Source organism: Pyrus communis, chromosome 2 (genome assembly GCF_041283825.1).
Source record: "Pyrus communis isolate YQ-2024b chromosome 2, ASM4128382v1, whole genome shotgun sequence".
Taxonomy (NCBI): domain Eukaryota; kingdom Viridiplantae; phylum Streptophyta; class Magnoliopsida; order Rosales; family Rosaceae; genus Pyrus; species Pyrus communis.
The window spans coordinates 19,091,648-19,233,024 of record NC_142566.1 but is presented as its reverse complement, the minus strand read 5'-3'; the positions used below and the strand labels follow the sequence as shown (position 1 = coordinate 19,233,024).

General features: G+C 36.7%; 12 protein-coding genes, 1 long non-coding RNA gene, 1 other non-coding gene and 1 pseudogene across 20 annotated transcripts; 9 read left to right on the top strand and 6 right to left on the bottom strand.

Annotated features, from left to right (window-relative positions):
• The first annotated feature begins 988 nt into the window (after positions 1-988).
• On the top strand, positions 989-4,567 carry LOC137746637 (putative disease resistance protein At5g66900). Its single transcript, XM_088685537.1, has 5 exons — positions 989-1,830; positions 2,135-2,538; positions 2,725-3,086; positions 3,166-3,374; positions 3,525-4,567. The coding sequence occupies exons 1-5, from the start codon at positions 1,209-1,211 to the stop codon at positions 4,364-4,366; spliced, it is 2,439 nt and encodes an 812-aa protein (XP_088541663.1). The 5' UTR covers positions 989-1,208; the 3' UTR covers positions 4,367-4,567.
• A 6,974-nt stretch (positions 4,568-11,541) lies between these two features.
• Positions 11,542-16,994, bottom strand: LOC137746638 (serine/threonine-protein kinase SRK2I). Of its 2 annotated transcripts, XM_088685557.1 has the most exons (10): positions 16,091-16,538; positions 15,605-15,679; positions 15,402-15,503; positions 15,245-15,298; positions 15,042-15,134; positions 14,530-14,622; positions 13,895-13,999; positions 13,715-13,813; positions 12,503-12,789; positions 11,542-11,998 (listed from the first exon to the last, which is right to left on the bottom strand). In XM_088685557.1, the coding sequence occupies exons 1-9, from the start codon at positions 16,265-16,267 to the stop codon at positions 12,508-12,510; spliced, it is 1,080 nt and encodes a 359-aa protein (XP_088541683.1). In that variant the 5' UTR covers positions 16,268-16,538; the 3' UTR covers positions 11,542-11,998; positions 12,503-12,507. The 2 variants fall into 2 exon arrangements, with proteins under 2 accessions (XP_088541683.1, XP_068342743.1); XM_068486642.2 differs by lacking the exon at positions 11,542-11,998 and having other exon boundaries at positions 12,258-12,789; positions 16,091-16,994.
• Positions 16,995-20,212: 3,218 nt separating this feature from the next.
• TRNAK-UUU (transfer RNA lysine (anticodon UUU)) lies at positions 20,213-20,285 on the top strand. Its single transcript has one exon. It is a non-coding gene; the product is annotated as a tRNA-Lys (tRNA).
• A 20,201-nt stretch (positions 20,286-40,486) lies between these two features.
• Positions 40,487-42,841, top strand: LOC137748684 (transcription factor HHO5). 2 transcript variants are annotated; one of them, XM_068488856.2, is made up of 5 exons: positions 40,487-40,967; positions 41,074-41,297; positions 41,396-41,804; positions 42,051-42,127; positions 42,227-42,841. In XM_068488856.2, exons 1-5 carry the CDS (start codon positions 40,766-40,768, stop codon positions 42,455-42,457), a joined length of 1,143 nt encoding a protein of 380 aa, XP_068344957.2. In that variant the 5' UTR covers positions 40,487-40,765; the 3' UTR covers positions 42,458-42,841. The 2 variants fall into 2 exon arrangements, with proteins under 2 accessions (XP_068344957.2, XP_068344958.2); XM_068488857.2 differs by having other exon boundaries at positions 40,596-40,967; positions 42,054-42,127.
• Positions 42,842-45,960: 3,119 nt separating this feature from the next.
• LOC137748511 (uncharacterized) lies at positions 45,961-51,268 on the top strand. Of its 2 annotated transcripts, none has more exons than XM_068488671.2 (10): positions 45,961-46,607; positions 46,684-46,785; positions 46,870-46,915; positions 47,003-47,078; positions 47,154-47,523; positions 48,339-48,588; positions 48,938-49,180; positions 49,261-49,380; positions 50,126-50,581; positions 50,929-51,268. In XM_068488671.2, exons 1-9 carry the CDS (start codon positions 46,536-46,538, stop codon positions 50,572-50,574), a joined length of 1,728 nt encoding a protein of 575 aa, XP_068344772.2. In that variant the 5' UTR covers positions 45,961-46,535; the 3' UTR covers positions 50,575-50,581; positions 50,929-51,268. The 2 variants fall into 2 exon arrangements, with proteins under 2 accessions (XP_068344772.2, XP_068344773.2); XM_068488672.2 differs by having other exon boundaries at positions 50,845-51,268.
• A 301-nt stretch (positions 51,269-51,569) lies between these two features.
• LOC137747840 (F-box/kelch-repeat protein At3g06240-like) lies at positions 51,570-52,533 on the bottom strand (annotated as a pseudogene).
• A 6,973-nt stretch (positions 52,534-59,506) lies between these two features.
• Positions 59,507-63,329, bottom strand: LOC137748844 (uncharacterized). 3 transcript variants are annotated; one of them, XM_068489034.2, is made up of 4 exons: positions 63,199-63,329; positions 62,975-63,082; positions 61,147-62,150; positions 59,507-59,789 (listed from the first exon to the last, which is right to left on the bottom strand). In XM_068489034.2, exon 3 carries the CDS (start codon positions 62,125-62,127, stop codon positions 61,210-61,212), a length of 918 nt encoding a protein of 305 aa, XP_068345135.2. In that variant the 5' UTR covers positions 62,128-62,150; positions 62,975-63,082; positions 63,199-63,329; the 3' UTR covers positions 59,507-59,789; positions 61,147-61,209. The 3 variants fall into 3 exon arrangements, with proteins under 3 accessions (XP_068345135.2, XP_068345134.2, XP_088541688.1); XM_068489033.2 differs by having other exon boundaries at positions 62,988-63,082; XM_088685562.1 differs by lacking the exons at positions 62,975-63,082; positions 63,199-63,329 and adding an exon at positions 62,715-62,840.
• A 7,156-nt stretch (positions 63,330-70,485) lies between these two features.
• On the top strand, positions 70,486-72,300 carry LOC137748638 (uncharacterized). The gene is made up of 3 exons (XM_068488803.2): positions 70,486-71,027; positions 71,112-71,241; positions 71,751-72,300. The coding sequence occupies exons 1-3, from the start codon at positions 70,635-70,637 to the stop codon at positions 71,975-71,977; spliced, it is 750 nt and encodes a 249-aa protein (XP_068344904.2). The 5' UTR covers positions 70,486-70,634; the 3' UTR covers positions 71,978-72,300.
• A 10,578-nt stretch (positions 72,301-82,878) lies between these two features.
• LOC137748815 (mitogen-activated protein kinase kinase kinase 5) lies at positions 82,879-87,452 on the top strand. The gene is made up of 10 exons (XM_068489004.2): positions 82,879-83,578; positions 83,901-84,527; positions 84,609-84,696; positions 85,078-85,140; positions 85,243-85,406; positions 85,561-85,636; positions 85,932-85,991; positions 86,071-86,196; positions 86,532-86,741; positions 86,815-87,452. The coding sequence occupies exons 1-10, from the start codon at positions 83,148-83,150 to the stop codon at positions 86,914-86,916; spliced, it is 1,947 nt and encodes a 648-aa protein (XP_068345105.2). The 5' UTR covers positions 82,879-83,147; the 3' UTR covers positions 86,917-87,452.
• A 1,949-nt stretch (positions 87,453-89,401) lies between these two features.
• On the top strand, positions 89,402-90,093 carry LOC148698685 (uncharacterized). The gene is made up of 2 exons (XR_015952157.1): positions 89,402-89,749; positions 89,856-90,093. It is a non-coding gene; the product is annotated as an uncharacterized LOC148698685 (long non-coding RNA).
• Positions 90,094-95,614: 5,521 nt separating this feature from the next.
• Positions 95,615-100,922, top strand: LOC137747180 (peptidyl-prolyl cis-trans isomerase CYP40). 2 transcript variants are annotated; one of them, XR_015956588.1, is made up of 10 exons: positions 95,615-96,599; positions 96,790-97,290; positions 97,387-97,474; positions 97,554-97,606; positions 98,051-98,155; positions 98,240-98,315; positions 98,705-98,742; positions 98,845-98,913; positions 98,989-99,088; positions 99,362-99,604. XR_015956588.1 is itself a non-coding variant. In XM_068487227.2 (9 exons), the coding sequence occupies exons 1-8, from the start codon at positions 96,429-96,431 to the stop codon at positions 98,896-98,898; spliced, it is 1,086 nt and encodes a 361-aa protein (XP_068343328.1). In that variant the 5' UTR covers positions 96,036-96,428; the 3' UTR covers positions 98,899-98,913; positions 99,362-100,922. The 2 variants fall into 2 exon arrangements, 1 of the variants encoding a protein (XP_068343328.1); XM_068487227.2 differs by lacking the exon at positions 98,989-99,088 and having other exon boundaries at positions 96,036-96,599; positions 99,362-100,922.
• Positions 100,923-110,188: 9,266 nt separating this feature from the next.
• LOC137747842 (patatin-like protein 2) lies at positions 110,189-112,363 on the bottom strand. Its single transcript, XM_068487983.2, has 6 exons — positions 112,204-112,363; positions 111,787-111,968; positions 111,393-111,585; positions 111,090-111,251; positions 110,656-110,943; positions 110,189-110,516 (listed from the first exon to the last, which is right to left on the bottom strand). The coding sequence occupies exons 1-6, from the start codon at positions 112,315-112,317 to the stop codon at positions 110,262-110,264; spliced, it is 1,194 nt and encodes a 397-aa protein (XP_068344084.2). The 5' UTR covers positions 112,318-112,363; the 3' UTR covers positions 110,189-110,261.
• A 4,577-nt stretch (positions 112,364-116,940) lies between these two features.
• On the bottom strand, positions 116,941-119,440 carry LOC137747843 (patatin-like protein 2). The gene is made up of 6 exons (XM_068487984.2): positions 119,215-119,440; positions 118,941-119,122; positions 118,312-118,504; positions 117,905-118,066; positions 117,429-117,716; positions 116,941-117,275 (listed from the first exon to the last, which is right to left on the bottom strand). The coding sequence occupies exons 1-6, from the start codon at positions 119,326-119,328 to the stop codon at positions 117,054-117,056; spliced, it is 1,161 nt and encodes a 386-aa protein (XP_068344085.2). The 5' UTR covers positions 119,329-119,440; the 3' UTR covers positions 116,941-117,053.
• Positions 119,441-122,815: 3,375 nt separating this feature from the next.
• On the bottom strand, positions 122,816-125,090 carry LOC137748379 (patatin-like protein 2). The gene is made up of 6 exons (XM_068488526.2): positions 124,745-125,090; positions 124,460-124,641; positions 124,021-124,213; positions 123,756-123,917; positions 123,324-123,611; positions 122,816-123,184 (listed from the first exon to the last, which is right to left on the bottom strand). The coding sequence occupies exons 1-6, from the start codon at positions 124,856-124,858 to the stop codon at positions 122,960-122,962; spliced, it is 1,164 nt and encodes a 387-aa protein (XP_068344627.2). The 5' UTR covers positions 124,859-125,090; the 3' UTR covers positions 122,816-122,959.
• A 5,689-nt stretch (positions 125,091-130,779) lies between these two features.
• Positions 130,780-134,434, top strand: LOC137747583 (phosphoglycerate mutase-like protein 4). Its single transcript, XM_068487715.2, has 7 exons — positions 130,780-130,999; positions 131,174-131,252; positions 132,250-132,300; positions 132,410-132,520; positions 132,881-133,012; positions 133,608-133,683; positions 134,034-134,434. Exons 1-7 carry the CDS (start codon positions 130,980-130,982, stop codon positions 134,255-134,257), a joined length of 693 nt encoding a protein of 230 aa, XP_068343816.2. The 5' UTR covers positions 130,780-130,979; the 3' UTR covers positions 134,258-134,434.
• The last annotated feature ends 6,943 nt before the right edge of the window (positions 134,435-141,377 follow it).

The following is a 141,377-nucleotide window of genomic DNA, read 5'->3' as shown; positions in this document are numbered from 1 at the left end:
GCATGCTGGCCGTCACTTCCATGTGACGGCCAGCATGCCCTGATCTAGGTCGGGTTGTGTCATCACACACTTTGCATATTATACACACAAAAATTGCAATATAACGAACATGAATACATTATTTGACAACAAGTTGTGCCGACCTGAAGAGGAACTAACAATGAACCAATTAGTGTCTATCCATCTCAATTTTGTTCCCAACGCCATCAACAAAGCTATCAAGAACAGTGAAGTAAACAGAAGAAAAGTGAATAACACACCAACACAAAACTAAAGTAGTCACTGGGAGATATTCAAAAATTACCTTACCAAGAAGCCTCTTATCGACGAAAATATTAAAACGAAAGATAAATTTATGACAATCCATGAGAAAAGAAAATACCAAGGCTAGGAGAAGGGAGAGAGGGGCTGTCACCAGCCACAAGCTAGAGCAAAGAGTCATTTAATTGGTAGGGGAAAGGAGAGAGAAGCTAGCAGTAGTTTCTAATATTAATATTCTAAGAGTCCAAGCTCATTGTGAGGCTAAGCTCATCCCCTTTCCTCAATATAGATAATATTGTTTGTTCGAAGAAAAAAAATATTCAAGAGTCCATGCTTTCGAGTTATAGTAACAAAAGATAAAGCAAAAATAGTTGTAATTTCAACAACGCCTTTGTAATGCATTTGGAGTATTTTTAGTAATAATTTTGTAATTTTTGAGTAGTTCATCAACGCTGTTTGTTTAGTATATTTTTAATTAAGAGCATAATCGGGAGGTGTAAATATGAGTTTACTACATTGAGTGAGAGAAATTTGAAATCTTATTTATTTTTTCTCTCTAGTCCACCTCCCAAATATGTAAGTATACATTTTTATTTATATATTGTGGCGAATATAGATAATTTACATTAATCATTAGAGAGATTTACGACCGAAAAAATATAAATTATTCACTTCAAAACATTTTGCATCTTCTATTAGATTGAGTCTAATTAAAGTTATTTGTTCACCAAAACATATGGCTAGAAAATTCCGTGTCTATTCCTAGCTAACTCGTTCGTTCTTTTTTTTTTTTTTTTTTTTGAACAAAGTTCTTTCAGTTGTGTATATATGTGTTACAGTCTCTCCATAAATCCATTGGAATTTCTGTTGTTCTTTTATCAGCCAAGAACAGATTACGTAAGAGAAATAATTAAGTTTAGGTTTTGAGTATCTTTGTTTTCGTAAATATGTCTGTGGCTTCTGTCGGAATGGGTGCTCTGAGAACGGCATTTCAAATACTGTTTGATGCTGTAAAATCAGCGCAGGAGGAAACCACAATGTTCGAGCACCTCCTCGGTGACATCAAATCTACTCTGGACTTTCTACAGCCACTCATCAAAGACATCGAAAATTATAAGTCGAAAGAGGGACTGGAATATTTTGCAATACAAATGGAGGAGGCAGCAAATCTTGTCCAAAAGTGCAGCAAAGTTGGCGTGTGGAGAAAATACAAATACACCAACAAACTTCATCAACTGAACGAATATCTTCGAAGAGAGTTTGATATGCTCAAAGTGCAGGGCATAAAGGATGTGAGGGAGACGTTGGTTTCTTTGAGGAATATCGAGGCGGCGCTCTCTGGAATAGAAGAGAAGTTGGTGATGACAAGTAATCACCCTGAAAAGGTTAAATGTTCGTCTGCGGTGCCTGAACCGCCATGCATTACGGTCGGGTTGGATTGGCCGTTGAAGGAGTTGAAGATGAAGCTTCTCAAGGATGAAAAGGTGTCGATGCTTGTGCTTACTGCTGCTGGAGGATGTGGGAAAACCACCTTAGCTAAAATGTTTTGTCAAGATCAAGAAGTCAAAGGTATGCTATCTATGATTTGAACTTTTTTATTTTGTGAAGTGTTACTTCCTAGCTAGTTAAGAAGTATACCATGCACTAGGGCAAAGACCCCTGTAAAACGCCGGTCAGTCCCACCAAAAACTTGTTAAAGAGAATACAAGGTACAACAAAGGGGACATGAAACTAAACCGTGCGAAACTTAAGAAAGTTCACAAATTCTTCTACATATAGATGTTGCTTGACCACTTAATTACCTGATCTGAGAATTGCAGATATATCTAGTCAACCTTTATATTAACATCTTTCTTACATTTTGTTTGGATAGATACATTCAAGAACAACATCTTCTTTGTCAATGTCTCGAAAAATCCCAACTTGGACCTTATTGTACATGAACTATATCAACAGAAGGGGTCCGAGCTGCCTGCTTTCCAAAACGAATTCATGGCAGTTAAATGGTTGCAAATTTTTTTGAAGGAATCAAGACACAACCCTCTGTTGTTTGTCCTGGACGATGTTTGGTCAGGATCAGAGTCCCTTCTTGACAAGTTTGATCAATTCAAGTTTTCAAATTACAAGATTTTGGTCACATCAAGATTTTCATTTCCGAGATTTGGTTCTCCATACCATTTGGCATTATTGAATGATGAGGATGCAATGGCTCTTTTTCACTATTCAGCATCCTTGGAGGATAAGAGCTCTTATACTTCCGAAGATCTTTCGAGAAAGGTGACTTCTTAGTCTGCAGCGCATAACATTTGAGCATCCACACACGTTAACACTTCCATTTACCGTCTTACAATTAGAATGAGAGTAGACATTTAACAATTTTATCATCTTTATTAAACCATTTAGATGATTCACTACAATTTAACCAAATAGTAACTGAATTCATTCGGGATAATTAAATTGCAGATTATCAAGCACTGTAAGGGATGCCCACTTGCCATTGCATTGGTTGGGAGGTCACTTCGCGGCCAGCCTATAGAAATCTGGCAGAAAAGAGTACTGGATTGGTGCAAAGGTTCATCTATTCTTGATTCTGACAAGGATTTGCTTGCTTGCCTCCAAAGCAGCTTAGATGCCTTGGATAAAGAAAAGACAATCATCAAGGAATGTTTCCTCGATCTAGGTTCATTTCCCGAGGACCAAAGAATCGGTGCTGCTGTCCTCATTGACATGTGGGCGGAGTTATATGGGCTAGATGAAGAAATTCTGACCATTGCCAACCTTCATGAACTCACCACCCGAAGTTTGGCAAATATTGTTGTCACAAGGTATGCACCCTGCTCATAGTTTTCTATTCCAATATGTATACCGAACGAATCATGAAAGAAATTAGTATTGAGCATCCAGGCATGAGAGTGAGGCAGACGGCTATTACACTGAACACTTTGTCACCCAGCACGGCATGCTTAGAGAATTGGCGATCCATCAGGCGAGTCAAGACCCAATAGACCAGAGGGAAAGACTAGTTATAAACATATGTGGGGACAATCTTCCTAAATGGTTGACAGAACAAAAGTATCACGTGTTCAAGGCTCGACTATTATCTATCTCAACAGGTTCCATCAATCTCTATAGTAAATACTTATACATGCACACACATATGTGTGCATGGACCACGCTTGTGTGCACACACAGACGGTCATTCATACTAAGACTTCAATAGACTTGGGCATACACACTAACATCTTAAAGCGTGTTGTTTGCAGATGGAGCCTTCTCAGCAAAATGGCCAAACATGCAAGTACCCGAAGCAGAGGTTCTAGTTCTGAATTTTCAAACAAACAACTATGCCTTACCTGATTTTGTGGAGAAAATGGATAAACTAAAGGTTCTAATAATCACAAATTACGGTTTGTCACCTGCTGAAGTAAATAGTTTTGAACTACTTGGTTCGTTATCAAATCTTAAGAGAATTAGATTAGAACGTATTTCAATTCCCTCCATAAGAAAAGTCCTCAAACAGTTGAAAAGTTTGCAAAAGATGTCTCTTTTCATGTGCGATATCAGTCAAGGTTTCGTTCAAATTTTGGATGCACTGCCAAATCTAATGGAATTGAACATAGATTATTGCCACGACCTGGTGGAACTTCCTGCCAACCTTGGTGACCTTATTCACCTTACGAAGCTTAGCATCACCAACTGTCATAAGCTATCCACGTTGCCTGAGGACATCGGAAAGTTAGTCAATTTAGAAGTGTTGAGGCTTAGGTCATGTGCAGACTTGTTAGAGTTGCCACGCTCGATTAGGAACCTTAATAAAGTAAAACTTTTCGACATATCCGATTGCTTTAGCGTAAAGGAGTTACCCGAGGATATTGGTGCAATGCGCAGTTTGGAAAAGATCAACGTTAGCCAGTGCTCAGGATTGAAAGAGTTGCCTGCTTCTGTTTTGGATCTTGAGCAGTTGAATGAAGTGATATGCAACGAGGAGACGGAAACTTTATGGGAACCCTTCTTACCATATTTGACAGACGTACACATAAAGATGATCAAAGAAGATATGAACCTAAATTGGCTCAACAAGCTTCCTGGAGGCCATGGTCCTTGATCAATGAATGTTGGTGCAATGTATGCAATGTGATTGTGTTTAATGTTTTTTTTATGCAGTGTGATTTTGTTTAATTTTTTTTTCTTTCATAATTTACTTCTGTTTTATGTTTTAGATGTCTGTCAATACCATTGCAGCACTGTAGAAAAATTGTAATAATTCACAATGGGTAGCGACTTTCACACCCCGTTTTCTCTTCTACACTCCTCACTATTCAACTCTTCCTTGATTCTCCTTCGATTTATTCAATTGAACGGCTAGAATAACAAAGGAAAGTGCATGGAAAGAAAAGGAGAATGTGGAAATCACTATCTGTTATGAAAAAGAATGTATTAATCTATGTATGTGTGGGCTTTCCTGCCTCTCCACTGTTTTGTGGGTGGTTTTCCTCACAAAGCAAGTTTCGTGGAAATGGCAAATTATTGGTTTTAGATGTTTCCTTCTTTTCTTTTGATTCTTTTGCTTTTTTATGTCATGCAATATTATTTACTAAATTCGTCAATGTGATCTTATTGGATAGTGTCTGTTTATACTTACAAAATATATAATTTTATTGGGATACATAAACTATAAAATAGAATGAAATATAGATTATAAAGTATTAGAATATAATGATTAATGAAAATATGGGGATCGAACATATAATGTATGTTCATAGGTATTTAACAAGTCTCTTCAATTTATTGAAAAAAAAAATAAAGATAAAAAATAAAAGTTATCTATTTTTTGTTTGCAACTTGGATGGGTTTGGGCAGGCTAGGCAAGCGCCTAGGCAGGTCTAAGCGCCCTTTTTTAATTTTCAAACGCCTAAGGATTAATTGGAGAAATGACCAGTTGCTTAGCGCCTTGGAGCAGCCAAGGCAGCGCTACGCAGGAATTTTTAGAATAGAATAGCGTGAGTCATTGACCTACAAAGTTTTGCAAATAACACAGTCTTTTTTCGTTGAATATGAATATACGTTGTGCTTGGTTTGAATTTATTGATATATTTTTCTCTTCTTGGCTTCCAAACTTATCTTAAGACTTAAAGAGTAGTCTCTCCCAATGCACCCAAGTTTCAATTTCTCTCCGCAGTTTAAATTAGTTCAAAGGAAAATTATTGTTGCGAGTTATATATTAGTTAAATTGTAAATAGTAGTATGTTGTCGCATATTGACGAAGTGCATATGTAATACCAATTGTAACTCCTATATATACTCCACTTTGGAGATTAATGTATATACAAAAAATTCCCAAATATTGTCATATATATTTTTGGTATTTACCATGTTTAATTTAACTTGGCATCAAAGCAGTTCGCTCTTGGTGACCTGTGTTCTTTAATTTTGTGCCCACTTTTGTTGTGATTTCCTTCGTTCAAAAAAAAAAAAAAAAAAAAAAAATCGAACAGTGACGTGCTACAGTGTCGTGAATAGTGCAAGCTACAATGTGTTTTGGTAAATTGTTTTAATTCCGCTATGTATCTTGTGTGCCTTTATTGTTCATGGTTTAGCTAAATGGTTCAATATAATCATAGTGTTGTTATGCATCTTGGTGGAACAAATATATGGATAATTGATACCGGGGCCACTGATCATGTGACCGATGACCCTAGAGTGGTTGATGAGTTACGTGACTATGTTTGTGATCCGTATATTACTAGTACAAATGAAGCACATTCCCCTGTGAAGGGTGAAGGCATTATCTCTCTTGCTCTGACCTTATCATTGGTCCATGCTTTACTTGTTCCTGATGTTAAGTGCAATCTTTTGTTGGTAGGAAAACTACTTGCTATCTTATATTGTTCCACTCACTTCTACCCCACGTATTGTTATTTTCAAGACATTCAAACTCAGAAGATAATTGGTCGTGGTAAAAGAATTGGGGTTTGTACATCTTGACTTTAGAGAATAATGTTGTTTCAGGTTCAAATAATCATCAAGTTCTAAATGTTAAAGTGGATGACAGACATCAAATCATCAAATTTGGTTGTGGCATCGACGTTTAGGACATCCATTATTCAGTTATATGAAGCATCTATTTCCTTCTTTATTTCACACTTGTAGTGATTCAGAGTTCAAGTGTGAAACATGTGTCACGGTTAAGAGTCATCGTGCTTCCTTTTCCATAAGTGATTCTAAAGTTACTTTCCCATTTGATTTGATACATTCTGATGTGTGGGGTCCAGCGAAGGTTACTTTTAATGGATTATGTTGGTTTGTTACTTTTATTAATGATTGTACTTGATTAACTTGGGTGTTCTTAATGAAGAAAAAGAGTGATGTCTCCTTGCTTCTTCAAGAATTTTTTGCAATGGTGTCTACTCAGTTTCAGACCAAAGTTAAGGTCTTCAGGTCTGATAACAGAGGAGAATATGTGAAACACATTTTGGCATGCTTTTTTCGTGATTAGGGTATTATTCACCAGACGACTACTCCATTTACACCCCAACAAAATGGTGTGTTTGAACGGAAAAATCATCAAATAATGGAGGTTGCTCGCTCCTTAATGTTGGATAAATGTGTTCCTAATCATTTGTGGGACATGCAGTTTTGGCTGTTGTGTATTTGATAAATCGTGTTCCAAGTAGGATTCTTGATTTTTAAACACCACTTGATGTGCTACAAAAACATTTTTCTCATGTTTTGTATCCAAACTTCCTCTGAATGTGTTTGGGTGTATAACGTATATGCAAGTCTACTCTCGTTAGCATAGTAAACTTGATGCATATGCTCTCTGATGTGTGTTTATTGGGTATGCTAACAATTAGAAAGGCTATAAGTGTTATCATCCTCTAACTCAAAAAACTTATATTACTATGGATGTCACCTACCACGAGGAAGTTCCGTATTTTGTGAAGCCCTCTTCCGACTCCTCACTTCAAGGGGAGAAGGGGAGTGAAGTGCAAATTCAAAGAGATGGCATGGATTATGTGTTACAAGTAGAGTTGGGGACAAAACCTGTTGTGCTGCATGATATTGATCAGTCGGCTATAGATAGTGATCGGTCCTATCATTCCCGAGACTATTTTTACTGACGATAGGTCGAATGTGCCCAATAAGTTGCCTATTTTTGGTATGTCTAATAAGTTACCTAATGATGGTTCATCCAATCATGATTCTTCTAACGGTTCGGTACAGGATGGTGATATACATGAGGTAAATTATGATGATTCTTCTACTTATCAATTGTCTCCACGAGCTAATCGTGGAAAACCTAAAGTACAATATAAGCCTGATATGCTTGCCAAAGCCAAGTATCCTATCAACAATTATGTGTCTACTCATCGTTTGTCCAAACCATATGCATCTTACATATGTCAGGTATCTAATGTATCAATTCCAACAAAATTGCAGGATGCTTTGTCTGACCCTAAGTGGGTTAATGCTATGAATGTTGAGATGGAAGCTTTGGAAAAGAATTCCACTTGGGATTGGTTCCTTTGCCAAAAGGGAAGAAAGTGGGATGTAGATGGTTGTTCACTCTTAAGCATAAAGCAGATGGTTTTATTGACCGGTACAAAGCCAGATTAGTTGCTAAGAGTTATACTCAAACTTATGGGGTGGACTATCAGGAGACTTTTTTTTTTTTGCTCATGTTGCCAAACTAAATATTATGCGTGTTTTTTTGTACTTAGCAGCAAATCATGATTGGCCCCTATTGCAGTTTAATGTGAAGAATGTTTTCCTTCATGGTGATCTCAAGGAGGAAGTTTATATGGATCTCCCACCTGGTATCAAAATATCTCCTAGAAAATGTGTTATGTGCATATTGCGAAAAGCTTTGTATGGCTTGAAACAATCTCCTAGAGCATGGTTTGGGAGGTTTACAAGTTCAATGAAGAAGTGTGGGTATTTCCAGAGTCATTCATATCATACTTTGTTTCTAAGGCGACAAAATGGTAAGCTAACTGCATTGATTATTTATGTTGATGACATGATAGTGATTGATCCTGATCAGAAGGATATATAACGCCTTCAAAAGTATCTAGCTAATGAATTTAAGATGAAAGAATTTGGTGAATTGAAGTATTTTCTTGGAATTGAGGTTGCACGATCCAAGCATGATATTTTTCTGTCTCAACGGAAGTATGTTCTTGATTTGTTAGATGAAACAGATATGTTAGATTGCAAACTTGTTGATACTCTGATTGAGCAGAATCATCGTCTGTGCTTATTTCCGGATCAAGTTCCTACTCATAAGGAATGGTATTAGAGCCTTGTGGGGAGATTAATTTATTTGTCTCACACTCACCCTGACATTGCTTATGCAGTTAGTGTGATAAGTCAGTTTATGCACTCGCCCAGTGAAGCTCATATTGATGCAGTAATCCATATTTTGAGCTACTTGAGGATGGCTCCTGGCAGAGGCTTGGATTTCTCCAAGAATGGTCATTTGAATGTCGAAGGGTATACATATGCAAATTGGGCAGGTTATATCACTGACCGGCGATCTACATCTAGATACTTTACGTTTGTGGGTGGTAATCTAGTTACTTGGAGAAGCAAGAAACAAAAAGTGGTGGCTAGGTCAAGTGCTGAAGCTGAGTTCCGTGGTATGTCCCATGGTGTATGTGAGTTGTTGTAGTTGAAAAAATTGTTGAGAGATCTTGGATTTAAACCCAGGGGTGCTATGAAACTCTATTGTGATAACAAGGCTGCAATTGAGATTTGTTCATAATCCAGTGATCAAACAAAACATGTGGAGATTGATCGACATTTCATCAAGGAAAAATTGGATTCTGAAATTATTATGTTTCTGTTTGTGGGATTTGAAGATCAACTCGTTGATGTGCTTACTAAGGTTGTGTCTAATAGTGTGTTTTCCAACTCGCTTGACAAGTTGGGTATGCGTGACATTTTTGCTCCAACTTGAGGGGGAGTGTTGCAAGTTATATATTAGTTAAAGCATAAACAGTAGTATGTTGTCCCACATTGACGAAGTGCATATGTAATACCAATTGTAACTCCTATATATACTCCACTTTGGAGATTAATGAATATACAAGAAATTTCCAAATATTGTCATATGTACTTTTGGTATTTACCATGTTTAATTTAACTATTATCTCTAGTATCTAGAAAGTTCTTCGTTATTTCAAATGCATTTGTGATCCAAAACTATTGCTCTCTTGTTTTAAAGTTCAGATTTTCAGAGCTGGGTGGTGGTTGTAATTGTGGAAGTAGCTACCGTATTTGTTTGTTCAGCCATTTGAATTGATGTTTGATGCCGCCATAAAAGCGCAGAAGACGGCTGAGATGTTTCCAACTCTCCACAGTGATCTCAGTTCCATGCTAGAGTCTTTGAGGCCACTGATCTCACAGATAAACCAAACCGGAACCATTTTGGTTTCTGAAAGGTTTATAAGAACAATGGAGGATGGCAAGCAGCTTGTCGAAAGGTTCTGCAAGGTTTCCCCCGGGATGCTGAACCTGTTGGAAACGCATAAATATGAGAAAAAATTGTTAAATTGGATAAATCTCTTCAAAGACTCTTGTGTCTGAAGAATCTGCGGTTAGGAGTTAATTCTGCGGTGGTGCTCAACCGAATTGAAGCAAATCTTTTGGCGCAAAATCAAAACCAAAACCTGATTACAACATGATGTGCAGTTCCTGACCTTCCATCCAATACATTATACACTTGCTACTATGAGGATTTGGATGGCTACTATGGTGAACACTTTGCTATCCAACATGATATGCTTAAATTGCTATCAATTCATGAGATTCGTGAAGACCCGATAGGACATAGACTGATTATAGACATACGTGGAGATAAGCTTCCACCGTGGTGGACGGAGAAGCAGCAGAAAACAAAGAAGCTCGCTTAGTATCTGTCTCAGGTTGGTATCTGTGATCTTTCTTTAAAAAATAGATACATACACATGTACAATCACGTACGTAGAAGCTCACATACGCACTTCCACATTAATTTCTTCCCACACTCGCATCATATAGCACATTGTTTTCAGACAAATCGTTCTTAACAAACTAGAACCTCGACCATTGTAACGATTTGCTGAAATTGCCTGTGAAGCAGTGTGATCTTATCTGCCAGCATCAACAACTGTCATTAGTGTTGAGGTTAAGGTCCTGCAGAGACCTGGTAAAGCTTCAGGTCTTGATTGAAAAACTCACTAACTTGTGTTTTCTTGACATATAGAATTGCTTCGGCATTAAGGAGTTGCCTGAAGGCATCGGTAACATGAGTGGTTGAAGAAAGATCAATGCACAATCCTCCATCAGTGTTTGATCTTGATCTGCGGTTAGAGAAAGTGATATGTGACGAAGACAAAAGAAATATACGGGAACCTGTCTTGTAAAATCTCGACAAAATAACGGTGGCTACAGAAGAAACCAACCTGAATTGGCTCCACAAACTTCAAATTTGAGAGCTGTGTTTACTCACTACATGAGATGTTGCATAGCAAAGACAATAAACTAGGATGAGACGATTTCAATATACAACATCAGTCCATGGATTAGTGTTTTCTGATTTTCTTCTTTTAGCTTTTGGGGAATCATTTCGCACGTTGCCTTTCACCTTCTATTGTGTAACTAAATTCTCTTTTGATTTATTCAATCTAAAAGTATATGTAGAATGCTAATAACTTGGAGCCAAAGGCAAAGCTTTTTTTTTATTTTTCATTTTTCAAGTATCCTAACCACCTAGACAAGCCAAAGACACAGCTTTATCGAATGGTGAAAAGGAGTATGTTAAGTCTTGTTTGATATGTCGGATTGTACTTATTATTTCAGTTGGATTGATTAATTTGGCATCGGATAGTATTGATTATATAACCAAAGTGTTTGGCGCTGAGTCGGATTGATTAAGTTTTACTCAATTGATTAGGCAATTGATTCCCGCTATTGAACTTGGGATATTTGTGTAATTTGTCAAGATAGTTTTTTTCATTTTTTTTTTTTTTTTTTTTGAACAAACGATATTGTCTATACTAAAGAGGAGGGGTAGGCTTAGCCTCACGATGAGCTAGCAATAATATGTTTCAAATTCGTTTTTGACGAAAATCGAACCTAAGACCTTTGTGAAGAGGAATTCAACTACACCGTAGTAATAGGTTGTCATGCTCACATGTAATAGATGAAATTCTCTAATGGGAATTCTCTCATTTTTCTCTCAAACTATAATCCTCTGCAAACTTTTGCCCTTAACAGAATCAAAATCACAAGAAAATATTCACCCAAAGCCCTAGAACTTTTTTTCAGCCACATTAGCTGCAAGGAGAAAAAAATCATTTCAGATTGTCGCAAAACCCCTATTAGATGAGAGATTTTTCAGTATGACCGTCACATGGGGTAGTACACTACGGGTCGCTATATAAATGATGGCATATGTATGTTAAAAAGTTAGTAACTTAAAAATAAAATTTCCCACCACCTACATAAAAACACGTGGTATACCACCCGTATTTCCGTTACAACTAAAAATTTCTCCTATTGGAGCCAGTCGATTGGATTTGTCGTGAAATTTAAAGAGTCCTCTGTTGCTGCGGTCCTTGACCTACCGCCGCAAAAGCTCTACTTGGTGCAGTTTTGTCCAACACGTTTAATTCCTCAACTTCATGCCTACTGAATCTTCAACGACAACAATCGGTTTTGTGTTGGGGACAAACTTCTTGAAATGGTCGAATCCCTTCAAAGACAGTAGTCAAGCAAAATGGGAAACCAAGTTAAGGAATATCTTTGGGTTCGGCAGCATATAAAAACGAAAAAAAAAAAAAAAAAAAAGGGAATTACAGGACCAATGCAAAACCGATAAATAAAACAACAATCACTGCCTTATCCCCACTAAGTAGTGTCCGCTATAAAAAAAGGTTTTAACAACATGAAGGGATGGTGTGGATTATCATGTATCGCCAGAATATCCGCCACTTACCACCCTCACAAACAGATTAACAATTCAAAAACAAATTTACTCCCCAGTAAAAATATACAACTAGGTTTATAAGTAGTATACGACAGACAGACTCCAACCTCCAACTTCCAAGGAGAGTATATGAGATGATATAGCATAGAGCCTTCAATCCCCCTATCTGATTTTCTATGCTAATAATCTATCACACTCTATTGCACATTCTCTGTTTTTTTGCTAGTTTTTCACCAACAGTAACAACTCTTTCCAACTAACATTGCGTACTTGAATTAAATTGCGTAGACTATTTCCCCGCTGCTATCAACATCAAGTTCAGACTCTGAGTCTAAGTCGTCCATATCATCGTCCATGTCCAGGTTGTCCGTCATGTAAGAGCTCAGACCAAGGGTTCCAGCTGCTGGTATAGTGGCCTCGGCAATGATTTGCATGATTGCGTCAATGCTTTGCATGGGTTGATCAGGCTCTTCGAACTGGTTGCCCTCGTCCATCAGATCAGCAGGGAGATTCTTCAAGAACCACGGGTGGTTCTTTATCTCAGGAATGGTAATTCTCTGTTACATGCATGCACATCCGTAAATATCAGGCACAATCAACAACAAAGAAAGGAAAAGAAAGAAGCAAGATTCCCATGTCCTCAACAAACAGAATCCACCAAAAGCAACAACTTTGAAGATGTACCAAGTCCATTTATTCCTCCAGTTCCGGGATTAAGTGCTCAATAATGGGAAACTGGAGAACTGTTTAAACTTCCATGAAAAACAAAAGGCCTCCAAAACACCCTTCAATAAAACAAGCGAGGTGACAAGAAATTCAAGGAATCATCCAAAAAAAAAAAAAAAAGAAATTAAAGGAGTAACACAATCGCACCCGCGGATACACATGCCAAACGCCCTATGTTAGGAATTCAATGGAGCATCAGAAGTAGTCATATTACTTTTTCCTTTTGGTACAAAATGTCAAGGGAATAAGATTACCATATTTGGTTATACTCTAATACGGAATCTAATTATATTGTCTGATTCAAACTAATATAATTGGGAAAATAATTTAAGTTGGTCTTCACTCCCACAATTAACCTTCAATGTCTTGTCATATTATATTGAAAGATTCTAAGAGCAAGGAGCCTCAATCATATCTTTCAGAACCACCTTTTTCTATGAATCTTATTCCAAATCACTTTTCTGTTCTTGATCTTAAAAAATGTACCTCAGAGTCTTATAAAAGAGTCATGCTAATTGATCAAAATTCTAGTTCCCCGATGGGCTTAACAGAAGGATTATTCCCCAATTCCTTTAATCCTTTACACACAAATCCAATGCACAAAACAAAGGGTATTTATCGCAGCAACAAAAGTGTGTGTGTGTGTGTGTGTGTGTAAAACAAGACCCAAACAAACAGACGGAAAAGATAATTGAAACCATATATCACAAGCCGTAGTGCAGAACAAACAAGAATTCAGAGGAAATATAAACTAACCGCAGAAGGATCTGGGACAAAAATTCTCGATATCAGCTCTAGACATTCATGAGATATTTGAACAGTATCTGGAATGGAATACTGGACGCTGAGTATCCTCTGCACAGAGATGATAAACAATCCTGAGTCTAGCAATTTACGTTTAGAAATTTTCTGTTGTGGCAAGGCTAAATGACATACTTGTATGGTCTTCCGGAAATCTTTCGGTTCATCAGGATCCTCAAAAGGATATGCTCCCATCAGCATCACATATAAGGTTACCCCACATGACCATACATCTGCAATCTGATGTTGTAACACACTTTCAACATACAAACTTCTCAATTCCATTAACAGGACTACATTTTTTTTTTTTTTTTTTTAAATTTACAAAAACTTCAACTTAATGGTATGGAAAGGTAAAAAATGGTTCAAAAAAATAGTATATGCAAGAAAAAATGTTTCTTATTTTGGTCAAACACATGTTTAGCTGCAGTTCAAACTTGTATGAGCCAGCAATAGTATTTCTTACTTTGACATTTAAAACAAAACTATGATCATAAAAATTATGCTAAAATGTTACTTGGAATTCAAAAGCAAAACTTGAATGGTGAGAGAGAATTTAATAGACAGAAATATGAGGGGACTTTTCAAACTACAGTTTGTAAAAGTTGAAACAAATTTAATGGGAAAGCATGGAATCAACTAATCACAATAACATTTATCAAAATTCAGTTCATTGAATTCTCTAGAACAAAATGGTAGTCAATTATAACTTCTGGGTCCAAGTCATCATAATTTGGTAAATGATTAACAAGATTAAGCAATTCTTATACCTTTCCGTCATATTCTTGCCTCAGTAATACTTCTGGAGCAATGTATGCAGGAGTTCCCACAGTAGATTTTGGTTGTGAATGAAGCACTGAAGACTGATAAATAACCATAATCAGATACCTAAACATTATGATCCAATATAGCATACAACGAACTTAAAATAACTTGACTCTTGATCATTTAAACAGATATTCGAGCAGAGTCAGCAGGCCAGTACCTTAGGCTACATAACCATACTATAAACTACATCATTTATGAAATTCTCCTTAACTCGAGAGATCAAATCCTCAAATAATCTATAAACAATGTATCTAAAACGAAAACCCTAGGTCTCTGATCAAACTTGCCTAAGATCAAGTCAAAATTCAAGGAAACAGATATCCCAGGATCTTAGAATAAGAGCTCTACATAAGAAGTTCATTTCAAGTTAGCCTTGAGTTCCCCTTATTTTAGTTAATGATATGAACACAAAAGCATATGCCAAACAAGCAAGAAAGATATAAACGACCAGTACCTTTGAGTACCCAAAATCACATATTTTCAAACGAGGAGCTGGACTGCCATCCAACAAAGTGTTTTCCAACTTCAAGTCTCGGTGACATACTTGCTTCAAGAGAGAAAGTAATAATTCAAATAAATCATCTAGTCCACGTCCAATGGAAGAAAAAAAATACGTCTTAAACGAAGCCAAAAAGAAAGATTTCGTCGTTTCGATACCATAGCATGGCAATAGCTGACTCCAGATATAAGTTGTTGAAAAAAGAAGCGGGCCTGGACCAAAAATGAAAAACACATCTTCAACATGTCAAGTAAAAAACCAAATTGAAAAGGAAATAGAAAGACAGGGAGGAATGATAGATATTGAAATGGGGACCTCATCCTCACTGAACCGCCCTGCATTGTGTATTCGTTCAAACATTTCTCCTCCAGCAGCATATTCCATAACAATGGCCAGATGGGTAGGAGTCAGAATGACCTATATGTAGAGTGAAGCCCAGAGTAGATTAGCAGCCAACCATCCTACCATCACTAGAAAGCCGAAATCAAAATCTATTGTCAAGAAACGGCTAAACTAACCTCTTTGAATCTAATGATGTTCGGGTGCCTCAGAGACCTATGATTTATTATCTCCCTTTGAACATTTTCATCAATCTGCAACACCGAAAACCATGATGAGAAACAAATGCTCCCAAAGCCTCACCACTCCATCATCACCAACAGAGCTCTAAATCATTAGAAGCAATTTTTTCCACTTGCAAGTTTAATCACACTAAAAATATTCAACATCTTTGTTAACCCAACTCTCCATGATTTAATCATCAATTAATCAAAACAACATCTTTTCTAACATTTAATCATCAATTAATGCTAACAACATCAATCACAAGAAATAAATGCTTGTAATAAATACAAAAAGGCTACAACCGCCGCAAAATTTATTCAAAAAACGATCAAATTACTAAATTTAGAAACTGAAAACTTGAAAAAGCTATATCCATAAATGGATGGTGCACAAAAATTAGTCAAAACCACCGATAACAACACTGAAATCCCAAAACTGACCTTGCTGCCGCGCTCGATGTACTTGACGGCGACGAGCTCCTTGGTCTGCTTGTCCGTCATCAGCCTGGCGACCCCGAAGTTTCCTGACCCGATATCTCGGACGAAATCGTACCGGTCGCTGTCGTGCATGATCGGCATGTCCATGGCCGGCCCGACCGTCATCGCCTGCCGATCCATTTCGAGGAAATCACGACTTTGTCCCCTACCAGAGCCGGTCACATTAGAGAGCGAACAATCGGGAGAGTAAACGGCGTCGTCTCAGCTTAAGCTTCCAGTTAATTGCGATCAACAGCTGAACTCGGTTCGATAAGATCCGTCGCGAGTCGGCGGAGCCGTCGTGGAGTGAGTTTTCCGATCGGCAGTGGATTGGTATCTGAGGAAACAGTGACGGGGATGACTTGGGAGAGAGGGAAATGATGTTGCCGATGAGATAAGATCAGAAGAAGGTGAATGAGACAAGAGGAAGCGGCGTCGTTTTTGTGGATTTAGCAATTAGGCTTCCTCGATACGACGCCGTTTTCGGGTGGAGGTTGCCAAGTTCCTTTCCTAGCAGCATGGGCTCCGTCCTTTCCTGGCGGCTGGTTGGTTGGTTTGCTCGTCTGCTTTTGTCGATTGTGATTGGCTCCGGCTTCGGTTTGAATGACTAAAATACCCCTGTTTCAGATGATTCTGCTGAGGTAAGATCTGGTGCTTCGCGGCACCGGTAAAGAAGGTTTGGTCAGAGAGATCGAACGGCGGGTGTTTAGTCGATCAAGTGAAAGGGGTGAGTAATCGTGTGAAAGAGTGGAGGATATTCCGTGGAATCTAATTGCCCAATTTAGCACGGCAGCTCCGATGATGTCCTCATGGATACCAACTGATCACAAAATGATCAGAGTCCAGACATTAAAAACGACGAAGGGTTATTTGAATCGGAGGCAGGTTGTCTGCCCTCCTTTTGCTATGTCCTTCTAATCCTTTTTTATTTATGCGGTCATAGTTAAATCACGTTAACATATCTTATTATTTTTATAAAAAAATCAATATAAAATATTGAAGTAGCTTAACTGTACCGCACAATATAAGAGGGGATGAGAAGGGCATGGTAATGGGAGAGCAGACAATCTGCCTCCATTTTAATTAACTCTAACAATTTCTTATCGCTACGTCATAAGTGATGATGTCATAAGCTAAAATTTTAAGTTCGATTTTTTTACACGCCAAATATCTTAAACCATTCAAATAAGCCAAATCAAACAAGTTTAAGAGAGATGTATTCAATTAGAATTTTAAAGAAATTTATAACATTTCAAGTGTATTCAATTAGAATTAGAATTTAAAAAATTTGGAAAAGTTTATGAATTAGAAAGAATTTAAGAGATTTTGTAATGTATTTTAAGTATCCACAAATCTCACATTTCCTCATAAGTTTTCAAGATAATTGAATCAAAATTTTACATAAAATCTCTACAAATCAGTTAAACTTCATAAAAAAAAATCCATTAAAATCTATCAAATTCCCGAATACAACACCCCCTAAGTGTTTTGGTCCAATTTCTAAACAATAAATGTGGAATTCTGGAGCCAAATGATCGTAACTGCAATTAGTTTCTTTTGGTTCGGTTTAGCCTTATTTAAAAACCGTATAAACCAATCCAAATTATCAAAGTTTGTTTTTTGTTTGTTTGACAATTTCTACAGGTTATTGTTGCTTGCTTACATCATTTGCATTCACACTTTTATTATTAATTGATATATACCAAAATTTGGCCACTTAGTAATATGGTCTATTGGTATTCTTCTTCACTTGTAAGTGAGAGTTATTAGGTTTGATTATCGCCAAAGACGAATTTGAACCACAGTATTGCTAACTTATTGTGACAGTAAGCCACCCCTCTCCCTTTTAGTATAAAAAATATCATTTGTTAATATATATATATATATACACTAAAAATTGTAGAGAGCCCTTTACTGCAGTGGTAGAAAACAATCATACTTATGAAGTCTAGTGTGAGTTTGATATCCACCAATCGGTCTCTCCTTATCCAAAAAAAATCTTAATGCATGCAATATATTATTTCTTTCATATTTTAACATCTTCAACGATACTTTTTTTTTTTCATTAACAAAAAACTCAAATTCTTAATACAAGTACTTTTTTTAAATGTAAATAGACACTTACTTTATATTATATAATAAATTTGCTTAAAATCCGTCTAGTCCACTTAAATCTCATCTAGACATATAGGCACTAATCCTTAACCTGCAGTCCGACTAACAGCTACCGTATCTTGATTAAGAGATGTTAAAATCCTAAATCAACTACTGGCTTTATATGCTCTATTAATATAAATTAGAAACAAATAGAATTTTTTTTAATACCGTTGATCGTACACAAGAACTTCTCCAAAAAGTAGGTAACATTTGGATTTGTATTCTTATAATAATTCCCACGTTCACTGATCCATGTCCAACCAAACATCACATTCGTCCAATAACAAAGTTGCAAGTGTGATGTTGAAGAATTTATTTATTTACTTACTGTGGTTAATTATTGTGAGTTAGGTTTTAATTAATTAGAATTGTGGTTCGGTTTGATTCGATTCAAGGTACCTTTATTCTGATTCAGGTTCTTAAATTTCACTTTCAAAAGTCGTAGGCTTTACTTTAAGCCTTTGTCTTTGTTGCCCGCTATTGGACGCTTGGCCAAAGATATATTATACATCATAAGTTAAATAAAATCCCGTTAGCAAACGGACAAGGGTTTGTGGGCAATTGCAATGACTGAGACTTTTTTTTTTTGGTCGAAATGACAGACATTTATTTTAATCCTTTTTTAGCTAAGATATTTTTGTCTTGATAACTATGTTTATGAATTATGATGCATGCATGTGGATGTAAGGAAGTATTTGTCTATATAAAATAACTTACATAGCACGAGTACATCTTCATGTTATGTGCTAATAATATAAAAAATATGAAAACTTTTCTATACATGACGTATTATTGACACAAAATGTTATAGCAGTTTACCTGTATCATATAAGTTCAGAGTTTGGGATGGTTTAAAGGAAAACTAACGAAAAGTCCAAAAAAAACTTTAGTTTTAATGAAAAATGACAAATAAATGTATAGTTAATAATACCAAGGAAAGGTAAAAATATTTTTTTTTGGTTAAAAGTGAACAATACTGAGAGTGTTTAATTAAAACTCATATGATTTAATGGTCTAGAAAATAAAATAAAAATAGGTTTTGTTTGTTTATTATTATGTTTTGTAATTGGGCTAATGAAGTTGAAATGTTGCAAACCCAAAATTATTGGACTTTGGCCCAAAACAAAATGTAGTTGATTGGGCCTCATTTTTGGCTAAAATCAATACCAGCCTAACTGTGCTCATTTCTAACGATACTTATCTTTCTCATATTATATGAATCCTCAGGCTCAACGCAAATATAATACTTTGCAGAGTTCATGTAAACTTCAAAATGTAGAAACAAACACAATGCTTAAAGCGTTACTTTCTATTATTAAAAAGATACTCTCCCAAATAAAATCTACTCTAAATTACAAATTGCTCGCGAGCCAAACACAATAAAGTTTCAGTTTAGCTTTTTCTTAATACGAGCTGATCAAACCAACCAACAATCCCAAGGCATTCTATCATGCCTCTATAAATATAGATTTAGAACACAAAAGTCTAACACGTGTGGGACATGGAATGACGACTTTGAAACTATATAAATAGTGAAGAAAAAGATTGCATCGAGTGAAGACAGAGTGAAGGATAAGAATCCCTTTAAACTAACAAGTATTCGATTTCAAAGATGCTTCTACGTTGTTTATGTTATGTAATATTTCAAGGATTAATGAATTTGTGAGTGGTTTCGTGCTTTAAGCCTATCATGTTTTAATTATGAATTTCTTCGTTATTTTTCGTTTGAAATATTCAGTATGGTGACTAGAAATAAAGAGACATGAATGAGAGGCTAAAAAAATTATGTAAACCAGGCAAGCACGCTGACTAGACCAATTGCTTGGTGTTGATAACTGGGCTTCGGGGTTGAGCCCAGCCAGATTATGAATAGACCTTTGCTTAGTCTTGCATATTAAATATGGAAAAATCGGATGAAAGATCAGGTAAGCCGTCTTAGCTCAGCCGGTAGAGCGCGTGGCTTTTAACCACGTGGTCGTGGGTTCGATTCCCACAGACGGCGTTGCAATATCACTTCCTTTTTTGTTCATTAATTTTTTTGCCCTTTTTGCCCAAGACCAAGTACGAAGGAGCGTACGAGTAGGACTGAGAAATAGTGGAAGACAAACCCTAGTGGGAAACACGTAGATCAACCATTAAAAAGCATCAACAGACTGGAAGAAACAAGAGAGAGAAAGATAGAGATCTAGAGAGAGAGAGAGAGAGATTTGCTTTTGGCCTTTTTAAGGGAGGGATGATGGGAGGGACACATGTAAGTAGCTGAGTTCGTATGCGGCGAACCGCTTCACTGATAGGTTCCTCAGTCCATTATCCTTTTTTGTATCATTTTCTCTTTTCTTTCCCTCTACACGTACCAACTGGCATCGTCCATCATCAAACCACGGACCAAAATAGAAGTGTAGGTCGAGTATGGAATTTGTTGTATGGTTAAGGTTTATAATATTAGTATGGAAATTAAACTGTAAGTTGAAGAAAGTTTATAGAGAATTTCACGTCAAGAAAGTCTCCTTAGCATCTCTCAAATAATCAAGTTATAGTAAGATTAAAAAATGACGCTTACTTGGCCGTGTGGAACGTGAATTAGCATTATGTCTTTCCTACAAGTGATCACCCATCTACGATTGGAAGAAGTGCTATATGAGGATTTCGAGATCAAATCAAAAATAGTTTCAGACAACGTTAATTACTTGTGTTTGATGTGTTGGTGGTTAATTAATCAGTATTTTTCGTTCATGAGATTTTAATTCATGTACTTTTTAATAAAGTGAGAAACCAACTACTATTGGATAAAAAAAGTTGAAGAAGGTAAGCAACCTTATGACGTTTGGTTAATGATATTGAAATTGAATGTTTTTGAGTAATGTGGATAGTTTGATACCAAATGTGTAGGTAGTGTGAATGAGTTTGATACCAAATGTATAGGTAAGATGGAGATATAGGTTTTAAAACCTATGTAGATAGGTTTTGAAACCTATTGCAGAGGTAATGTAGTTATAATTTGCTTACCCATTGAAAGGGTTCCAATTGACTATGCGCTATGAGCAGAATCTTAAAAAAGAAAAAAAAAGAAAAAAGAGTTTTGATATTGTTGACGCTCAAAACTGTAATGTTAACAAACTTAAATAACTGATTTTAGGTGGGTTGGTGAATTGGACTTAAATGAAACGGACTCAAAGATATATGTAGTTCACCCCTCAAAACTAGGTTACATATAGTGTGTTGCTTCTCAATTGATTTCAAGGCTATATTGTGCTTGGCAAATACATTCACTTTATTCTCTCTTATTCGCTTGACCCATGATGGAGGTCTCTACCCCTTTATATAGGCCTCGCCACCCCCCCCCCCCTTGGGCCTCTCAGACCAGAACCTAACGTGCCATCACCTATACTAGACTACCGATAGCTTTTCACCCACCTGGTCTTTGTCGATGAAGTGACGTTCTTGTAGACAGCCGATGCGTCTTTTAACGCCTAGGTGGCCGAAGCGTCTCACTCAGGTCTCGGTTACTTTGCCTTGCCTTACCAAGCACTGCCTTGACTACCTTTATGTCGCATCCTAAGCCTCTAGTGTTGCCTACATGTTGTTAAGTAGCATTCGAGTACTTCTCCTCAAGGAGACTTGTGACATAAAGTTGTCAGCGTACCCACGTGCTCTTCTCGGTCGTTAACGGATACTCATCTAGGCAGTTTTTTCAGCGATCTATCAAAAGAACACTTATGTCCAACTGGACTAGGCGGTATAAGGTTAGCGCAAGGTTTTAAAACCTTCTCAACCTCAATTCGCTATGTACAGGGATATAATGATGAAATCAACACGACAGTTTGACTAGGCTCGAGGAGTTCCTTTGAATGACACTGACTTCGCGTCTCAGATGGTCGAAAACGGAAGTTGTAGGCGGGTTAGGTCGGAACTCCAGTGGATCTGACCCGCTTAGATGAATCAGATTTTCTTCTTTCATTTTTTTTTTTTTTTTTTTTAAATACTTGTACAATGGTTTTTTTTTTAAAAGTGTTACAAGGCCCAATGAAAACCAAGTCCCATGGATCAGACAGACATAAAATGACAAAATATTTGATATAGAAAATATTATATATTATATATTAAGGATATAATAATCTTAAATACTATGCAGCAAGACGAGAGTATTCATGAAATGTCTTAGACTTTGTCCTCACCTTTTAAAACATTGGCTAATAGACATTTTATTTTACATCAATCTTGAATATTATGGCTAGAATTGTTTCTTATGGATTCAAGTTTTTATGGCGGCAATGCGAGCTTTCAAATTCAAAATGTAAAACTTGATCAAATTAGCATTTAATCAAGACTTTTAAAACCTTTATCATAAAGAGCAAATTTGTTACTTTCAACCCTAAAATATTAAGTTCAATTGACATTAATTACAAAATATTTAATTTGAGTTTTTTCTAAAATATGCTGAGTTGATTGGGTATAAATTAAAAGACCCCATAAATAAACAATGCCATCATATTTTCATTTTTTTTTTTTTTTTTAAGAAAATGTTCAACTTAGGCTGAGGCCGATTTTGTATAGCAACAATATTGTGCTTGTTTGGATGTGCTTTTAAAATGATTGAAAGTGCTTTTGATAAAAATGTTTTTGGAACCAATCCTTAGTAAAAATACAAGTAAATTCTAAAAAAACATTAAAAGTGCTTCCTGGAAGAAGCACATAACTTATGATTTTTGCAGAAACCATTTTAAGTGTTTTTGGAACCAAAAAAATATTTTCTCTAAAAGCATTTTTAGTCATTTTAAAAACACATCTAAACGAGTTCATTGTCAACAGCTAAAAGTGATTCTGACTATGTATTTGAACGAAAGTTTAGAAGTGTTTTGTAGACCATAGGTAAAGTTGCTAGAGAAGCACTTAACGTGTACTTTTTGTATAAATGTCCATCCTATTCCGGATGGGATATTACCTTTACTTCTTTACTATTTATCCATGCCTTGGCACTCACGTGTTTGTTAATGGGTTCAACCCTTCTCTGCACACTCACAATTAGTTTTATACTTAGACTTTCAGGTTAGATTGTAATCCACTCACACTTTTTCTACGTTACCTACATTTTACGGCTTCCTCACCTTCCAGATGCCAACCATCACGCCCCAATTTCGTTGTCTACGTAAATTTTACGGTCATAATGTGTCAGTTTGGTGTCTTAATAAGCAAAAGTAATTCCTAAAGAAGCTATATCCAAAACGAACTCAATACACAAAGATAATGTGTTAACCTCTAAGTTCTAACCGAATTAGTCTCTCCTCTTTACACCTTTCCAACCATAATTATTCTCTCTCTGCTTTGTATTTCTATCTACTTTTTCTTTTTCTTTTTTTCTATTTATCAACCCAACTATTTTACACCCCGAACTCAATTATTGTCACTCTCTACACCGTCGATTAATCCAATAGTGTTTAAGCTGGAATTATTGTCTCCAACCTAGCTAATTAAGCTAATAACATTGTCCCAAATCATAAGGGTCTTAGCTAGTGTGCTCTATTGTTCAGAGCAAACTGTGACATGTGTCGTAGCACAGAAGTCAAAGATACTTAAATGGATAAGCACTTGATCAACCCAAATTTGTAAACAGCTAGCTAGCAGCAATATAAAAACCAGAAACAAGGGTAAGTGGACCACACATAATGTTCCAATTTAAACACATCCTTATCGACTTACTAAATTCCAACCATGATTGATCGTTAAGCAACAGCTACTCTCATGATGCCCCCCAAACATTATTAATTAGCATGGAAGGCCTAAGAGGGATTAGGAGAGAGACCTACATTGCAGTTAGAGTAATATATAGGTAATAACTATATATGCATGGTAAATATATACTCTTAATGTTACAAAATGTACTACTATTCACTCTTAGGTCGTCCAAACTAACAAGTTAATTACTTTTTTTTTTTTTTTTTGTGGACAATCGATGAAGTTATTTTGTGTTTACATGAATGTTGGATTGGTCACGTGAGCCATTTTTCATTTCTTACAAGAAGTTTTTATGTATTTTGTTTAGGGCATCTGCAAATTTGTGTCTATGCATGTAAGTCATAATGAACTCGCTGATTGCCACGTTAGAAATAGAAGTTGACTAGATAGTTTTTTCAGTTGTAAGGCCACTATATGTAACATGCTGTAGTTTTAAAGATGGTTATTGCTATTTTCAAAAGAAAGGGGTCGGATTCGAACTTTGGGAGGATTTCGGTATTAAAATACAGTTTTTTTAGATAGAAACATAGTAGGAAGTGTGCAAAAAATTATGTTTGTTCCTTGTGACATTTTATCGAACATTTAGTGGGTTTGTTGTTGTCAACCAAACCATGTTGCTTACATGTCAACAAATATCAATATATACTGAAGCATTCTGATGAGTGATATCAAGAGGATTTGTCAAGTGATGTCAACGCAACATATCGAGAGATGCCTAACAGACATTACATCAAACACTTGATAGGCACAAAAGAGATCCGTATCAACATTCGAAGGGTCCTCGCAGACTTTTACAAGTATATTCCAGAACTTCGAGTGATGCTGGGACTTTTTTCAAGAAATTTGTTATTATTACTTACACACACACACAATAATCTATATGGTCATATTCTTTAACAAAACGATATCCTGAAATATTGTTTGGGCCCGAAATAACGCTTTAGGCCAAGCCTAGGGTCATTCTCGGTCCAGAAAATGATACTGGGAATATCCTGTCATAGGGCGAGCCCAGTGGAGTTCATCTGAATCCTATCAGGAGATGGTTTTATCTGAATAGGGGTTAGGTGATTTAATCCCAGTACAATGAGGATTCTCAAAAATTAAGGATGCTTTGAGTCAGGAAAGATGCCGAGAATCAAGGGATGAATCTGGGTGATTAAATAGTTTGGTTCAGAGTCCTATAGGGGTTAGGATTGGTTGAGACCTGATGAGATTGGGTTGAGGAATTCTAATCTGGGTGGAGTTCTACCGCGGCCATGGAAGAGATCATTACTATAAATAGAGAGGGGAGTGCATCATTCAAGGCCTCTCCAATCAAACACACAACTGCCTTGCGCAAACCTCTCCAACATCTTGAGATTTTTATTTTCTTTTTCTCCGCCAACATATCTTTAGTTTGAATAAACAACACTGTGGAGGCAACCGGCAACATCTTCAATTTGGATAAACATCACTGGAGCTGTAGAACCAATCGACTGAAGAGTACCTTCAATTTGGATAAACAGCACTGATTCGAGACCGACTGGTTATTTATCCAAGTCTTAATCAACATGGATTTCCAAGTCCTTGTTGGTAGAGGTCATCTCATCAGCCTTCTTGGCGAAGTGAGGTGTTACCAAGTTACTACATGTAGCACACTGAAAGCCGAATTTGATATTGAACTTCACAGAACTAGCAGCCTTGTCTTCAGGCTTTAGAACCCGAAGGCCAAGACGTGTTCCTTCCTTGGCTGCCCAACGCCACATCAACATATTTTACTTTATGGCCAAACTCAGCCGACGAGTTGGCACGCCCCACACTCGACCGAATGACGTAGTTAGCTTATTAATTACTCGGCCTGCTGGCCACGTAGGCTAGGTAATTTTTAGGGTCAACAAATACATATACAGTATAAAGGCATGTCCAATAGTTTGTCCGGTTAGCCTAATCCACATATGTATAGTTGTCACGTTTTCAAGGAAGTAGACTTGAAAAAACAATAAGAACTAGTTTAAATTTCTCTACATTCTCTCTAAACAAGTTCACTTTACATGGTATACTTGAAATTTGTAAGAAACATCACTGATATCTAAAAAAAGTTAAGAGAAAAAAGAATTGATGCTTTCATATCAAACTGAACTATATTACATCAAAACATAGATGCTCACAAGAGATTAGCAAAGAAGTTATGAGTGCTAATTTGCTAAAAGCATTCTCGTGAGATGACGAACTTGATTATTTTTCCATTATTAATAAATTGCCAACAAAAAGCTCAAACCCTAGCTCTATGTCTTTCTCACCGTTTCTGTAAAGGTTATTATCCGATTCGGAATTCTTCATCTAAACGAAACACAACTACTGTTTTAAACATAGACAACTCCACAAATGCTTGTCTGCGTGGGAACCATATTCCTTCACCGTACAACATGCATTTACGTAGATAGATTCTAAACAAAATCCATGCAAATCATCCGTATATATTCACATTCTTTATCTATATTGCATTATAGTCTTATAAACCAATCGAACCATAAGACAACTTGTGTGGAAACGAAGCTCCTACCCTTGAAAATTAAACGCTAATTAATTAAACGATAGAGTCACGTTCTTCTTGTCACATTGTAACCAGTAATTCACAATCAATCACCATCAAAGATTACATCAAATGATGAGACCAGATCACTAAATTGGAATATATTATTTTTCACTTTTATCGAATTTGAGTTAGTGATTATGCATTTCTTAGACACCTCGACTAAAAAAATATTTCTGATAAAAAAAGATTGGATAATATAGATAAACCATTCTGTCTATATTCACATTCTCATAACTCTCACGTTCTTCTTGTCACATTGTGACTATTGATTCATGATCGATCATCATTAAATTTGATTCCAATGATGAGACTAGAACACTAAAAACTCAATATATTTATTTTTCGCTGTTGATATCGAATCCGAATTGATGATTATGCATTTCTTAGACACCTCTTGACTAAAAGGACATTTATGATAAAAAATAAAATAAAAAATTATTGGATAATCTCTTGATTATTAAGGATCCAAAACTTCGAATTACATAAAGTCAGTCAAGGATTCGGCATTTTTCACTTTTAGATAGCAAATAAGATATTACAAATGCAATTGAAAAAGATTAGAACACAATGGATGGTTCCAAATACATGTCACGTTGAACGAGAGTCCCTCGTCGCAAAAGAATCCTTATCCCTTCACGAAAAAGCCAAGGATACAGTGTTCTCAAGAAAAAAAAAAATCCAAAATATATTTAGGTCACCATGCAGAAAAATGGGATACTGTGGACACGTGTCGGTTAAAGGGTGAGGAATCTAACTGCAGGAATCCAAAATTACCTGGCCGATTGTGCGCCGAGCCATGAAATTCTGGAAACCATTATGTACTAATGGACGAGAGCGCACCGAAGAATCTAACCGATCCGGATACCGGGATCGTGCCCCACGTGTCTGTACATGGTTGGTGATGACACAGCTCTCCTTCTTCTGTGTGGTTTTAGACTGGTTTGGTACTGAGGTGATTCTGAAAAAAGCTGGTATCAAAAAAAGATGGGAGCTGTATTTGTATTTGGTAAACATTCAGCTTCAGCTTTTTTTCACAGTTTTGGATGAAAAAAAGCCAAAAACAAGAAGCTGCAAAACCCAGCTTTGAAAAATCAGTTTTTTTTCACATCTGTTTTACATAAAAGTTTACCAAACACTATAATACTGTTTTTTTTTTTTCAAGGGAACTTTTACAAAAAAATTTACCAAACACTCTGCTGCTTTATTTCACAGCCGCTTATTCTCACAGCACAGCAGAATCAACTTTTTTTCAAAGCACAACAATACCAAACCAGCCCTTAGTTTTATCATAAACAGTCTAGAAAAAGGTGCTTTACTCAGGGAATACAAAACAATCCATTCACATGACAAACGTTTTGGGTACTTGTTTACCAAAAATATAACGTTTTGGGTACTTGTTTACCAAAAATATGGTACTTGTTTACCAAAAATATAACGTTTTGGGTACTTTGCCAAGAGGATTCTCATTGGATCTTCTTTGTGAAGAGTCTGATGAATCTTTAATTACATTCATTCATCGTATATTATGTTATCAGAAATTATTGTAAATTTTTTTTATTTAAAATTAAATATAAATAGTACCTAATAAAAACTGACTGTATAATGTACGATGAACGGATGTGATTTGAGAATCTCCGGAACCCTCACAAAGAGGATCCGGCGAGGATCCCCTCTTGGTACTTTGGTTTTTCATGTCAAGCTGACCATGTGGCACCCTACCTGCATCTTACAGTGATTTATGCACATATTTTTTTTTTTTGTTATGCACAATATTTTACAATTATGACTCATAATTTCTTTTTAATTTTTTTGAGTCAATGACTAAAACCTCCATAGCCATGTGTAAAAGGTAAAAAAATGTGTTGAATTACGGATGATGCTTTACAATAGCCAAAAAAAAAAAAAAAAACAGATATGATCCTTGTCGATTTTCCTCCCCAAAATGAGATAACTATTTAACTACTAATAATATAGCTCCTACTAATATATAAATAATTTCTTATTAGAGTGAGCTATAGAAATTGAGTTCTAATTAGGTAATTACAGTTTTAATTTTATATTAAGGCATATTTGGGATGTACTTTACATCAAATAATTATAATTAGTGGTTAATTGATATGTTTTATAAGCATATCATGTGATTAGCTTAATATGATCACAAACAAACATGCCTCTAATTAAAATATCTAGATTCCCTTAGGTATGTTTTTGTTGGTTGGGATCTAGATAATTGACACACAAACAAACAACTGCACCGTCAAAAATCTCATAGAAAGAACGTGGCAACGTGACCTATAAAATTACTTTTGATTTTTCCAAAAGGTCATCATTGACCAAAGAAGATGGAAGAATGCAAGCAATTCATGGTCTCGGCAAGGGGCATAGTTGGCAACTGAATATCATTTCTATATTAATAAAGAGAATTGTTATTAACATTCTAAAAATCTCATTCTACACTTCAAACTTTCTATATTAGAAAAGAAAAATACATTTGTGAGGAGCGTAGAATGAGATTTTTGGAGTGCCAATAACACTTTCCTAAATAAAATATCTAAGTAAGAAACAATAGATACTCTCTTCTACTTTCTCACATTCCCTTTTCCTGAGGATCTTAGGGATTTCGCGATCGTGAACGTTTATCGTACATTATATGATCAGTTTTCTTTAGGTACTATTTATATTTAATTTTAAATTTTGAAATGATTTTTAACCGTACGATGTACTATAAACGATCACGATCACGAGATCCCTCAGATCCCGAGAAAAATGATCGGCGAGGATCCTTTTCTCCTTTTAATCTTCAATTTATCAAAGAAATTCACTAAATTACTTGATTCATCCATCTTCTCATAAATTAACTATAAGACCAACAACACAAACATAATTATGAGTATATTTTGAGGGGAGACTAAATTTTTTATGTATTTCAAACAGAAACAATATTTATCCATGTGGTAAGGTGTGTCTTGGTCATTTTCATTCACCCCTCTATAAGATGTATCTCTTTATTTGTGTAAAGGTTTTTATTACAAATGATCGCTGAAATTAACCTATCCCATCAAAATGGGCATTGAAATTAAAAATCGATCAATATAGTCTCTGAAAATAGATGTCACAAATCAATATAGTCATTCTGTCACAATTTTGTCCAAAAATCTGTTATGTGCTGATATAGCACATAATTGAGTCCTACAAGTTTAATTAAATATTATTATGTGAATTACAAATATTTAAATAATAACAAAATATTTTTTATTTTTGTAAAATTAAAATAAAAGAAAAGAAGATAGTCAAGAGGAGACTGATAAAATGTCTTTCCGAAGAAAACTCGTTCCCAGCAAAAAAATGGGTAGACCGCCACAATAGTCAGGAGGAGGAGACTGATATTTTATAGTTGTAAGCCGACCCTTCAACCTAAAATTAAACTTATTATTTTACACACAAAAATTTGAATTTTCCCTGATTCATACATCCCCAGCCATGGCAAAATTGGATCGAATCGCGTTATGTTCGAAATCTCCCCTCCTCCCCCCAATTTCCCAGAAGAAAATATGAAGGAAAAATAAGGTCTCGTTTGGTAGCTCGGACTGTACTGACTATTTATGTCAGATAGGATAAATAGTCATCGTATAGTACTGACTAAATTAGTTAGATGTTTGATGCAGTATCGGACTAGTGACCGTATTATTTATACTGTGCTTGATATTATACTAGATAGGAGGAATCAAACTTAAAAAAAAAAAAAAAAAAATTAAAATGAAATCATTTTTTTGTTCCTAGATCCTAGATCTCTTCGCACCCCCCAAACACCCTCTCTCTCTCTCCCTTCTTCTTCCCCGACTGCAGAAGAATCCCAAATAATTGTTCCCCAACTCTCTCCGCCATACCCCCCAAACTCCCTCCCTTTCTCTCCCATATTCTTCTTCCCCGACTAAATAATCCAGGCGTTTTGGTTGGTTTTATTAAGCGGGTGTATACCGTGTTATCTTATCCGACTGGTTAAATTAATCCGGCGCTTATTTAGTACGAGTGAACGCCAAACACCCGAATCCGTATAACTAATCTTATCCGGTCCTTTATCCGATCTGCCAAACAGGGCCTAATTGTTTCAAAGAACACAAGCCGAAAAACCCAAAATCGTTAACTCAAATTGTGTTGCTGACAATTCTTCTCCAGCTAAGTCTATCTTCTTCCCCTTTTGGGAAACAGATAATACTGTGGTGCTTTTATTTGAATTTGTCGGCACAGTATCAGTGGGTACCATTTTTCCGTTTCTCAGTCGGTACAATAACATGAAGAGCAAAACATATCAGTGGATCTCTCCTTCAACATCATTCAACATCCCCTTCTTCTTCCTTCTTTTCCTTTTTTTTTTTTTTAATTATACAAAAATAAAAATTGTTTTTCTATTATTTAAATATTTTTAATTCATCTAATAATATTTAATTAAACTTATGGGATCCAGTTATGTGCCACATCAACACATAACAGAATTTTGAACGGTATTATAAAATAAGGACCACTTTGATTTGTGACATCCATTTTCCAGGACTATATTGATCGATTTTCAATTTTAAGAATCATCTTGATAGAATGAGTCAATTTTAAGAATCATTGGTAGTAAAAACTCTTTGTATAATTTGTTTTTCTCTCCTCTTTCTTTTTCGTTCTTTTCTCTCTCTTTCTTCCTACTCATGTCTCTCTTTTTCTATCTCTATCTCTATCTCTTCTTCATATTGTTCTCTAGAAATATGAGGTTTTTTTTTCTTTCAAGAACTGATAATGCACTCTAAAAATCTAATTCTATACTCTTTATACGTGCATTCTTTCTAATTTTAAAAAGTTTGAAGTGCAAAATGATATTTTTAGAGTGTCAATAACAATTTTTTTTATTTTTCTTTTCTAAGAACAATTGGAATTTTGAGTATTTTTTGAAGTATTTGTTTTGAGATTTTGATTGATTGGATGCATGAATTTTGAAACTAATTTTGCAGAAGTGTAGGAATTTTGAAGTTAATCTTGCAGAAGTGCTGAAAATTTTGAAACTGATCTTGCAAAAATGTTGGAATTTTGAAACTGATCTTATAGAAGCGTATGACTTTTGAAATTAATCTTGCAAAAGTGTAGAAATTTTGAAACTGAACTTGCAGAAATTCTAGAATTTTGAAACTGATATTGTAGGATTTTGAAATTGATCTTACAGAGATGTTGAAATTTTAAAATTGTTCTTGCAGAAGCGCTTAAACTTTTGAAAATGATATTTGAATAAATGCTGGAATTTTGAAACTAATCTTGTTGATGTTTAGGAATGCTAAAAATTTGGAAACTGATATTGCAAAAATGCTAGAATTTTGAAATTGATTGACACACCCCGTCCCAGAATGTTCATATGGACACCCAAATCAAGGCATACTAGCAAATACCTGGAAGGTGATGAAGTCATAAAGGGATGGTGATGTTAAGGGTGGGCACAAGTTGGCCCAGGCCCAAATTTGGAGAGACCAGACCGAACCTGTTTAAAAAGGAAATGGGACGGGCTGGGCCGGTTCGGGATGAGTCCACCGGTCCTTTTACCTTTTTTTTCGGTTTTGACTAACAGAAAGAAGGAAAAACTCAGTATTTTCTCGACCTCCCTCTCTCTACTAACGAGGAGACCTAAGACTAACAGTTAAGATTGGATGGAAAGATGATCTCTTCAATTTCGTCTGTCCATTGCAATTACAAACGGGCCGCTTCGGGTACCCGTTTTTCTATACTTTTGGAAGTGGCCTGAACTTAAAATTTCAAAGCCGCACCCCGCCCTGAACCTTGATTACCCATCCCGACCCGCTGTTCCTGTACCCGTTTGCCCATCGCTAAGTGATGTGAAAGAGTGTGAATAAACTAAAACCTAAAATTAATTGAAATAAAAATGCCTAGTGTGCGGGTTAGTACCCAAGTTACAATGCATAAGTAGGAGTGCAATATAAAGTAACAAATATTCTCATCTAGGGTAGGATGAATATTTACACAATAAAAGGAAATAACTTCCTACATTATCAGAAGTGAATGTCAGTGTTTAGTAATCCTCGTCGCCACAAGAGCACCACCATTAAGTCCTAGAGGGGGCAAAACAAAGTTGAGTGGACCGAAAAGTAAAGTATTTCAAAAATTGATGTTTTTGGAAAATAATAACCCCTCGCTGTAAAACCTATACAGTTTTCAAGACTCGTATTACTCTTGTGTATAATAGTAAAGTACCCAATTAATAGTAATAGTGCAAGGATAATGCATAAAAATATTAAACAATATATCAAAAATGCTCATCAAAATAATGTTAGCACACAAGTTACGTAGAAGGGAGCTACATGAACAGACTAGGTATATAAGTTATGTTCTATTTCTACAATCACATGAACCTGGTGCTAAGCGCTTCCATACGAGTCCTAGTTGCTTAATGCAATCTAGGGACACGCTGACACCTACTCTGGATCCAAAGTGAACGCATTGAACATACACATTGAACTGGTCCTGGTCTGGACAGTGCAAATGAAAAAAGATAATGTGCAAACATGGATGATTAACAGATATAACACAAGCATAAACATGTCACAGTTGTAAACACAAAATAATGATAAAATAATAAGATATAAGACCTTTCTTATTTTCTAAGTCAGCATGTCACATACTCACATCACTTTTCTGGAACACATATAAGATAATAACTTGAAAGTAAAGACCCTCTCAAAGTTATGCAGTGGGGTTGTAGCCGTCTTGCCTAACTTGTCCTTGTGCTAAGTTTCTCCTATAATAAATTACCACACTAATCATTACATTAAAAAACATTAATGTAAAGAATCTAAATTTTCCCTTTGTTTGGTAATTTCAGGAATTAAAAGTGGTCAAAAAGCGGTTCACATTACGTCACGCACAAGCCGCCACACGCCGGCTGGAGCCATCACACTTCAGCCAAATCCATCATGTACCAACTAAAGCAGTCACATGCCGCCAGGCTTGCTAGAGCAGTCACGCGCCGACTGGAGCCAAAACATCATGGTCATGCTCCAACACACGCTGGCTTAGCTAGCGATGGAATTATTTGTCAGTTGATAAAATATTTCGTTTAACTTAACATGAACTTTAATGACTATACTTGACGTTGTAATGCGTCAATTTTGAAGCAATATTATTTCTTATTCTCCAATGGTCTGTCGCCTGCGCTGTAATTCGTCAGCCGAGATTTCGCCATAATATAGGTTTTTCGTTGGATTTCAAAGCAGAGATAAAACTAATCCATTTCACATCCATTTTTCACACAAAACTATGTCAAAATGAAGTTAGGACCGAGAGGAAGATGATTTTACCTAATTTAAGGCCAAAAATTGCTTGTGGTAGCCAGAATTTGGCTTGAAGTCTGTCCAATAATATTCAATTATTAAACGTAACACATAAAAGTCGTCATTTGGCCATAGGCGAATTTGAATCACATTATTACTAGTCCATTGTGAGGCTAAGCCCACCCTCTTAGTGTAGATAATATCGTTTGTTCAAAAAAAAAAATCGTCATTTGATCATATGTTGCCCTTCGAACATTCTTTTAACAGTTCTGTTATTGACTATTAATTCTAGTATTGTGAATTTTATAATATATAGTTGTCGTTATTGGAGATTTTCTTAAATAAAGAAAAATTACAATAATCTTCAACTTTATATACGTAACACAAAAAGGTTCTTGATTGGATTGCTCTTGTACTCAGCAAGTTGATGACTAAGGGTTTGTCGTTTTCGTTGTTATAAATTCTGACTTTATGGACAAATTTTGCAACATCATAATGATCGTGTATCTATTACGGTATTTTGCTTTTCGAGACTCGATCCATTCTTGGCTTCCATTCATAAGCAATTGTCGCCCATTGATGGATAGAGATCCCAAATTTATTATAGATACTAATCATACAGTTAGACAACTTCCTACGTGCATACAAAAATTATGTAGGATGTACGCGCTTTACTCACCTTATACGTGGATGCCCATTTTTCTCTAATTCATGCTACTTATTTTCGTTTATAATATTTACATATTCACTTTTCCTTTATAATATTTACATATTCACTTATCGTGCATTATGAAGCAGTTATTTATTTTACATACAGTGTTATACGAGTATGTAATTTTCGTTTGATATTAAAGTGTAAATACAAGTTATAGTATTTTTCTCACATGTATTTTCTTTCTCATTTGATAGTGTATAAAAAATGTTCAAGCAAATTACTGGTGAATTAATCCAGTGACTAGTGTCTTTCTGTTAAACTCACTGCATTCCAAATTTAAACTTTTTTCATTCTCTATAGTTTAGATGAATTGAGCTGTATCATATTCCTGTTAAAAAATAAAAATAATTTTTTTCATAAGTTGACCAAATTGCCCTTAGTCTTCACATATTGGAGCATCTATAAGAAAAGCTGTAAAATCATTAAAGATCTATTTTAAAAAGCCAAATTTAAGAAACTCAGCTCCAACTAACTCTATAAGAGCACTTTCACCCCTAACAAATAAGCTAGGTCAAAGTCCATTTTTCATGCCCACCCCCGCACACACCCCCCCCCCCCCCACACACACAAAAAAAAACCACTCCACCCCATCTAATTAGTTAGCCCAAAGTCTATCCCAGCTTTGATACCAGCCTAGAATAGACTGAGTGAGAAATTGGCCCATCTGATGTCAAGCTGACGCCAGCATGATGTCAGCTACAGGATAAGATTTTTTTTGCGTCTGGTGTGTAGGAAACACTCGCGCATAGGCGCGCATTCTTGACAGCAATCAAAGGGTGGGCCCTGTGCTGCAGGCGCATTAATGGGACATGGGAAGTGATGTGGCGATGGCCGTTGGATTTCCAACGGTTAAAAAGTTTTGAATTTCAAACCCAACGGCTAGTGACGTGGTAAAATCTGGACTGGTTGATTTCCAGATCAAGGTCCAAGTTTTTCGGCCAAAAAAACTCAAAAATAAAGAAAATGTCAAATTTCTTACTATTGGCCACATGTCCAATTTTGGGTTGTTGGATTTCAATCTTTTTGAGATCTAACGGTCCAGGTTAATTAATTTAATAAAAATTGTTTAAAATATAGAAAAAATAAAACAAAAATTTATTTTTTTTTTTCTACAAAAACCTAACCATCATCTTCCACCTTACACCACATTTCAATATTTTCAACACTTTGAACCAAAGCTTTCATATACTTTTGTGTGAAAAAAAAATGGCTACTTGGGTAGTTATCGAAGATGTTATGTTGTGTGAATGCTGGGTTCAGGCTTCTCCTCATGACCCGATTATGAGTAATGAGATGTAGTTGCGAGAACTTTGGAGTAGAATTACTACATCGTTTTGCGAGAAGCTTGAAAAAAACGCAAGAAGTAATCAAGGTGTTCAAGGTCGTTGGAAAAAAAATCAACAAATCGCTTACTTGTTGGAAAAACGCCATCTCTCATGTTGCTAATAATCTAAGTAGTGGCAGAAGTTTAGCGAATTAGGTTACAATATTTTTATTTATTTATTTGTATTACATCCGCATTTTATAATATTGTCTTATCCCGCATTAATTACCTTGATAATAAAATTGTCTTCTCCCGCATTTTATAAACACTTCAAGCACAAGCTTGGTACAATGTGAACGACAAAAACAAATCATCCAATCATTGGGAATGTTGGAATGTTGTCAAAGATTGTTCCAGATACAAACTTGTGCCAACTAGTCCAAAAGTTATCATCCGCGGCATCCCTCTACACAGTCCGCTAGAAGCAAACCCGGACCAATAGAAAGGCAACGCATTTGAAGAGTCGGAAGGGACACCTGAAGCAGTGCAGGAGCTAACTCGTCCGTCCTTAAGGCCTCAAGGTAAAAAAGTGGCAAAGAAAAAAAGGAGTTCTTCCAAGAATGACTACACAAAATATATGGACGAACTTACTCATAAAGGTGAACTGAACTTGCGCGGGACCCGGTTAGAGATGAGGCAAAAGCTGCGACTATGCAGGCAATCTTTGCAACTATTGAGAGATATGATGCAGATATTAAGAGACAAAGAAAACTACTTAATCAAGAAGGGGAGATGATTAAAGAAGAAATGATGGCTTAAACAGACCGTGACACTATAAACAAGCCTCTAGTAGGAATGTCTCCGAATTCTAAATCTTTATGGACATCGAAAAAAGAGAACATGGTGCGAATGAGGTGTGCAAGAAACGAGGGAACAAGTGGAGGGGGTTCTAGCTACACAGATCCTAGCACCACATATCATAGCTACTCAGACTTTATGTAATTTCTTATTTATTTTAGTACTTTATGTAATTTCATGTTTATTTTTAGTACTTTATTTTATTCAAACAAAATAAAATTACATAAACACACCAAATAAAATTACATAAACTCACCAAATAAACTTAAAAAAAAAACACCAAATAAAATTACAAAAACACACCAAATAAAACTTAAAAAAACACACCAAATAAACTAAGAACTTTATTCTTCGACCACAAGCTCCTTTTAAGTTTCTTCACCTTGTTTCAAGCCCCACAAGTGCTCGATCAAGTCACCTTGATGGCTTAAGTGCATGTATGCTAGTTGCATTAAAGTGTACCATTTAATGACCAATTGATTGTAACGTCCATCCATTTCCAATGGCTCATGTTGCACGAGATCTTTGGTGCAGTCATGATCACAATCTATACATGTTATGGAATTGTTGATCGTGTCTAGCTCGTATTCATTGATGACATCATAATCATACTTATCTTCCACAATCATGTTGTGGAGAATGATACACGTCATCATGATGGATCGAAGAGCCTATACATCAAACAATCTGGTAGCACCCCTGATAATTGTCCAACAAGCTTGTAGGATACCAGAACAACGCTCCACATTCTTCGTACACCCCTCTTGACATCTTGTGAATTGTTTTTCCTTTTCACTTTTTGGATGTGGCACTGTTTTGACAAATGATGTCCACCTTAGGTAAACACTGTCTGTTAGGTAGTATGTTCCGTCGTACTTATGTCCATTGACCTAATATGTGACTTTCGGTGTTTTTCCTTGCAGCACCTCGTCGAATACTAGAGATTGGATAAGGACATTAAGGTCATTTTGAGTTCCTGAACACCGAAAAAAAATGTCAAATCCATGTATCAAATGATGCCACCGCTTCCAAAATTATACTTTTGACTTATTTTCTGTCACCATAAGCTTCTTGCCATGCACTTGGACAGTTTTTCCATATCCAATTCATATAGTCGATGCTTCTAGTCATGCCAGGAAAGCCTCACATCTCACCATTTTTCAGAAGCCTTCGCAAGTCCATTGTTATGGGTTTCCGAAGGTACTCATTGGTGTAGAGGGTTTCAATTGTGGAGCAAAATCTCATCAGGGACTCTAGAACAATTGATTTTCTCATCCTCGTAATCTCATCCACTTGATTTGCAAATGCTCCATATGCAAGCATCTGCAAGGCAGCAGTAATTTTTTGCTCAGGACGGAGACCTACAACATGAAAAACATCTTTTTTTTGCACAATGTATGAATCATGGTTGCAAACAGCAATCATGATTTTGTTGAACAAACTTCGTTCTAATATAAAACGACGTCTAAAAACATGATCTGGGAATACATTGTTGGGGATAAAATAATCTTCCAAGCACTGTTCTAAAAATCCCCTCCTAGCACCGCCTAGGCATTAGGCGGTTGGTCACTGTCTTGATTAATGCGTAGGCGTTTGAAAATTAAGAAATGGTGCCTAGACCTGCTGAGGTGCTTGCCTAAACCTCCTAGGCACTCGTCTAGACCTCCTAGGCTCCTGCCTAGTCCGTTCAAACCCGCCTAGGCACTCTCCTAGGTTGCGATTCACTTAGACAGAAAATAGATAACTTTCATTCTGCATTTTTTTTTCTTCAATAAATTATAAGAAACTTGTTGAATACTTAAAGGAACACCCATTATATACTTGTTCCCCATGTTTTCATTATGTTCCAATACTTCATAATATATATGTTCATCATCCTTTTCCATTACGAACACCTCATCTGCACCATCCTCGAGATAGAATAATTCTTCATGTTCTGCCAACAATTTTTTTCTCTTCCTCATCAATTTCATACAATCTCATTGAAGAAGACATTGTTAAGAACTCAAGATTTAAAAATGTTGAAGACAGGTTCTGAGCTAGTTTGAGTTTGGTATAAATTAGGATGGATGTAAGGTTTATATGGACAAAAAAGAAATGATAAGGTTGTGGATAATGCCACGTGGCACTACGTGATTGGTTGAAAATCTTATTGAAATCTATTTTAAAGGATTCTAAACTGATAGTGACACGTAGTGCGACAAGATTGATTCAAAATCTTATCAGAAATCTATCCACAAAATAGTATTTTCGGATAATGACACGTGGCATGACAAGATTGGTTAAAAATCCTGCCCGAAATTAAAAATAAAATTATTTTATAAAAAAAAAATATTTTAATACAACTATTAAAAAAATATATTTTAATACAACTTGACTAGACTCTTGCCCAACTCATTTTTTAGGGGTGGAAATGCAATTGGCCAATTACTGTTAATTGCAGTAAATTACTATTCATTTGGGTGGATTAAATGGACTTTGGGCTATCTCATTTTTCACAGGTGGACTTGCTCTAAAGAGTCTCTATTATAACAAAGTTACTCTTTAATTTTATAGAGCAATTAGTTAAATATTAAAAAAATAATAAAACTTATGGGTCGGCTCGTGAGCCAAGAAAAAAGAGTGAGGATTCTCCCCGGGTCCTTTTTGTGAGGATCTCATGGATCCTCAAACCACATTCGTTCATTGTACATTGTGCGGTCAGAAATCATTGTAATTTTTTTTATTTAAAATTGAATATAAATAGTATCTGACGATAATTGGCCGCACAATGTATGATGAACAGATATGATTAGAGGATCCCTTGAATCCTCACAAAGAGAATCCGACAAGAATCCTCTCTCAAGAAAAAAAAAAAAAAAACGAAGAGAGACTGAGATTTTAGAAAGTGAATAGTTGAGTTTTTTTCTTTTTGATATAAAAATAAAATAAAAAATTGTTCGAGATAAAAATTAAATATACTAATTTAAAATAAAAAGTGTTGTTCGAGATGAAAATTAAATATACTCGCCAAGATAATTTTCTAACACTATTCATCCGCCAGTAGAGAATGTAAATGACAATCAACGGTTAACTTTTAATCTATAGTTTATGTGATAATAGTGGCCAATTTTGAAGTTGAGCCCTTCACGAAAGTTGTAAAGTTTGTCACTACAAGCGTAAATGTAATGACAAATTAGCGATTAAATTTTGATCTAGATATTTTGTAGTAATGTACTAATATTTTTTCATTAGGCTCTTATTTTGGGGTCTGTAATACTTGAAAAACAAACGTGTTTTTATGTTTTGAAATAATGTTTATGAGACAATGTGGTATGTATATACTAATTTAGTAACAATGTGGTATGTATATACTTATTTAGTATTATGTTTTCTTTGATTATTTATGAGTTTAAAATATATTTTCTTTAACAGGTAACAGATCAGGTCATATTACCTATTAATATGAACTGGTCGAGTTTGAGGCGGATCATACTACATGTCCATTTTAATGAATGTTACACGACATGACCTGTTAAAATATTATATATGATATAAAAACGAACCAAACACCAAAAACACGATACAGATGTCAGGCCTACACTACACTACACTACACTAACAAATATTTAACAAAACTATTGAAGAAGTTCAAGATCAATGATTCCTTTTAAATTTTACCCAGCCACCAAAGAATCTCGAAGAAGCGCCCCACAAAATAACAACCGAAAGTTTAAAAGACAAAAAAAAGAAAGAAAAAAAAGAAGGAAAATAATAATACTAATTGATAATTACAGTTTCGCCGCGTGAGTACGGATTCCAAAGATTCCCTTACTGCCGTGAAAACTCGTTTCCGACTGAGTCACCGAGTTGACCCAGAGACGCGACGATCCGCTTATGCGAACCACTGAATCTTTGTGTGCGTCCTGAATCTCAAATTCCCTATAAATTCGGGTCTCGCTGTTCCTAATCAGGATTTCATCTGGGCAATGCTCGAAATCGAGATAGAGAGAGAAAATTAACAACAACGAAGAGAGAGAAAATGGAGCTGCTGAGCTTGGACTCCAGTCCTCTGTTCGTCCCGAAAACAATCACCGACTTTCTCGCCCAGCTCGCCGCAATTAAAGATGGCTCTCAGAGGTCTTCAGAGCTCGATGGGTACGTGAAGAGATTGGAAGATGAACTCAGAAAGATTGAAGTTTTCAAGCGGGAGCTTCCTCTCTGCATGCTTCTCTTGAAGGATGGTGGGTTTCTGCTCTCTCTCTCTCTCTCTCTAACTTTCTCTCTCTAGGATTTGGTTTTTGTAATATTTTTGAGATGGGGTTTTGATTTGGTTCGATGGGCATGCAGCGATTGAGCGGTTGAAGGAGGAAGGAATGCGGTGGAGGCGAATGGACGAGCGGCCGGTGGTGGAGGAGTTCATGCCCTTGAAGGGCAATTCTGAGGAGGACGGAGGGGTAGTTTCGGGAAAGGAGAATATTGACAAGAAGAACTGGATGAGCTCTGCTCAGCTGTGGAACACGAGCATCAACGTTTTCGATTACACCAAACACGACTCTGTTGAACTTAAACTGGTTAATTTCTAAATTTCGCTTACTTTTTTTTTTTAACAGACTGAAACTTTATTGGGGCTTTGCTGAAATTTCATATTTTCTTGGATTTTTTTCGACAGGGGAATGAGGCAGATGATCGGTCGGTGCCTGAGAACCCAATTGAGGTGAGTAATAACAGAGCCGTGGAGGGGGCATTACTGGCATTCAGGGGACAGAATGAGCTCTCTGGTTTTGCAAAACCATGTTTGAAGGAAGACAAGGGGGTTTCCGAGGTTCCAAACCTTTGTCTTATGACTCCATTGATGTCTGAAGCACTGGCTGGTTATGCAAACGCAAACTCAAAGACCAGCAATGGCTGCAAAGGCGGCGGTTCGGGTTCTGGTGTGGCAGGACAAGTGAAATTACTGAACAAACCTCAGCCCCAGCCACAGCAGCAGCAGCAATCCTTGAGGAAACCAAGGCGGTGCTGGTCCCCGGAGCTCCACCGCCGCTTTGTTGATGCCCTTCAGCAGCTTGGAGGAACAGAAGGTTGGAGCTTTGTGACTACAAAATATTGTAATTGTGTTGATATTAATTTCTTGACTTGAAATTGGAATTGGAAAATTTGATAAATTGGAAAATTTATTGTTGGTTTTTGGAGGAAATGCTTGATCTCTATGCTTTGAAACCAAACTACTTGAATTTAGTAGGTTTTTTTCGAACAATTCGAATCGAATTCTCCTCTATGTTTTAATTATACGCGCTTGTTTCTAATTTGTGTTCTGTTTTTGGTAGTAGCCACTCCTAAGCAGATAAGAGAGCTTATGCAGGTGGAGGGTCTCACCAATGATGAAGTTAAGAGCCATTTGCAGGTTGGTTAATTACTTAATTAATAGTTATGTTTCTTTCATCTGCAAATTACAATTTAATTTTCCTATCTGAATTGTTTGCTCATATGTTTGTCTGTGCAGAAATACCGCCTTCACATCCGAAAGCTACCACCTTCTGCTGCTGCCGGCCAAGGGAATGCCTTAATCATGTCCTTGGATCACAGTGGAGACCATTCTAAGGCAAACAACGTACAGTCTGGCTCTCCACAGGGTCCTCTCCTTGCGGGCGGGTATGCCAAAGGTCGATCCACAACTGGAGGCGAGTCAGGCAACAGCAGGGAAGCCGAAGAGGACGAGAAATCGGATGGATAAGAGTTCGAAAAGTGAATCACAACAACAACAACCAAGAAGCTGGAGATGTACAGGGAGTCTCATCCAATCATCATCCCACATGAGTTTTGCAGATACAAATATACATGGGGAAAAATCTCAGTCTCTGAATTATGAGCATATAGTAGTAATAAGCTACCTTCAACAAAAAGAGGAGGATGTGGAGCTCAAGTTTTTTCTTTTTAGAGGTACTTTTAGAGAGAGAGAGAGAGAGAGAGAGAGAAGAATTTGCCATTGTAGAGCAAGTTTCTTCCTCTCTGGTTCTTTTATACAGGTTTAGTATTATGTAATGACCCCTTTTATTTAATTGTAGGAAGTGCCATGTTAATGTTTCCCAACATAATATTATTCAGTTTAATTTGTTCCTGTCGCTTAGTTTCTCTGTTGTATTAGCTATATGCTCAAATGTATGAACTGAAGGTTCAAACTGAGATCTCTATGGACTATGAATCTGCTACATATTGTTTGCCTTCGGAAGTGCATTGGGGTCGCGGATATGACAGTTCCGGACTTGGAAGAGATCAAACCCTTCTCTTATCCTAATCCTCGGCGACATTCATCGTTAGGATTCGACATGAAAACCTGTATAGCTAGATAGGGCCTGCCTTGCTTCTTGAATGTTTGTCGTCATCAAGCTTTTGTCCAACTTTTGTCCAACTGGGTCTTCTATATCTCGAATTTTCTATTTTTCAGCAACATGGTCCTTGGAGGATTGGACTCTTATCCATTTGCTAGTTAACCTTTGCACCTGCATTGTCCTGGAATTCTTAGTAGCATGCCAGCGTCTCTCTCTCTCTCTCTCTCTCTCTCTCTCTCTCTCTGCTAATCACTTCTCATATATACAAACTTTTATTTTCCGTCATAATGGTAGTGTTAAGGTTAGTCGCACGCGCCCACAAGCTAGTCATGATCATTAATGCATGTGGATACTATATTGTATTCACTGTTAGGGGGCAACTGATCCTAGTATCTTTTCTGTTGCAAATCCAATTCCATGCCACTCTACGTATTCTTTTTAATCTTAGTGGTTTGCCTCAGATTAAATAATGGCTTATCTTCTGCAGCATCTCTACAAAAATTAGGTATTTGCCAGTATTGAAATTTCATCAGGGGTCACTGTCAAATAAGGATCTGGAGACCTAATGAATTATATAATCGATTTCTTAATTGACTTTCAGACTAATTAATGGGTCACATTATTTCTTAATATTATCCATTTGCATTAACATTTGAATAATCTCATCTTACGGGCCAGGCTCATGCAAAGATAATGCAGTCACCTTCAAGATAATGCAAATATATATATTTTCTAATGAATCTCTCAAAAGAGTTTGGTAGGTTGAGTGATCCCCCAAGAATCTTATGGGTTAGAAAATTAAATATTTCAAAAGATGTTTAAGTACCAAACATTTTCATATTTAAATTAGCTGAATGTCAATTATTTGATATATTTTTTAGTTTTTATTTGTCGGGTTTATGCATTCTTTAGATTTTATGGATTCTTTAGATTGTAAAGGAGCACAATCAGTGGTGGTGATGAAAACGTGTTGCAGTCAACTGGAATTAAAATTGTTGGATTAAGAAATGAGTCAATGACCTACGATTTTGGTTTGATTTAAGTGTTTGGACTGTGTTTTATGCCAACAGATAATCCACTAGTAAAGTATCAACCAATCTTTGCAGCATAAACTACGGATCCGTTTTCAAACCAGCAAAGAAACTTTATGGGCATGTTTAGGGGATATTGATCTTCTATCGAGAATTGAACAAATACATACATTGTCAAACTATGCATTATTACGCCAACGTCATGCTATTTAGATGGTTCAATGTTGATGTAACTTTCCAAAGAAAGTCAACTCTGAATTTTTCTTCGATTTTGTAAAACTTTTTGCTCCAAAGAGGCGAAACCTCAAGATACTTTTTATTTGTGCAAGTTTGAGATCGTATTATTGAGATGGACATATGGTTATGCCATTGTTTTGAAGAACTATGGTTATACCATTTTTAGGAATGAGGATACCCCATGCACGATACGTTCTAGTACTCATGATAATAACAGTTTATATTTTTTTTTTTGTGGAGTCTATGGCACTACGCTGCCATGCTAAGAATAGTCTCTCAGTAGTATTAATGTTTGTCAGGAAAACAAAGGTTAACGGGAGATAGTGGCAGATATAGATTTTTTTTGTTTTTTATGTTTTTGAGTGTGCGAGGTGTAAAAGCTTGGTATAGTGTTGTTGCTTATGCTTCTTTGTTGGTGGGCAGGTCGCGATGATGGCACGGAAGGAATTGAGGAAAAAAGTTCGGATGGAAAATTTTGAGCGAAGTATGTCGATTTGGTATGAATTGGGTTTGGAATTCCCGTGTCACCCTTTCTTGCCCAATTGTCGAGATGGGCAAACTCACGTCTGATGGGGAGATTTTTCGAGGTATGAGTGGGTAGTTGCCAATGCAATAGCCTAATCAACATACGCAGTTTCTCTCTCTCACTGAACTCCATATCCCAGGTCCAAAAGCACCCCCCCCCCCCCCCCCCCCCCCCCCCCCCCACAAAAAAAACAAGTTTCTAATTTCAGCCGTCGTCCCTTACTTTGCTCGAGGTAGACTGCAGCCCGCTACTCCTCCTCCTCCTCTTCCTTCCCTCCTCTCTTCTTTGCCCTTTCCTTCTTTTCCTCCCCTTTCATATCCTCTTTCCCTTCCCCATCCTTGCATCCACCTCCTCTTCCTTCCCTCTTTCTAGTCTCCTTTCTTCGTTTTCATTCTCGGTTTTCCCCTGAGTTTTATCGTAGTTTTTCCTAAGCCGGATCTCAACTATCCCTGAGCTAGTCTTAGATTTGGGCTTCATGCCCTTTATCCATCATTTTTCCCTTGCTTTTACTACTTTATGTCTTTTAATTTTCCTTCCTCCCTCCTCCCTAACTGTGATACTTCATCCCCATCCTACCATGTGCTTGGATCAGCAGGCTCCGATCAGAAATTGGATATCAGACCCACTTCCATCCCTCACTTCCCTTCCCCTAATAGGCATGTCAAATCCTCATCGAGACCAAGTGTTGGGTACTTTACATACCCATTAGCCTCACTCTACCCATATGTTACTTTCTTTGTATATATTTGTAGTGGTTTGTGAATGGGACTTGGATTTGGTGCCTACTTTCTCGGTTCGAAGTTTGGCTTCCTCTGAGGATGTAACAGTGTGGTCTTTGCAGCTGGAGATTAGGGTTTTTATTGTTTGTTTCATGCAACCTTCGGGCCTAACCTTGTGTGATCCTTTCGTTGTATCTTGGGTTGCCGTTTTCATTTTGCTTGGGCCTGTTACTTTATTTTTAGTTGTTTACCCAGTTCTTTTTGGACCTTATACTAGTTATTAATGTAATGAAAGATATCTTACTTAATCAAAAAAAAAAAAAAAAAAAAAAAAAAAAAGTGGGTAGTTGCTCACCCTTGGCATTAAATGAGTCTGCCCATGACCGGAGACAATTAGAGACGACCACCTCCTTAGTAAGGATTTCTTATTTGCTTGTTTGAGAAATTTTTTTTATAAAACAGATTTACCGTCGTTATAGTGTCTCGAATTACTAATACAATAGCATTTGTAAGACTCACCAAATGGTCTTGTATTAGTAGCCAGAATTGCAATGGTAACAACGTTCCAATTCCACTGTTTATTTTCCTACTTTGTTGGTGGGTATCTGTTATTTTTTCATCTTTCTTTTTCTAAATTTCACCTTTTTACTTGATTTGTTTTCTTCTTTCTTCCATGGACATCTCCTGTATTAATTTGTACCGGTACAATTAAAAACCTTTTCGCCTATTGCTACGAAAAGAGTTGTTTACTATGCCCACAAAATGTTTGTTGAAATGCCTAAATGAAAAAAGGGAAATGTCTTTGGGGCTTTTTTACTCGTTATTCTTAACATACAGGGATTAAGTCCAGTTAATTCAGTACTTAAATAGTCCAAGTCAGCCTACTACAAAAAGAGGGTTGCCTCCAAATTCATTCCCTTCCTCCCTCCCTCCCTCCCTCCGATCCCCTCGCAGCTTTGGTTCCAAAACCATGAGAGAACTCGTCACTCTTCAAGTTGGAAGCTTTGCAAACTATGTGGGCTCCCATTTCTGGAACTTCCAGGTACTTCTACAGCTTTGCCCAAAAACCCATTAACTGTTTCTTTCTGCAAATTTCTAACATATTTATATGTTTGAAGGATGAACTACTCGGGTTGGCGGAGGACGCTTACGCCGACCCGGTGTTCAAGAATCAGTCTTTGAACATGGACGTGCTCTACCGCTCTGGTCAGACGCACCAGGTTTGCAGATATTTTACTTTTTCAATTGTTTTGCTTCTGGTTCACCTTCTTACTTAAGAGACTCGTGAATTTTGACATGAACAGGGCACTGTGACTTACACACCCCGCCTCGTTTCGGTTGATCTTCAAGGTACGTCAAAAATTTCAGTTGGGTTTGTGTATTTGTTGGCCTAGAATGTATGCAAGTGTAAATTTTCATTCTTTTTGCCTGTTGCAGGGTCCCTCGGGTCTTTGAGTTCACGCGGCACGTTGTATAATGAGGGTTCATCTGCATCATCAAATATTTTCACATGGTTAGACCCTTTTGGATTTGGTTTTTAAAAACTTGTGCATAGATGAATTTAGATATCCCCTGGACCAATGTGCAGGGGTGGTAATGTTTCTACTCAAGCCGCTGAGCCTCATAAGAAGAATTTGTTCTTACAAAGTTTATACGAGGAAGAGCAGGGGGATTTTTTGACTCTTCAAAATGGTGTCAATGGTGGGGAGGAGAGTTCTCGAAGCGAAATTCATGACAGCGAAATAGTGGAGAGTTTAGAAAATGGGGTCCAGTACTGGACTGATTTTTCAAAAGTTCACTATCATCCCCAAAGTTTATATGAATTGAGTGGTTTGTGGGTGGATCCTCAGAAATTTGACAATTACGGGATTGGAAGAGAATCCTTATCTGCGGGTTTACAGGGAGAAGAAGTTAGTGAGAGGCTTCGCTTTTTTGTAGAAGAGTGCGACCATATTCAGGTATATTTTTGTTGTACAAACCATTCTCCTATACTTTGATCCATTTACAATTTTTTTCTTGGCTTAGTTTGTTTTGGGGAGGGGATGAGTTTCGATCTAAAGCTGTCGGTTAGTGCTAGTCGAGTGAGTTTTGTTTTCTTAGGTAAGGCGCATGAGATGCCTACTTTGGTATATTAGCTACTACCCCAACCCTGTTTTCTGTTATGCATGTCTATTTCATTTATGTAGATGCTTAAGTCGGAAGGGCTGGCAGTGTTCAACAGTGAATTTGTTGTGCTTCTGAAATTTTTATTCAACTTATGGTATTATAGATCATCACATATTTCTGATATTACTTTCCTTTTGTTTTATTGGTCTTCATTAAGTATTCATCTGCAATACATCCAATTTTTGTTGTGAAATATACTTTAGAAGTACTATTTTCTATTAATCATGTACTTTATTTTAGCCTTGAGAAAGCCAAGACTGTCCAATATGGTGTATTAGTAATGTCTTTCTAGTTATATGGACAAATGTTAATTTGATTGAAACATCATCCATGACAATGACCTGTTCATTGTCCAAACTACATGAGCTATGTTTACATGGACAATTGCCTGTTTTTGTTTTTGTTTTTGAGATTGATTGCTGCACTGGCTAATATTGACTTTGAATAAATCTTTCTTAGCCTTTTAAACATCAAGAGTAGAAGTAATATCCGTATTTTCAGTTTCAAATGAGCTTCTAGTGCTCCTTTTTGGTATAAGCCTCTCAATGTTGGGGTTCAACATGAATATTGATTTAATGTATAACCTTGAGTCTTTGTATTTTGACAGGGTTTTCAATTCATCGTTGATGACTCAGGAGGTTTCTCTCCTCTAGCTGTGGATATTCTGGAGAGTATTGCAGATGAATACACAAATGCTCCAGTGATGCTTTATGCTGTGCGTGGTTCAGGTTCTTCCATGGACCCCAGAAGCCAGAAGCAGAGAGTCAGTAGGAAGCTTCACGATGCAGTTTCGTTTTCAATGCTGTCATCCTTATGCAAACTGATTGTTCCAGTCGGGCTACCCTCATTGAGTACAAGTAAGAAATTTTCCACTTGTCGAATGTATTATTCATACAATTGATTTTCAAGACTCTTCAGATTCATTTTACATGTTGCTCCAACATTGTGATTGGAGGGCCTTTTTTCCCCTCGGATGCCCAGTGTCATCCTATTTATCATGATGAAATCATTAATATTCTTCTTAGGTGGTTAAATAGCCCCTCAAAAGAGTATTGGCATAACTGATATGGAAGCTAGGTTTAAAAGCTTTATTTTGAACCAATGGTTTGCTATTTGGTTTCTATGGTCAGTGTAGATGCTCCCTTACTTTCTCTGTTCCGGATAAGTTTTCTTGTGGACTAATCATCTTTTCACTTGATTTCAAAGGCAAAGCTTCAAACTTTCTCAGCATCAATGATGAAAAGCCTTATCACTGCAGTGCAGCTTACGCTGCCACCCTACATTCTGTTAGTCTCCCTTTTCGAATGGAACCACTTGGGCCCACTGGAGACTCATCTTATGCTTCTGGTGCTGCGACTGTTAGTGAGGTTGTGCAAATCTTATCAGGGCAAGCTAGGCAAAATATGGTTGCCATTCTGGATGCTGCAATGCCATCCCCTTCTTTAGCTGGTATTTATTTTAATTGATTTTCGTATCGGTCCCTCAATTAACAGCAGTGATTTTGGTTAATTATTTGGCATTTTAAACAGAGAATTCGCTTGGTGAGACTTTATTAAGGAATTTGCAGCCATTGACACCAGAGACAGCAGAAGATGTCGAGGACTTACAGTTAGTAGAATCCATGACAGTCCATGGGGCCCTAGGATCAGGTACATTTTAGACCAGTAAAGCATCAGTTTTTCCTTATTATGTCTTCTTTAGTTTCCTAGAGAACATTAAGGATAGTTCATATTTTGCGCTTCTGGCTTATCGTTCAATGATCATATTTTCTGAATATGAAATTTAGTGAACGCTCTAGTTGCCTTAGTGACTAGAGCAGTGTAACTTTGGGTGTTGGCATTAAATAGAGCTAAAATCTTAAGGCTATATGCTTTTTTTGTTTGGGCGACATTTTATTCACTAGTAATCAAATCTGGTGGTATCTGTTAACTGGAACTCGGGAGGGGCTTAAAACCATCTATCATAGGTTACAAGATATGTGTGCCCTGTATGGTACATTACAAAGAACTGTTTTAGTTCCTGAATATGTATTCCCTGGAAAAACCATCCCTAAAAATGTCCACTCTGGTGATAACTGTAGTCCTTTTCCATCTTATTCTTGTCATTAGTTCACTGTCATTTTGATTACATTATGAATCATTTGTGCATTTCATTGCAGTATAATGTATACGTAACTTGTTATTTCAGAGGAAATATGAGTTTAGTGCTTGTGGAATTGCAAAGCCTCTCATTGTTGAAACTTAAATTTCCACTCTTTTGATATGGTACCCGAACAAATTAGTTTGACAACTGATGGTGTGAGTTTGGGAGGGGGAAAAAGGGTATGAAATGTACCATTGGACTGGTGTGGACTGGATGCTTATTATATTTTAACTCATTGTTTGTGTTCAACAGGAGGTCATCGGGCATCAATTTCTGAAGTTACGGATACAGTTCATGCTGCCTATGAGCATGCAATAACAAGGCCGATGTTCTGCCATCTGTCAGTGGCTCAATGTCCTCTTCCAATACCTTTGCCTTTTCCTTCAATCTTTGGCAACCTTGTTGGCCAACATGGTGAACTTTTGAGCACGCCAATTGTTGGTTCCCCATCAAGGGGATCAATTGATGTTCATTCCATCCCTATGGCAGCTAGACTACGGTCTAGCAGTGCCATCTTGCCATTTTTGGAGAATAGATTGGGTGGCCTTCATAGCTGTGGGATTCCCAGAGGAGCACCTGGGGCGGAGTTAGTTAGAAGTTGGGGCTTTGCAAAGGATGAATTAGAAGACATGGGTGAGATGCTGTTTAAAATGATTGCGACACTGGATCCACATTCTCAACTGTCATCTGATTCAGATTAATTTTCCGGTTAGTGTCCCTATGCCTCTCTCCTTTCCATTTATTCTTTGTATATTATACAAGTGACAGTCGTTGGTCAATCATAGCACCTCTTGAGTCCTTCACCTTTACTTAATTGGATTTCCTTTACCTCTTAGTTTTGCTCACTCAATTCTTCGGGCCGCCCTGGTATTTGCTAATATTTGTTTAGTTTCTATAATCGAAATAAAAAAGTCGACCAACCATATCTATATGAATTTGACCAAGTTATAATGATAATGATGCATGTGCAGACATGATTCAACATTTTAGGGGAGTTGAATGTGAAGCTTTCTTTGCCTGGGGGAAAGCAACTACTAACGCGCAATTTTACGCAGGTGGAGATATGTGGAAGTGCGGAAAGAATGGGTTTGACATGGCTGGATCTGGAAACAGAGAGAGAAAGAGCTGTACAAGCTGTCAATTTGTGGTGAAAGTCAAAGATGTATGTTCGAAACTCGGAATACAGGGCAAACCGGTAAAGGATGAGAGACCAACGAGCAATGAATTTCTATACTGCTGAATATTTTGAGTTAATCATTCACATTGTCTTGTTTTCTGCTCCAATATATATGGGAAGATCTGTGTGCCTATGTAAAATCTTTGTAGTTTTTACGTTCGGTTCTAAAATTATGTGGATATAATACTAAGACGTTTCATGTCGCAACTCTTAGAAAAGACTTAAGAGTACTTGGATTTAACGGAGGACATGACACAAAACTGAATGCAATGGCGTTCTAGGATTCATATAGCCGACCCCACTTAGTGGGAAAATGCTTTGTTGTTGTTCTTGTATCGCTTTTCATTTTCATGGACAAGTATTTGGACACAATGCCACCAGTTACGTAGTTGAAGTTCAATAGTATCTATAAACATGTTAACAGTCGATTTGTTTGTCGATATTAAGTGGTTTCGTTTACTACATGAGAATTGATATAGCTACTAGACGGTATGGGAGAAGTAATTACTTTGTTATTTGCTAGAAGCTCGTCGAAATTGTGGCAACCATAAGAAGCTCGTCGGTATTCCAAAATGTGAATGGCATTCCAAATCCGGCAATTGGTATGATGGTCAAATGTTTTGTCCAAGAACCCTTAACGCCCCCAAAGTTGAAATCCATTTTCCGCATACCAATGGATTTACAAATCCCACTTTCTATGTGAAAAGGAAAAAAGAGCGACGGATTCATTCCACACTGTCTGGCTCACATAACATTCGTTTGTACCTTGTAAACTATCCGGCACGGATACGTCGGAAAATGATTCGTCATCGATGTTGAACGAAGGGATGATTTTCTTGTGTTCATCTACGGTTTGTTTGAACTCATATTATACACATCTGCCGTGCGAAGGTGAAACAAAATCCAAAAACCCCTCGAAATGCATTACGATTCTAACAACTTTGTAGTCTCTAGCTTTTCGATCGTAGCCAAATCCCACAGCTACTCCTGTGGACTGCAATATGTTCATTTCTTTCGGGGGAGGGAGATGAAGGCACGACTTGGGAAGAAGCTTGGATTCCTTTAGCGCCGCATTGCATAGAAAAACCTTTTTTCGGAGTAACCCTTTAGGCATATAATTCCCTGACAATGGCCTGCAAAGTCCAAATACTCATGCCTTAGCCCTCAAGACAATGGAACATTGAGGTCGAGATCTTGAAGGTAATAGACATCACTATCGTTGTCATTGCAAAGATCTACAAGCGACAATTAAACTTTGTTCGAGTCATCGTTGGTTTCATTGAGGATGCAACACTTGGAAACGATGTAAATTGTTGTAGGTGGATGAAAATCTGTTGTCTCTGGATTCGGAGAGGTGTACATCCACAAAGCTAGGGTTGTCGCCACGATTTTACGAGCGCATCTGAATGGCAATAGAGATTTCGGAGGAAGCCATGACAAGATATGCAGCACCATTTCTTCTGGTTTTGCAAAAGTCTGCCATTTTCTGAGAAATGACAAAATAGACAGAAGAGCAAATCCCAAGAACAATACTGCAAATTAAACGTATACAAAATAAATCTAGAAATTTGAAAAAAGTGGTTACTCTTTTTTATTTCTTATCAATTCAAGGCAAAGCAGTGTGTACATCTCCTTGCACTCGAGTTGAATCTCTCTACGTGTAGTAGTTTAGAATAGAAATAAAAAAACTATTTTAGCTTTCAATGCTTTGAAATGAAGCCAATTGATTGTACAGAGGAAATCCAACTGGTTTGTAGCTAGAAATGAAATTTGCGGATAAAAAACTGTTTATGGTAATTAATTTGTTTATCTTAATTGTAAATATTTGTTAGTACTACTTTAACTCAGTTGAGGACCTTGGAAATATTTTTTGAGAAATTAATCAAAATAATTATTTTTCAAAATCCCAATTGCTAAATGATCAGTTTTTAAGTATATCGTTGAGCAATTCATCGATTGAGAATTTGAGAGAATCACTATTGAGATTTCAATATCCCAATTGCTAAAATAATTATTTTTTAAAATCCTGATTGAATACACATTGAATTTTAGGGAATTAAAAGAATTAAAATCCGTCAAAATCCCAATTGAATACACCCCCCTGATTTCTAATCATTTGAACCAACTTTCCTAGATTGTTTTGGTTGTGTAGAACCAATGAATCAAATCCCAATGAGATTTTTCTTATGAAATGAATCAAATCGGGTCTTTTTTTCTTCAGAATTAACTGGTTTCGAACTGATGGACATCTACACCAAAATTTCAGTTCAATTATGATGAACATCAAAATTTTAATTTACACATACAAATCTCTGCTACTGCTAGAGTTATGGCAGAAATATTGCTTGTAGAGGTTTCTTGGGCTCTACGGTTCATAAAATATGCCTCCGGCTGCTGCTCCATGAAACTAAGCGTCCGCGACGCAATTGCCGCCACCAATTTTAAAAATCTTTTGGTTATTTTTCACGTGCTTCAAATGCGTTTACACATACTTAATTTTGACGGAAAATCTCATAAGGTTGAAGTAAAGAGTCGATACTCCATATTTCTTAAATTCCTATTTATAAATTTTTAATTTAATAAAGATAAAATTCATTCATGTGAAACGAGATCACATCATCACGCCATCTAACGTTTTAATCAGTCAACTTGATTCTTAATATAATCCTATCCTTGTCAAATAAAAACACAAATGAATCGATCGAGGAACAATAAACTCATTCTTCCAATTACTTTTAAACAGTTAGCCGACTAAAGCGATAAAGGAAATTGAAATTTCACCATAAACTCAATTGATAATATGGAGAATAGTTCAACTTCTTATAAGTACACACAAAGTGTTTCTTAATGGGTGACGTGGAGCATGTGTGATCCTTGAATTTCACACGTATGCCAAACTACTATGATACCATGAAAAAAAGTTGAGATTCACTATAAGATAAATTGGTAATATGAAAAGTAGCACAACTCCCTATAAGTTTGGTGTTATATCATTGTCCTTTTTATAAGAAGAAAAACTGGTTTCTCATGAACGATAAAGATTCACGAACACACACAATCTAAGTAAATTATCAAAATTGGTTATCATCGTGATTTTCGTGTGATCGTTGGGTTTAAATTCAAATATTTGAGATAATTTTGTGTGAAACCAATTTTTCTTGAGACAGTATTCTATCATTCAATATATAATTTTTCCTTGGATATAGTATTGGTCAATCCTTCCTCGTGTGGAAAACTTATTTTCTATGTTATTGTTGGGGCTCCTATGCCTCTGAGCTGTTTTGACGTAGTTTTTTTTTATTTTTTTATTTTTTTATATCGTTCCCTTTTTTTGTTCGAAACGCCTTTGTTAAACAAAAAATAAATAAATAAAAATCTATAATATTAATAAGTTAATATAATAGAAGCAGTGGCGGAATTAGAATTTTAGCTCAGGAAGGTCACAAAAGTCTCACCCTAAATTGCTCTCCTGATCAATGAAAAATAAGGATTTTTCGTTTCCTAAGCTGCCGACCACCATCATTTGGGTTAGGCTTGTCATCCTCTTCCTCAACTAAACCCCATGTCTAGTATTATGACTCAGATTCAAAACAAAATTCCTTTTCAGCGGAAAAGAAAGGAAGGAGGATGGGAATAAAAAAAATAAGAAAAAAAGAGAAAGCATAAGTAATAGCATTAAAATACTTCAAGGAATAAAATAAAAGGATAAAGCAAAATTAAAATAAAAAACCAGCACTCTCAAAACACTCAGTGACACATGTTAACTACATAATAGCCACCAACGTTAAATCAAACTTGTGAAGGAAAAAGAAAAGAAAATATTTTGGCTGGACACTAATGCCATGAAAAATCTTAAGAAATCAGAAGAATAACTCTAATTTTTTATGTGTGAAAACAGTGGTAAGATATGACACATCCCGACCGAGATCAGGGCATGCTGGCCGTCACGTGGAAGTGACGTAACCATGTGCACAGTGCGGAAGCTAATAAATAAAAATAAAAATACGAATAAAAACAAACCTACCTATACACAAAGTAAATAACATACATGTGCAAGCGCAAGTGTGAAAAACAAAGTTCAGAGCACAAAAGACCTAGTGCAGTCCGGGAGAAACAACACTAAATAAACACACCCAAAGGCGGTCCTACACTGGTGATAATCCGTCAAATAGGCCGGGAAATTCCTCTGGGGAGCCACCAAAAGTGCTAGCCAAACTAGAACCTAGAGGGGCGCAAAACAGAAAGCGTGAGTGGGCAAAAACAAAGCTTTTCAAAAATCATTTCATAAACAAAGTTCTAACCCCTCGCCGTAAAACCTGTATACTTCCCAGAAAAATAGAATATATACATATATATAAATCATGCTCGGAAATATGCCATGCCAAATGCCTCGAAATAAAATGCAAGTACTCAGGTAATGCCAAACAATGCCATGTAATCTGTCAGCCGGAGTCACTTAATGTGACTTGTACGGCTGAATATAGAGCTCAAATCTCTAACTCACTAACTCTACCTGCACACGAGTCGGAACCACCTAAAGTGGTCTGTACGACAGGACTGGGTGTATAATAAGTACGCTCAAGTGCTACGATCACGTGAAGACTGGGTGAATAATCGCGGGTCACCTACGAGTCGGAACCACCTAAAGTGGTCTGTACGACAGGACTGCGCACCTAACTTGGATCCAAGATGAGCGTGTGGTGCGGGAGGTGAACATCACGTGAAGGACTGTGCCCAACTCTGGGCGGGAGCACTAACACCGGGGGTGCAGGTTATGAGCTCTTTATGCATCTCAAATCATTACTGAACATAAACATAAACCATAACTTACCTGGTACTTATCTGTGCGTCTGCAACACCAACACACATATATACATGCAACTAATAATGCATAATTAAATGGGCAAACATAATGCATGGCATATAAACGTATAAACATTTCATTCACTTTCTAGGAAAAACATAAGTATATAGGTATATACGGAAAACCAAAAGGGTCGTAACCCCCTTGCCTCAAGTGACCGCGCTCGTCCTCTGGATAGGTCTCACCTATATGCAAAACAACTATAAATACGTTAATTTTAAAGCACATAACCAACATTACGAAATAATTTCTCATACAATGCTCAAATGGGGTGTATGAATACACCAACGTGATCTACTCAACCTTATGAACATCCCTATATTTTTAAAATAATTTTTCGACGCCGCACGCGCAGGCACGTGCCTGGCACACTGACGGCGTCAGTTAACACCGTCAAGAATATTCCGTTAAATCTAACTAATGTCGTTAATGCCGTTAGGAATATTCCGTCCAAACTGACGGAATATTCCGTTATCTTCTCCGGCCAAACTCTGGCGCCATCGCCGGCGCTGGAAAACCGGGAAATTTTCTAAACTTGATATCTCACTCGTTTTTCAACCAAATTTCACAAAATTGGTACCAAAATGAAGCTTACAACAAGAGGAACAAATCCATACCACTTTCAAGCACTAAAACCCACAGAAACTCGTCGGGAAAACACCACCAACTCTGGCCAAACCTGCAACTCACGATCCCAACGTCCAAAACCTTCAAACGAACCACCTCGAGCCTCCTAAGGACCTCACCAAGCTTCCTACAAGCTTGAAATTCCAAAAAACACAAGAATTAACGTGTGCATGAACAGTGACCAAAATCGGGGATCTCGAGTTCGACGTGAAAACGAAGGTATCCTTACCTGAAATGGGTATGGTTGAACTCCTAAGGACCTCATGAGCACAAATATGTAGTTTGTTTCCTCGATCCATGACGATTTCAAGGGTTTGTGGTGTTGTCCGTAAGAAAAGGATAGGAAAGGGAGAGAGAGAGTCTCGGAACAGGGTAGAGAGAGAGAAATGAGCAGGGTATGTGTGTGGTCCAACATCAACCAATCAAAACCCAAAAACGACCACACAACGAAACAACCATACTAGGGGCAAAACCATCATTTCACCCCTATGGTACGAAAAATTCGGAACGGACTGTCACAGATAGATTTGATACCATTTTGGTCCTTACATGACTTCGCCCATGAATGGAAGTGAAAAAAAATGCTAAACTCCAAGTGTAGAAATCATTATCCAAATTTCTTTTAGGAAATGAGAAAAGAAATTTCATTTAAGCAACTATAGTTTGTATACAAAATTAAAAACAAGGGAATTAGAAAAGAAATTTCATCTGGTCACTTGTTATGTTCTGTCTAATCATTAGTTAGTGCGTGCAACCTCAAGTGATTTTTTTTTATTTTTTTAACAAAAAATATTATCTACACTAAGAGGAGGGGGTTGGCTTAACCTCATAATGGGCTAGCAATAAAATGTGATTCAAATTCACCGTTAGCAAAATTCTAACAAAGTTGATCAAAATGACTATAGTTACATATTTTGATAAGTTGAGGAACCAATAATAATAACTTTTTAATTGAAAGACTATTATTTCAATTTAATTAAAATTAAGAAACTATTATTACAATTTCCTCTTAAACTAATATGAAATTGGCACCTGTGCAAGTTGAACGTCTTTGTTTAAAACGAAGGTAATTAAACTGTCACAGCTACCAGAGTGAGCTTTACAGTTTTACAGGGGCAGCTGTTTCTGTTTGCCTGTCTTGTCCAAAATGCATGGCAATGGCATGCACTTTCATGCACCCAATAATATTTATTTTATTGTTTGAAAGGTCGTCAAAAGACTTTTCACCTACTTTTAATCTGGTTTTAGCAAGTCAAATATAAAGCGGTGAAAGCATTGTGGTCGATCACCAACTGCTGGCTTCAAAGTTGAGGCCGTGATCAAAGTGGACCCACCGCACAGTTTTTCTTCTTCCTTTTCCATATCTTCACGTCTGTACCGTCTGAACACACATTACATTATTTATGGAAAAGTTGTGATGGACGTGTTAATTCCTATAAAGCTAGCCCTAATCCCCATATCATACATCTCTTTGGTTGACCTCAACTTTTCTTCAGAATGCTAAAACAACTCTCTATGAACCTTTTCACGTACTATTTGATACCTCGCATTGCTATCTCACAGTTCTCTATGAACCTTTTCACGTACTATTTGATACCTCGCATTGCTATCTCACAGTTCTCTATGAACCTTTTCACGTACTATTTGCTACCTCGCATTGCTATTTCACAGTTTATTGGTAATTTACTTGAAGTGATAAAAAATCATGAAGAGTCTCACGTTTGAGAGAATCCTACTAGAATTTCTTCCTTTTCTTTCTTGGAGAGAGAAATCATTTAATCAGTCTTTCAATTAGTTACTTCAAAGTTCAAACAACCACCAAGACACGTGTGTGCACAAGTTTAAAAAAAAAAGAGCAATGAAGATTATTTGCTTAAAAACAAGACTTGCAAGTAACACTAATTATTATAAGCACTTTAAAATTCTCATTTTGCCTTTCTCTCTTTGTTTAGTTTTAAATTCAAAGAGTGCTGTTGACATTTTAAGAGTGCAAAAAGCGGCTATATATATATATATATCTCAAAACAAAGGAAAGGTTGAGTGCAAAATGACTATTAATAATAATTTTCTTATTTCATTAAAAAATTCTTATTTAAATTTAAAATGAATAGTGTGAGTGTAAAGTCACTATAAAATATATGTTAATTCGTTCTGATAATAAAGGAACTTCTCTCTTAAAAAAAAATAATAATAATAAAGGAAGATCTAATTTGACTAGTTGGAGATAATTAAGTTGGATTCAAATACCCAAAAAAAAAAAGAGGCATGTAACGTGAAACCCACATGTCCACAATGCACATTTAATTATGCAACACAAACCAAATCCATGCTATAATATTTTGACCACTAGTTCAACACAATTATCAGTTTTCCAAGGCTGAAACAATATTAAGTGGGAAGTTCACACACAAAAATTAATAACAATGACACTCATCAAATTCATAATAGAGATGGTAATGTGTTGAGTCCTTGCATGTCAGTATGAGTTCAAACCTCATCAGTGACTAATATAACATCTAAATATAACAAAATCTACCGTTTGACAAAAAAAAAAATAATAATAACAAAATATATGGTAATTATTTTAAAATAATATAAATCACTATCAATATGTAAGAGTTAAAATAATATTAATATAATGGTACTACTAATATGTATTAGCAGTGACGGATCCCGAATTCGGAACATTGGGAGTCCCAGACTCTTAAGGTTTTTAATAGAAATAGGCAAAACAAATTTAGTTGTTCACAAAGGCATTTCAGTACATCTACCACTGACTACTACTGTAATGATAACAATGAAAGTTAAATATTTTTTTTAATATTCTGCACTAATCTATGCTAATAGCTAATAGAAGGAAAAGCGTTTTGAACCTTGCAATGGGTTGGAGGTAAATGCCCTAACCTCCAAGAGGGTCCACCGCTTACAGTAAAATTAAATATGAACTTAACAGCGAGAAACGAGAAACGAGAAAAGGGCAATAGATAATTCCAGGGGTTCAAATTTACATGTTTGAAAAGAAAAAAGAAAGGGGATGAGTATTGTCCTCGATCACTACTAATTAAAAGGATAAAAACTGTACTCCCCAACATATCACTGCAGATCCCTACTACTTTTCGAAATGTCTCTACTCTGCAATGAAAAGTAGTCTCTCTCCTTCCTCAAAACTCAAAACTCAAAACTCAAAAAATGATATCTCTCTCTCTCTCTCTCTCTCTAGATCTCCAGTTGTATGCAGACGATATGAACTGCATGAAAACAACAAGAAGCAAAATATAAATTAGGATATCACCTTAAAAGCCATACAAGCACGCACTCTTTTCATGAAAAAACGAGCATGAATTCTACGTCACATATCATTTTTGAGAGAGAGTAATAGAGAGAGAGGGGGGGGGGAGGGGGAGAGGGAAAGGGGCATTTTTTGTCATATTCGATAAAGAGGGAAGAACAATCGAAGCAGATAGTGAAGATCGTAAATAGTGCTGAGTCTGTCAGCGAAAAATGCCTTGAAAAAACCAGTCAGTCAGTTTTCTAAAGAGTCAAACGACGACGCAGAAGAAGAAGGCACAGATACATACATACATGTTTAAATTTGTTTTCAATTTCTCTTTCAGATTTTGGACCATCAAAACAACACCATGCAATCAATGCGTGCACCAGATTAGCCCAAACAAGCATCGCCATCAACTGCCACTATATATATATATATATATATATATATATATATATATTATTTTTTTTTCTGACATAAAATATTACCCCAACAAAAAAAAAAAAAAAATATATATATATATATATATTGATTCATGAGGAAGGAAAGGGATGTCACGAAAGGTGGGGAAAGTGAAATCTCAGATGTTATTGATGATTATCAAGAGAGAGACATCCCTGGCTGTGAAAAGACAATAATTCCCTCAAACCTAACCAAAACCCTTTCTCTGATTCTACTATCTCTCTTTGCAATAAAGAGTAATTTTTCCTTTCCACAATGTTGCCCTTTCCGTGAAAATACAAACCCTAACCCTATGTCCACACAAACCAAAACCATCACAACATTCATAAATGCAAAACCCTAATGTCTCCAAGGAAAAGGAAACTCATCTGAGGCGCTTTTTTAAACCAATCACACAGTATAAAAGTTAAACCCCATCATAACACTCATACATTGCCAAAACCTAATGTACAAGGAAGGAAACCTATCTATACTCGGGGAAATGCTAAAGTGGCGGTGTTTTAAACAAGGGAAATTAAAAAATGATGTTTGTTTAAAATATTCACGTAACAATGTATTATTGACTCAAAAAATCATCACATGCAAGATAATAAATGCCTAAGTACAAAACCCCAACAAAACCTCATGAAGGATACTTACCTACCCTATTATATGTCAATATGATGATATTTTAAATCAATCACGCATTGTTATATTTCTAAATTTTTTTTTCACATAAAGTAGTGCGACGTTAATGTGAGATACCGTGACATCTTCATGTGCAAGACCATAAACCAACAAACAATTAGAGCAAGAATTAATGAATATGAAATGTACGGATTTTCATTTCAAAAAAACAAAAAGAACAAACAAAGGAAGGAGGACATGCATACCTAGAATGAAAATTAGTTGAATGAAAAAGAGGGGAAGGCAGGGAAGAGCTGAGGAAAAACCCATCAACAAGAGGGACCCACACTCCTACCACCACCTTCCTCGCCCGGAACGGGTTTTGCCTGCAGCTGGGGTTGCTGGGATTGCTGAGCCTGATGGTGCCCTTGCGGCTGTTGGGTTTGGAGCAACAGCTGAGCCTGAAGCTGCAGCTGGTGGCGGTGATTATGGTGAGGGTGCTGCGGCTGAATCTGGTGGTACGGACCGCTATCAAACCCAAGAGCCAAAGACGGCAAAACAGCGTTGCCCACCGCTCCCGCCATCTGACTGAACCCGCTCAAATGGTCCTGCGCCTGCTGCTGCATTGCCTGTTTACTCTGATCAAAACTCCTGAACATCTCCTGCTGCTCCCTCGCCGCCACGGCCGCCGCCAACTGCTGCGCCTCGAAAATCTGTTGATGCTGTTGCTGCTGCTGGGGATCTCGAACCATCAGCTGACCGGAAGCAGCCGCAGTCGGAATGCCCATCATCGGAGACATGCTGTACGGCGGACCGGCCGAGGAAGAAGAGTTTCGTTGGAGCTGCTGAGCCATGTAAGTCGGCGGCTGGAGAATGGAGAGCATAGCTTGTGGGCCTATGTAAGTTGCGAGCTCCTTTTTGGCATTGAAAAGGTCCGCCTGGACTTGCTTCAGCTGCTGCTGGAGGAGGGAGATGAGTCCGACGCAGCCATAGACAGGGTCCCGGAGGCGGGCCTCCGCCTCGTAGGCCAGGGAGTTGACAGCGTCATCGCGCTGAGAAGCGCTGAGCTCGTTGAGGATCTTGGCGACATTGCTGGCGCCGAAGACCTTGTGGACGTTGGCAAACCTTTGGGGGTTGTCAGGTGGGAAGTAAGGCGCGAAGACGCACTCCGGCGTGCACTTCCGCCGTAGAAATTTGCACGCTGCGCACGGAGAGTTTGAAGACGACGACATTGAGGACGACGACATTATTTTAACCAAATTTAACCAAACTGCAACGAAAAAAAAACCCAGAAACCCAAAACGATTAAATTATTACAAATCCATCCCACAAGTCAATATTTGATAATTTGACACAACAAAGGGAAGACAAATGGACTTTGCACCAAGGACAAAAACTTTAGAGAGAGGGAGAGGGAGGAGAGAGAGATTCATCTTCTCTAAAATAAGCATCGAAATGTGAGAAAATCAGAGAGGGAAATGAAAAGGGGATTTTTCATGGAAGCTTCACAGAATTTGGAAACCCGACATGATACCATATAATCGAACAGTTTCTTCTAACCAAAGCAAAGCCATAATATTGTTAAGAAATTATTTTTCCTTTTATTTTTTCGGAAGAAGAAAACAAAACCGAAACGAATCGTTTTCGAGAATCAGATGATCATCGAGTGTCGAAAGTGCAAAAATTGCAGATACTGTCAAAGAAAAAAGCTTCAACAACAATGGCTTCCTTTACACACTGCACTCAGAGAGAGAGTGAGAAAAAAGGGGAGGGAGAGAGAGCGACAGTGGAACGGAAAACAATGAAACGAGAGCTAATTCGCTGTCAATTTTACCAGAAATGTAAAGGAAAACAGCCAAACGGCGTCGTCGAGAAGAAGCCTTCTCTCTCTGAGAAAATACTCCACTGAGTATTTGTTTGTTAAGTGTTTGCGTTTATGCCTGACACACGCACACTCTCTCTCTTCATCTCTCTCTCTAGATTCCATGGCCAAGAAAATGCAAGAAAAACTCAGATCCGCGTAAACGACAACCAATCTGCAAAAACCGAATCGGAAAAAACGACGACAAAAAACTCAAAATCCACGAATCTAACCTTTATCTTTTACCTTCGATTTTTAACCTAATCAGCAGAGATTGCTCCGATCACAGTCGACGGCTCTGCCCTCCCTCTCCCCCCAAGCCGTCAAAGTCCATCAAACACCTGCGGTACGACAAAAAACCAGAAACAAACACTGACATCAGGAAAAGCGACGCCGTTTCGTCGATAGAAAAATGGAGAGCGGAAGGTTGGAAGAAGAAGAAGAAGAAGAAAGAGACCTGTGAGAGCGAGAGAGAGCGCTCGATCCGATCTTCGCAGGATCCCAAACAGAAGCAGCAGAGAGAATGGAAAACACAAATTTTATTATTTCGAAGATATGAGGAAAGAATGAAAAATTAAAACTATATAAAATAAAAAAAATGATGAGAGGAGAGAGAGAGAGAGAGAGGGAGAGAGAGGGAGGAGAGAGAGAAGGGTTACCAGTTACCACGGCGTCGACGTCAAATATTTTTTTATATGCGTTATGTGGTTGTGGCCGTTGATGTGAGGAGGGAGGTGCGGGGACCGTTGGATTGGGTTTGGATTTTTTTTGGTTTTTTATGTGATATACCATTACTGACGTTTATAATGAAGGACATGTCATTCTGAGCGACCATTAAGTGCCTCCCCTGAGTTTCCTCTTTGTCCCTGTACTGTCTGCGTCGATTGTCGATACTACCCCTGTTTGGACGCTTTGCTTGCCTTGGTTTTCAATGCATGCCTTCTAATTACCTGAATACCCCTCCCTCTCTTTTTGTCATTATTTTCTACCATAAAAATAGAAAAAGATAGTTCACTCGCTGGGATATACCTCAGTTAATTAAAGTAGAGTTTTTTTTTTTTTTTTTACTGTTTATTTCAAATTTTACAATCCTGTTTGTGCCGTAATTATTTGACTAAAGTAGTGTGTTTTCATTGTGTACGCAATTTCAAATTGCCTCGTTTTCACACGCACGCACACGTAACTTAAAGTTTGATTAAAATTTCTCTTGTAGAAGAAAAAATTGATTAGTTCTTATTATTGGAAAGTAATCTACTCTTAAATCCATAAATGACAAAACAAAATTTTATAATCATTCCTTCTAAAAAGTCTTGAATAATTACCATGTTGACTAAGCCCAAATGAATAATTGCACAGACTGGTTGCTAAACTAACTTGCAACCTATAATTACAATTAATTAGTAAATTAGTTTGGTTTTTCTTCTTTTGGAATTAAGAAAATTAATGGTTTAAATTAGGAAAATAGCTGGATAAGGTATGCAAACTTTGAATTTCAAATACCCACATCCATCACGATCATCTTAGGTTTTTTGTTTTCTTGGACAATATCACTTGTTTTCTTTTTGAAGGGAAATATCACTTGATTTCATTTTGTTTTCTTTGTCAATTATATTATGTTTCCTAAAAGAATAGTGAAGGCAAGTTTAATTAGACTTGTAGAGTATGTTTGGTTTGCGGGTTGTGATAGGTTGTGACCAATTAATGGACTTGAGTTCAATTTTTTATTTGTTGTATCAAAATATGGGATGGATAGGAGTAAGACTGTACATAATGAGTTATGAATCCATAATAAAGTGAGATACAACTCAATCTCATTCAATCCACCAAACTGATCTATATCGTTTAACTCAGTTCATTTACAATAGTATGGTGAAAACTCTATTCGCGCTCATGTGGAGGGACCAATAACTAAATATTTATTTTACATATTACATATCATATTCGGACTGCATTAGTTGTACATTAATGGGTCACAAGCTTAAAATTTTGAAAATAAATGCCAATGGGCATATAAGTAATTACACACCAGAGCTTGCTCGCGTTTGAAGCTTTTTTTTTGGTTGAATTGCGTTCGGAGCATAGTTATCCATTTTACAGCACCAGCACGTCCGGATACCATGTGCCTTAACCATAGCCAAGGTAATTTACCAAATTACCACTCTTCTCTGCCTCCACTCTTACTCCACACCCTGCTGCAACGAAAATGATCATTTTCTGATTCCTTCATTCTAATTTATTAAGTTTTAAGATTCGAACTATTGAAATTTAATCAAATTATTAAAATTATTATAAGTTTTAAAGTAAGTTTTTTTTTTATTTTTTATAATTGTTGAATCAAATTTTAATGGTCTGAATCTTCAAATTTAATGAATTAATAAAAAAGAATCGGAACGAAATTACTTTCCTGCTGCAACAACTTCGTAAATTGACAGTTGTCTCTCTCAGCTGAACACCGAGGGCGAAATGGTAAACCCACACTCCCCCAGCACATCGTTTATCGATTCGCCCATTAATACCCCTTCCTTTCCATGCGTCAGCAGCGCGCACGAGTTTCGAGAGAGACAAATGGGTGGGATGGAAGGGGATGACCTGCTATTGCCGGTCAGCCATCAGTCCTCCTCCGTACGGTCAGAGTGAGGCGCAATGCACAGTCGTTTTGATGGCCTTTTTCATTCATTTCGACGTGACCAAACCTTAAGCTTCCCCCGAAGGACTGATGGGTGGTTCCGTCCTCAGCCGTCAGGGACTGTCACCGCCCCCGGCTAATCACGTCGTTCCCCTTGACTGCTCTACCCGGTCAATTAATTGTTTTAATTAATTAAATTAGTAGTAATTATGTTTTTGTATTTCGAGGCTATTAGGAGTTAAGAAAACTTCGAGTGTTTGCGAGTCCATACGAGTCAGCATGTGACCAACCCCAGTACTATCACGGTGTCACCTGATGTCCTTATTTGAGTCAAAACATGGCGCCACGTGTACTTTCTGAAGTAGCTGTTTGTAAGTTGGTGGTGAATTGTCATGTACCAATTTGAAAGTATATAAAACCTTCTAAGTTTTGCTATTTACACATTTATTTTTATCTTTTAAACATTATTTTTTAATTTTGAACCGTTGTATCGAATGTATCAAAAAAGATAAATAGACAAATAGTGAAAAATAAAAAAAAGTTTGTGAATAGCATATACAATCTCCATTTACCGAGGGACAAAGAAGAGGATCACTTTGTAATAAATTTATTATGAAGGGACCAAATGTTAACATTAATCTACATTTACCTAACTCATCCCAATCGGACCTTGGTTTTCTTAAGCAAATACTCATTTGTTGTAAGAAAAGGTATGCCACAACTTTAACTTGTCTCACTTCAGCCATCTCTGCATATTCGAAGAACTTCTCACACTCCGCAAGCCAATCTAAGAACTCTTCAATCGATAAATTTCCATTGAAAGTGGAAATTTCAATTTTGTTTTGGTTTCTTCTCGTGGGCTTTCAGGGATGGTAGGGATAACGTCATCTTCAGAATCTGAATTACCATTAGGGAAAACTCTTACTTGCTTGTGTGCTGCAACTAGTTTGCGAGCACGAACAACACGTTGAGCACCGCCTACTGCCAAGCCTGCAATCATCTCTCTAATTTCAGCATGAGAATTTTGCATTGTATGATTGATGAAACTTCCATAGCCACAAGCTCTCGACTCACATCTGCGAAACTTGTGATATTAGGATTGGTTCTTGCTTCGTCTTTAGCCATCAAATAGGAAAACGGGGCTTTGATGGTAGCTAACATAGCGGAAGTTATAAGACAAGGGATCACGAACGGTCTCCTTTGAAAGAACTCTGGAATTCCAGTAGTTGTGAGAGAAACTCTCGTTTCAGAATTTGTATTGATTCAAAACTATCCATTACAAAGCAAGTGAACATATTATAAGGACTTGTTTCAAGAAAATGAAAAGACAAGCAACAATAAATCCTCATTGATCAGGAAAGACACTCTAAATGACTAGGGACGTTTCTAAACTGTTCGCATCATCAAGCAGTTTTTGTATGCTTACATCACAACACCACCTTTGTAAATTACCATATGCTGTAAAAAAATTTGCAATAGACTAACCGAACTTCACGGGTGTCTAATTAGCAATTTTGTTCATTTGCCTCTATCTTATTTTCTGATAAGATCATGTGACAAAAACACTTGCCAAAGGCTAGTTGGTGATATATACCAAACATGGGGGAATGTACAATGGGATTAAGATGATCTCAGATTCAAGGTTGTCTTAGGATCATCCAGAGCTTAGGAAATATATACATGTGAAGGTCTTTCGATGACTCTCTGAATGTTTCGTACGAGTCTCTTTTATGCCTACCAAGTGTCTAATGTAATGCATACTAGTCTCGACAAGTTGCGTCGGCAACACTCAACAAATTCTCCCGATATCACTCATTGGATTGCTTCAACATATGTCGATATCTGTTGACATATGGACAACATGGTTTGACTGACGACAACAAGTTCACCAAGTGTTTGTGTCTGAAGTTAAGCAAATGTGGCCTCAAATGCTGAGGTGGTGGAGAAGATTTATGAGTGGGGGCCACCAAGAGTGAGACAAAAGGGAGGGAGGGAAGAAGAGGAGAGTGGTGGTGGTGCCACCAGCACGTACGTAACTCTGAAGCCTGAAAGACTGGGGACCGCCTCATAAGTGTGGGATAAATTTACACAGCACGAGTACATTATTTTATTACTTTCCCGTGCCAATAAAATAAAAAATATATATAAATTTAATTTAAAATTGCTTTTGTTTTATTAACCGTGAACTTTCGTGTATTTATATCATATAAGTTGTTTTTTTTTGTCATAATTGCGTCTTGAGCAATTGCTTGCTCACAAACCCTTATCCGACCTCTCTCTGTCAATATTATCCCACTTCATAAAATAAACGATAATTTTTTAAAAATAAAATAAAAATATCTAATCGGATCTTCTCTCTATTTTTGTATTTTACTTCTTACTCTTTTTATCTTTTCAATTTTCTAAAACAACAAATCAAATTATTTTTTAATTCGTTCAAATCCTTTTCGTGTGGCATGAAAGCATAAATATTAATTTACTTATAGATTAAATAAAGCTTGGTGTAAACATTACCCTAGTATTTTTCTGATTTGTGGTGTGTACGCTTCGTTGGTAGTGATGATCGGTGCATGACATCATCTGCGGATCCAAAATTTATTTTTCTCCCAATCAATGTTTGTTTTATTTTTTTGACAAAAGGAGAATTAGAGCACGAGGAAATTATAAAAACGAGCGATGACGTCGATGAGGACCTGTAAATCTCTTTTTACTTGAACACGTCTTATATCCGGCCTTGTTTAAGAAGTACCTTTTTGACTAGAAGTATAAAGCTAAGGGAAGTGCTTCCGCAACTATTATACATGTTCCCTTTCATGTATGTAGTAGCCATTGTTTTCACATGTTTGTTTGCCAAAATGTTTTGGAGGAAATTGGCTACTCTTACCTCCAACGTCAGGGCACACATACAACTTCAAGCGGAAAGACTTACACGTGGCATATAATTGCCAACTGTTACCAATATGAATTTACAGATCGCGAATCAATGAAAACTGCTAGCAGCGGGGATTGAATTTGGATTGGAGGTTAACCACAAATTAATATGCCCTTACCAACTAAACCAATCCTCGTTGCCATTGTTTTCACATGTACGGTCACATAAAATAAAGATTAACATTAATTGTTCTTTTTAATGGTATTAAGTTGCACAAGCAATTGTAAACATGGTTTAACTATTGTGTTATCACATCAACACATCTAGATGAAAATGATGCCATATCTTCAATATCCTAAAGTTATATAAACTCTCTACTGGTCATTTTTCTAAATGAGGATGCAATCGGTTAGCTAATTTAGGTTATCCTAAGTTTTATTTTATAATTGGGTTCGTAATTTACCTTCTGATGTGGCTTTACGTTTTTTCTATGATAATCTTTACAATTAGAAAGTCAGAAGATATAAGAACCTCAAAACTTTTTTTTATTTTTTTTATTTTTTAATTTTTTGGAGTTCTTTACAGTTTTCTTTTAACATTAAAAAAAACATCCATACTTGATAATTTTCTTTGACATTTATCGTTAAAATAAAAACACGTAATCATCTCAGTCGTATTTATACTTTGAAGATGGTTCCTAGCAAAATAATCTACGAGAAACAAAGGAATCTCACTGAAATTTGATTAGAGCTTTGTGTTTTCCACTTTGCGTCCAAGTTTAAATTCTATTTTTTATGCAATTTTAATAATTTAGTGTAATCATCATATTATTTGTTAAAAAAAAAAAAAATCTATTAATCATTGAATGCGGCTAAAAGCATATATCATCACCTCAAAAAACTTTTTGTTGGTCCCATGCCCTGATTTGTAATGTGGAATACGAAAATTTGACTTGACCTAACATGATTTGAAAACACAAGAAAATTCCAAAAATGAAAAGAGAAAAAGGTACGTACGTCTGGAAATACAAAATTCCAAAAATAAAAAAGATAAAAAGGTACCTACTTGTGGATGATATGTCTATATATAATCATCTGAATTAATATTTTAATAATAATTCAATCATCAACGTTACGGTATATGATTTATAAAATTTGGTTTAAATAGTTAATATGTCAAGTACTACACATATATAATATACACACACACAAGTTCACAAGAGCAACTTAAATGGAATCCACCGTTACTTAGCATCGTAATCTAATAATATATTGTTGTGTAGGGAAAAATTTACGCATGACAACCAATCGTTAAACAAAAAAAATATTATCTGACGATGAACATATTTTGTGTAATTGTTAAGTTGACACGCGCACACCTGAATTGTATAGAATAGTAGGAGAGGGTGAGTTTGTGGGAATGGCAGACCAGCCCCTGAATCCGGATCAACCAATTTGTCTCACGCTCTTCGAAAATTTTACACAATTTACAATTTGATTGCTTCTTCTTCTCTCTCTCTCTCTCTCTTGTTGCACCCTTCCTGCTGTTGACTTTATTGTGGCTGTGGCCTTTGGGACGGTGGCCCAGAGCCGAAGGGTGAGAGGTTTATCACGTGCATGGATTTGACAATGGAATGCCAATCAATTTTTACTTCAGCATATGAAAACAAATGACCAGATATATATGTGTGTGTGTAAAATATTCTTATGCCACCATTCACAAACCTAATGCCAAATTTTTATTTATTGTACATCAATGTATGGTGTACACCTTTCTATTAGTTCATATTCACTTGTCAAATTTTGTTTGCATTCTTAAAATTAACGTTCAACTGTTAAATTTAGCAATGTATTTTAAATATTGTTGTGTACTTTATAATTATCGGTTTTTTTTCCCTCAATTCATTTAGTGAATTTGCAAGTTTTCATATCCCCTTTCCTTGTAGCACTTATCCCCACTGTATCATAAGGGTATGAAGAGATCTCAAATTCGAGTCCTCTCATAGTAGCGACTTGGGGGAGAAGATGGTAAGGGTATTGTTAAGGAAACAATATTTAAGAAGAGGTTGTGGTTGGCAATTTATGTGAGCTATGGTTAATATAACGAGCCTTATCTATTTGTGAAAGTACAAATCTTAGTCTCGTATACACGTAAATTGACAACATCGCGTAATAATGTGATAATCAGACAAAAAACCTTCTCATCCTCTATTTAAGAGACGGTAATTAGCGCCCACATCCCCCAAATTTGGAGACCCAATAAGTCCATTATTCAACGAGCCCACCACTCTGATAAGGCAAAGGTCATCTCTACCCAAAGGCCCAGACCCTTAAACCCCAAAACCCTCTGCGCAGAGACCAACACTCCCCTGCCCCCGCCCCACCCCAAAGCAAAAATGGCCAATCGGTGGCGCACAGCCGGCGGCAACTTCCGCGCGGTTCTGCAAAATTCTAGCTTCGGACCGCAACCTCCATTCTCATCATTCGCGGCTCTCTACCACACGATCCAAGCCATCCCTCGGGAGGTCACTGGCAACAGAGTCTCCGTCAAAGACAGAGCTCAAGGTCGAATCCCAGCCGTCGTGTTCTCCCAGCAGCTGAACCCTAGCAGTGCCGCCGCTCGACCGGTCGCCAGGAAGCAGTTGCTGACCACCGAGAGGAAGCAGATTCAGGCCATTCTCAAGTCGGTAGAATTCCCATTTTTCTGCTCCACTCGGTTCCCCCTCCAGATCCGAGCGGGGTCCGGGTCGTCGGATTTGCTCGAATCCAGAAATGTCATACCCATCAAGGCAATTTCTCATTTTCTTCGTCCATTTATAATATATATTGAAAATTTATGAGTGATTTGAATTTTGGGGTGTTTGATTGTGTAGATTCACAGGGACCAGGAGAGTGGGAAGATTCTGAATTTGGTGTTTGTTTGGGCGGATGAGGGCTCCGAGCTGAAAGTTGATGTCCCTGTTGTTTTCAAGGGTGAAGATGTTTGTCCTGGTCTCAAAAAAGGTATTTTAATTTTCTTTGGTTGCACATTGTTTGGTTTGTTTCATATCATTGGTAAACACAAGTTGCGTATTTGATCCCATAACCGTAACATTGAAGTTGGATTGTTTAGGAACAGGTAGAAAACTTGGTCATCGATGTGATACATTGCTTGATTTAAGGGCTCTTCTATCATCCTTTGTGCATCTATAGCGGTTGCGTATTGAAAACAAAATTGCAGCTGCTTATGTTGTTGTTGTTGTTCAGATTATAAGGATGTTTATTGTTAAGAGTTTTTCCTGCGCGTGATAGTTTAAATGATCTTGGGCCGCTCCACTCATTTCCAATGGGTATCGGGTTGGCTGCTCACATTCTGATATCTATAACCATGCGTGTAAAATGTTTAAAAGCTTGGCGTTATTGGAGCCCCTATTTGACATGGTTTTGTGCGTTCTTTAAAGACTGATTTGTTTTGGTTTAAGTATGATGGCATGCAAATGTGCACTGATTACCACATCTTCGTGCCAACACAGGTGGCCACCTGAACAAAATTAGAACAAGTCTAAGGTACCTCGGCCCAGCTGAGAACATTCCTACTAAGATTGAGGTGGATGTCAGCAATCTAGATATAGGAGATAGGGTGTTTATTCCTGATGTCAAGGTTCATCCTTCCATGAAGCTTCTAAGTAAGAACGAAACCATGCCTATATGTAAGATAGTTGCAACAATGTTGGAGAACCCAGAATCTGCAGGAGTTTAATCACCGAAGCACAGGTTTATGGCTTTCCCGCATTGGCATGAACCACGAGTAGAAGCAAGAAGTTTAATAAGTCTCTGATTTTTCCTTAAGGATACAGATTGGCCTGCTACCATATGCTGTGTGATACTCAAGTTGAAAAAGAATCGTGATTGGTTCGATCGTAATCAGCTGGATTTTGTTGTAGCATTCGCAATATGATCCATGTTTTGGTCACATCTGTGCTTTTACTATCTTTTAGAATTTTCGGTCTTGTAGCTCAGCTTCAGAGTGAAGTGGCTAAACAGAAGTTTACAGCACACAAGCGATATTGGTTAGTTTCTTTACGTTTCCCCCTTGTCCTTGGTTCGTCTTTCTTTTCGTACGTTATTCTAAAGTGCAGTAGAATGCCTGAACTTAAGCATACACATTTCTCTCTCTTATTAGCTAGGATGAAGGTTCTAGTCATGTCAAAACCACAAGCAATAAATTTCTGATCATCTGTGAGTTGAATAACAACAGGAGCCTTGAAGGCCTCTTGCAAATACCTTGCATTGCATTTCTGCGATCGACGGAGACAAAAAATGCCCTAGCAGAAATGCAATGCAAGGTTTACTTGGTGAACATGAAGGGGATAAGAGGCCTAAATGATATGAAATGGCTCAGAGGAAGGTCCTCTTCCTATGTACAAATAGGAACTTCTCTTTCCTACGCATCAAGTAACTCATTCAAGTCCCTGCAGTACTCCACTTTTTATTTATTTCAAAGTTAAGACAATCAAACGTCAATTTTATAATAAGGCAATTGACTAAAATCATCAAAATCAATTGTTGAAGTGATCAGAATCAAAACCAATTATTGAATCACAAATAAACGTCATAAATAAAAACCAATTGATCATTTTAAACCCGGCTTTTCATGAAGATTGAACTCATCCATTAGATTTTAGTGTGCTCAATAATTCTCCCTTGAGTACGAAAGGCCCCCAAAAGAGTGAACAATTCTTTATTTTTTGCGGGCATCGCCACCCAACCTTGATCACCCCCTCAAGAATAGGAGGCAATAATAGAGCGTCTATGCGAAGAGTCAATTCTGTTAGTGAATTGATCAAAATTTATATCAAAAACATTGTCTACAAATCAATCATATTCATCATTTCGACACTTGAGATTTGAAAATAGGCTATTTTACGTCAATTTTTGAAGCAACAAAGAGAGAGCTTACAAAATAAAAAGGACAACAAAAGGGGAAGGGGAGAGAGAGAGAGAGAGAGAGAGAGAGTGTGTTGTTTTATAACGTGGAGTGTCCACGTCCTAGGCAAGTAATTAATCAATCGCTATTAGCATTAGGGTGTACTTGACCTTTTAAGGGTGGATATGCCACTTCAGCGACGTTTTTGTGAATTAAAAGTACAATTTTACGCAAAAAATAATAAAACTTTATACAAAACTTGACATAATTGTTTAGTCAGTCATATGAACCGTACGTTTAAAATAAATGAACAAGTCTTTGAAGGACATTAATCTCATTAGAACGGTCAGTTTGTCCAATACGTACAATACGAATGATCAAACAATCTCCAAATTGATTATTTTTTTTTCCGCAAATGATAGTTAAATAATGATTAAAAAATAAACAGTTTTATACAATAAAATATAGGTTAATCTCAGAAGACGATGAGATTTACATCAAATCATCTCTAATGTATTTATAGTTACATTTTTCAGTTGGTCCGTAAATTAACTGTCCTCATGCTCGTCCACATCATCTGTTGGAGATGAATAAAGATTGCGGATGATTTTATATTCATATAACCATTAGTCTCAACATTTTAATACATTACACATAATTACCTAATTCACATTTGTTAGGTCACTAGAGTGTAATTAATGACATGGACAAATATATAAAACGGGGTGCTCGAATTTTCAACATATGTCCACACAGTTATTTAACGTTGGGGACGTCGTCAATTAATTAATACTGGAGACCTAACACATATTTAATTTTCAAAACCTTTGCATAGAATATTTTAAAAGATTAAGGCAAATTTAGAATCAACCTTAAAGGCTGGGTAGTTATTTGTATTTAACCCTAAGACTAAGTCTAATGGTTGGGGTTAAACATAAATTTTTAGCCTAGAAATAAGTTCAAACTCATAAACAATTTTTCTCCTCCAAGAGTTTTGGCTTAAAATTTTAGTTCGAAATTATTAAAGAAAGATTTTAGCTTAAGGTAGCCTTTTTCAAAAAGTAAACTGTAGTAATGGTCCCTCAACTTTAATCAAATTGAAGCAATGATCCCTCAACTAAAAATCCATTATTATTGGTCCCTCAACTTATTAAAGTTTTTTTGTCAATATAAGTTATGTTGGAAGGGCTATTACTACAATTGGGGTCCCTCAACTCATCAAAACGTGTAGCTATGGTGTTTTTCGTCAACTTCGTCAAAAATTTGTCAAAATGAGTTATGTTGGAAGGACCATTACTACAATTGGGTTAAAGTTGAGGGATCATTGCTCCAATTGGGCTAAAATTGAGGGACTATTTCTCCAGTTGGATTAAAGTTGAGGAACAATTTCTCCAGTTGGATTAAAGTTGAGGGACCAATGGTAATAAATTTTTAGTTGAGGGACCATTGCTACAATTGAATTAAAGTTAAGGAATCATTTCTCTAGTTGGATTAAAGTTGAGGGATCAATTGTGAAATCCCATTCCTGGATTTCACTGTTATAATTTACGTATTCGTATTATTGAGATTTTATATTATTTTTCAAGAAATTATATTAATTTATTTTAATTTAGATTTTAATTAAACTAGTTACGAAGTTTGAAGTTTGGAAATTAATTATCTAAAATCTGTAGACCTTTCAAGGCCATGATTTATATTTTCAAATAGAGCTCGATCACACGAATACGTAGGCGCAAACTGTTTGCGGAACGGATTTTTAACGAAAGAGTTATTAACGTTTAAAGTTAGGGACATTTTTGTAATATTGACCCTCATTTAGAAATCTTCAGATTTTCTAGAGCAGTAAGGAAGTGACACATGGACGACTGAGATGAAAAGAAAAGACGAGAAAGGAGAGAGGAAGGGGAGGAGGCGGCCAATCAGAAAAGGGAGGAGGAGGATAAGCAAATGAGAACCTGTGACCCGACCCATTTTCCACAACCAATTCCAATGGTTTTTCGTTGGTTTTTCCGGCGAACCATGTCACCTAACCACTGGGAAAACACTCCCCCTCGATCCCTCATCCTATTACACCTCAAAATCAAAGATATTTGGCTTTGAATTCGGGAAAACTGCATCGGTGGGTGTGGGGGTTCCTGCCGTTGATCCTCCAATTTTGAAACAATTTCCTTCGATCACCACCACCTATAGAATCATCTTGAGCCCAGGAAAAAATCCCAAACAAGTTTGGGAGCGGCGGAGCTGTTTTGGAGTCGAATAAAATACACCCAAATCAAGGGTCTTCGATGGATCGAGGGGGCTTTTAGGTGTTTCCTCGCTGAACTGGACTTCAACCCAGGTATAAAAGTTGTTCCTCTCATAGAAATCTACTTACCTGTAAAATTTGACAATTTTTAGAGTTAGTTGGAAAATTGGGTTTCCGTTTGCCAAAAACCGCCACCGGCAGCGGCGCGTGCGATGGCTCGTGGCTAGTGGGCCGCCGATGTTATTTTATGCTAATGTGATATCTTTATCTTTGAATTGATATCTGTATGACATGGCTGATTGTTTGAACTTAGTTTCATTACGATACATCACTTGATCATTGCATGAATCGACAATCTGACCGTTGGATTGACACCAAACTTTAAAGTATTATAGAACATAATATTTGAGGATATTAGGAATTGAAAAATTGGGAATCCGACTACGGATCTTCCCGAATTGGATTTCTAAGTTTGTAAAATAAATTGTTGACCGCCACCTATTCCTAGTAATTGGCGGAGATCCGACCGTCAGATCGTGATGAGATTTTAGTATGTTGTTCTATGAGAAGAATATGGACCTTAGGAAGTTACGGGTCCGAAATCCAATGTGTGGAAGCTTCTAGATTGAATTATAGAGGGTTGTGGACCTCATCGTTGATTGAGAGTTGGCTTTTGGTCAACATGTCTCGAACCATTTGAATTATTAAAATTAGTATTACTAGAGACTCAGTGAGGCTTTGTGGACTTGTCTCGGTAAGTGACTTTAATATATGTGATATGGTTATTACCCTGTTTTCTTATATTATTATCCTTTGTGGATATGATTTGGTTTTATAAATGTGTTTTATGTTAAAATGTGATTTTTATAATTGGCCATCGATCTATTTTTATTAAATGCGATTTGATTCATGGATTGAAAATATTTGTGAAAAAGTGATTTGAAGTGCATATTGAAATATTTGTTAAACTGAAGAGGGACCGTTATGTAGCCTAGTTTCACAGGGTTAAGTGACACCAAGTTTACACCATATAGCAGTGGTATATGGATGGTCCTGCTTGGTTAATCCATGATAGGGGACGATACTATTTATGGATTGCGCTTGGTTAATCCGCGATAGGTGATCATTGCCTAACAGTTCCATAGGTGTGACTTTGCTTGGTTAATCCGCGATGGGGGATCACTACCTACTTGGTTATCTTGGTCCTGCTTGGTTAATCCATGATAAGGGACCATGGTCCTGCTTGGTTAATCCGCGATAGGGGACCATTATTTCTATGGATAGTTCTTGGTTAATCCGTGATGGGCGATCCTTATGGCCATACATACTTAGGGGTAATCATGTTTGCTCAATCCGCGATGGGTGATCGCTGCCTAACAGATTCCTATGAGTGACTTTGCTTGGTTAATCCGCGATGGAGGGTCACTTCCTACATGGTTACTCAGGGGTGGCTTTGCTTGGTTAATCCGCTATGGGTGTCCACTTCTTGTTTGGTTACTTATATAGGCTTCAGCTGAACTGCGTCCCTTTAGCCTTAGACTTTAGTGTATTTATGAACGATAGTTTTTGAGAATCTTTGTGGTTTGAATTGGAAAAATCGTTGGATGTCTGGGTAACTCCTTCAGAGTTTTTAGAGACTTGACTATGTTTTCATAATTACGAACTGATATTTGAGGTTTATAAATTGTGATCGATGGTCTTTCTTTTTATTGATTATCACATACTTGTATTATTGTCATTCACTCGAACTTTGCAGCTTATTAGAGTTCTGGTTTGCACAATGCACCATTCCTATGATGTAGGCATTGATTATTGTCACTCAAACGATAGGTTTTGTTAGATTAGATATGTTAGATTAGCCACTGATGAGAATTAAACTCACGTCACATTTTTCCACCACTATGGTAAAGGTCCACTTATTTAGCCATGACAAAGTCTTACAAAAAAGAACAAAGAACAAACAAAACAAGATAAAATGCAATTGGGTGGAATGTCGTTCAATGCCGAATGTAAGGCTAATGAACACACGGAGCGTGTCATTTCATGCCTTGTGAAATCCCATCCCAATTAATTGTAATTTCATTTTAACAGGAATTATGAGATTACGATTTTTTTCCCTATCCTTTACCCAATCCGGTTTTCCTTTTTTAGATTTTCTCCAAATTCTCCTTCTCTCTTTGGCTGCCACGTGGCAGCTTCCCCACCCCCATCTTTTTTCCTTCTTTCTTTCTCTCCTCTCTCCCTGGAGTACTTTCTCTCAGCTCACTCACTCTCTTTCTCTCGCACACTCTCTCCCTCTCCCCGAACCCACACACCCAAGATCGAGAAAATGACGGCGAAGATGACACCACCACGTCCACCACGTTGAGTCTTTCTCCTTCCGTCTCTGTGAAGCCCAGGAAACCCAGCAAACTTCCCTGGCGAGCCTCATGGCTTTTGAGCCAAACTCCGGCCAACTCTGACCACCACACAGCGCGTTTGAGGTGTGAAACTCTTCCTCTCCTCTTAAGCTTCAATTTGATAGTTAGATCACACCCTATTCTCTCCCACATACAACGCCAAAACCAGAATAATCAAAACATAATATGCTGGTGCTGGGTACACATCAAGCACTAGAACTAGTGAACCCATAAAAAATGGAAAAGCTCTAACTCTCAGACTTCCTCTTTGTCCCTCAAAATCAACAAACCCAACAACAAATTAAAGTCATATCAACGTTGATCTCAAAAAGCCATAGGCACATGATCTTCTTCCTTTTCATTGAAGCAACATGTTCATTATTTAGAGTTGAGTAATGCTAGGAAAACTAAATTTGTAGACAAATCACTTTAACGGAGAGCCCTTGCTAGGTTTGACCTCGATGATGGAATGGTTGGGCTGGGCAAGGGCTATGAACGGCGCCTGGAATCAAAGGAACCAAAACGTCTGTCTCCCTGAGAAAGCTTGCTTGAATATTAAATGCAATAAAAGTTGATGATTGAATTATTAATTACTTAAGCGTTAATAAATGTGCTCATTTCCTATTAGTGACAGATCATTTAATTTACAAATATTGTCTACAAATTTAGTCTCCCTAGCAACAATTACGAAGAACATTAAAATTCAAGCAAAAGTCTTAAACAGTCAAGAGACCTGTTATATCTGAAGTTACCTGACCACATTCACATAAACTACCTGTGAACAACATAAAACAAATTGCAGTTTGAACCTGAATTATAGTTAGTTTGCAAAAACTTCAACCTGAATCAGATTTGCAAACACAGTTCCCAGTCTCAAAATTTATAAAACTCACCCCCAAAACAGATACGTAATGTAAAAGTTCCACCAAAATAGATATTTATGCATGGCTCCCAGGTACATGATTTCCTTTCACCCATGTAGGTAAACAAGAAATCAATAAACCAACCTTTGTGCCAGGTGTGAAACCAATTCAGAACCCAAACCAGCTACAATTTGGTTTCATCATTTGTAGGAATCATAGGATCAAGGGATAAATATTTTTGCACTTCTTTGTAGCCTTTAGATTTTATAACATCCAAGGGTCTTATTTAAAACCCTTATTAATTCATTAAATGACACAGATGCTTATGTGGATTTTAACTAATATTTAAGATAAAAATAAAACTGAAAAAACATAGAATCTGGAAAATTCAAAATAAAATTTAAAAAAAAAAAAAAAAAAAAAAAAGGGAAGAAACCCTAGCTGTAATCGTGAAAACAAATAATTAGACTGTGAACCCAAATAACAAAAAATGAATCTCATCTTTGCTTATGAGATCTGCAATGCCTTGGATGAAATTTCATTTTTCATGTTATAAAATACAACCCTAATAATCACAAAAAGAAAAGAAAAAAAAAAAAAGAAATCTCTTCTTTGCGTGATTCTCCCTTGATATTAATAATTCGCTACAGGTGGACGACTCAATAATGAGTGGTGGATTGGAGTTTGCATACGGAATTTGCAGAACTTGTTTTGCTCAAGAATTGGAACAGACTGACCAAATTCACTAGCCAACAAAGATACCAGGGCACCAAATGGGGCCCTCGGGATTGGCTAGCTAACCAAGCAGAACTGATTGTGATAGTTATTTGTTTGATTTGAAAAACTAAAAGAGTGGTAAAATCATCAAAAACATGATCTGACAAAACTAAAAGGATTTTGCAAACCCTACATATATGGACAATAATATAGAATTTAGCGTTTTGTTTTGCTTACCTCATGAAGATTCAAGAGACTAATAACTTGACTTGTTGTAGAAGGCATCAAAATTTTGTATCAATCCAAGGCATGGAAGTTGCAGACCTTATCGGCAAAGGGGAAGATGAAGGTTGCCGACCTCCTTTCTTGTTTACACGATTACAGCTAAAGTTTCTTCTTTGTTTTTTTTTTTTTTTTTTAATTTTTTTTTTAATTTTTCAAATTTTATGTTTTCTCAGTTTTATTTTTTTCTTTAATATTAGTTAAAATCTAGGTTTTGTTATTAGGAATGATCAGGGGAACCTTCTTCTGGTTGGAGCTTTAAATTTGAGATCAAATACCATCAATGTGTCTGAGGCTTTGGCGCTTCGGGAAGCTATCATTTGGGCTAGAAGGAAAAATTTTAGCCATATTATTATTGAGGGCGATTCCAAGCTTATCATTGATGTGGTCCAAAGGAAGCGCCAGACTCCGTGGAGTTTAAGATCCATTTTAGAAGATATCAAGTGGTGTGACTCTTCGTTTCAGGAAGTTAGATGGAACCATGTGTTTAGGAAAGCGAACTTTTTTTGTGGATGCATTAGCTTTGGTTGGTATTAAGATGGATAACCTTCATATATATTTGGGATGCTTGTATCCCTGTGGAAGCATCTAATGCTCTTCTGTTTGAAGCTTCTGGAACTAGTTGTACTAGAGGTTCTTACATTTAATTGATTTTCTTTTCTAGCACAAAAAAAAAAAGTTAAAATCCACATAAGCATCCATGTCATTTAATAGATAAATAAGAAGGTTATCCATCTCCAACCCTTGGGTTAAAATCTAAAATTTTTAACCAAGAAAATTAAGCTTTTAACTCAGAAACAAGTTTTTTGCTCTAATCCTTATGGGTTAAATTTTTCGTCCGAGATTATTAAAGAATAAATTTAAGATTCTAAAGTAATTATTTTTATAAAAAAATAAATTATGTACACTATCCTAATTTAATTTTATGAACATTTTAACCTAAAAATATTTAGATTCTGCTAAATATGAAAAAGTCACTAAACTGACACCATGAAACTTGCGGAACACCATGAAAGAATATGAAACACTTAAAAAATATTTTTTAATCATTTTAGCCATTAGATTTAAATTTAAACCGTTAGGTCTTTTTTTTATCATTAGATTTGATCATATTATATCTTAACTGTTGAATTAAATGAATTTATAAATATAAAACTAAAAAAAATACACATATATGGTGCACCAACCCATTAACCCGAAGGAAATTTTAGGCTAAATTTGCCCCAAAAATAAGTTTTGGGTTAAAACCCATATATGGCCCAAGGGTTGGAGCAAGTTAAGGTAGGGTTAGAACCTAAAATTTGAGTTTTACTCCAAGGGTTGAAGTAGGTTTTAGAGTTCGGCTAAGCCACGCAATGTACAATCTAATTTGATATCGAATTCATCATCCATGAGATTCGAACCTAAGACCTCTCACTTTCAAATGAAGAGGAATACCACCAGATCATAGTACTGAGTGACATCCCTATCACACACTTAATCATTCAAATTTGAATCTCAATACATAATCGGAAAGTTTTCTTCCCTTTTGAAATCGTTAGTATAGGATTTAGATAAACTCCCCCAAATTTCTGGAATTTGACAACTCATTTCATAAACGATTTAGTGGCACATGATGTACTTTGTGTGAAAATTAAGGACACGTAAATATCTGACGTGTAGGTGTGGTCTACTTACTGGGAAAGAGATCATCTTCAGAAATCTTCCTCCAAAGCCCAAGGATCAAGTGATCCGAGCCCTTGAAATTTGATCCAACGGCCAAAAATTATTATAACTTTTGAAAGTTTTGACTAACTTCTCTATTTTTAGCCTTTAGATCAAATTTCAAAGGTCCGGATCACTTGATCCCTGAGCTTTGGACAGAGAGTTCCAGAGATGATCTATTTCCTACTTACTGACCCACTTATAAAGCGTAATACTAGTGATTTCCATTCAAAATATGCGTAGAAATTTAGACGGGCCCATATTAAAAGACCCCTTGAAACAAAAGGAATTTCCCACTTACTAATTAAGTTTTGGGACTACAGACAAAATACTCAAAAGGGCAGAAAGATGGCCAATTATTTTTGGATCCCATCCGGATTCAAATAGTGGGGATTCTAAGGATCTTCATATTTTAGTCATTCATTATACATTGTGCGGTCAAAAATTATTTAAATTTTTTTATTTAAAATTAAACACAACTAATACCTAACGAAAATTGGCCGTATGGTGTACGATAAACGGTTAGGATATGAGGATCCCTAAGATCCCCACAGAGAGGATCCTCATCCCCAAGCAAATTCCTCTACACAATGAAGGAAATAAAGAAATTCAAACTCAAAGTAGGACTTTTTAGTGCAAAATTGGCAATTTCTAACAAAACGTCTGAGTTTGTAATGTCTTAGGGCTAGTTTGATATTGTTGTGCTTTGAAAAAAAAATGCTTCTGCTGTGCTGTGAGAATAAACTCATTTTTGCTACTTCAAGTTTTCAGCTTTTTTTCACTCAAAACTGTGAAAATAAGTTGTTTTTAAGTGTTTACCAAACACCTTTTTGAGCTCAGCTTTTTTTATATCCACTTTTTATAAAAGCACATCAGTACCGAACTAGTACTTAGACTAGTCATGTTTTTAGTTCTACTTATTTTGGTCTAAATTTGTCTCCCATGCTATCAATCACAAAAATATCAAGCATTTCAAAGACATTACTCGAGTAAGTTTGACGTGCATATGCATTCATATAGTCTAACTCTGTGTTAAATTGACGGTATAGTTTTGGACTTTGCACATTAATAAGTTTGATACTTTAATTAAGATTCCATTTATATCGTTAGATTTTGCTCATATTCGATCTCAACAGTTAGATTCATTTATTTATAAATTTTGTTTTCATAAACAATTGAATCTACACCGTTCGTCCAACTACATGAGCCGCCCGATAAAAAAAATAGTCGTTGGTCTTTTCGCAAGTGGCCGATAGCTAGAGCCAACAATAGGGTCCCAGCCACTAACCTTTGCTCATTTTTTGGGTTAAATTTGGCCCAAAAATAAGTTTTAACCCAAAACCATTTTTCAGTTGAGAAGCTTTGGCTGAGTTTAAAACTTATTTAGAGTTTTAATCCAATTATTGGAGTTGGTCTAAGATAAATAAATAAAAAAATAAAAGTACAAATTTGAAATATAAACAACAGAAATAACGGCCGGAACACTAGAAAAACGAAAAAACCAAGCGCGCGCGTTGTTCAAACATGGTTAGAGAGAAAACAGAGCACAATAATATCAACCTCTCAATTCTCAAGCCCTCCGCATTTTCTAAACAAAAAATATTAAGGGAAGAAAAAACGAATTAACGACACCGTCTCGGGGAATTGATTCATGGCCTGCAGGTCTCTCGACGAAGATCCAGGCCTCTCATGGATCTTCTCCTGGACCTCCTAGGCCTTCCCGTCAATTTCTTCGTAGTCGTCGAATCCAAATCACCAACTTGTTAGGGTTTGCGCGGTTGTGATGATCATGAATGGTTTCCACCATGCGTTGGCTGTCTAACATTACCTTCTCTTCTTCTTCTTCTTCCTCCTCCTCATCGGCGAAAGGGGAGTCGCCGAAAAAGAAGGCCAGCGATGACGGGGGAGGCTGGATGTTTCGGTCGAGGAGGAAGCTTACCCAACAGAGGAAGCAGCTTTTGATCGGTATTGGCGGTGGAAACCAGGAAGGTGGAGGAGGTGGAGTCATCAATAATCATAAATGCTCGGGTTCGAGTTCGTCGTTTCCGGAAACTACGTCGGGGGCAGGGACTCCTCAGCCGCTGCCATTGCCGGAATCCGCGGCGGATTCGCGATGCAAAGAGAGGTGCCGGAGAGAGAGGTGCTCCGGATGCAGTTCCGGCGATTGTCGATTGCCCTCTCCCAAGGCCCGTGACGCTACCTCCTCCAACACTTCTATTCAGAGGTGTTAAAGTCTCCCCGTCTCTTGTTTGATTTTCACATTGAGTATTAAAATTTGTTTTTTCTTGACAAGAGAAAATTATAATTTTTTTTCATAGTTGTTTTTTCTATTGCTGGATTTGGAGAACTAAAAAGATTAATGGATGTTAATTACATGCTTGAAGTAGGAATCGAAAAAGATAGGAGATTATGATTTTGAATGCACCAACATTTCCATGTTTGTCAGATTTTTGCGTTGTTTGTTGCAGATTTGGCCTTTGAACGCACCACATATGATGATACTTAAACTAGGAGACTTTATTGACATGTATGTCTTGCATTTTCAGTGTGTTCGCTCGCCGGGAAACGCGAAAGAATAACGAGCATTGTTTTGAACCTAGGTCAAGGTCTACAAGGAGGAATCGAGGTAGGAATGGTTTAGGGAGCTATCCTAGTGACTTCCGGCTTGATGTTCCGAAACCTACTTGGAGTGCTCCGGCTAGTCCTTTCTCAAGTCCTACATTCAGCCCGCACAGACCCAGTGCTGGTGATCTGCTCCCACACCTTGTTCCTGTTGGAAATCAAGGCTGGTCTGCCCCCGAGATGCCCACTTACGATGTGCCTTCTGCGCACCCACCCTCTTCCTTCTCCGAATACTCCATCCAGAGCAATGATAATTCCCCTCTACAAAGTCCATCCAATAGAAGTCCCTGCCGAAACGTCAGAAGCCCACCAGGTTCAACATCGCCATTGCACCCAAGATTATCATTTGAAGCCCCCACTGTGCGGCGTGAGGTTAATGGTTATGCTGAAGTCCATCCATTGCCTCTGCCTCCTGGAGCAAGTCTTAGCCTACCATCACCACAAGCTATACTCACACCTAAACCAGAGTCCCAGCCAGTCAAAGGTCAATGGCAAAAGGGAAAGCTTATTGGACGTGGCACGTTCGGAAGTGTTTATGTTGCTACCAATACGTACATACAGTTCCATGAATAGCTGATCATAGTTTCTATTTGCTTTGCTAAATGCTGACGAAGGGTTTTCGTTTGTAACAGAGAAACTGGAGCGTTATGTGCAATGAAGGAAGTCGAGTTATTTCCTGAGGACCCAAAATCCGCAGAGTGTATAAAGCAGCTACAGCAGGTTATCATCCGTTTACTCTCAATTTGTTCTAGGAATGTACACATAATGTAAGCTTGTTGACTCTACCCCCACAGATTTAGCTATCCTGGATTTTTCTGTTTGACATTACTTTTCCCTAGTCTACCTGTTGAACCTCTGGAGTATCAATATATCAGCGATTCAGCATGCAGTATAGCAGCCTTCAGTTGTTCAAATTTCTCAAACTTTAAATTATTTTGGAGTCTAGATGCATGCAGACTAAAAGTACTTTTGTAGGCAACCAAAATTTTTGATGTAATCTATTAGGTAGACTATGGTGTGGTGGTTCCTCAGGTGCATTGAGTGATATGTCACGATGTCACTGTGCTTCTTACTTATTTTCTGTAAACTTTTCTTTATCAGGAAATCAAAGTTCTCAGCCAGCTGAAGCATCCTAATATTGTGCAGTACTATGGAAGCGAAATAGTGAGTAATGTTGTTACGTGCGTGTCTAGGCATCGAAAGCTCAAGTTTTTGTCCATTGGAGTTGCCTAAAATAAAGCACCAAATACTTTCATGTATATGCAGGTTGATGATCGATTTTTCATCTATCTGGAGTATGTCCATCCTGGTTCTATCAACAAATATGTCCATGAACATTGTGGAGCCATAACAGAAGCTGTTGTTCGTAATTTTACTCGCCATATTCTCTCTGGGTTGGCTTACTTGCACAGCACAAAGACAATACACAGGTACAATCACATTCTTAATCTAATAATAACGAATTGCTCACCTACGCAAATTTTTATCATTGTCAAATGTGGAAGAATTGTTTTTGGTGTACGGGCCTATATAATTGTGCTTGGGGTCAACTAGGCTGCATATTATTTCATTTTCTGTTGATAGGGACATCAAAGGGGCTAATTTGCTTGTCGATTCATGTGGAGTTGTCAAGCTAGCTGACTTTGGAATGGCAAAACATGTGAGTACTGGTTCTTTCTTCACCCTTTCATTAGATTCTCATTCTTCACTCTTTTTTTCTTTTTTTTTTTTGGGTGCTAGTAGCTCTTTTTACTCCTTGGCAAGGTAATAGGCTAAGTCATCTTGAGATTTTGAGATGGTTTCCTTAATCTAGTCATCGAGCGGTTTTACACACAGCTCATGTTGCTATCATTACAGACACCATACACATTGTTATAGATTCAGATCACTTGCTGGTATTCATTCTTTACCATCTGATTTTAGGCTCACATAGTTACAATTTGTTTGTTGCGTAGCTTTCGGGACACGTAGGTAATCTTTCTCTAAAGGGAAGCCCGTACTGGATGGCTCCAGAGGTAATCTTTTGCTAATTAGTATGTGGTAGCCTATGGGATTATGCACTCTCTAATACCGATACAATTTTTCTTCCTGCAGCTGATGCAAGCTGTGATGCATAAAGATAGCAGCTCTGATCTGGCTCTTGCTGTTGATATATGGAGCTTGGGTTGCACTATTATTGAAATGTTCACCGGAAAACCTCCTTGGAGCGAGTACGAAGGGGTAAGCACATAATGCAGTATTCAACCATGAAACTTGTTTCAATTTTGTGCTTTGAAGGGTTATACTCCATTGTTTGTGTGTCCAAATCTGTAGTTTTTTGTCGATATAGTAGTACTGACTACTAAGTGGGATGCAGGGCATGCTATTACCTGTTCGTACACAGTTTGATAAAATCATAAACTTCTTTTACGCCTCTTCATTGCCGTGTAGCTTTGCTCATCTGCCTTTCGAGTTGACATTGTGAATTTATATTTGGGTCCAAGTTTCATACATAATTTTCTGCACTGCATTTTAAGTCCTCCCACAGTTCTCTAAACTCCTGTCTATTAATCCAGGCTGCAGCCATGTTTAAAGTTATGAAGGATGCGCCACCAATTCCTGAAACATTGTCACCTGAGGGTAAGGATTTCTTAAGATGCTGCTTCCAAAGAAATCCTGCAGAAAGGCCAACTGCTGCCATGTTATTAGAACATCGATTCTTAAAGAACTCACAGCAGCAAGATGCCCCGCCTGCCGCCCAGGCATCTAATGGGGTGAATTACGCAGTAAGTATAAACACCATGCCACTTGTTTTATTAAAGTTTAGTTATTCTTTTACAGTTTTTGTTATGTCTACAGGATAAACCTCTGAGTCCAATAGAACTTGAAAGAAAATTTGATCAGTCGCTGGTGATTCCGGCCATACTTGGATCGCAGAGCAGTGCATTCCCGATTTGGTGATTGCTAAGCCTGAGGGACCAGCCTTTTTCTCCAGTGACCAACATTTTTGTGTGAAACTTCCGACTTAAAGTGGCCTCCTGATCTTCCCCTCATGTTAACCTTGAGGCGTTTCCTGGATTAATCTTCAGCAAAGTTTGCAATTCAAATACCACATCCCTTCTGTGGACACTCTGTGTTGTGCCAACCGCCATGCTGAAACGAATAACATTGTCTGACGGCTGGTGGAAAGGGGAATGATAGCTGCCTTCCTGCCCATAGTTCTGCAGAGAAGCGGCTCCCGAATTGTAGGCGTACTGGATGTGATTCTGGTGGGTGACTCGCAGCCATCGAGTGTTTTGTAGGTTCTTTCCATCATCCATTTCGATGGTGGAAGTTTATCTTGCCCTGGGAATTTAGCAGCCGTTTTTGTATACCATTAACTAATTTTAAAGCTTCAGCAGGAGAAGTCTTTTAACAAGGCAACGCTTTCGCCTCCATGTACAATTTGGTGGACTCAAAAACTGGTGTCTATATATCAAAAGAGATCAAATTATTTTTGGACTTGGTGTTTTTGTTTTGCACTCCCATGTATCTGTTTTTGCAAATCTGTTTTTTTTTACCATCGTCTAAAGGTTACTTTTGTAAAAATTCAATCGACTTTAAGATCGTTTAGTCATTCACATATATAATAATTAGATGATTATGGTAATAAATAACATTCTTATGATGAACTGTCGATTTCTTTGATACATATTAATCATTAACAGATATCCAAATATATTTTCTGAAAATGATATTTAGACGATGATAATGAGAATATACAGTTCCTTGTACGGTGAAATGATATAATGTTAAAGGGGAAGGAGGGCTTTCCTACTCACTTGAAACTAGAAAGGCTCTAGTTTGGTCATTATATCTTTAACTAAACATTTAATGGTTAAAATTCTCGGAGTATAAAATACCCCAAAATATACTAAAATATCCCCAAATTAGAAATCTTTGGTATGATGCATATATATCCAGTGTGACAAAATAATTTAAGTCATATTCGCCTAGAAAATCAAGTCATTAACCAATGAAAACGACATGCAACTAAAAACCTCAAAACGTTAAATCTTTGAAATGCATTTTTGTAGTGCAACGCATGCGCAGAATCACTGTTTAATTTCACAGATAAATGACCTTATCAACTCCACTAGTGGTCCACTACATGTTTCCAAAACCATTTACTTTCCTCATTAATTTTTAGTATTTTTCTGCAAATAATGCTTGCCTCCACCAATGTATTAAAAGCGTGAAGCGTGGGTGAGGCGTTTGAGGGATAATCCGGCTTAGATGTGAGGTATGAGGCATGAGGTGAAGCCTCACAAGATTTAAATTTTTTAATATATACACTGAGCGTACATATATAACAAAGCACACAGACAGCACACATATATATAAAATAAAAAATAAAAAAAAAATCAGAAAAATTGCACATGGCGCTTTATTGCAGGGGCAGAATAATTATACTTATACATCTGGTACAAGTTCGATTTTCACTAATCTTCATCCCATAACAATTAACAATTTATCTAACTAACGCTATCATTTGTTAAGGAAAAACATTGTGAATTTTTTTTTCTTAAAGCATCTTTAAAGAAGATATCAAAGCTCATACACCAATAAAATGGCAGCAAAACTTTGTCCAACCGAGCCTTCAGTTTTTTACATGGAGCTGAGTCAACTAAAAGCAAAGCTCTTTGTTGGCATTCATGACAGCAACTGCCAAATTGATTTAATAATTTTTTTAATGGGTGCATTTTGCTCACCATTATAACTATAGTGTATGTTCATCATACACCTCACACTAAATGATACTTTTTCAATTTTGAAAAAAATTAACCAAGGTTAAGTGAAATGACACTTGTTAGATGATTAGGTATATGGTGAGCATACACCAAAGTTTAGAGTGGTGTGCAAAATTGCTCCCTTTTTTTAAAGGTGTGATGCAATTCATAATAAATGTTGTTGTGTGCCAAATATTTGATTGGTTGTCCTAATAATTGAACCCCACAAAGAAATGAAAAAAATTATAGAATGACATTTTTATTTAGAGAAATGTTAAGAAGACTCTCTTAAAGTGAGACTCTTTATAAGCTCTCTGTCACTTCATGTTTTTTGCTCAATATTTTATAATGTTGGCACGGTAATTATGTAAAAAATATGAGATGGTGGAGACTTTCACTTTTGAGAGGGTATCCTTAACATTTCTTTTTCTCTTTTATTTAACATATCGGTTGAAGCAAAGAATTGTACAAAATATCAAATTGCCACATACGCTATTACGCTTATGATCAGAAATTTATATTATAAATCGCGGTAAAGATTCTTTCTAAAAATTTATTTATTGCAAAATTTATGAAAAGGACGAATCCGTTTTGGCACCATCGTCCTATTTATGAATAAAACTTGGCTCTGAACATTTCAGCAGAAGGTCATGCTTACACCCAATTTCAAGTGAACACATGTTCAAATTTTGATTTTTTTAATTAAATTTGAACACGTTTCTACCCAGAATTGGGTCTGCTAAAAAGCGAAGTAGCGTCCCCTGTATTATGCTTCATTGCTTTCAAAGCAGTCAGAGTCAGCCATGACAAATTCGACAAGTGCGTTCACGTGATTCAAAACTCGAAGCCAGTTTTAACATTTATATTTTCTTTTATTCCACCTCTCTTTTTTTTCTCAGTAGAGAGTATTCAGAAGGTAGAGAGATCAGATCATACATGGAGCCTCCACCAGCACAAGCCATAGATACTTCCACCAACAATTTCCAGATAGAAGAAGATGAGCAGGACAAAGTCATCGACGATTGGTAATCAACAAATTAATTTCTTGTTAAATATTTGTCTTTTTTTTTTTTATGGTTTAATTAGCTTGTCATTTGTAATTTTTATGTAATTTTGTGTTTGGATGCGCAGTTGTTCCTGCTTTTATGACTGCACAGAGACCTGCTTTGATTACTTATTCTGTAATCTCTGTTAGATGAATCATGAGAGACCAAGAATTTTACTTAATTATGTTGTATTAGTAATTTAGTGCTTTTACAATATCCTATGTTGGCCATCTACAGAAGAATCATCTTCTGTGTTTTGTTACAGTTTACAATTTTGATGTTACTATATTATCAGGGTTATATGATATTATGATTTGACTTAATATTAGTTTTTCGATTTAATTTATTGCGAAAAATTGTTTACTTCTGGACTATGATGATCACTATCTCAAAGTAGCTGGCGTTCTTGGTCTGTGTTTGTGAAATTTGGATAGTTCTCTGCAAATTTTAGACATTGAAACATGATAATAAAACATACATCTAGGATTCGGGATCATGAGCGATTTTGCTTGGGTCGTTAGCCCCATCTTCGTTTGTCAGGATCTTGAATAAGGATGGCTTGCCATGTCCACGAGTTGATGCAAGTGAGTGAGCAGTGTGAGGGGATGATGCGAGGGCTATGTGTAGCAGCGTCTCTCTCTCTTCTCTTTCCTTCCTTCTGTTATGTCATTGTCTCCTTATGTCTGATTAGCATATTCCATTTTCATACTAGTTGTGGGGATAAATAAAGTCTGAAAAAGGACTCAATACTATGTGTCACGAAGAATCAGAAAACCCTAGAAAATCATAATCACATAAAAAAAAATTCAACATGTTGACGGCTTGTTACCAATTTGTTATCTCCCTAACATTATTCTTTTCATAATTTCATTTAGGTCAAAACCGATGAATTAAACAGACAAAATATACTAGAAAAAAGAAACAAACAAAATTTAAATCAAGCCTATCAAGGTATAAAATCAGGGCATTATGGAGGTTGACGATGAAGGTTTGTGGAGCTATTTGACGGTTGATGGAATTGACCTTAGTGAGAGAGTGAAATTAGGAATGATTGGGAGACAATTAACCGAGCCATATCAAGCAAATTAATTAACCAAAAAAGAATAAAATCAAGCACGACTAGCTCTATGGTTTGATTCTATGACGGCCATTGCAACACTTAATAGAACCTATTCGGACTCCTCGTCAATAGGTTTGATTGCGGATGATGTGTTGATGATGACACCCTCCTTCTTTATGGTGAATTTTATTCATGTTTCTTGTTTATGTAATGGGGCTGTCCATTGTCCAGCAAAGTTTGCTTTGAACAGTAGCAATAATTTCGTTGGATTGAGAATCCTCCTATTTTTATTCAGGATCCCCTCCTCTAAGACATATGTAACTCTTTATGAGTTGCTTTAAATCAATACAACGCTTTCCCTTCAAAAAAGAAAAAAAAAAAAAAAAAAAAAAGCAAGATTAGTCAATCTCGGCAGATATTGGTCAAGTAAAAAGAAAGAATCTGTGAAATGACCAAATTTAGCACTCTCTTCATGATTTCATTTTAATTAATTCTGAAAAAGCTACTCAGTATTACGGTCTGGTGATATTCCTATTCATTTGTAAGTGAGAAGTCTTAGGTTCAAATATTGTGGATATCGAATTTGATACCAAATTAGGTTGCCCATTGTGTGATTTAACCAAACTCCCCCATCCTCTTAGTGTAAAATATATCATTGTATTAAAAAAAATCTTGAAAAAAAAAATCATTGTAATCCAAATCTATGTTGACAAAAGTTTCTCCTTATTTGTAACGTTCAAATGAGTCTTGCACTATTGCTCTGGTAACTTTTTGAGTACAACGATTTTTTACACTGAGGGGAGGGGGAAATTCGGATAAGTCATACAATGGGGAACCTAATTTGGTATCGAATTCGTTATCCACGAGATTTAAACCTAAAACCTCTCACTTACAACTAAAGATGAATACTACCAGACTGTAGTATAGAATGACTATTCCTCTGGTAACTTTGTTCTCACAAAGCCTAATTGGAAGCTTAATTACAGTGCTATTAGATTGCATGTCCGGGATTTTTCGCCTTCATTGATTGTCTTTAAGGTGCCTGATAGAATTGGCTTTTTCTGTCACATATGTACGTAGTTGAGATAAAATAAGACATTATTAAGAACGTACATAGCGTATGTATGTGAGTACGTATGTCAAATGTAACTAAAAAGGACTTCAACCCTAGCTTGGTTCCACCCCCGGCAAATGATGGCTCAAGCCTCAAGGGAACTTCAACCCTAGTTTTATTAGACAAATAGGTATCTCTGTTACATGTTTACTCACATGCGCCAATAAGTATTACCGTAATGATCATCTCCACTTGTATGTAAGAAGTTTTAAGTTCAAATCTTGTTAACAGCGAATTTGAAACTAGTTTTTATTCCCTCACCTCTTGGTTTAAAAATATAAATGTATCAAAAAACACTCTCACAGGCATGGATACACAAACACATGCATGGACTCCACATTCCAATCAGTCTGTTCCTCTTCCAACTGACCTATATTCTATTCCAAATTCCCACTTGCATATTGTTGGTGGTACTTGATCTCCAAAGTCCAACCCCCTCTTCCTTCCTGCTAGCTGCTTCCATATAGATCCATTTCGATACAGATTATTTATGTATATAAATGCCACCACTTTCGGCATCTAAATTTTCCTTCGTATAAAATGCCCTCCTACTCTAACGCTAGACTTATCTCCAACCCTCTAGGTAAATATAGCCAACACTTGGACCCAAAAATCTGTAGGCCGAAGAGTGAGTCGCAACATGCCTTCCGGATTTCGTGAAGCCCAAAATTTCATTGTCTTTATAATTGTCTTTACTTTGTGGAATGATGTTTTAGATTCGATTTACATAAATTAATATGATATATGTTATAATGAATTTGATACCTCATTGCAAATTGCAATGACATAACTTTGTTTAGTGTATATATTTGCTTTGCTGTGAAGATATTTTTGTAAATATCAAATCATTTGTTGAGAAAAAAAAAATTAAGAAATTTAACTCGAGTATAAAAATTTTCTACGACTAAAATATATCATCTTACCACTTAGAGGAGAAATGTTCTAGTGTGCCAGAAACACATCTTTGTACACTAAGTCTCATAATACAAGTGGTTGAAATTTTTTTTTCTAGTATCCAATCACTTATTCTGTTATGAAACTTAATATACCTAATCGTGTTCCTGACAAACTGAAAAATCTCTCCACTCAGAGCAATATAAATAGTCCTAATCTAGCCGCACGCCTTCTTAATCCCATTAATAACACAAATGCAGTTCTACCAAACTCAACTGAATAAAAGACAAATCTAGTGCCTCTATCACTGTCACATCCCGAGCTCGACTCCGCCGTAGCATAATATTGTCCTCTTTGGGCCTCGATCATGCTCTCACAGTTTTGTTTTTGGGAACTCACGAGAGCAGAACTTTCCAGTAGGTCGCCCATCCTGGAAATGCTCTAGCCCATTTCTTACATAACTTCAGAGTTCCTATGGAACCCGAAGTCAGTGAGCTCCCAAAATGTCTCGTGCTATATAGAGGTGAGCATGTACATATAAGGTATAGAGGATCCACTTTCCTGGACGATGTGGGATCTAACAATCACTCTCCCCATAGAATACAATTAACTGCATCCGCACAATTTCATGCACTTTTCCTTTCAGTCTTTGACACTCTGTATAAATATTAAATATACTGCTTCTAGACTCAAGTACTCACTACTCACTAAAATTTGGACAGTCACAAAGTATTAGTGACAGCTTAATTAGAGAATTAATCTATTCGTATTCCAGAAAATGGAGCACAAACTTTCCTTTGTTATTACCTTGTTTTGCCCTTTTGTTCTTAAGCCCTGATCTTGTGTCCTGCAGTCAGCTTGATTTTTTAAGTTCTATGATTCAACATGTCCCACCCTGACCAAGATTGTTCAGTCTGGAGTTCGGTCGGCTATTGCAAATGATCGTAGGATTTCTTCCTCATCTTTTGAGGCTTCACTTCCATGATTGCTTTGTTAATATATTAATTTGACTTTAATCATTTCTTGTTCTTTACGTCTAAGTCTCGGGTGCAGTTTTTGACTCTCTAAAATATCATCCTACAAGACGTTTTTTCTCGGGTGCAGTCAATGATGGTTATGTTAGTCTAATTAAGCATTAGAATTTTTCTCTATACAACACATCTTTTTGTTAAAGAACAATTTTTTTTAGCGATGTATAATATGTAAATAATGTATCAATAATACGCATAAATTTTGCTAGTGACATGTTATCTACTAATAATATCAACCATTTATTGACACTATATTATCAATGCGTTCTTTAATAAAAAACGAACGTCTTATCCAAAGAAAAAAACTCATGTAAGCATAAGTATGATATGATTATTAGTTGTAGTTTATTATATGAGCCAAATTAAATTGACAGGAAACCTGATTTGTTTCATTTTGTTGGAGGTAGGGATGTGACGCATCATTGCCTACTTGATGATACCAGAAGTTTTAAGGAGGAGGAAAATGCAGCACCCAACAAAAATTCGGACCTGGCTTCTTTGTTCTCCTACTTCTTATCCATTTTCATCCCCTCTTATTTGTGCTGTCATGATTAAACCACGTCAACATTTTATATTATTATTTTTTTTTGTCTTATTATCTCTATAAAAAAATAATATAAAATATTGACGTGACTTAATCGTGACCGCACTAAATAGAAAAAGACGAGAGTGTATGAGAAGTAAGAGAGCAGATAAGCCAGGTCCCAAAAATTCAGCCAGAGGTTTTGAGGTGATTGGCACAATCAATTCAAAGGTTAAGGAAGCCTGTCCATCCACTGTTTCTTGCACTGACATAATCACTTTTGTATCAAGAGCAGCTGTTTATTTTGTAAGAAGCTCGTTCATATAGTAACCCCAAGTAGTTGTTGTGCATGAACGGTCTCCTGCGCGCGTGTTAATGATCGATTCCAACAGTCTTATATTTTTGTTATTTGTTAGAGCGGAGGCCCATATATTGGCCAGTACCCTTGGCTCATAGAGATGGCACAACAGCAAGTGAAGATGCAGCTAATGAACGATTGCCATCCCCCTTTGAGCCCTCGGAAAACATCACTGCAAAGTTCACGGCCAAAGGGCTAGAGATGTAGTTGTTCTCTGATCAGGTTTGCTTCCCATATCATATATATCTACTTCTTAAAAGAATCTTATATATTACAAAAATATATCTTTATCTCATCACCATATAACACTCATAATGTAACTTGATCGTAATAAATAATGTTTCAGCGTGATGCAGAGTTTTACTCAAAGTTTACCCTACTTTAGAGTTTTTCTTTGTTATTGCTCTTAGGCTCGTAGAAATCTCAAGACCAACCATGTTATAACGATCCTTTAATTTTATATTATGTACTTCGGCTGATTAATTACAAAGTTGAACAAACCATATACACGCAGGTGCACATACGCATCATATTGGGTTTGCTCAATGCTTCACTTTCAAGACAAAATTAAACTAATGAAAATAGTTTGAAAATTTTAAGTTTTAATGAAAATGATAAAATTATGTTGTAAGTGGATAGTACCAGGATTGACTTTTTAGAGTAAAAATATAATTTTTCGTTAAAATAAACAGTACTGTGAGTTCTGTGTTTGTCTTAAATGTATGGACCATGGTGGTGCCCCAAAATGTCAGAAAAGTATGTTTACTAGTATCTAGTGATAAAGCTACAGCCTATATCCTTGTCGGTAATAAAAAAAATTATGCTTATCATTGTTACCAAGGTGTCATGCTAAAAGTTAACAATGGTTAACTTAATAGTTGGACGAATCAAAGTGTTAATGATGAAACAATTTGCAACATGCGTGTTTCTGCCTGCTACTAAAAGATAAGGGCTAAATTGTTACAATATAATAATGTATGAGTTTTTTATTGGCTTATTTTTTGCAATTTCCAAACTCAAACTTAATATCATTTTTCTTTATTTTAGCTTTTTTTTTATTTGTCTATTAGGTTAAATTTATTGATGTGACGTTCATATAGCAAAAAAATAAATAAAAATATGACCGATTTCAACTCTAGAATTAACACAAATACGACGCAAATATAAACGATTAAGCTTAAACACAATACAATTAAACCCGAACACGATCCATTGCCACCCGACCAACTAATCATGTCAGCGTGACGCACACTACTAGTTGACAGTTCTGTAGAATCTGATCTGTACAGTGAGTTGCACCCAAATCTTTTCTCCTATTTCTCTCTTGTCAACCAAGACGCCGTCCCGTTGTCGGAGTCAGTGTCAGTCCACATCTTAACCTGCCGACACGTCCCGAGTAGCCCTCAAAACCTCCAAACATATACAGACAAATCAAAACGCACCGCACGCACCGGCGCACATTAGCACCAGGCACTGATGACTCAACGAGACAGAGACATTACACACCCATAGTGTAGACGGCTGTGGACTGTGAAGGCGACCTGGTCTCACTGAGTCACCGACTCTTGCGCCGAGCTCTAACCAGTTCAAATTTTATAAAAGCGGGATTAGGGTTTTGATTTTCATTCTCCTTTTCCAGTTTTTTATTTAAGTTTAGTTTCTTCTGGGTTATTCACAAATGGGGAGGCCAAGGTGCTACTTGGACATATCCATTGGAGGAGAGCTAGAAGGAAGAGTAGTGGTGGAGCTCTACAATGACATTGTCCCCAAAACAGCTGAGAATTTCAGAGCTCTCTGCACTGGTGAGTTGGGCATTGCCCCCCACACCAGTGCTCCTCTGCACTATAAGGTCTCTCTCTTCAAAAGATTCAATTTTTGTTTTTGGGTTTTCGTTTTCTCATCGTTACATTGTTGGGTTTTGTGTTTTTTCATTGTTTAATTGCTGGTTTTTTGTCTAATTTCTGTGTGCATTTGCAAGAATGTCCAATCTTGTCAGTTGGGTTGACTAGCAATAAGAATTGCATTGCATTTGGTTGCAGGGTGTTTGTTTCCACCGCGTTATCAAAGGCTTTATGATTCAAGGTGGAGACATTTCGGCTGGAAATGGCAGTGGGGGAGAGTCGATTTACGGGTTGAAGTTTGAAGATGAAAACTTTGATATAAAGCATGAGAGAAAAGGAATGTTGTCCATGGCTAATAAAGGCCCTGACACCAATGGCTCTCAGTTTTTCATTACCACCACTCGGACTTCTCATCTTGATGGAAAGCATGTTGCGTTTGGGAAGGTCATCAAGGGCATGGGTGTGGTTCGTTCAGTTGAGCATGTGAACACGAAGGACGGAGACTTGCCTATTCAGGAAGTCGTTATTGCGGATTGTGGGCAGCTTCCTGAGGGAGCAGATGATGGGGTGTGTAACTTCTTCAAAGATGGTGATGTTTATCCTGATTGGCCTGCTGATCTTGATACAAAACCAGAGGACATTTCTTGGTGGGTCACGGCTGTGGACACTATTAAGGCCATTGGAAACGAACAGTTCAAGGTAATGAGGTATCTAATTTAATATCACAACTATGGTAAATCATGGCATACATTTCATTCACTAATACCAATAGCATGATTTTTAATCTTTATACAGAAGCAAGACTACAAGATGGCCCTTAGAAAGTATCGCAAGGCTTTGCGCTACGTGGATATATGCTGGGAGCTGGAAGAAATAGATGAAGGTAAGCCAGTTTCTTTGCACTATAGAGTGTCCCTTACTTTCTTTGATCATCTTACGACTTTATCTTTGTGATTAAACAGAGACGAGCTCCTCTTTGCGGAAGACAAAGTCCCAGATACTTACTAATAGCTCAGTAAGAATTTTCATTTATCAAATTTGAAAGCACCTGAATTTAAATGAAATTCGATAGGAAACCCTCTTGAAATGAAAACAAAGTTACTTGTCTGGGACTCTGGATAAGTAAACCAATTTCAGTTAAGTAGGGTAAATGACAATTTGCTGAACTATCGTGATGGCGAAAGTGTACATTTATCAGTGGTACTGATTGACATCGAAATTGTATAACAGTAACTTAATCATACTTAAATTAAGCCTGTTGGACAAAATGAAAAGTACTGTTGCTTCTGAGTTTCTGAAGAGTCCGTGAGATGAGTGATACCTAAAAGACAACCATGAACATAGCAGTTGGGCCTCGCTCTTTTCAATGTTAATACTTCTCTGAAGACTAATTTGATTATACTCAGGAGAAAGATATTTCCCTTTATCCAATTGATAGATAGGTGAGTTTTCTGTTCAGGCTTGCAGGTTGAAATTAGGAGACCTAGAAGGAGCATTGTTGGACACAGACTTTGCATTGCGTGATTGGGAAGATAATGTGAAGGCTTTGTTTCGCCAAGGCCAGGTAATAATCTTTAATTGGCAAGAATTCATAATGCCCTCTGGCTGCTGTTTATGATCTAACTTTTGTGCATCTTGCTGGCTGCAGACCTATATGGCACTCAATGACATTGACGCTGCAGTTGAAAGCTTCAAGAAGGCACTGGATTTGGAACCAAATGATGGTCGGTGGTATTACATAATTTACCTAACTTCATACTGGAAAATAGGCTCTTTTATGAACTAGGTTATTCTTTCTTTTAATTGGTAATGTTTGCCAAGGTTGGGCTTCCTGAGATCAGAGAGCTGTTACATTATTGCCGTGCCAATCTTGAAGTGCTTTATATGTTATTGTCTTTCAGATTTGTAGTTAAAGTAAAGTTGCATATTTTTTCCCAAACGGCAAATCAGATTTTGTGGGAACCTCAATGGACATTAATGGACCGTGGTTGGTTTGTGACTAGCTGCTGCGAATAATCAAACCCCTATGCTTTCGTAGTTGATTTCCTAGACCAACTATACATTATACAATCAATGATAGCTTCCTGACCTTTCATGATTTTATTTTGCTCAGGAGGAATTAAGAAAGAACTTCTGGTTGCTAAAAAGAAGGTTGGTGAGCTTCATGTGTTCTATATTTTTTTGCCAAACAATGGATGCTTGCTTTGTTTCCTTCCCTTTTCCATAAGACTTGAAAGTAAAAAATTTGCACAGGTTGCTAATAGGTCCGAGCAAGAAAAGAAAGCATATTCCAGAATGTTTCACTGATTAAGCAGTCGCATGGTAAGTTTGTTTCTATCAGTATTGCTTTGTTATCAACCAATTTTGGGGCTGAATGTTTGTTCATGCTATGCACAGAGGTTGCACATAGTACGGATAAATTTTGATTCCTTCTGCACTGTCAACTGGTTTAAAGCTATTCTGTTAAAACTCTTAGTTGGCCCCTAGGATATATCAGGTACCATCAATCTTTTGCCCATTTGTCATATTGTAAATGGCCAGACTCTTGTAGGCAACGCTTAATGTTTGTGGTATTCCCGATGGGATACCTATGTCCTTCTGAAAGATTATTAACTTTCTTTCATGATCTTATCGATCTAATCGTTAGTTGGTTTTTGTAGTTGTAACAGTAATGATTAAACTCCATTTTGAAATGCTCTAAAAAAGAACCCAATTTTGAAATAGCTTAATATCTTTGCTCGACTTTTAACGGAGCTTGCTCGTTTTTCAGGCCCTGTAGGAAGGCCAAGACAACTAGCAGAAGACTTGAGGGAAAATCAGAATACTCTAGCTTAAATCAAATTTTGTTCCAACTGCATTCACCTTTTGTTAGACTAGCACAAACGACTTTATTGCTCTTCGAAACTTGATTGCTAGTCTCTGAATTCCTACGAAATCATCTGAACAGCCCTTTTATCTTTCTTACAAAAAATTGTCTTATTTTTTGCAATACAGATGGTTTGTTGTTTGCAGATAACTTTTTATTGTTGATGCTTCTAGATCTTCGGTTTCTCTGATTTGACTTGGCCATTGCCTTGTTCCGAGCTTGAGGGAGCGTATTCTCTCTGTCGTTCACTTGGCCTCCCGTCCTGATTCTTGGATCTCCATTGTGTCCATCTCCACTTATACTTTCTTCTTCAATTTCCCTTTCTCTTGAAATTTTTTCCGAGAGTAATCTGTTCAATTTTTCCAAAGCTTTGTTTCTGCTTGCCTCTGTTGCGAGCTTCTGTTCTGATGCAACCAAAACACGCCAGTCTGAAAGAGAATTTTCATCTTGAGCTCTTTTTGCCAAGGCATGGTACTCTTCCTGAGTGAGGCGGACTGTGGTTTTCTCCATTTTTGAACAGTTTATGTATCTAAGTGCTACTGCTTTCGATGCACCAAGCGCTTCTTTTTCTATTCGTACAGCTTCAAGTCCAAGTTGCAGTGTTCGCAGAGTCTGTCTCCTCAGATGAAGGGCTTGCTTCAATGTTGATCTTGCTTGTAATTCTTCATCAGCATCGCACTTAAACCTTTCCGTCTCTTGACGCGTTTGATCCAACGCCTGATTTATTTCATTGACCATCCCCGTCGCCTTGTGTTGTTCCTCCTTCTTGGATTTGATGCTCTGGATTGTCGTCTCAAGCTGTGCTTCAAGGTCCGAGATGATACTGGGCGTGTCACATCGTTTCTCAGCAATTTCAAGGCCGCATTTCAGCAGTTCAAGCTCATCAGTCAGAGGCCTGGAGTCTATCCACGCCTGCAGGGCGCTCTCTTTAGCTTTCTTGAGCTCCTCTTTGGTCTTAATCAGTTCCGCCATCTTGGAACCCACTTTGTCTTCGTTTTCATCCCACTCTTTCGATTTGTAGGAGTAGCTTTTCGCTCTTTGCTCATCGTACAACTCCATACGCTCCTCGCACTTGGGGGTTCGGAAACCCTGCCTGATCATTTGCCTTCATTGTTTGCTTATAACAACCTTTCCATGTTTTGTTGTTTGTGATATCTGTTGCTTCTGCTTGTTTAAGCTGTGAATGTTTTTGTTCGGCGGGAATTCCAACGTTTCAAACATGACATTCCAAGCTGTGCTTTGTTGTCACCGGATCATTGTCTGAAGAAATGTCCAATGTATTAGTTTTGCATGAAAGCCGTGCGGCACATAGTGCTTGTAATGCCCGACCAAGTGTTCGTGTGGCAACACAAACAAGCGGATCGTCGTATAGTTTGTATACCGCCAGTTGTACACAAGAATCTCTCGTGTTTCTTGGACATGAGTGCCCTTTTATACTTAGAATTGTTCTCCAACTTTACATCAACCATTAGCTAGGTCTTTCTTGATTTCCATTTTTCTTGAATATTTTGAACTCAAAACATATGAAATTGAAGTAATCTTCATAAAACTAATTAAAATAACTATTAAACTTAATAGAGAGAATCAAAAGAACTTAATAATACAACTAAGTGGGAGGTAGAGAGAATGGAAACTAGTAAAAAAATTTGAAATTATAGGAAGAAATACAAAGAAATTTGATTTGAATCGTTTAACTGAAGTAGGAAGGCTAAGAGGAGGATTGCAAATAATAGTTGATCAGGTTGCTTAACAAATAACATTAAAGTCAATATTAAAATTTCATTCCTGAGTTTCATTAAACCACAAAGACAAAACAAACAAGTTACAAAACTGTTAGAAAGATGTAAGACATAACGTCGTTCGACTGAGCTTCTTCACGAGGATCACACATCTTCTTCCTCATGGTTCTACAACAGCAAGCTTGATACTTCTAGAAAATTCTTACAGTGGTCAAGATGGGACGGGAACCACCCTGATCCCTTAGTGGCTCCACCCATAGATATGATATAAGAAAAATGGTCTGTGTTTTGGTCCTTGTGTTTAATTTAGTCAACTTGGTCAATGTGTTTAATTTAGTGTGCCAATAAAATAGCTGATACTTTGGACAAAGAGTGTAGAATTTTTCTTTGGGGTAAGGAAACTAAAATGGCCCCCGTGGCCTGGAAAGATGTTTGTACTCTTAAATCTATGGGTGGTCTTGGTATAAGAAGAGCTGACCATTTTAATAACGCTTCCTTAGCGAAACTTGCTTAGAAGGTTATTACTAATAAAGATAATTGGTGGGTTCAAATTGTCAAGCAAAAATATTTAAGAAACGAGAGTTTGTTTAATACTAAAGCAAAACAACATCATTCTTAGGCTTGGAGAGGTGTCCTGAATTCTAGGGATATTCTTTTAAAAGGTATGAGATGGATTGTGGAAAATGGCAAAGATATTCAATTCTGGACCCATAACTGGGTTTTTCCTTTCTTTCTTTTCCATCTCTTACCTGAATCCCAAAGAGTGTATTTATTGGAATGTGAGAGTTTGTGATTTTATTGCTAACTTTAGTTGAAACAAGACCTTATTAATAAGTATTTTGGGCATTGATATTGTAAGAAAGATTTGCAGTATTCCTCTTCCTTTGCATGAAAGACAATATGAGTTTATTTGGGGTCTGTCTACTAATGGTGAATTCGCTGTTAAGTCAGCAACTTGGTTGCAAGTTGAGCACCAAAGAGTACACCTTCAGCTGTTTTGTTGAATAAAATGTGGAAACTATTAATACCTCAAAAGATAAAAATGTTTTGTTGGCTTCTCTTCTGTGGGAGACTCCAAACACGAGTGAGATTGCATAAGTTCTTTCCTAATACTAATCTTGTTTGTCCTTTTTGTAATACTGATGAAGAAGATCAACAACATCTTTTTGTTAGATGTATCTATGCTCAAGAAGTTTGGCAAATATTCTCTAGCACTAGCCCTGTTGGTGTCGGGTTGGATTTAATTGATTGGTTATCTCAATTGAATGCTAATTATGAGACGGAATTGTCTGATCTTAGTAAGGCTCTCCTTATTTGTTGGCAAATATGGAATGATAGAAACAATTTGATTTTTTGAAATTGTAAGGTCCACCTTGCTAGAGTTCCAATGGTGGCTACTACAGTTGGTAGTGAGTACTACAACACTAATAAAAGCTCAAGATCAATTCATAATTTTGATGTTGTTCATAGATGTTCTTAGATTATTAAGTGGAAAGCCCCTCGTGCGCCATGGCTGAAAATTAATTTTGACGGTTCAGTGGTGGAATCTCAAGCGGCTGCAGGTTTTGTCATCAAAGATCATGATGGGTCTCCTATTGTTGCTGGGACGCGCAATCTTGGAGAGAATACTATATCTATTGCTGAAGCTCTTGCCTTACGTGATACGTTGAAGTTTGCAAAAGTCAAAGGTTTTAAGGATATATGTGTTGAAGGGGATTCCAAGCTTGTTATCGATTCTATTTTAAACAAGTGCAGAACGCCTTGGCGATTGAAGACTATTATCAAGGACATCAGATTGCTTGCACGATCATTTTCTTCTATATCTTAGACTCATGTCTTTCGGGAGGCAAATTTTCTTGTTGATGCCATTACTAGCTTAGAGCACTCTATTCATGATACTTTTATTTGGGATAGGACTTTACCCACTACAGCTAAAAATGCATTTCTCTTCGATTGTACTGGTAGCGATTGTAATCGTTGTTTCTCTCTTTGAATGAATTTATTTTTCCATCAAACAAAAAAAAATTAGAAAAACAACTCACAACAAAAAGGATTGAAAGCCTCCCGCCTCATACCTCCTTGAGGCTCCACTGTCCACTCTAATCCCAGGCACCACAATTCCCGAACCGACCCAAGCCCACACCCCAACCACCATGAATACCCCGAGCAACCAACCATTCTACCTACCTCTCTTAAGAAATCTTCACAACACTGTTTCCCATCTGCCATCGAATTCCGTTTCGTTTCTCCATAGATACGTCATTGTTATCTCCATGGATACGTCGTCCATACGTCGATATCCACCTTCGTCTCCCATGCACGGTTGTTGACCCCATATGAGCCCTACCTTCACACTCTCATTCGGCCACCATCCTCCAACTACGTCAATGCTTTATTTATTTATTTAAACATTATTTTTATTTTTAAATTGAGCTTTTTATATTTATTAAAGCCTTAAGAGTATTAATAATAATTTGCAGTGATTGTCCTGGTCCACCTATTTCAACAACATGTTCAGTTGTGATGCCATTTAATTAACCTTCCTTGTGATTTGATTCTCATGATTGCCTCGGTTCACCTATTTCAATTCAAGACTCAAATACAAATAAAATTTACTTACTCATCTCAATTCATTACTAGAAATTGGTCAATTAAAATTCAGAGGAGAAATTTCTAGTAATGAATTCTAGTAAACTTTTACATTAGATGTTACTAAATATGCAAATCAAATGATGTGTTACCAAAAGGAAATTAGCACGTTATCAACGGTTAAGTAATAATCCAATCATCAACAATCACATCATTTGGTTTACAAGTTTGGTTTAAAAACTTTGGTCTCCTTAAAGCAAATCCACCCCTGAAAAAATGAGATGGCCCAAAGTCCATTTACTCCACCCAAATGAATAGTAATTGACTACAATGAACAGTAATTGGTCAAGTGCATCTCATTCCTAAAAAATAAGCTGGGCAAGAGTCTAATCAATTCGTATTAAAATATTATTAATTTTTTTTATAAAATAATAAAAAAGGATTTTTTTTATAAAATAATAAAAAAGGATTTTATTTATAAAATAATTAAAATATTATTAATTATACTCCAAAGTTCTTTGTAATAACCCGTTCCAAATTTTACGTTTTTATTTTATTTTAAAAGCGTGAATTTACGAAATTGCCCTAGAGGCAAGGACTTTGACTTCCGTTGACCATCGACTTGAGAGATGTGGGACTTATTCTTTTAACATATCCTCGTAGTACTCATTGGTACGAACGTATAGGCGAAAGCCGTTTGCGAGTCCAGATTATAACGGTATAGTTATGGACGTTTGAAATTGGTTATTTAAATATTTGAATTCCCACCTTGTGGGATTAGTGGACCAATTAAATTAAAGGGACAAGGAACCAATTAGAAGAAGAAGAAAAGTTTGCTGCCAATAAAAAGGAAAGAAGAAAAGAAAAGAAAAAAAAAAAAAAAAGGGGAAAAGCTTCCCGTGCACCCATACCCGCACCACCGCGAGTCCATCTTCCAAGGCCGATTCCGGCCAACTTCGGTGGAGTTTTTGGATGCCACCACCACCATCTTGAAGCTCTCATTCCCCTCTACAAAACCCACCCAAGAACCACCTTGATTAACCATGGTATGAGGCGGTTTGAGGCCACGAAAGTTGACGAAAATCAATGGTGCTCTGGCCACCCTTTTCGATTTTCCGGCAAATCGGCAAAGCGATGGCCGATGCCACCACTTGGGCATTCTAGCCCATCATCCCAGGAGAAAAACCCAACCAACCTTGACCCCGTTGGACCACCGTAGACGACGAATCGACGTCGGGAAGTTTTAGGCACCCGCCGGCTTTGTGGGCAAAATTGACCATCTTCCGTCCACTTTTGGACTTCGTGACAGGTATGAAAGTTTCTACACTCACTGAGATCTTCATTTATGTGAAGTTTGAGAATTTTTGGAAATAGTTGAATTTTCCGGCGAGTCGGGGCGGCCGACCGCCACCCGCGGAGGCGCGTGCGGCGGCGCGTGGCCAGTGGGCCGCCAATGATATTTTTAATCTATGTCAAATGTCTTGAATTCAGTTTTGTCATTTGAATGACGTAGGTTGATAGTTGGAACCTAAATTCGTTACGAAACGTTACTTGATAAAAATGTGAATCGATGATCCGACCGTTGGATCGTCACCAAAATTGGATACATTATAATACGTAATATTTAAAGATCATAGGAATTTATGAATCGGGAATCCGACTTACGGATCTTCCTGAATTGGATTTGTAAGTTAGTAAAATAAATGTTCACGACCACTTGTTTTAGGCAATTGGCGGAGATCTGACCGTTGGATCGTAATGAAATTTTAATATGTTATTCTAGAAACATATTGTGGATCGTTGGGAGTTGCGGATTGGAAATCTGATATGCGGATCTTCCGGGTCAAGTTATACAGGGTTGTAAACCCTACCGTCGATCTTTGATCGACGGTTGACTTGTGGTCAATGGGTCTCAAACTATTTTAGAATGTCGTTGAGGTTGTGTTTTATGTGAATTACATATTCTACGGATAAGAGTTCCGAGATGTGATTTGATAATTGGTCATAGGGACCAATCATTCAGGACGCCTCGATGCGTGCACTAGAGAATCATAGCGTGGACTCCTGGTGAGTGGATCTTTTCCTTTTTATCGTACATATTGTTGAGAGTTCTATCGGCACTTTTAAATTGATTAGGCATATTACTTTCATATATAATTATTGTGAATGCTTGAAGTACTATATGAACTACGAATGGCTTGATCCCTGTCTAGGGTACGTAGGCAGTCTAACGAGACGTTAGATGCAGCCATAAAATATTTGAGACAAAAGCCTTATTTGGAAAATTGAGTAATGCGAAGGAAATTGATAAAGACAAGTTTTAGTTTTGTGAATTAGTTAGTTAATTAGTGTTAATTGGGTTTTTATGGATAATTATCCTTGAAAATAAGTAGTTCGGGAGTAGAGCGTTATTGATTGTACATTTCACACTATATAGTTTATAATTGAAAATGCTACAACATGGTTGAGTGTTAGATTGCATCATGGTATCTTCATATGTATTATACTTGCATATAATTATTGGGAATGCTTTCAAGTGCAAATGTGGACGCAGGACATTCAGGTAAGCTTCAGGTGAGTACATGTTGATGTTAGTGATGGTAGTGAGTACGATTGTGTTGAGATATAGTATAGCTCATAAACCTGCACCCCGGTGTTAGTGCTCCCGCCCGTGGCCAGGGCACAGTCTTTCACGTGATGTTCACCTCCCGCACCTTACGCTCACCTTGGATTCAAGGTAGGTGCACAGTCCTGTCGTACAGACCACTTTAGGTGGTTCCGACTTGTAGGTGACCCGCGATTATTCGCCCAGTCTTCACGTGATCGTAGCACTTGAGCGTATTTATTGACACCCAGTCCTGTCGTACAGACCACTTTAGGTGGTTCCGACTCGTGTGCAGGTATACTTATTGAGCTATTGGCTAGCCATGATTGATGAGATATGGATAAGTCGTACAGGTCACTATAGGTGACTCCGACTTATATGCTAGCCATGATTAATGAGATATGGATAAGTCGTACAGGTCACTATAGGTGACTTCGACTTATATGATTGATGAGATATGGATAAGTCGTACAGGTCACTATAGGTGACTCCGACTTATATGCTAGCCAGGATTGATGAGATATGGATAAGTCGTACAGGTCACTATAGGTGACTCCGACTTATATGCTAGCCATGATTGATGAGATATGGATAAGTTGTACATGTCATTTTAGATGACTCTGACTGATATATCACTTTGTATTGATTTAGTTCATTTGGCCTACTTATTAAGGTATGATGGAGTTGATGGCAAACCGTGGTTTTGGTCATTTCTGAGTATGGTTTGGATATATGTATATATGTTGTACTGTCTTATGGAAAACGATACGGGTTCTACATTTAGGGGCATTACTTTTAGAGAGGTAATAACTTTGGGAAGCTTGGTTTTATTACTTATTCACACCTTCTGTTTGGTGCCCTCCAGGTTTTAGCTGCTGAGTTTGTATCGACAAGAATATATGGCGAATCTTAGTATTGATGGATATTTATGAGGGTATGATTCTTACCCACACTACTGTACCTTACTTATGCTCTGACATCGCGTGTGAAATGGGTTCGCTCCCACTCATAGCGCACTCTGGTACTTAGACACTTTTAGATTCAAATTTATTCACTTTTTCTACACTCTTATCACATTTTATGGCTTCGTCACCGTCCAGGTGTCGGCCAACACAGCTCGACTCAGGGTCCAAGTGGACTTTCTGGTTCGGGGTGTGTCAGTTTGGTATCAGAGCATATGTTGGGCAGTATTGTGTTCATCACACGCGTGATGTGAGCACTCTTGGTTTTTGTGTTTGACGTTCGAATGATGCCACCTCGTCGAATATGGAAAAATATGTTAACTTTTCTTCAGTTTTGGACAATTTTGTGGTCTTGACGACATTTTATAAAATCATTTTGGCGGTTGTCCTTAGAATTGAAACGAAGATTTTCCTTGTGGAGGAAAGGTATAAAAGTGAGGCAAGTTGATGGCCTAAGTAAATGTTTTGATAATCATGTATCGCCAGAGATATTACCAAATAATTCTATCATTGTCCTACCGCCGTTAGTTTTGATCCTTTAGAGATTGGAAATCTTAGTTAGTCTTGATTTCTTAGTAACATTTCGCGGAATATCATCTGAGGGATAATTATTTTTTGGTCCCTATTAGCACTAATATCTTCAAGCATACTTGTGTTCATGTTGAATCTTTAGGAGGAAGATCGATTGTCGATGAAGTCTTTTTGAAAGTAGATATTAAGCAAGGTCTTTTTCTAGCATTGAGATTTTTCAATCAACGCTATTCCCAGATTTTTGCTTTCGTAGTTGTACTTATTAAATGGGTGAGAATAGGCTTGCGAATGTAAGTTGTCATATCCTAGGAGTTGTAGAAATCCAAAAAGCAATCATCAAATCCTCCTAGGATCAATGAACTACTTCGCTTGAGCCGAATAAATTAGGATCATGGAAGCTTAGGAATAAGCTTTGCAATAGGACGGTAAACTCATGATTGTTGTTTTCACCCTATCACTTATCTAGGTAAATGAAAACCCTTTGACTAACCACCTCTCGATCACTTCCATAGGTAGACATTAGAATCGAAATGCGGGATGATACCTCACTGTTAGATTGTTATGAGTGTCGAGGAAACTGTGAAGACCTTTTAGTTCGTGTCGTAGAGTTGGTTAGTAGTACTGTAAATTCGAGGACGTATACTTTTGGCATCATATCCCAAAAATCTTACCGCGGATACCACCACATTGTTAAGTTGGTATGGCAACATGACGGAATATTGCTTTTATTTTATTTTATTTTTCACGATTAGAACCGTTTGAAACGAACCATCTTATTCATTGACCTAAAGCCAACAGTCATCACCTTATTTCGAAGGCTAGATGACACTTCTCGATGGAGATTTTGACGATGCATAGTGATTGTTGATTGATGTGACAAGTCAATTCGGATTCAGACTTTCTTAGTAGGTTAACGCTTATGTTTCTCGGTGGTAGAACCGCTAAAGATGAACCATCATACTTATGACTTAGAATTAACAATTTCTAATTTTATTGGAATATTGATTGGGACTTTTATGTAGAAAAGTGTGTCCAAATCTTCATTGATCTTAGAACTTTTTATTACATTTACTTTTTGAAACAAGCTAAGTTCTGTCAGAGGCAATAGTAGAATTAAATTAGCATCTATGAGTGCATTATCGTGTATCTACTCTCGCACACTTCCAGCATGTCAACATTTTATATTACCATTCATTTTTGTCTTATTATCTCTATAAAAAAAAACAATATAAAATGTTAACGTGACTTAACCATGACCACACAAAAAAACAGGAAGGTACAGAAGGACACGAGAAGTGGGAGGACAGAGAATCTGCCTCCTTATATCATTTACAAATGTCAGTTCACCTAATCATCTAGTTAACTTTCACCTAATCATTTGATAGTGTCACTTCACTTAATATATTTCAAAACCATAGAATTTCTTCTTACAAAGGAAAAAAAAAAGCAGATGAAATTATATCAGCCGACTTCGTAGGATTTATGGGTTTCAATGCGGGTGACCCGCAGCTGGTCGGCACATTGGTCAATAACGGCAAACAACAGGTACAACAACGGAGCAGTAGAGAATGGCGATCTCCAGGTTGAAGACGACCACGGTTCAAGCAGAGGAGTCACGCGTGTTTGTACTGTGGTGGTTTTTGATCGGCCAGATAACAGCGAGTCGGGTTTGGGGGCAGATGCAACAACAACGTTAAAGGGTGCAGGTGCCTCCGGGGATGTCAAATGTGGGTATTTGAAGTTCTGGGCTTCACGCTCGGAGTAGTTGAAGGCGATATTGTAGTTGAAAAAGGAGCAGTAGAAGTCGATTTGGGTCGTCTTCTTCTTGAAGATGGCGAGCATGACGTTGGTGGCGGTGCCAGAGGCGGAACACGCCACTTTTTGGGAAGTAGAAGAGAGTTGGATTCGAATCGATAAATTTTAAGAAAAAATTGCGCCAAACAAAAGTTTTTTTTTTTTAATTTAAATTTCTGGATTGTAATTGGTGGCAGAGTTGCTCGTCACGACGTTGAAGAAGAGATCGAATGGGCTAACATTAGGTCAACAATAATATGATTTAAATTCGTTTTTTGTGATAATCGAATTTAATACCTCTTACTTATAAGTAAAGATGAATATTACTAGACCGTAATACTAAATAACTCAAATTTATTTCTTTAATAATGAAATTTATTTTTAAATTTTTGTTTAATCTATGGGGCACGAATTTTGTAGGGCTTGCTATAACCACATAAGTTGTTAACCGAGGAATTAAAGAGAAAAGAGATGTTGTTTCACATTGATATGAAATATTGAGTTATTGTATAAAATTGAAAGACGTAAACATTGAAATTGAACGAAAACCTAAAATGACAAATTGTGAATTACTCAAAGTAAAATTAATTAGATATTGCTATTTCTATTGGACTTTGAGTTGTTTTATTGAGCTTCCTTCCCGCCGAGAGTGTTTTAGCAAAAATGGTTAATGCGTCTTCGTAGGTACCCTCTCCCTCCGATGTCTTATACCTTCCAGTATCGAATTGCACTCGTGACACTTGCTTCTTCAATAGTGCCTCCCCAATCTCCACGAGCCTCCTTAGATTCTTCTCAGTCGCTATATCAACTGATGCTTCATCGCCGATCAATGAGTCTTCCTATAATTTTCACAACACAAAGTTAACATAATGCTAGTTGTACCAAATTTACTGGTCGCTTTGATAACTACATTAGATGTGCTGCCTCTATTAGAGATGTGGTCAGTAAAATAATTAGCGAACGGGGTCCAAATAGTACCTGAATACGTAGATAGTTGTCCTTGACCTGAAGGGAGTCGAAGAGGGTGGACACATGAAAGTCAACCATATCAGAACTTGCATCACCAAAAATGTCTACCAAAGGTGTGCTCCCATTGTCAAACATCCAATTGAGCAAACCCCATCTGGAAGCCCTAGCTGCATCGTACTTCCCTTCATGTTTAGCTGAGCCGGTGCCCAACGACAACACTTGCAACCTCGTTGCGTACATTGGCTCCGAATTGTTCTTCAACATCTCTCTGTTGATATGGCTTATGGCCATCATCGTCTGTGTACATTGAAATAATTAATTCCATAGTTCATTGCAATTGATCCAAAATCAAATGTACCTACGTTCTTTTGTCAAATAGTCTGACACGCCATGTTCCTATATAAGTTCACTTATCTCGTAAGAGAACATTAAACTATACTTACAGGATTGTTTGCAGCAACACCACCATCGACAAGATTAAATGGTCGAGTTTTTCCCTCGTTATCCTTGACCTCGAAGTAATGTGCCGGGAGAAAGGTGGGAGCAGCAGAGGTACTGACGCAGATATCCGAAAGCTTAGCATTTTTTTCACTTTTTTCTTTTGCCTGTACCATAGTGTAAGAGGATACATAATTAGCACATAATAAGACAGTAGAATTAAATAACAAAATGTAATCCCAAAATAATTTGAGTAAAATCATGGCTTCGGCGTATTGTTTGAGGCCACAAAATATTTTTCATCATACATCGATGGTTGAGAAGATCACAGGCTGAAGGTAATTGATATCAAAAGCTGGAATAACCACATTGGTTAGGGTTTGTTTGAGAGTGAGGTCACCAAGCAGCCCTTTTGTCAATGCCCGCAGGTACTTCCCATCATATTTTGGCCCCTTCACCGCACCAACCATGCTTGTTATTGATGTCATGAAGTCATTCCGACTGCAAACATCAGACCAATTAGCAATATTAATATATTTTTACTCGGAGATTTTGGCTTGACCAAGTTGGATAGGGCAGTATGCTCTCTTTGCACCCAAATTCGGATCCTTGTCCAGTAGTTTACATAAATTCTCTGTTTTATGAGCTTTTAACTGTAAACGTGTCTTATAATTAACGGAGATAAAATTTCGAAATGATAACCTTTTTTGAGGGAAAATCTTAGGAGTGTGATCTAAGTAGAAGTTGTTGATGTCCTTTGCTTCGTACATGGGTCGATTGTCTTTGTTGGGAGCTGTAAGCATGGTGGTGACAAGGCCGCCGGTGCTTGTTCCGGCAATTATGTCGAAATAATCTGCAATTCTTGCACTGGGGCCATCCAGTTGCTATATTGCATGAAAAAAAAATCATAACACTAAATTATATGTTAAGTATGGAAGACAAGAAGTGAAGGCTACTAATATATATAGAAGCGCAAGCACTAAGCGGTATGAATCATGAAATGATGTTATCAAGTCCCTTGAAACAAGTAATTAGCACCATATTAACTTACTAGCCAATTAGCGCTTTGAGGCATGCTAATATAAATATGCGTATGTAAATATTGTGCTCTATACGTACCTGAAGCTTCAATTCAAGAAAGGCTAGGAGGGTACCGGGAATTATGCCCCGAATGCCACCTCCATCGATGCTTAGCACTGTCACCATCTTTCTCTTTGCCAAACCAGTCGACATTATTGCAATATATATGAACTATATATGATTGTGAAAAAAGGTTAAATTCTGAAGCTTACAACAGCTCATTTATGCTTTTTTATAGCAAGAACCCTGTTGCAATATTTTTATGTTATTCCATAAATACCAGCCATGGCGCGCGGTCCATCATTTCTGACTGTATGTTAGGTGCTCCTAGGTGGCTAGGATGACTTGGATTCAGTCATTCATGGTTTGGTCAATGTCTAATGTCTGCTCGTTTCAATCCTCTTTATTAAAGTTCATGAGGGTTTAACTTTTAATTAAAGACTTAGGTTTTGTCGTCAACCGCACGACTGACTAATGGGAGAAATTTTTCCGAGTGCACGGTGCGTGAGACAGCTGGAGTACCTACCCAATAAATATCTGACATGTGGCAAATCTGTTTTTTTATTAAATTTCATGCCCTTGTTTTTGTTTTGTTCGAGATAAGTCTATTAATAAAATCATGTGTGGGAAAAAGAAAAAAAAAAAGTTTCTCCATTAATTTCTCAATCTGTTCATCTTCTTTCATGGTAGATTGCAGATTCGCCCAACTCCTAAACATACAAAATCCTTTTTCTTTGCCGGGTTCAAGCCCTTGTTGGTGTTGCGCATGGTAGACAACTTGACCGAGGACTTGACAGAGAGCATGTGAGCAAGATGAAGGCTGTGAAGGGCGAGGCGATCCGGTGCTGTCCGTTTTAGGCTGGTGAGGAGGGTGGGGAAGTTGATGGACGACAAGATCTCGTCGTTGATTAGGCGATGGAGGCTCTGAAGGTGTCGATGTTGGGGGATTGCACAGCCGACGGAATTGGGATTGACGGTGAAGAAAATGGTGGAGTGTTTAAGTTCAAATCAGACCGTGAATGTTAAGGTGCCAGTAGCCAATTTCAACGATGATTAAAAGTCGAAGAAGATGAAGTTTCAGAATAAATTTTAATAAAAATAATAAAGAATGAATTAATTTTCAATAAAAAGAGCAAGAAAAAAAATTCTGTGTAAAAGCATATAGCCACGTGTCATATGCTTGTTGGTTCGGTATTCCATCTGTCATGCATGAGGGGAGTTCCCAGAACAAGGAAAAATTTCTTGACTAAGGGAGAATTTTCCAAGGGAAGTATTATTGACACTCTAAAAATCTCATTCTACACTCTTCATAAGTGTATTTTTCTTCTTAAATATAGAAAATTTGGAGTGTAGAATGAGAAATTTGGAATGTCAATAACAATTCTCTTTTCTAATGTTATTAGTTATTACCGTGTTTGGCTGGTGTAAGCTAACCCTTGTAATTATTACAGTCACCGATAAGAATGAGCACGTTTATCAACGATTAAGTAATAAATCAATAATCAATTTTCATGTTCTTTAATTTCCAAAATTTTATCTACAAATTTTGTGTTCCTAATATTACCCTTTACTTACTACAAAGGATTCTTTGTATGCCCAGTCAACTTGTAATCTCTATGTATATAGCCTTCAAGAAAGAAAAATAGACATCAACGGTTAAACTCTAAATTCAGTTTATCTAAAGATCATAAATTTATTATAATATGATATTATCAGATAGTGTCTGGTTCTTTCATTTTGTTATATACATTTGGTTATTAGCTACCATAGTGTCTGGTTCTTTCATTTTGTTATATACATTTGGTTATTAGCTACCAACTATGGTGGATGGGGAAACTTACTAACCCAAGAGCTTTAAGAGCTTTAAGGCAACTGTATTCTCACATGATTAGGTTTCATATAAGCAACATCACTTTAATACTTAGTTATTAGACAATGTTATTGTGACACAGAAGATTTAATTGGTTCATTGTCATGGCCAGTTGAATATGTTATTAGCTTCCAAGAAACCATTATCTCAGTACATAATTATTCTTTTTACTCTTGCAAGTTGATGTCTTTATAAAAAATAAAAATTAAATAAATAAAAATAAATAAGCGTGCAAGCTGGTTGAAGCTACATATGAAGAAGTTGTTATCATGACTTCAAAGTCTTCAAAATATTATAGTACAGCTAGGGTTTCATACATGTTTTGTATTAAAACAATTTGTTGAGAGTTGGTAAACCATCGATCTCTTTTCTCGGAAAGCTGCTTAATCCTACAATTGTGTCGATAAGTTAGTTTTCAAAAATAATTAATGGAAGACCAATACGCCTAATAATGATCGATCAACCTGATCTATATATATGCTTCTAATTAATTAACATCGTCATCTTCCTATACTATAATATACAAATAACTGGTTTATAATTAATCACAAGGGCACTGACTGATAAAATGAATCAATATCCCTTTCTTTGTATAGTCTGGAAAATTTGAGTTTAAACAAATTTTTTTCAGTCGTGAATAATGATTGAATTTGCATTCAACTTGTAACCCAAAAGTGGTTTTTTTTTTTTTTTTTTTTTCTGGAAAACAGAGGTTGGGGGGACTTTCACAACTTGCAACCCACAACCATGGTGGTCACCGAAGTTTCCCCAGCGAACCAAGGGAATATCAACGCAAATGTTTGGTTTGGGTACGTTTCTGGGATCTTGGTGTGGAATTTTGGGAGCCAAGAACTCTCTTCGAAGTGGCCAGTGGCATTGGAGTGCCCGTAAGATTGATGTCAACACTTTCGAAAGGAAATTTGGACTTTTTGCTGGCGTTTTGGTTGATGTAGATTTATCTACGGACCAACCCACCTTTGCAGTTGTTGATCAAGCATACGTAGCAGTGGAGAATCAATAGAAATTGGGTTAGAATATGAAGATATGCCGGATTATTGCTACCATTGTGGGAATGTGGGGCAATGATGTCGCTGCTTTTGCATGTCTACAGCTACAAGTTTGCGCGACATGGCCAAAATTTGATATGGATGTAAATGATGGAAAATGTGCTGGACATCAGCGTCACGGTCGTTCAAGGCGGCCTATGATACTAGAAAACGCCGCACTGCCTTTGCTGGACCATGATTTTCCAATGTCGGAGTAAGGTGGATCGAAATACGTTAGAAGTTCGGTCATGGACTTGACAGCCTCTGCAGCGGAGCTGAATAAGCGGAGTAGCGATGCCACTATCATACAGTTCCTTAATCAGAGGTGAAGTCTGACGACTTTGCTGAGATTGACTATGTTTGTTCCGCAAAATACAGAAACCTATCTAGGAAGGAATCAACAAGTTTCCTATAATCTTGGAGTCCTTAAAATCTAAGACTTTGCGTGGGCCGCAAGTAATCACATTCCTAAGTGAATGCAATATCGATCCCTAGATATCCTCTGGGATTCTGTTTGTTTAATAAGAATTCTATTATCTTAAAAGGTCTCATCCTCAACTAGTATAAATACACCCTTCTAGGATTCATCTCTAGTAACACAATTATCGCATACTTATTCTTTTGCGCACAACTTAATTTTATTCTTTTGCCCACTACTTGAGACTTATATCCGTACCGTACTTATTCTTTTGTCCATTGCTTTCAGTTTGGGTTTGAAAGTTTAGTTGGTTGGAAGTCGATTCTGCTTTGGTTCTTGACTTCTTGCGCAATCCACAATTGGGTCCTTGGCAATTAAGGGTGGAGTGGAGGAATTGCTTGCATAGAATTTCTCAAATGCATTTCCGATCTTCTGACATTTATGGGGAAGGTAATCAAGTTGCTGATGCCCTTGCAGATTATGTTTCCTCTTCTACTGATCTTATTTGGTGAGATTCTTCTCCTGATTTTATTTGTTGTATTATAATCGTGATTATGTGGGGTTTCTACACTACCGATTTAGATATATTATCTTTTGTTGGCCTTGTTATATCTTATATTGGCTTTTGGAGGTTTTGTTTGTTATGACTATTATTATGGTTAAGGTTAGGCTTTATATCCCCCCTTGACATGTTATATTCTATCCTATTTAATAAAATTACCTCATTGTCATTTCCCATAAGACCAACTTCAATGGTGGGCTAAAAGCCAAATTACCCCCCAAAATTTCCCCCCAAACCCACTCCAACCCAAGGGGAAATTTTGGGCTAAATGCTAAATGTTAAACCAATGCCAAATTCCCCCCAAAATTTAGCCCAGAAATCGGGGTGGACTCCACCCAATATTTATCGGAATTTAAATTTTTTTAGATTAAAATGTTCATAAAATTAATTTACGATAGTCTACATATTTATTTATTTTTTTTTAAATTAATTTAACAAAAAAATAGCTTAAGTTTATTCTTTAATAATCCCGGGCTAAAATTTTAGGCTAGAACGGTTAGACCATAAAAATTGTTTCGAGGCTAAAAGCTAAATTTTCCGGGCTAAAAAATTTAGTTTTTAGCCCAACCATTGGAGATGGTCTAATAGCACTTTGTGGTTTACCCAAAAAAATGTATTTTTATCTGTTTATAATTCTGAATCTCATTTATCTTTAACAATTAAGATGCCATATCAAGCCCTTTTTCCATAATACCATCAAGCTAATTATTTGATGACTAAAATTTAACACAACTATCGAGGAGTTTAATATATTTTTTAGTCAAAGATTCGGGAACAAATTCGAGCTAAGTCACATGATGAAGTAATCATAATTTGGTATATGTTGGACTCTTCATTTAGAGAAGTCGCCCTTTATATCCCAATCAAAACCATCGGTTGATGTGATGCTAAAACTCCAATAAACATGACTATTCTTTATTTTTTTATCAAGGATTCACAGTTGAGTTGATGAACGTGACAAACATAAAAACAAATTATTAACATCTGCAATCTCTATACTGCAGTCTTCTTTACTTCTGATAACCTTTTGGCAAAATCGATCAGTGCTTCTTCATAGGTACCCTCTTCTCCCTCAGGTTTCTCATACCTTCCGGTATCTAACTGCACCCGTGAAACTGGCTTCTTCAACAACGCATTCCCGATCTCTATAAGTCTCATAAGATTCTTCTCCGTTGCTATATCTACTGATGCTTCATCACCGGTCAATGAGTCATCCTATAATTGTCGCAGCGTTAAGAAATTATTAGCATCATCATGCTTGCAAACGTAAAATCAAACATCAAATTTCAAAATTTTGTTGTTTTAACCATATTTACTTGCTGCATAACCTTAATGGAGATGGCATGTACCACGTTAAAATTAATGTACCTGAATACGTAGATAGTTGTGCTTGGCGTGGACGCATTGGAAGAGGGTGGAGACATGAATGTCAACCATATCAGAACTCGCATCGCTGAAAATGTCTACCAAAGGTGTGTTCCCATTGTGCAAGACCCAATTGATCAAACCCCATTTGGAGGCCGTGGCTGCATTGTACTTCTCTTCGAACTTGGCGGTGCCTGTGCCCAACGATAGCACTAACAACCTCTTCGCATCCATCGGATCCGAGCCTTTCCTCAACATCTCTCTATTTATGTGACTTATGGCCATCATTGTCTATACATGATTGATGATTATGGATTAACTTAGCAGATTTAAAAAACTGATAAGCTGTTTTGAAAAAAAACTGAATAGCTTATATATGTTGGTTTTGTTAGACATTCACACATGTTAGGTTACTTAATCAATTTATTGATCTTAAAACATGTAATATGTATCTGACTAGAAAATAGATAACTACTTACAGGATTGTTTGCAGCAACCCCTCCATCAACGAGATCAAAAGTGCGAGTCCTTCCCTCGTCATCCTTGACGTCGAAGTAGTGTGCAGGGAGATAGGTAGGAGCAGCAGAGGTACTTACACAGGTATCCGAGAGCTTAGCATTTTTCAAAGGATGATCTTTTGCCTATACCAAAAATTTACACCTCACTATAAGAAAACATAACTAGGTTGCTAAACTATATATAGTAAACAATTTTTCTTCAATGGTCCATACCACTGAGTCGTGCGAAAAATAAATGACTTAGATTTAAAATAAAAAGCAAACAGTTATAAAAAATCAAATCTAACAGTTCAAACACTTAATTAGTAACATTATGTCTACGTAGCACAAAAGCTGGACCTGAATACTGGTGCAAAATGTAAACTTACATCAATGGTGGAGAAGACGACAGGCTGAAGGTACTTGATATCGAAAGATGGAATAAGCACATTAGTTAGAGTGTCTTTGAGAGTGAGGTCACCAAGCAGACCACTCAACAATGTGCGCAGGTACTTGCCGTCATATTTTGGCCCCATGACAGCGCCAACCAAACTTTTTATTGATGTCAACAAGTTTTTTCCTCTGCAGATTCCAGATTATAAATTTACACTAATCAAGAAAAATTAATATATGAATTTATGTGAGACTCAAAACCAACTAGCAAACTGAAAGGTTGAAAATCTTTTAAGCACTGGAAATGCAAGAACTCCGTTCTCCAAAGTGTGATCACGCTCCCAACGTGAACCATCACTTCACGCGTGGCATCTTTTGAGCCTATAACACACTTTTTAACAGGCATTGGTTAACACGAGAGAACATGTGGTTGACACATAAGTATACCCTGGTACTAGTTAAATGTGAATATTCAACCTAAAACCAATCGAAATGGGTGACGACTAATAAGCTGTTATAGATATCGTTGGTGTTGAGTATCAAGTATGTAATAACCTTTTACATGTTACCCGGTAACAATCTTTTCCCTTGGTTTGTTAAGTTGTTATATATAGATCTCACTGACCTGTTCTGAGGGAAAATCTTAGGGCAGTGATTTAAATAGAAGGTGGTGATGTCCTTTGCTTGGTACATGGGCCGATTGTCTTTGTTGGGAGCTGTAAGCATGGCGGTGATAAGACCACCGGTGCTTGTTCCAGCAATTATGTTGAAATAATCTGCAATTCTTGCATCAGGCCCATCCAAATCCTACTCCATATGCACAGATAATTACACAAGATTATAAGCCAGTAACTAAAAACTGAAAACTGAAACGGTTATCAAACATACATGTAAAGTACCTGAAGCTTGGATTCAAGAAAAGAGAGGAGGGTGCTGGGAATTAGACCTTTAATGCCACCTCCATCGATGCTTAGAACTGTCACTGTCTTTCTCTTTGTCATACAAGTGGACATTTTCAGATTCAGATTTAGTAAAATTAATATCAGTAATCAGCTAGATATGAATTATGATTGTGTAAACAGTTTACTTCTTGTGTTAATTTATAGCAAAAACCCCATGGCCAACTATATTTTGCTAGGCCACGCCTTTAATAATGTGGTCAACGTCTTCGAGACATTTCTATTGAAAAAAAAAATTGTCTTTCTACATACCATGCTCTTCACGCTTTAGTTGCATGGGGACTAATTTAGATCATAACTTCCAATCATGATCGATCACTTGGTTGATAGCTACGTAATTAATTAAATAATGATATAATACTTCATGTTATTTTGTCGTTTCAACCTCGTATGTCAACGAGACACGACGTTCCAACCCAAGGTTACTGATCTCTCTCACATAAATAATAACGCATTATTGATGCATTATTGTTGGAGTACTGCAGATGATGCTTAGTTATTGCCTTTTATTTTAGTTTTTATTTCTTAATTAATCCTAGTTGATGATCGAACGTGGAGAATAGTTTAATCCCTTCAACTCTTCAAAATTATACAGGAGCTTCTTGCATGCTTTGTATTGCTGGGGTAATGCTAGTTACACCCTTGCCATTTTTCCTGACTCATCGGAAAAATACTATAGACAAATTAAGCATCAAATTCAAGGGCATACGTTCAAATCCATTCACAATCATCTAAAAATACAAAAAAAATATAGCTTCAAAGGTTATTGATAAATATGATATATAGATTAGAGACTAAAGCCCAATATGACCTGTTTATAACTTCCTGAAATATTAAAATCCCATTGAGCAAAAATGAACTCATCACATGTATTGATAGATTACAATTTTTCCAGATAAAGCACCAAAGTTGTGATGGTTGTATCAAAATACCTAATTATTTAATTGATTTTGTATTGCCTAAATAAATTTAATCAAGTCGATTTTTTTCCCGTCATGAATTTTATAACAGAATCCGGGACATTGCATTCAACCAGCATTTTACTGGAAAGAAAAATTGGGGGAATTCTACCCTTTTGTGTGAAAATACACGTGACGTTTGATGTCAATCCTGTGACTGTGTTCATCTGTCAGTATTCGGATCGATCTGAATCTAATACATATCTTACATCTAAGATTCTGGATCTTTTGCCCGATATCACATAATTTGATTTCTAAAATTTTAAAATTAATTATGTTATTTTATCTGTTCGTATTTGATTTTTTTTCTTTTTTTCAAAAATCTGTTCGTGTTTGAATAACTCATTCTATTATTGGCCCTTAATTATATTCAATGCAAACACTGAAGAGTTGAATGGTAGGTTAGGGCAAATGAAAACCATAAGAAATGATTGGCATCCGAAACTTGTTTTTAACATATTCGCCACGGTGCGTGCTTTGAGCAATTTTTTCTGTAAATCTCGTTTCTGGAAGGGAGCATATATATTGTACGAATTTATCTGATCATATCCAACAAGTAGAAATAAAAGTAACAATTGGGTATGATCATAAACTTGAATTCTAACGGACTTCACTATGTGCTACAGCTCGAATCCATAATCAATCCTATTTTTGATTCTGATAGAAACGGTTGACAATTGAATTCAATTTTTCCCATAATCAATCCAATTTCCGATTTTGATAGGAACAGTTGACAATTGAATTCAATTTTTTCCATTATTTTTGTATCCATAATAGTGTGAAAAGAAGGCCCAACTCCAAGTTGTTCAAGAATAGTGGCGTTGAGTTTCTCGACCGCTTGCCTTAGGATTAGTCAGTTCTATTTCTCAATGGGGGGCAAGGCAAGGCAAGGGATATAACTCTATAGGAAGGCTCCGGGTAGAGAGATAAAGATAGGGGGCGTAATCTTTTTGTGCTGAAACCTTACCCTTATGAAGGCGACCACTTATGTTATTTGTCGTCCAAGTATGCTTTGCGTGGCAAACAATGTGTGTTGTTGCGGCAAATGTTCATGGAAAAAAAAAATAAATAAACAAAACTTTGGGTGACGAAGAGTTTTGTCGCGCAAACTATGAAAAAATTTTGTGGTAAAATAAGAATCTGGCGTCATATTTTTCTTGGCAAACAAATTTATTGCGCGACAAAGCACTCTGTTGCCCTTGAATAAGTGCATGAGAACTACTTTTAGGCTTCGTCGCACAAAGTCTTTGAAAAGGTTTGTGAGACAATAATAGTAAAAAAGAAAGGCGACAAAGATGGAACTTTAGATGACGAAGGCTTTGTCGCTCAAGGATTCACATGATTCATTAAAATCCCAGATCTGCACCTTTCTCTCCTCATTTCCTCTCTTCCTCATCTTCTTCTCCAATTCCCAACGTTTTTTTTTCTCCTCCAAATTCCAAAACTTCTTCTCCCCCATATCCAAATCTTCTTTCTTTTTTTCTACTCTCACCGTCGACGATCGAAGATATCCACAATAAGTCTCTATTTCTCCCAGTTAAGAACAAAAATTTTCAGGTTATGAAAATTAGTTTTTAAATATTTAATCGTGTCTTAATCTTTGTGGATGTGCGAATTTATAGAAATTATAATTTTATAGGTGTCGCATTTGTCCGATAATGCAGCCATTGACCATTTCATATATAAGTTGATTTTCAGAAACTTATTTGTCCACATCCCATAATATGTAAGATCTCACATCATCCAAGGGAGTGGATCATGTAAGCCTTATATGTATATTCTCATCTCTACCTACCACGAGGCCTTTTGGGAGCTCACTGGCTTCAGGTTCCACAGGAACTCTGCACGAGAGCAATCACAGGATGGGTGACCCACTGGGAAGTTCTCATATGAGTTCCCAGTAACAAAATCGTGAGGGCATGGTCGAGGCCCAAAGCGGACAATATCGTGCTACGGCGGAGTCGAGCCTGGGATGTGGTGGGGGCCCAAGCCGGGATCTGACAATTTGGTATCAGAGCCAATCCCTGGCCAGATGTGTGCCAACGAGGACGTCGGGCCCCTAAGGGGAGTGGATTGTAAGATCTCACATTGCCCAGGGGAGTGGATCATGTAAGACTTATACGTATATTCTTATCTCTACCTAGCACGAGGCCTTTTAGGAGCTCACTGGCTTTGAGTTATGTAGGAACTCCGAAGTTAAGTGAGTTCGCGCGAGAGCAATCCCAAGATAGGTGACTCATTGAGAAGTTATCGTTTGAGTTTCCATAAACAAAACTGTGAGGACGTGGTCGGGGCCCAAAGCAGACAATATCGTGCTACGACAGAGTCGAACTCGAAATGTGGTGGGGTACCAAGCTGGGATGTGACATAATACCTTTAATCAAGTAGTGACGAGAGGTAGTTGGTCCTTTAATCTATGATGATATAATCATATACATATAGGATAAGTTGAGGTCCTTGTCGGTTGGTCCTTACCCAAAGTTTATTGAATCGTAATATATATGCACTTATCTATTTAGCATGTTGGATGTTCCAAACAAAGACAAGTAATACAGATCATCCCATTCAAAATCATCAACAGATTTGATCCCAAAACTCCAATTTCTTATTCAATATTCTTTATTTTTCAATCAAGATTCACAGTGGAATTGATGAACATGATCATCACAAAGTAAACAACAAGGTTTAATAAGATATAATCATATTGCAATCTTTTGCACTTTCAGTTAACTGTTTTGCCTAAGCTTCTTTCCTTCCGAGAGCCTTTTGGCAAACTCAATCAGTGCTTCTTCATAGGTACCTTCTCCATTGGATTCCTCATACCTTCCGGTATCCAAATTCACCCGTGACACCGGCTTCTTCAACAACACCTTTCCGATTTCAACAAGCCTTTTCAGATTTTTCTCCGTTGCAATGTCCACTGATGCCTCCTCACCAATCAACGTGTCATCCTATAATTTTTACACATTAGGAAAGAATTAGCATGATCATGCTTGCAACCATAAAATTTAAAAGTTGCTTTTATACCATATTTACTGACCACAGTACATATATATTTGACGAAGATCATGAACTGCTTATAAAATGTACCTGAATACGAAGATAGTTGTCCTTGGCGTGAACGGATTGGAAGAGGGTGGAGACATGAAAATCAACCATGTCGGAACTTGCATCCCCGAAAATGTCTACCAAAGGTGTGCTCCCATTGTCAAAGACCCAATTGATCAAACCCCATTTGGAGGCGTTGGCTGCATTGTACTTCGCTTCATTCTTGGCTGCGCCTGTGCCCAATGATAGCACTAGCAACCTGGTAGCATCCATCGGCTCTGAGTTATGCTTCAATATCTCTCCGTTTATGTGGCTTATGGCCGTCATCGTCTGCATATGACCGTCGATTTAATTAATTTCCTTAGTGCATTAATTAGTTTCTAATTTTTTTTCTGACAGTCTAACATGTTATTTTCATAACTTATGATTAAAATGCATATCAATTGAGGGTAGATTATCAAATTAAGTACATACAGGATTGTTGGCAGCAACCCCACCATCGATGAGATCAAAAGTTCGGGTTCTTCCCTCGTTATCATTGACCTCGAAGTAATGAGCGGGGAGAAAAGTGGGAGCAGCAGAGGTACTGATGCAGATATCCGAAAGCTTAGCATTTTTCAATGGACTTTCTTTTGCCTGTGCCATGGATTTAAAACTATATAAGAATACCTACACAAGTAGCAACAGCAATCCCCAAAAATTGAGTAAAATTACGGCTTATTCATTGTTGCTGTCTTACATCGATGGTTGAGAAGAGCACAGGCTGAAGGTGCTTAATATCAAAAGTTGGAATAATCACAGTGGTTAGGGTTTGTTTAAGAGTGAGGTCGCCAAGCAGCTCCTTCGTCAATGTTCGCAGGTACTTTCCATCATATTTTGGTCCCATGACAGCACCAACCATACTTGTTAGTGATGTCAAGAAGTTATTACGACTGCAAATTTCAAATAAACCTATGTTTATATATATATATATATATATATATATATACATATGTATGTATGTATGTATGTATGTATGTCCCCATAGTAAGTCGATTTGAGTGAGCTGATTGATTTGTTCGGATACGCGGGATCATGTGTTGTGACATTACCAAATCCGTACTTGCTACGTCCTACGTACTACAATACTGTAAATTGATACGAAACAATTTTGTGTTAAGTTGTTATAGAACACGAACCTATTCTGAGGGAAAATCTTTGGGGTGTGATCCAAATAGAAGTTGTTGATGTCCTTTGCTTCGTACATGGGTCGGTTGTCTTTGTTAGGAGCTGCAAGCATGGTGGTGACAAGACCACCGGTGCTTGTTCCGGCAATTATGTCAAAATAATCCGCGATTCTTGCAGCAGGCCCATCCAATTCCTATACCATATGCACAAATTAATGACGTTCACAATATTGTAAGACCGTAACTGAAAATAAAAACTGACAATTGAAATGGCTATCGAGCAGAATCGTAAAGTACCTGAAGCTTGGATTCAAGAAAGGCGAGGAGGGTGCTGGGAATTATGCCTCTAATGCCACCACCATCAATGCTTAGTACTGTCACCATCCTTCTCTTTGTCAAACCAGTCGACATTGTTATAACTCGAATTAAAGATCTTGTCGAAATCGAAATATTTTTGTGAAAAATCAGACCTTCTCTGTCGCTTAGATATAATATGAGCAATTGTGATTGTGAAGGAAGCTTGTTGTGTGAAGTGTACACAGATCGAGTATGCTATTTATAGCAAGAACCCAAGCACTCTTCTTACTGGTAGCAGCCATGGCGGCCAATGCTGTGTTGGTGCGCTCTTGGGCGACTAGTCAACACCTTCAATATAGTTCAATCGGTTTGGTCAGAGTCTTCCATAAGTGTACATATTAGTATTCATTAATTGCATGGAATTAAAAAAAAAATTAAGGTTCTGCCATAAAATTAATTAGTAATATGGAAAGCAGCTTAACTTACCTATAAGTTTATATAAAGATTCTCCTCAACGTGCGATTTATTCTTAACACAGGCACTCTAATATGAGGTGAATTTTAAAGCCTAACACATAAATAATACAAATAGGATAACGTAGAGCAAGTGTGACCGTTAAGATTCACTGATAAGAAAACTTGCTCTAATATACCAAAAGTTAAAATTCCCTCATAAAATCCAATTGATAAATAAAGAGTAGTAATTATTGGGAATTATTATTGGCACTCTAAAAAATCGCATTTTACACTCCAAACTTTTTATAATTAGAAAAAAAAAATACACTTGTGAGAAATGTAGAATAAGATTTTTGAAATACTAATAACATCTCTCTAATTATTAATACTTATTAATGCTACTTTATGTATTTGTCAAGTACCGGATGACGTCTAAGTTGTTACATCATCTTCCTAAACACCACGTTTTTGTAATGACGTAGAGAAATGATAAACCCATATCTTTTTTTCTTTTTTTCCTTTTTTTTTCTTTTTCTGATACACTTGTTTTTTCATTAAAAACTTCTGAATTGAATAATTCAACAAACAATAGTAGAGCTAGGAATTTTTCATCGGGTGAACTAGTTTATAGATTTAAATCTATATAAACAAAGAAACATATTAATGTTTTTTCATAGTATCAGCTAGTTTAAGAAAATATTCACGAGGTTAGCCAAGAATTTTCGTTATTCAAATAAATTCAAACTTGTAAATGTACAAGAAACGATAAGAAAAAAAGTAAGAAAAAGAGATGTTTTTAAACTGTATATATAATTAAATTGAAAGAATTCCAATCAATGACTAAATATATGTAGGCTACATTCGAAAATGAATAAAAATTACATGTAAATTTTATGGGAAGTGGTATTGTCACTCCAAAAATCTCATTCTACACTCCTCACAAGTGTATTTTGCTTTCTAAATATAGAAAGTTTAGAGTGTAGAATGAAAATTTTAAAGTACCAATAACAATTCTCAATTTTATTTTCTATCAAAAGCTACCTAGGCTATAGCCAAAGATAACCCTTAATATGGCTCCGCCAATGTCAACAAAATCAACAAATAGAATTTAAAAATTAAAAAAAAAAATGTTTATAAGAGGAAAGAAAAAGTGTGTCATTACTATTTTCCATAACGCATATTGGTGCAAGTTGATTTTTATTTATTTTTATTTTTTATTTTTTTTGTTAATCTTCTTCGAAGATTCGCTCACGTAGAAGCTGATGCTGGTGTGGGAAAACATTATGAATATTAGTCTTCAAAAATTTGGTACCATTCATTGAAAGATGTTAAAAGCAGTGTCGTTTTATGGGAAAGTTTGTGCCAACGGTCCACTCGACCGCATAAAAGCCAGATTGTTAGTTGTCTCAATAATTAACAGAAGACCAGTACTAGAACCAGAAGACCAGTGGAGATGACATGATCAAGCATGTGAAGTTCATGGTAAAATGTATATTGATTTAATCCTGGTTGAACATTAACAATGAGCTGGTAGTTTAGTAGTAAATGATGGATTACAAGGCTTCCTTAAAACTAAAAACTGGAGATCTCAGGTTTGAAACATGCTGCTAATGTGAAATCCATACTTGTGGTCAGGGAGGCCTCTGTGAGTCTTCTCGGCCCCCGAAAATGATGGATAACTGTGATTTACCACCAATTGTTCCCCTTTTAAAAATAAATAAAATCGTGGTTGAACAGTATTTGTGGTTGTGAGATTACATTTTTAAGTAAGCTAGTGTTTATAATTCCAAAGTTATCCCTTTCTTATGGTATTTTATAGTATTTATTGTGACTCACCAAGAATGATGAATTGCTGTTATCCTATTATCATTGAATTATGTCACATTCACCTTTTGATCTAGAAAGTTTCTTTTGCAGGAGACCATATGTGTTTGGCCTTTACTTTAATTACATCACGTTCACATTAACATGATCATGGCTCTAATATTCGAAATAGTTTATTTTTATACAAGTCAAAGCAATTAACGGTTTATCATGAGGATGTTACTTATTATAAATGTCAATTTGTTTTACATATATGGATAATTAAATGTTCTCAAATGCGAACTTCTCTAGAAATGATGTGTAGATGATGATAAAGATAATGAATCATTCCGATATGAAAGGCTTGTTATATATTAACACCTCAAATAACCTCACACTCTCAAAAAACACGTTACGTTTTCTACTTACACATTTTCTACGTGCACCCCAGAGTCTTTACATCTTAGGTGCAAATACATAAGCTCATTCAAGACACCTTCATTGTGAACAGTATTTGTGGTTGTGGGATTACATTTTTAAGTAAGCTAGTGTTAATAATTCCGAAGTTATCACTTTCTTATGGTATTTTGATAGTATTTATTGTGACTCACCAAGAAAGATGAATTGCTGTCATCATGTTATCATTGAATTATGTCACATTCACCTTTTGATCTGGAAAGTTTCTTTTGCAGGTGACCGTATGTGTTTGGCCTTTACTTAGATTACATCGCGTTCATATTAACATGATCATTGCTATAATATTCGGAATAGTTTATTTTTAGGAAGGTTTAATAAAACACTTCCGGTACCATTAACTTTTAATATAAAATCACATTTATACTTTCTCTGGTACTATTCATTATACCTTTAAAAAAGACTTTTCATAAAAAGGGAAGTTTTTTTGGACTTTTCATTAGTTTTCCTTTATTTTATACAAGTCAAAACAATTAACGGTTTATCATGAAAATGTTACTTATTTTAAGTGTACAATTAACGGTTTATCATGAAAATGTTACTTATTTTAAGTGTCAATTTGTTTTACATATATGGATAGCTAAATGTTCTCAAATGCGAACTTTTCTAGAAATGATCTGTAGATGATGATAAAGATAATGAACCGTTCCGATATGAAAAGCTTGTTATATATTAACACCTCACATAACCTCACACTCTCAACAAACACATTACTTTTTCTACCTACACATTTTCTACGTGCACCTCAGAGTCTTTACATCTTAGGTGCAAATACATAAGCTCATTCAAGGCACCTTCATTGTGAACCTCAAGGTCAGTGAGATGCCGGATTTTTCTAATTTTGTTCCAATACATTTTTGGTCTGATGCCAAAGACCGGAGTGAGTTTGAATCTCTTCTATTTCTCTATCTCTTCATATTGTACCAAATACCAGTGTTCTAAAATCATTCTAGCAGCTGCCTAGGCGTTCGGCGGTGGAAGCCCGTTAGGATTTGGGGCAAATCATTTTAAAAATCGGCGAGGACCTAAGCGGCCGCCTAGGCTCTCTAGGCGGTCCAGACGACACTAGGCGATGCTCTAGGCTATTTGAAATTCTTGCCATCGCACAAGGTGCTTTGCAACTCTGGCCACCATCGAAGGTTCTGCAACTCTCGCCGCCTCAAACTCTCATCGCATCTGCAACTCCAAGTTTCCAACTCCCGCATCGCATCTCGCATCTCACACCTCGCATCTGGCATCTACATCGCAAACTATGGCTGCTTGCTAGAGGTTTCTGGAAAAAAAAAGGAAAAAAAAAAAAAAAAAAAAAAAGGGAGAGAAAATGAGAGAGAGAGAGAGAGAGATAAAGGAGAAATAGTTGTTTTGGGTTTTTGTGCCATGGGCTCACGGGAATGGAGTAGGGTTCACTTCCCTTTTTTTTTCCCTCCCCTCCTATTTGAACGGTCATGGTTAAGCCACGTCAACATCTTATATTAATTTTTTTTATAGAAAGAGAAAGATAAAATAGAGAATGTGAGAGGAGGGGAGAAAATTCTAGTCCATGGGAAGAGTGAAAAATTAAAGTAGGAAGAGGATTTTTGTTTGACTTTGCCACGTGTGTGAACACAAGGGAATAAATTTATTTTTAATGGGAGAAACCAGGTACAATTGTTTTTCAAATGAAAAGCAAAGTCCAAAAATGATTAATATATATGAGGTGAGTAAATGTTACAAAATTAACAAAAAAAAAAAAATCCTAAAATTATACACATATACTCATATTTTATAATATACATTATAAATTTATGTAAATCCGCTTAGGCTGTATAGGCGCTAAGTCCCAGCTCACCGCTCAAATAGCGCCTAACGTTTTTCATAATCTTGCTAAATACTAAAGTCCTACATCACTTAATACTTGGACAATGTGATGCCAACAATTGTTTGATCCTATTTGCACGTTTTATGTTCATATTGAAAGAGCTAATCGACTATTTTTGCTATATATCAATAAAGAGTTAGTTGAGAAGATATTGTCCACATGAGGAGGAGTGTCATTAAGTGAGGAAGTACATTATCGAGACCTTCACAATGCAGAATTTGCATGGTTCAATACGAGGGAGAGTGTCATTAAGTGAAGGTTGGACCGATTTCTATTCACTTTACATGGTCCAAGAAAGCAAAAAGGATTATGGGTGAAAAATTAAACAACAAAGAAAATGAAGTTGAACTAATCATAGTAGTTTTATTTGTTAGAGTTTTGTTTTACATTGAAGGGTGAGAGTGGTTTTGAGAGTTGAAGAAGATAAATAATCTTGGGAGATACTTAAGAAGATAAATTTGGGGTGTATTTAGATTTGTATTTTTATTTTTTTAACCTTATGAAGTTGAAATTGTCATTTCATATTAGAGTATGTAAGTCATTTAATATTAAAATTTTAACATAAGATGTATCTAACATTATGTATGGTGCTAATAAAAAAAGCCAATATGAGAACAAAAAATCAAAACCAAAGTCATTTGCCCTAACCATTTTATTATAATAAAACAAAGAATTTTGTTTAATTAAATAATTTTCCTCTAAGTCAATTTTTATTAGTTTCTCTCCCACAACCTTAACAAAAGTTCTTGAAGGGTTTATCCATAAGATAATGGTTCTTGGATTGGAAGAAGTTCAAGCATAAGATAATTTACCATATAACAAATGCAGTATGTTTGAACATTTTACTATGCTATGGAGTATCCTGTACACAAAAATTTGTGGCCATTAGGTCTTAGTCATTGGATTTCTAAACGGCCAAAAAATCTCGATACAGTGTACAGGATGAGCCTAGTATTAATCCCGCGTTTTATATATTACAACATCAATTAGGACACTATCATGTAGCTGAAATTGTTTCTCTAATTGGGATGAGGGAAGTATTGTCCTTCCAAAAATGTCATAATCCACCCCTTACGGATGGAAAATAAATAAATAATGGATGAGTGAAAAATTATTTTTGGAGAGCCAATAACAATTCTTAAAAATAAATATACGTTTATATATGAAATGACAACATACGAAAACTAATTCCTAAAAATTGTTATATATTGTCAAGTCATATATTATCACTCATGTGCCATTTTTTTCAAAACCTATGGACAAAACTGATGTCTCGTTTGATAACAATTTTCATTTTTACTTTCTCATTTCTTTGAAAAGTGCAAACAAAAATTGAAAATTAAAACCGAAATGATTATTAAAGTCATTTTCCTAAAATAACATAGTTTAGCCCAATAAAAGACCGTTACTGTTCATATGTATTGTTTCCATTTTGGGCTTAGCCCAACTATAAATTTCGGTTGGCGGGCAACAACGAATTAGACTCCGTGTTTTCTTCCCCCGGGAATTAGATTCTTCGTCGACTTGGATCCTGTAAATTAACATTCAATGCAATGCGTCTCACACAACCCCCTTGCGCCTCACGGAGCTCGCAGCTCAGCGTTGACTCGGTACGGCGGCGGCGGCGGCAGTTCCCGATTCATCCATGGCGGAGGCCGATTCCAGGTCCGATCTCCCTCTCTTTCTCCTTGCACCTCTATCCTCCGTTTCCTTCCAATCGTATACTTGGTCAATTAGGGTTTGTATATCAAGTCTTTGATTGCTGGAAAAGTAATAAATTGAAAGGTGATAGCTTTGGATTCAGTTTTATTTATTTTTAATCTTGTGGATTTGATGCAGCTGTGTGACTTCGGATTACGCGGAGATCATCGTAGTTCGTCATGGCGAAACGGCCTGGAACGCTGAGCATAGAATCCAGGTTCTCTTTTTCTCTTGAACTGCGTCGTTTTGTTAGTTGTTTGATGAGTAGAGGTGCATGATTTAGGTTAGCTCGTAGGCTCATAGCACAATCTAAAATGTGATGTTCATAATTCTAAATTCTAAATTCCGCAGCTTGTTTACTTTGCGAATCTGCGACAATATTGAACTTATTAAGCAAATAGTCATTAAGAGATAAAAATGGTATGCAAGACTACAGGTGACGCAGTGTGTAGATATTCTATCAGAAATTATTATGGGATTATAATGTTGTTTATTATCCCAACGGACATTTTCCGCTAGTACGTGGCTTTATCATTGGCATTGGCGGTTAATGAACATTTTCCCCTGAACTTTGACCCGTATTTGTGTTTAGTTCTCCTAAATTTCGAAATGGGTCACTTTACCACCCTGAACTTCAGTTAAATGGTTTAAAGCATCCCTTGGCATGACATCCGTTATCCTTCCTGTAAAAAAAGGCTATGCATCACACGCACCGCCCGTTCTTAGAGGCACTTCTGTCACTGCAAAGGAACCGCACGAGAAAAGAGAATGAGGTGCTTTAGACGGCTGCCTGTGGAACACACTACATTTCTCATTTTCATTTTAAGTAAGAGAAACAAAATCAAGTGTGTATCGATTGGTGCAATGCCAAGTTTGGCATTGGTTTCCATGGCAGCTTCCAAGCTTGGGTTGCTATTGTAGCTAAAAGAAATCCTATAGAAAGAGTGGCCGGCCATCCTAAGAACCTCATTATTTTTTTTTTCTCGTGGTTCCTGTGGACAAAAGAAATACCCCATAAACAAGGCCAGGTGCCTAGTATGTTTTCATTTCTAATGGGAAAGATAACAAAAATTATGCCAAGAATTTGATGACATTAAACGAATTCAGGGCTAATGTGAACTGAACTGGACGAGCACAGTGAGACATGAGTAAATTTCCTGGATCAGTAGTGCAATTTACTCTTCTTATCTATAAATTAAATTCATGTTGTGCAGGGGCATTTGGATGTTGAATTAAATGATGCTGGGAGGCAGCAAGCAGCAGCAGTAAGTTACAAACTATATATGTACACTCTATTTTAGGAATACATATGACGGTTTTAAACTTATGCTTTGCTTGTTAATCTTTGACAAAGTTTTCGTTTACACCCTCAAGGTGGGTAATAGATTATCAAAGGATCCCAAAATCTCCCTTGTATATTCTTCTGATCTGAGTCGAGCTTATGAGACTGCACAGATAATTGCAGCCAGGTGTGGTGGGCTAAAGGTAGGTAGTCTTTTTGTACCTCCCTGTTGCATCTACTAAAGCAGATTCCATAAAGTAGCGGGTTTGATTGCAGTAACAAATAATGTAATATAGAGGGCCAAGTGTTTTCTTGATGCTCTAACTAGAAAAACAGACAGATATGAAATTGGAAGCTTCATGATATAAATTTACTGTGGTTTGGCAATAAATAAAGTAAAATTGTGGAGTCAAAATCTTGGTAATCACCTCATCTAAATACATGTCACCGAAAATTGGAATTGGATAAATCAATTTTTTAATATGAAGCCAAATGCATAATTTGGTCAAGAGAGTGTTTTTATTCGTTATATCACATGTAAAGACTGTTGGGTTAAATTTCAGGTTGAAACAGATCCTGATTTACGCGAAAGGCATTTAGGTGATCTTCAAGGACTTGTATACCATGAACTTGCCAAGCTTAAACCTCAGGCTCACCAGGCCTTTGTATCTCGTGAGACATTTCAAGAGATCCCGGTAAGCAATCTTCTTGTACGTTAACAGTTGGTACTTCTTTGAATTCTGTAAGTAAAATAGTACTCCAATGAGAAATTTTACGGAATTGGTCTGTGTGCCTTAATTTGGCTCTATTAGGCTTTATAATTGTCAGCTTGGCTTGTAGCCTAGCTCATCCTATGTAGGTATAAACAGGGTACCTCCTGCCCACTACAACTAGTCTATTGCAGCTGGAGGTCTAGATTTGGACTGTCTTTCTGAAATCTTGGTACTACCTGTCTTTGCATCCAACAGAGGTTGATGTTCCAGTCTCTGGTTTGGCTTGGAGAGAGAGGACTCCTAACATCTAAGATTGTTTTATTAGTATTGTTCTTTCTTGCCTAATCATTCAATAGATGTCTAGTTGATGACCGTTATCTATGGACTCTGCTGTTTTTTTGTAGTAATGGGTAGCGTCACATGGCATGTTATATCATGGTTGAAAGAGTGGAAAATCTACCAATAAGTAATTATGATAATGGGTACCCTAAATCATTCTTCTCAGGGACATTAATTTTCTTTGGACATCACAGTACAAATTTATGTTTATTCCACTATGACTATTCTACACATGCAGGGTGGTGGAGAAAGTCGTGATCAACTTCATCAACGCTGCACGTCTTCATTGCAGCGAATTGGCAGTAAACACAAGGGTATGGTATCACGGGGGAAGGTGTCATTTGTATCTTTACTGATATGGAAGCTGTAAAATCTTTAATCAAGTTTAGTTAGTTCGTGAACAGAATGTTCCAATATGCTTTTCATTTTAAGGTCACATGAGTCCATGAGCAAAACTAATAAGTTCCTTGTTGAATGTAACTCAGGTCATAGAATGGAATCGCTATTTTGAGTTCGACTGTTGATACTATTTTTGTATAAACTATTCTAATGCAATCAAGACCCTTTTTGCCTCTCAAATCTAACTAAGCTGCAATAACAATTGCCAATTTTAGATCACAAATTACAACTTGAATGCTTATATCCTGGTTTGTTTCAATTGCAGGAGAGCGAGTAGTTGCAGTCACTCATGGGGGGGTCATCAGAACACTTCTCAAGAAGGGTTACGCAAATGGCAAGTCCGTAGGCAAAGTAGGCAATGCATCGATCCACATATTTCACTTGTACGATGACGGCAAATGGACCGTGAAATCCTCAGGTGATGTTAGTCATCTCAACCAAACAGATTATCTGGAGTCAGCTTTCGGTGGGGATGAAAAATCTGGTTAGTTCATGTTTGGGGTGCTCTCGCAGTTTATAGTGATCAATTGAATGCTGGAAGTACCTAGCACTTTTCAGTACTAATTTCATTTAGCTGATGCTGAATTATTGCAATAAGTGCCGGCCATATGTTCTTACAATCTAACGATAACAATATGTTGTATTGATCGATATGATTCTTGGCTATGTTGCACATTGCTTGCATCTTCATTTAAGTTGCCCACTTTCACAAATCACAAGCAGATGCAAGTTGTAGAATCCTTCACCGGACGTACCACATGCAACCCTAAAAAACACAAGTTGGACAATGCTGACCCAGCGACCCAGCACCACCTTTCTTGGATTGGAGGAAGTCCAAGCATAAGATATGACTCTGAGATTGCACTTCATATAATCTATGGAGTACCAAAAATTTAACGGTTGAAAGATCCGGAGTATTGAATACTTTGGAGTGCCATAGAAAATTGATTCTCTAATTGGAATGGAGTTGTTCTGAGATGAAAAATTCCTTAGGATGCTTATGTTTATTAGAATGGAAGCGGCTGTAGGCTGTAGCTCTGATTATGATTTGCTTTCGGCTTTTGGTTTTCTGTCATTTATTGCTGGGTTTATGGAATTGTGAAGTTGGTGCAAGGTGGTTGTCAAGTAGATCATTTACAACGTTTTCTGACCGATCGTTTAGAACAGTCATGCAAACCTCCATGTCCATCGAAATATTGAGGACCCGTGTAAAAGGTTGCTGGGTACAACTTAGAATGGGCAGTGGACCTGAAGTTACTATCAAACCTTCGGAATCTGCAAACATATGATTATAGGTTGCTGGTACTACAATTCAGTGGTATTTTTTTTTACTTGTAAGCGAAAGGGTTTTAGGTTCAATTCTCATCAAATGCGAATTTGAACCGTATTATTGCTAATCCATTGTGAGGCTAAGTCCACCCCTCTCCCCTTTAGTGTAGATAATATCGTTTGTTAAAAAAAAAAATGTCAATGAACCTAAAAATAAAAAACCAAGTTGTTATCAAACGAGTCTTAAGTCGTTTGTTAAAAAAAAAAAAATGTCAGTGAACCTAAAAATAAAAAACCAAGTCGTTATCAAACGAGTCCTAAGGTGTGCAAATTTGTTTTTCCCTATCATAAAATTTGATATTTAAACAAAAATTAAACACGAGGTGATATTCTACATATGTCAACTATAAACAAAAGATGTTAATTGGCAATAGAAAGGATATGCTCAACTATAAACAAAGGATATGTTGTACAAGCAATATTCTACATATGTCAACTATAAACAACATGGTTCTTGAAATTTACATAACTCATCATTTTGGTCCATGAGATTTGAAATCAATAAAAGTGATCCTTGAGTTTGTCCACCATCAATCATTTTGGTCCTTCAATGAAAAATTATATTGAATAAGGACCAAAATGACAAAAATACCCTCAATTTAATAAACAATGGGCCACATGATTTGATAAAAAGTGAGGGTATTTTGGTCATTTTAGCCTTATTTAATGGAACTTTTTCATGGAATGATCAAAATGATTGATGGTGAACAAACTCAGATGTTACTTCTATTGATTTCAAATCTTAAGGACCAAAGTGAAAAATTATGCAAGTCTCAAGGGCTATTTTTGTTAAAAAGTCTTATGCAAAACTATAACTTTCAACCGTGAGATTTATATTCTCAACAAATAGATTCCAAAAGCACCATGATTTTGACCGTAAACATAATCTTGCTAAACAAATGAAAGCAAAAGAGCATCCGAATATAAAAGCATCATCATAGAGCAAATTGACCTTGTAAAAAGATTGATAGAAAATGATTCAATAGCAATGATATATGTTATTCACTTTTTCTATGTTTTCTCATATAATTTCGTAAGCATGCGCGTCATGGGTTGCGTGGGGGTTGTTCATCATGTATGTAATTACAAAATACTCAGGAAGTTATCCAAACGTGGACAACTCTTTGAATTTTATCCACTAGAGAGGTTTGAGATCCTCTTTGTGAGGATTTTGTGATTCTCAAATTATGTACGTTTATCATATATCATGCGATCATAAATTATTTTAAATACTTTTATTTAAAATCAAATATGAATAGCATATTACATAAATTAAAAATATTCATTAAAAACTCAACTCAACTTTTTATAAAACAATTTTCACAAGCAACCTACATGCTACTTTTAAAGGTCACTGTTGAAAAGCCATTGCTTAAAAAATGAGTAGGATATTTTATTTTACCATTTTTTTTATAGCTTAACTTTAAAGTGAAATAGTTTTTGGTAAAAAAATAAAAAACCAAACAGAGCCTTAATTCGATTAATCAAGTAAAGTGATTTTCATACTCTTTTTAACTTCGTGTCCCGATCCTCTTTGTGAGGATTCGAAAGATCCATGATTCGTGTCTGTTCATCGTATATTGTACGGTTATAAATCATTTTAAATATTTTTATTTAAAAATAAAGATAAATAATACTTGAGAAAAATTGTTCCCACAATATACATTAACAAACACAATTCACAAATCTACAAGATCCTCATCAAAATAATTCAAAGAGGATCCTGTTAGTTTAACTTCTCATACACCCATCTTTTTTTTTTCTGTTTTCTCTTTCACTTTCCACTGAGATATCAATCTTTTTGACTTCTGCATACCTCTAAGATGCCTTTCTGACTTGACCACAAACTGATGGAACTATTTTATAATTTTATCTTATAATGCCAGTATCTTTGATTATATGAATGATGATACATTCTTATGGTCAACCGTAAAATACTTTTCATGCATCATGTTCTCAGGTTTTTTTATTTTTATTTTTTTATATTTTATTTATTTTTCCTTATTTTATTTATTTTCGTTCAACGAGTGCGGCACCGCCCACCACCACATCCACATGCTTAAACTTAAACCAGCAAAATCGATATTATTATCGGCAGCCTAAAACATGGTACATTGTATGCTGTATGTATATGCCATTGTGGAAGTCAATGCATGCATGAGCTAGCCATCCCCCCTTCATTTGGTGCCAATCCAATGAGAGGCGTTGAGGTTGCACAAGTGACTCGTAAAATCCTACTCATATTTCTACACATTTAGATGCCCTTATTGCTGGAGAAATAAGGAAAATTTGAGAAAGGGAGGTGGTGGGGTGAATATACGAGAGTTTTTAGTCTCGTTCGAAGTTCTGTGTTTGACTTGTCCTGTTGCAATGTCAATTCGATCAACAAATAAAAGATGTTATTATTGTATGTGATCGACTCTAAAACTATTGAATAATTGCTACCTGCTAAAGTACTATGCATTGGAAACATGCTAAAACACCATATCTCATGGATCAATTGAAGCACTCCGGTCAAAAACACATAGATCAACCCCACACAAGTGAGACTGTGGGAGTCACAACACATGACAACCATCTATATTTAGGCTTGGTAAATAGATCGTATTTGTTATGCTTGTGCCGTTTTTATGTCACGTCCGTTATCTTAAAGGTTCGTATTGTGTCAATTATGTTATCTTAACGAGTTCTTAACAGGTGACCCAATAATGGCCTGATTCGTTAAGGGGTCATGTTCTTTCGTGTCCGGTTAGCAGGTTATGTAAGAAATCGTCATGAATATTGTCTAGATTTGGCAAACAATATTTCATTTGGTTCTTAATGGATGATCCGATAACGACTAGACACGTTAACGAGTTATCTGATAATGACCCGATACGTTAACAATTGACTTGAAACCTATTATTTTCGTATCGTTTCGTGTCAGATTAACAAGTTGTGTAAGAAATTGTCAGGCCTACATCTATTAAATATTATAGGTATAACTAATGGGAGATCTTTCTCTAACCTGAAAACCGATGACAACCAGGCAAGTGTCAACGGCACAACAAACCTCATGAATCTCTTGCCCAAGTCTAAAAAATCTCCAACCATAATTTTATAGAAGGGCAGTCACTCTTACCTTCTTTTATGCAATTACCATTCACTACTCTGAATACTGTTAATGTCTACATGACATCTTAATCACTGTTTGCTAAGCGGCGGAGGTTCTTCGGCCGGTACTATATCGGTAAAGATAGAGAAATTAAAATTTTAAATCAAATTTGTAAATCAAATGACGTGTCGTCAATATAAAATAAGCATATTAATCGACACTTGATTAATAATTCAATCATCAACAACCACATCATTTAATTTACACAATTTAGTTTAAAATTTGGGTAAATTACATAGAACTACCTCAACTATTAGGTCATTAACAGTTTTATACCTCGTCTTTAAAAAGTTTCAATATCATACCTTATCTTCAAATTTGTTGCAATGTCATACATTCCGTCAGTTGTCTATCAATTCCTCTGTTAAATGTAGACGTGGCATGAGGTGAGACCCACTTTATATTAAAAAATTAATAAAAAAATTAAAAATTAAAAATTAAAAATTAAAAAAAAAAAACTGAAACCCAGATCCCATCACCCCCACCCCCCAACCCCAAAAACCCCATCCCTTTCATCATCTTCATCTTCCCATCCACCGCCCCTAAAAACCTTCCTTCCAAACCCAGAACCCCACCCCCACCACCCCCGCAACCCCCCATTTCTCCCTCTCGAGCCTCCCAACCACCTCATTCTCCTCCACTCTTTTCACCTTCCCTCCCATTCAAAATCTAACAAAAAAAAAAAAAAAAAACCAGTTAAGGTGGTTTGACTTCGACGGGAAGGATAAGGTGGTCTGGGGAAGGAAGGGTTGGGTGGGGTGCGACGATGTGGACAATCTGGGTTTAAATTTGTTTCTGAATTTTTTTTTTTTTTTTTTTGTTAGATTTTGAATGGGAGGGAAGGTGAAGAGAGTGGAGGAGGGGGAGGTGGGTGGAAGGCTCAGGAGGGAGAAATGGGGGGTTGCAGGGGAGGTAGGGGTGGGGTTCTGGGTTTGGAAGGAAGGTTTTTGTGGGGGAAGGGGGTGGACGGGAAGATGAAGATGATGAAGGGGATGGGGTTTCGGGGGTTGGGGGTGGGTGGGGGTGATGGGATCTGGGTTTTGTTTTTGTTTTTTTTATTTTTTTATTTTAATAATTAATATTTTTAATAATTTTTTAATTTTTTAATATAAATTGAGCCCCGCCTCATGTAATGTCATCATTTAACAAAAGAATTAACAGACAACTGACGGAATGTATGACATTGCAGCAAATTCGAAGATAAGGTATGACATTGAAACTTTTTAAAGACGAGATATGAAACTATTAATGACTAATAGTTAAGGTAGTTCTATACAATTTATCCTTAAAATTTTGATCTGCGTAGCATTACTTTTTTTTTTTTTTTTTTTTTTTTCCCTACCTTGCATCTCCATGTGCACCTGCTGAATACATTGAAGTCAACCTCATCCATTATTCATTGGTCAAAGCTTCGTGCATCAACAAAAGAAGCGGATCGTGGTAACCAAATTTATGTAAATTTGGACAAAGGTTGAACTGATAAGATGCATCAAATGTTTGGATGATGTTATATACAATGTTCTAAGTGGGTGGCTGAATCATGAGACCATGGTGTTTGGTGCGCAACAAGATGATGGATAATGAATGATGTTAGATTTTGGACTTAAGTTTGACATTGTAAGTGGGGAGTAATTGCCCCTATGGGTTTTACAAGTTTATTTTATTATGAATATTAAATTTGACAAATGATTTGTAGTTCAGTTGATTAAAAGCACTCGTTCTTGCACTCAAAATTCTGTGTTCGAATCTCTCTCCCTATAATTTATATAAATTTAGAGTAGATTATTTCATCATTCATTGAAAGTGATCATATATAACATTGTTGCCGATTTCATGTGAATTGGAAAACCCACACTTAAATTTGACATCATGGTTTGAGATCAAAACACTAAAAGCACATTTTATTCATTGTCGCTCTTGATATTAAATTTAATAGTAAGTGATCACACATTTCTTGGTAAACTGGTAATTAGGAGCACATTTAGGATCAATTTATAAAGTCATTTTGTAAATTCATGCATCATCTAATAAAAATTAGGACTAACATAAAAAAATAAAATAAAATAAAATTTAGGACTATCACGCATGCACCCTAGCTTGTTATACCATTTACAAACAAAGGTGTTACAAATTTGAAACCAAAAAGACAATGAAATATGACCATCCTATTCCAATTCAATTTTTCCCTCATTAGTAAACCAGGGAGTTGGTGATGAACAATCCATATACCTAAGTTTGTGCAGCTAGTCAAACATTTGAATCCTAACAATAATTTGTCAACCTAAATTACTTTGTTATATTCGTTGTTATTAGATACCTACCACAATTTTTAGTTGAGAAATGGTAAAGAGAGTCACTCGAAAGTGGGATTCTTCATAGACTCTATGTCACTTAATGTTTTTGGCACAATATTTTATGGGTCTAATTAGGTTATCAGTCCATGTGGTGATAGGATAATCGGAAGCGACCACATGATTTTTTTTTAAAAAAAAAAAGGATTTAAGCTCTTGTGATGAAGTCTGTTAAGATTTAGGCCCAAAATTAAAAATTTCGTCAACTTTCCGTTAATTATTAGCATCGAAGTGCCCATAAATATGAGGCTAAAACAGAACTCTTTGTTAATTGTTAGCACGTGAGACTAATTTTATATTTTTAACCTCACATGTGAGTTTCATGTGCTAACAATTAACGGAGACTTGACAAATTTTTCAATTTCGGGTCTAAATCCTAACAGACTTCACTACAGGAACTTAAATCCTAATTTTTTACGAGGACTATTTTCTGACTACCCTATTACCACAGACACTAAAATCCAATTAAGCCATGTTTTATAATATTAGCATGGTAATTGACGTTAAACTGTAAGGTGACAAAAAGTTCGTTGAGAGTCACACTTTAAAAGTCTCCTTAACATTTCTTTTTGTAGGAAGTCTACAATGTCCTTACGAGACTACATTTTATGTAAGTTGTCATAAATGCCAGAACTTTTACTTCTTCTAACAACATGACATGACATGAAAAGAGCAGATTAATACACCAACTAGCCTTTTAAATTAGTTGTATTTCAGGTTGAGGATGTTTCTCGTTATTTGATTAATGAAATACCAAAAGTTTTTACAAGAAAAA

Coding starts and splice junctions, on each gene's coding strand:
- LOC137748815 (XM_068489004.2), top strand. CDS start 83,148: ATGGTTTCCACCATGCGTTGGCTGTCTAACATTACCTTCTCTTCTTCT. Junction 84,697..85,077: donor GTATAAAGCAGCTACAGCAG/GTTATCATCCGT, acceptor TTTCTTTATCAG/GAAATCAAAGTTCTCAGCCA. Junction 85,141..85,242: donor AGTACTATGGAAGCGAAATA/GTGAGTAATGTT, acceptor ATGTATATGCAG/GTTGATGATCGATTTTTCAT.
- LOC137747843 (XM_068487984.2), bottom strand. CDS start 119,328: ATGTCCACTTGTATGACAAAGAGAAAGACAGTGACAGTTCTAAGCATC. Junction 118,505..118,940: donor AAGATTTTCCCTCAGAACAG/GTCAGTGAGATC, acceptor TGGAATCTGCAG/AGGAAAAAACTTGTTGACAT. Junction 117,276..117,428: donor ACAACTATCTACGTATTCAG/GTACATTAATTT, acceptor CGACAATTATAG/GATGACTCATTGACCGGTGA.
- LOC137748684 (XM_068488856.2), top strand. CDS start 40,766: ATGGAGCTGCTGAGCTTGGACTCCAGTCCTCTGTTCGTCCCGAAAACA. Junction 41,298..41,395: donor ACTCTGTTGAACTTAAACTG/GTTAATTTCTAA, acceptor TTTTTTCGACAG/GGGAATGAGGCAGATGATCG. Junction 41,805..42,050: donor GCAGCTTGGAGGAACAGAAG/GTTGGAGCTTTG, acceptor TGTTTTTGGTAG/TAGCCACTCCTAAGCAGATA.
- LOC137748844 (XM_068489034.2), bottom strand. CDS start 62,127: ATGTCGTCGTCCTCAATGTCGTCGTCTTCAAACTCTCCGTGCGCAGCG.
- LOC137748379 (XM_068488526.2), bottom strand. CDS start 124,858: ATGTCGACTGGTTTGACAAAGAGAAGGATGGTGACAGTACTAAGCATT. Junction 124,214..124,459: donor AAGATTTTCCCTCAGAATAG/GTTCGTGTTCTA, acceptor TGAAATTTGCAG/TCGTAATAACTTCTTGACAT. Junction 123,185..123,323: donor ACAACTATCTTCGTATTCAG/GTACATTTTATA, acceptor TAAAAATTATAG/GATGACACGTTGATTGGTGA.
- LOC137748638 (XM_068488803.2), top strand. CDS start 70,635: ATGGCCAATCGGTGGCGCACAGCCGGCGGCAACTTCCGCGCGGTTCTG. Junction 71,028..71,111: donor GAAATGTCATACCCATCAAG/GCAATTTCTCAT, acceptor TTGATTGTGTAG/ATTCACAGGGACCAGGAGAG. Junction 71,242..71,750: donor TTGTCCTGGTCTCAAAAAAG/GTATTTTAATTT, acceptor GTGCCAACACAG/GTGGCCACCTGAACAAAATT.
- LOC137746637 (XM_088685537.1), top strand. CDS start 1,209: ATGTCTGTGGCTTCTGTCGGAATGGGTGCTCTGAGAACGGCATTTCAA. Junction 1,831..2,134: donor TCAAGATCAAGAAGTCAAAG/GTATGCTATCTA, acceptor TTGTTTGGATAG/ATACATTCAAGAACAACATC. Junction 3,375..3,524: donor ACTATTATCTATCTCAACAG/GTTCCATCAATC, acceptor TGTTGTTTGCAG/ATGGAGCCTTCTCAGCAAAA.
- LOC137747180 (XM_068487227.2), top strand. CDS start 96,429: ATGGGGAGGCCAAGGTGCTACTTGGACATATCCATTGGAGGAGAGCTA. Junction 98,156..98,239: donor CTTTGTTTCGCCAAGGCCAG/GTAATAATCTTT, acceptor TGCTGGCTGCAG/ACCTATATGGCACTCAATGA. Junction 98,743..98,844: donor TTCTGGTTGCTAAAAAGAAG/GTTGGTGAGCTT, acceptor AAATTTGCACAG/GTTGCTAATAGGTCCGAGCA.
- LOC137747842 (XM_068487983.2), bottom strand. CDS start 112,317: ATGTCGACTGGTTTGGCAAAGAGAAAGATGGTGACAGTGCTAAGCATC. Junction 111,969..112,203: donor TTCTTGAATTGAAGCTTCAG/GTACGTATAGAG, acceptor CATGCAATATAG/CAACTGGATGGCCCCAGTGC. Junction 111,252..111,392: donor TGATCTTCTCAACCATCGAT/GTATGATGAAAA, acceptor ACTATGGTACAG/GCAAAAGAAAAAAGTGAAAA.
- LOC137746638 (XM_068486642.2), bottom strand. CDS start 16,267: ATGGATCGGCAGGCGATGACGGTCGGGCCGGCCATGGACATGCCGATC. Junction 15,135..15,244: donor TCAGCTATTGCCATGCTATG/GTATCGAAACGA, acceptor TCTCTCTTGAAG/CAAGTATGTCACCGAGACTT. Junction 14,623..15,041: donor GTGATTTTGGGTACTCAAAG/GTACTGGTCGTT, acceptor GTTATTTATCAG/TCTTCAGTGCTTCATTCACA.
- LOC137748511 (XM_068488671.2), top strand. CDS start 46,536: ATGAGAGAACTCGTCACTCTTCAAGTTGGAAGCTTTGCAAACTATGTG. Junction 47,524..48,338: donor AAGAGTGCGACCATATTCAG/GTATATTTTTGT, acceptor GTATTTTGACAG/GGTTTTCAATTCATCGTTGA. Junction 48,589..48,937: donor GCTACCCTCATTGAGTACAA/GTAAGAAATTTT, acceptor TTGATTTCAAAG/GCAAAGCTTCAAACTTTCTC.
- LOC137747583 (XM_068487715.2), top strand. CDS start 130,980: ATGGCGGAGGCCGATTCCAG. Junction 131,000..131,173: donor ATGGCGGAGGCCGATTCCAG/GTCCGATCTCCC, acceptor GATTTGATGCAG/CTGTGTGACTTCGGATTACG. Junction 131,253..132,249: donor ACGCTGAGCATAGAATCCAG/GTTCTCTTTTTC, acceptor CATGTTGTGCAG/GGGCATTTGGATGTTGAATT.